This window comes from Phyllostomus hastatus, unplaced genomic scaffold, assembly GCF_019186645.2.
Source record: "Phyllostomus hastatus isolate PE091 unplaced genomic scaffold, TTU_PhHast_1.1 phas_scaffold_182, whole genome shotgun sequence".
In the NCBI taxonomy this organism is placed as follows: domain Eukaryota; kingdom Metazoa; phylum Chordata; class Mammalia; order Chiroptera; family Phyllostomidae; genus Phyllostomus; species Phyllostomus hastatus.
The window spans coordinates 2,017,965-2,156,130 of NW_025334013.1; the positions used below are offsets into that span (position 1 = coordinate 2,017,965).

Consider the following 138,166-nt stretch of genomic DNA (forward strand, 5'->3'; position numbering starts at 1 on the left):
GATACAGCCAAGTTGCACATCTTGTGGTTTTGTTCCATTCCAGTCTAGGGAAAAAATCCTGTAGTTACAAATGAGGCCTCAGGAAAAGATGTTTTCTGGTCTCGGAGGTCTTGACTCACGTCACAGAGCGCAGTGACGTGATTTCTGAGTTAAACCGTGTGCCCCTTGCACGCCCTGGGACCGGTTTCTTGTCGTCCTGTTTGCCGGCTGTGCTGTCCATAATTACCATTTTATAAGCCCCCCACGCCGAAGTTTCCTGTTACCGTTGCTCCAGCTGCTGAAAAGTGTTTTTTTTTTTTAAGATTTTATTTATTTATTTTCAGAGAGGGAAGGGAGGGAGAAGGAGAGAGAGAAACATCAATGTGCAGTTGCTGGGGGCTGTGGCCTGCAACCCAGGCATGTACCCTGACTGAGAATCGAACCTGCGACACTTTGGTTCGCAGCCCGCGCTCAATCTACTGAGCCACGCCAGCCAGGGCTCACTGGAAGGTCTGATGCCGTGAGAAGCCCGAGGACCGGTTCACGGAAGCGTCAGGGCCATCACCGCGGGACACGCGGGTCGGCTGACGAGGGAGCTTCCCGAAGGCTCAGACGTTCCCAGCGCCGTATGCGCGGCGAGCGGCAGAGGGAAAGCCCGGGCGGCCACATCCGGAGGGCTCTCTAGTTCGGCATCTGCTCATGACAGCGCGTCACGGGTCAGTTGCTGTAGCTGTGTCCACGCACGAATACTTGGGACGCCCAGGTGCTGCCTGTATGGTTTGCTTGTCGGGCTGTCTCTGCTGCTGAGCACAGGTCAGCCTGAGAGTGTGCTCCACGGTGCGTGTCCAACCCACGAAGCATCGCTTTTCCCCCAGAGCGTTCGTCAGATGCGGACACGCGTCATCACCCGAGGTGACGCGTCACTTCCTCCTCCCCCAGGGGGGACTCGTTCACGGGATCGGCACCGGTGCTCGCCGCCGTCTCCCACGCGTCCCCCCCCACCCCCCGCACGGAACGAAGACCCTGAAGCTGCGTTTCAGCTCACGGACTGGGCGTAAACACCTCGACCCGTTCCTGGGACTCCCCGGTCTCCCGTCTGACGTACCCGGTGTGGCCACGTGACGCCGGCTCCCTCTCCCAGCTCACAGAGTCCGTCTCCTGCTAGGGCCCCGACACGCGGACAGCCCACTGCTCGCCACGTCACACGTGCCCAGGGGGCTCAGGGTCCGAGTCCCGTGAACTGCATTCGGTAGAACAACGCTGAACCTGAATGAGAAACGGCGCCTTCCGGAGTGACGGGCGGGAACGCCCCGTCTTTGGGCAAAGTCTTCTTCAAATGAGGGCGCGCGGTGGGTGTGGACGGGCCGTCCGGGTCCTCGCTGGGGCCCATGGGTGGGGGGAGGAATGTGAAGGAGCTCGCAGAGGAAGCTGCAGCCCCGGCAGGACCGCAGTGACCGATGGAAGCTCAGTAATTGCCTTTTTTATTAAATGTGTACTTTCATTATTTTAGCTCATTGCTTCCGGAAGAGCTTATTAGAAAGTTTAAGGAAGCATTAACAAGCAGTGAAATAAACCCGTGGCTGTGCGCAGAGGCCTGCAGCGAGGGAAGGGTCCCCACCTGCGCGTCCCGGGACCGGCTGCGCGCCTGTGTCCTCCTCCGGGTTCACACGTCCGGTGTTGGGCGTGCTGCCTCCCACCGATCCCACTGACCGCCGCTGGTGGCGTGGGGGTCTCCCGGTGGTGGCCCGGGCCCCTGCACGGCTGGCCGCACCTGCCGCTCGGGTCTGAGCCGGCCCGGGGGCTGTCCCTGGCGGGACGAAGGAGGGCCTGGGGCCGGGTCTGACGAGCGTTGGAAGCCAGGCCGCGTGGTCTTCGCCGGCGGTCTCTGCCCCAGCCGCACGCAGACTGGAGATGACTCGCGGCACGGGCCTCGTGACCTGGCGGGCACAGTCGGCCCTGAAGCCAGGAGGCCTCTCTTAACGGGAACGCCGCCGTCACGCTGGGCTGGAACATGGGAATCTGGCCCCAAAGTTCGACGAGGTGCCCCGGTGACTGGGGCAGACCGGGACCGAGGTCATTGTTACGGACAGAATGTCAGCGTCCCTAAATCTTATGCTGAAACCCTAGCCTGCAGTGGAATGGTGTTGGGGGGCGGGGGTGGGGGGCCCTGGGCGGTGGAGAGGCCATGAGGTGGAGCCATGGGAATGGGGAGCGTGTCCTTCCAGGGGAGACCCCAGGGCGCTCCCGCACCCCTTCCGCCACACGAGGACCCGGCGAGAAGTCGGCCACCTCCGAACCAGGACGAGGGTCCCCGCCAGACACCGTCACTCTCCCTGACTTGGATACTCGGTGGCTGCCCAGGCTGGGGCAGCCCTACCCTCTGCAGGCGGCCCTCCACCAGGCGACACCCCAGGGACCGGCGTCGCTGCTCGCTCCCCTCATGCTGCCCCCCCCAACTGCGAGACCCAACTCTGGTCACCACTCGCTGGGGCAGAGCGGGGGACACGGGAGGGAGCTGGGAGGTGCGGGCTGGCCTTCCTCCTGCCCTTGCCGCCCAGTGACCGTACAGAAGGCCGTCGGACGCAGGCCGGAGCCCCGGCTGGGGCTGGACTGTGTTCGAAACCCTCTGCTGCCCCGGGGACAGCTGCGTCCCCGCCCCGTCCCCAGAGTGCCGCCCCCAGGGCGTCGCCATCACTCACCGGGACCGCGATCAGTGCCCCCCGAGCCGTGGGCGCAGACGCGGGCTGGAACCGCTCAGGGCGGTTTGTCCGAGTCACCAGCGGGGAGTCCTTCCGGACAGATCTATGGCAGCTAGTGGCGGCGCTTTAGTTCTGGGCACCCGAGTGACAGGGGGGCACACGCCCCTGGAGCCGTTGGGTGTGTAAGGAGCTAGCACCTGGGCGCCTTCCTGGAGCTGCCCCCACCCCTTCCCCGATTCTGCTTTTACGGAGCGCCTTTGCGCGCCCGGCCAGGCTGGGTGGGCCTGGGAGGGTCCACAGGGCTCGGCCCCTGGGGAGGCCATCAAGCTGCTTTGGGCCTTTCCTCCGGGGGCTCCCACCTCCCCGAAGTCGTGCCATGGCCTCACCGGCACCGTCCTTCCACCGGGCGAAGGCGGACTGCACACGTCTGTTCCCGGACGCCGTGCGTGCAGGCGTGTGTTTAGTGACCTGAGCGGGACCTGAGCCGCAACCCCCGTGGGGAGGAAACAGGGTGGATAACATAAGGAGAGGGCAGAACGCGGAGAGCGTGCCGGGTCTGCGCGGGGCCGGGGTCCTTCCTGTGGTCCCCCCCCGCCCGGCCAGGGCAGCCCCCGCCCCGAGTGAGAGACACACCTGTGCTGTGCTAGGTGGGGGCGGAGCGGAGGGGAGCCCGCCCGGCCGGGCGGAGGAACGGACAGCTGATGCCGACAGGGTGGGGGTGACAGACAGCAGGCTCTGTGAGCCAAGGCCACGGCGAGGAGTGGCAGAGGCGAGGGACAGTGCTGGGGGGGGGGGGAGTGAGTGGACAGCCTGGCGCCATGGGCATGGAGGGTGTGGAGGAGCCCCGGGACCGGCCCCTGCCCCCGGGAGGCAGAGACAGGCAGGCGCAAACCCAGCAATTCCGCTCCCCCGGGAACTGCCGGAGCCGTGGAGGAGCCGGCTCCCTCGGCTGGGACGGACAGGCGGCGAGGGGGGGCCGACGGGACGCAGCATCTGCAGCCTCGCCTCTCCCGCCGGGCCGGCAGGCCCCAGGCAGCCCTGCTCTGGCGTCCTGCAGGTGAGCTGGACGTGCCTGGGAGCAGACGCACCTGGGGCTTCCTCTGTGGGGACAGGAGGCAGGTCCTCAGAGGAGTCAGGCTGTCTACGCTGGGGGACAGGCTGGGCCTTCCCATCCCCTGTGTGGGCATAGGAAGCTCCCCCAGAGCAGCTCTGCACCCCAGCAGTGATTGTGGAGTTTGCAACATTGCAACGTGAGAAGTAGCTGGGGTGCGGGGTGCGGGGTGCGGGGTGTGGAGAGCCTAGCCAAGGTCGCAGGTTGGGGGTTGTCGCCTGCTCTGCAGAAACGGGCCCGGGTGGACCCGGACCCTGAGCAGGGAGCCCCCCTGTCTGTGGGGCACCCGGCCCCCGAGGCTGCTTCCGAGCCCCCTCTCGGAGTGTCGAGGCAGCGGGGAAGGGTTTATCGTGCCACTTTAAATTAAAGTCTCATTTGGTGGAATTGTCAGCTGCCGGAGGAAGTCAAACAGTTCATCGCTTCACCATTTAAATGTGACATTTGAAGATGGGCCGTGACACGCGGAGGAGGAGAGGGGCCCCCCCCGGCAGCGGTGACAGATCCTGGGAGCGACCCTCCGCACTCCCGCCTCCCGCCCGTAACTTTCCGTGTGCAGGTGTGATGGGCGGGCTGCCCGCTCCGATGCCCTGGACAGAGGCCGGGCCAGAGGCAGAGAGGTGGGGCCGGGGACAGAGGCCAGGCCGGGGGCAGAAGCAGGCCATCGGGAGGGGACTGGTGGTCCCCTCTGCAGGGACCCCGAGGGGGCGCCGGTCTCAGTAGCCTTGGCACCTTCACCACTGCTGCAGACGGAGCCTCAGGCAGCAGGCATGCGGGTCAGTGTGCTGGGCGGTCGGGGTCAAAGGGCCGGGGTGGGAGGGGGGGTGTCCAGGGAGGACCCTTCCTCCTGCGGACGGCGGGGTCCTCACCGTCCTCGTGTGTCAGAGGGAGACGATCTCTCCTGTGTCTTCTTCTAGGGGCACTACTCACGTTCGCGAGGGCCCACCCGCAGCACCTCCCAGAGGCCCCCCTCCCAACGCCTTCCCCTAGGGGTGCAGCCACCCAGAGCGTCACCTGGGAGAAGGCAGGGGAGGCCCTGCGAGCACCTGTCCTGCCTTGGGCTCGGAGGAGAAGCGGGAGGAAGGACAGGAGATCTGAGGATGAGGAGGACAGGGAAGAAGGCAGGGCGGGGCCTCTGGGGGCAGGCAGGCACTTGCGCCTCTGACCTGGAAGCAGGGGCGACACGCCCGGGCCGCCTCTCGCCGCCCCGGACTGAGCCGGTGTGGCACGGAGGCACTGTCGCCACCCTCCGCGGCCCCGCTTCCCCCTCGGGCCCCACCCAGACCCGAGTCAGCTGTGCGCTCCAGGAAGGTCCTCCCGCCCACGGGTTCTCTCTCTCAGCCAGGCGTGCTCTCGCTTGCTCTCTGCACGGCGGGGAGTGGCGTTCCTCACGCGCAGAGCTGCGGGCGTCGACGGGAATCACACCGATCTGCGTTCCCGAGGGGTCAGCCGCTGGAGCCGTTTTCCAAGTTCGTGTTTCTTGGGGAGAAAGGCAGAGCCGTGGCCGTGACAACGAGCTGGAATGTGGACCCAGGTGTCGGGGCCCACCCGGGGATGCGCAGCGCTGGGGAGGCCGGTGCCGGGGTTCAGATAAACGCCGGCTGCCCCTCCTGGAGGGGTGCAGCCTCCCGAATTTGGGAGCGGTAACCCGAGTGAGCCGGACCGCCCGGGTCAGAGGGTCCCAGTCTCCATGAAGGGTCACTGTCACTTCTGACACAGATACCAGTGGGGAGGGGGGCCGGAACCACACCCAGGCCTCACAACTCTCTAGGAAGACTCAGAGGGCCTGTGGAAGCAGTTCGCTCACAGGCACAGGGAGTCACAGGTGGGGACCCAGGTCGGGACCAGCCGAGGACAGAGGCGCTGGGGCGTGGGTGGGGTCGGCTCCACGGGGAAGTTTCTGGTGACCTCTCCCCGTGGGGTCAGGACACACCCCCTCTGGCACTGAGGTATGAAGACACAGGTCTCGTGTCACTGGCCAGGCAAGCTCACCTGAGCCCAGGGTTTGGCGCACCGCCAGGGCCCCGTTAGGGAGGCAGTTTGGGTTGACTGATGCTCGATTGATTATTGATTGGCTGGTTGCCCATGAAGTTGGGCTCAGCCACTGGGCGGCTGAGATTGATGACCCCAAGCCTCACCCTAAGTCACAGGATTGGTCTCCCTGGGGTGACCAGCCACACCCTACTCACAGGCCCTCTTTTCAGGGTGACAGAGGCGACCTCCCAGAAGCTGCGGGCAAAGGTCAAACTCTTTCTTTCACCGGAGACGCCCCCGGACAGCCCCCCGAAGCCATCCCACATCCCACAGTCTCCCTGAAGGGCCGGAAGGCCAGGAGGGGACCGAGAGAGCTCGCACCCTGTGGCCTGGCTGTCGGCGGCGGCCATGGGGCTGCGTGGTCTGGATAGAAAGGTGGGAACATCGGGACCTGGACCGGGACCCCGGGGCGGAGACGGCCACCCACGCTATGGCCCCCGGCTGTGCCCCCAGCGGCCCGCCGCCCGCCCTGGCGGTGCGCTCCGCCCTCCGGCCTCAGCAGCTCCCGCTGGCCCTTCCGCAGCCGCCTGGCCTCCCGCCCCGGCCGCCTTCTCCGTGAGACACCCCCCCCCCTCCTGCAGTCATTCCTGAGCTCACTGCTCATCACTCTGGCTTGTTTGTAGTTAGTTTTTTGGCGGGGGGGGGGGCGGGGGCGGGGGGGTTAGTTTCCTACTGCTGCTCTAGCAACATTCCACAGACTTGGGGACTTAAACAACACGCATTCGATTGTCTCAGAGTTTCGGGGTCCGGGTCCTGAATCAGGTGTGGGCGGGGCAGGTGCCCCCACCCCGGGGGATACAGGAAGGAGTCCTTAGTTCCGGGAGGCGCCCTCACCCCTCGGCTTGTGGCCCCTCCTCCTCCTCCTCAGAGCCTTCGGGGCAGCCTCTTGTGGCCTCTGTCCCTGGCTGGGCCGCCTGCCTCCCTCTGAGGACCTCGGGATGACATTGGGTCCTCCCAGATCGTCCAGGACAATCTCCCATCGCAAGACCCTTAATGTAACCCCATCCGCAAAGTCCCTTTGCCACGGGAGGTGACATAAGGGGATTGGGACATGGGCATCTTTGGGGGCTATTTTTCAGCCTTCCCGGGGGCGCCTGCCCCCACCCCCACCCCCACCCCGGACTAGACTAGACGTCCAGCGCAGGCAGACGCTGTACGGGCCTGGCGCATCGTCAGGGTCAGTCCAGATGCTCGCAGGGAAGGAGCCGGCGAGCCCCGTGTGCCTGCCGCTGAGCTTCTTGAGAAGGCTCGGGGGGGGGGGGGCACTCTGCGTGCGGGGCGTGCCCGAGCCCTTGCTGGACGCAGTGGGGGCTGCAGAGAGTCCGCTGGGACACCTGCCACGGGGACAGGCAGGTCACACGCTGGAGGCTGCTCCCGGGAACCGTGGGCAAGTGCTCCCAGGAGGGAGGAGACCTCGGGTCACCTGTTCACCGTGGAGACCGGCTGTCCCTCGTCCGTCCCCACCACCTGGAGCCCAGAGCCACGGCCTCTGTCCAGGATGATGCCGTAGCCGGGACTCTGAGAGCCTCACATGACACAAAGATGGGGTGCCTGGAACCCTAAGAGGGCTCAGGCTTTGGGGTGCCTGTCCCCTCCCACCGCCTCCTAGCAGGAAGAGTGCAGAGCAGGAGGGGGCTCCCCAGCATCCAGTCGGTAGCAGAGGGTTCGGGGTGCCATCCCCTCCCATCCGGGGAGCACTGACCGCCTTCCTGTGCATCCGTCACCATGAGGTGGCCCTGAGCTGGGGAGGGGGAGGCGGGGCGGCAGCGGGAGGCGGGGTGGGAGGGAGTTCCCGGTGAGCAACTGTCTCCACCCACTTCCCCGAGGCTGAGCCCGCAGGGCCTGCCCTCCCACGGGGTCCCCGTCTCTCTGCGCCCGGGCGGCCCTTCTCCTGGACGGCGGCTCTGCTTTGCTTCCGTGAGTCAGACGTTTGGAGTGATTGTGCTTTGCTTTTCACTTGCGTTTAAAAGTCCCCAAGGCCCAAAATAGGACCTCCTTCCCCGGGCACGTAACGGCCACTTATGAGAACCTGCCCGTCTCCTGTCCCGCAGGCTGGGCGGCGTGGAGACCCTGCCGCCCGCGACCCCTGTCCAAGGTCTCCGCTGGCTTAAACCGGCTGCCTGTTCCCTGCTGGCTAAGCCTGGCGGGCCGCCGAAGGCCTGGCCCGCGGCAACACCCTGGGGTGTGCCCGGCTTCCGCACGGACGTGTCTGGCCCTTCCCAGCTGTCAGAGGAACAGCCTGCTCACTGGGGCCTCCCTGGACATGATGTCCTTTAACTGGTCCGAGGCTGTGAGGATGACACAGGGGGCAGCCAGGTGACTGGGGCTGGGGGGCTTTGCCTCTGGCCAGAGAGAGTATGGGGTACGGGAAGCCTGCTCAGCCTTCCCTGCGGCCACCTGCCCACCCACTCGGCCCACAGGTCCTCAGCGCTCCAGGCGAGCCGGGCAGGACGTGGCCCCCCTGTGTCGTCACTGCGTGGCCTCTGACACCAGCGAATGGGGAGAAGCTTCCCTCGGGCGCCTCCTTTGCCCGCACACGGCGCGTGGAGGCTGCGTGCTCCGGCGGGGCCAGGCAGGGCCTCCCGAGGTGGCGTCTGGGCGCCTGAGGGACCAGGTGCTGGGAGGACCCGTTCACGGTCGTCCCGGGAGGAAGCGACGGTCCAGCGGGAGGAACAGAAGGTGCTGATGATGACGAGGGTGAGGATGAAGGGAGGAGGCAGAAGAGGGTGATGGGGAAGGGGACGCCTGGCTGTGGGTTGTGGCGAGGAGGCGACTCGTGGGCGCCGTGGGACATCCAACCCGACAAGGACGTGATGGAGGAGGTGACGCTGAACTGTGTCCTGAAGGACCAGGGCGGACTGGCCGAGGAGCAGGACAGCTGGGGTGGGGGTGGGGACCTTTCCGGGAGGGACCCCTCGGCAGTGCAGATGCCTGCGGGGGGTGGGGGGCGAGGGAGGCGGGGCAGACAGGGTCCAGGTTCCCAGGGCAGGGGAGGAGCCAGGTGGCAAGTGCTGGGGGGTGTGCCCCGAGGGGAGAGAAGGCCAGGCCCCGACTGGCCTGGCGAGCAGTGCCCAGGGTGTGTGTCATACTGGGGGCCCCTGCGGCCTCGGAAGCCAGGAGGGGCATCCCCACCGCCTTCTTTCACTCCGCCATAATTTACTGAGCACTTACTATGCACCAAGCACTGTTCCAAGCGCTGGACATAGGATGATGCATAGAATATTTGGAGGCCTCCAAGAGGTAGGAACTGTTACTGGCATCATTTGACAGAAGCTCAGAGGGGGTGAGTAACTTGCCCAAGGACACACAGCCGAGGGTTTGCCCAATGCAAAGCCAGGGTTCGAACCCTGGCCACAGACTGCGCCTTGGCCGTGCTTCTCTGGCGCACGCAGGCCTGGTTTGCCAAGGTTTGCCAAGGTCTCCTCGGGAGACCAAGGCTCCGTGCGGGGGGCACAGGCGTGAGGGAGACAGAGGTGGCTGCAGAGAATTCCAGGAGCTCAGATAGATGCCCGAGGCCCTGCCTCCCACAGGGTGGGAGACCTCTTCCTCGGACACCAGGGTCTGGACCCCACTGGGCAGACAGACACGCCCGCTCCCGGGACCTCCTGGTTCGATTGCGCGTGCCGGGGAGCAGTCAGTGCTTTTCCATCCAGACCCTGGAAGCTCCGTTTCCAAAGGCCGCCTCTCCCTGCGCAAACGAGTCACCGTCTCCTGGTAAAACGGCCCGCTGTGAAATCCCGGATGAAAGGCTGCAGCCCCGAGGACCGGAGGGTGCTAATAACAGTGACGATGCCACCGGTCTCTTTCTGCACCCTGAGCTTTGCGGTTCGGGGGGGGGGGGGGTAATGAGTTCCCTCCGACTCTGGCTCCAACCCGGTCCACACCCCTCCCACAAGCAGGAGCAGCACCAGGTCAGGGGAGCAGCTCACGCGGACCCCGGTTCCCGAGAGGGTTTTCTCCTGCTGCCCCGGGGCCCCTGGCAGGCCCAGAAAAGGGGCTTTAGCACCGCACAGCAGGAGCCCCCGGGACTGCCGGGGACGTCAGCGAGCCGGAATCCGGGACACGTTCCTCAGCAGCTCGGGGCCACCAGTCCCTCCTGCTCCGCCCCCGGGAGGCCGCGGCGTGTGTTCCGCCCCACATACGGGGAAGTCCCTCGCCGAGGCCGAGACCGGGTGGGCCAGAGCCTCAGACAATGGTGTCAGCAATCCCCCGGCAGAGGGAGGGAGGGGGGCGGATCCCCAGCCCCGTCAAGTAGGACGCCCTCGCCCGGTCACTGGGGACGGCAGCCAGTGAGTGAAATCACAAGGTGTGTGTCTGCGACTTGCCCTGTCGGCCGCGGGGAAACACGCGTGGCCTGGGCGAAGAGAGAAGGCTCAGCCTCTGGAGCAGTGCGGCGACCTCCGGCCGGGAGACGCCCTTGGGCCCGCGCGCCGTGGGAAAGGGGGACCGGAGCAGGCCCTTCCATGTCAAGCCCCCTGAGGGTCGCCCCTGCACGGTCTGGGCCTGGGGGGGGGAGGGCGCTGGGACTGTCCCGTGGGCCCCAGACAAATGGTCCCGGGGTTCCCCACATGCTCATGGGTCAGAGCCGCTGAAACGAGGAAGGAAGAGACAGGGCCCTTCAAGGCAGCGGGTGGATTCTGCAATGGGGCGCGGTCCCTGGTGGAGCGGCGGCAGCGGGGTGTGCCTGCCGCCTGAAGACGCCGGGAAGCACCGAGGTGGTCACTCGGGCCGAGGGGGTGGCCGGAGGCTGGGGGGAGGGGTGGGGAGGGGCTTCAGGAATCTTCTGGTGGACAGAGGATGAGGCAAGGATCCCATCTGGGTTCCCGTCTGGAACGCCTTGTCGACGGGGCCCCACGGGACAGCTCAGCGCGAACAAGGGATCCGGAACCTTCTCTGCAGGCCGGGCTCCGGTGGCGGTGCCGAGTCCCCCCGCCGAGACCCGACACGCACCCACGGCCTTCCTTCGTTATTACCGCGGTCACGGTTACCGGTTACCTTCATTATTTCTCTCTTCGCACTAACGTAAGGCACTCCACGAGCCCGCCCCCAACCCAGGAACCGGAGCAAGAAAGGACAGCTACTCAGCGCGCCGCGGCCTCTTTAAAAACAGTCGCGTCGTGCGCGTGTGCCGGAGACCAGGGCGTCTGCACCGCCGGGTGCGCTGCTCTCGGGCTCGCGGAGAGTGTTACTCTGTGTGTCCCCCCCCCCCCCCCCGTGGGCGTCGGCCTCAGTCCGCGCACCCTGACTCCTAACGGGTGGGTGTCTCTTCAGGCATTCACTAGCCACAGGGGGTCCTGCTCTGCTGAAGGCCTTTCCCTGTGTTGTTGTTCACCTGCCACGCGCCCTCCATCCCTGCACCGTCGGTGAGCAGTCTCGCCCGCACACCCGCTGCTGACGCCGGAGTTCGGTCAGGGGCCGGTGTCGGAGGCCCCTTCCCTGGCGCCCGGAAGGAGCTCTGGATGAACCGAGGTCCGTGACTGTGACCGAGGCTCACGTCTCAGCCTCCCCTGTGTGCGCGAGACGCCTCCTCGCCCTGCCCCCCCACGGCACTGCGGGCTCTTTGCAGGGCTGCGCAGTCTGCTCTTGGGGGGCGCCCGGTTGCCACTTGGGACGAGCCGCCGGGCGGTGTGAGCCGGGGGTCCGACCCCCCGTGCCGTCCGTCCGTCGGGGTCGTCGCCGCCCCGGCTTCCCTCGGGGAGCACCCCTCCCTCCCTTCCTCGGGCCGGCACGCTGGCCCCGGGCAGCTCCGTCTGTCCTCCGCCCGAGCGGAGGTCAGTGCGGGCGCAGGCGCCAACCGCAGGTTCCTCGGCGGGGCCCAGGTGACCGGGGTCAGAGCAGCCATGATCCCGTCCAGCCCTCCGGCCGCTGTCCCCGTGGCCACACACACTTTCCACACGACCAGCCGGAGCCAGCACCTCACGCTGGTTTTCCCCGGGACTGTGTCTCTTTTTCGGAGTGTGTTTCTGTCCGCTGTCTTTCCGGGAGACGGGCAGGCGCCAGGGCCCGAGCCGGAGGGGAGGCCGGAGTCCTGGACACCCAGCCGGCCGTGTGGGTGTGGGTTAAGCCCCGATGCCCCCCGAGTGGCCCAGCCCACAACACCCCTCCTCTTGGAGGAGGGCAAAGAAACATGTGGGGACAAGTGGCACCTGGGTGGAGCTTCTGGCTAAACGGACACACCCGAGAGTCGCCCAGGTGGGACCCGGTCAGCCCAGGGGGACACGCGAGGAGGAAGCCGTCCTGCAGAGTCAGGGCAGAGCAGGCCGTGGCCCCGGGAGCCCACCCTGACAGGACCCCACCCTGACAGAACCCTACCCTGACCCTCCGCCTCCTTCCCTTGCAGCCCGTTCTGACGCCCAAGGCTCGACCTTGTGGCTGGGGGCTGCCTGGGTGCCTCCCGGGCCGAACCTGGGCTTGGGCTGCTGGGGAGGAGCTGGGGCCCCGGTGGCTGCGCCCTGTGTCCAGGCAGCCCATCGGGGGTCCGGGCTTCCTGGTCAGCGCAGCGGGCGCCGCTGCAGCCGCAGAGTGAATGAGCTCGCGGGACCACAGCGGTTCCAACTCAGACGGCGACCCAGTCCGGCCGCTTTCCCCCCGGGCCTGGGCTCGGCCCTGCTCGGCCCCCCTCGGCCGCACTGGCTCCGGCCTCACGGTCTTCGCCCAGGACCCCGCCCTCCGGCTGTGTGCCCCCCCCCACATCCCCGGGGACGTTGCCCCCTCCCTCTCGTCACACTGTCTAGCCGGTGCCGTCTGGGGCTCACCGGAAGGAGGCAGGACCGCCCTCCCCGTCCGAGGCGGCAGCCGCCGGGCGAAGGAGGGTCGGAGGGGCGGGCCCCAGACCGCTTTGCCCGGTGGACGCGAGCCCACCTGACCCCTCACGACCCTCCCACCGAGTGGCTCAGAGGTGCAGGCGGCCTTGAGTCCCCCAGGGCTACTCGGGTCCTGGCCCACCGCGGCGGGCCCCCATCCCCGCGGCGGAATCAGCTGTTGCCTCCGTGGACGCGGGGGGACTGGCGTCGGCGTCCCTGCGGCATCACCCCGTGGAGCGCCTCCTGGGCCCCACGCACGGCCACCTCCCGGCAGGTCACAGGGCGCGGGGCTCTGTGGGCGGGCAGGCTGGGCCGCCGTCTCCCAGTGGCCGTCAGACGGGCCTCGATGGGCCGGTCCACGTTCGTGTCCTGTGCGTCCGTCCACTGTGTCTGTGGGCCTCTGACCTGTGAGTCCGTGGGGGGCAGTGGTCAGGTGTGTGGGACTTGTGTGAGCACCTAGGATGGTGCTCGGTGCTGGCGTGTTGCGTGAGGTGTGCGCCAGGGGCGGGTGTCTCTGCTCAGACGCAGGTCAGGGCCACGGTCAGCGGGTCCCCGCGCAACGACCATGGCGACTCCGATGCGCACCTCACGGGCCGGCTGGCCCCACGCTCCCCGAGGCGAGTCCGCCCTCCCCCGAGTCCTCTTGTCCCTTTAAAAATGTTCGAAATTAACTTCTTTTATGCTGAGTGTGGTGGGGTCACACTGGTCCATGCTGTCCCATTTTCAAGCTGCGAGACCACGGTCCGGGAGGTGCGACAGCTCCGAGACCGTGCCACCACCACCGGTCAGTGGCGGGGCAGGACTCAAACTGTGTGATTCCGAAAAGGGGCCGATGGAAACCGGGTCCCTCTGACCGCCACCAGCCTCCCTGCGTGGGCTGCCAGTCAGCCCTCGCTGACTCTCTCCCTGGGGGAGTGGCATGGGGGGGGGAGGGAGGCGGGAGTTCTCCTGCCCCTGAGAAAACATCCCGCACGGGGACCGGTGAGTTTCGGGACTTGGGAGGCTATATATAGCTCGTCCGGGGCGCCGGGGCTGGCTGCGGCTTCCGAACACCTGCTGCGGACACCACGTGCCCGGCCACCCTCCCTGGAGCCTTCCGCTGGCTCCGACTACAAAGGGAGCGGGGAGCATCAGACATCAAACCCAGAGCGGCAGCCGTGTTGCCTCCTCGCTCGGCACCACTTCCGGAAACACTGGAACCCCACGGGGACCGGGAGTTCCTTAGCTCCCCCGCCTGCCCCAGCCCCGCCTGCCCCCGAGGAGGAGCACAGCCAGAGACGCGACACTGTGCTTGGGTGGAACAGCCGTAGAGCCGGGTGTACGGAGGATAACGGGAAGATGCCCCATAAAACCACGTGTTCCATTTCCGTTCGGGGTTTTGATTTAGGATTTTCTCAGTCTTCCCTCTGACTGGAACGTCTCCCGGGGGTGGAACGTTCCTCCCCAGGAGGCTGGGGCCCTGGTAGGGATGAACGAAGGCCCGGCCGGAGCTGCGCCAGCCTTGCAGGGGAGCAGTTGACGTCTCGGTCCAGCCAGGCTCACCTTGGCTGGGAGGTGGGGAACACGGGAATAAAGTGTAGCTTGAGCTAGTGAGAGATGTATCTTTCTCGCCTAATGGGGAGTCTGCAGGTAGGTAGGTAATTTGTGGTCCATGGAGACGCCCACGATGCCTCCTGACCACGTCTACACTTTGCTCTGGCATTCTTGGCACGCGACTTCCCCACTCATACCCAGTGCCTCATGGTCACAACGTGGCTGCTCCATCTCCTGCATCCCACCTGCATTCCAGGCAAGGAATAAGGGCACAAAAGAAGGCAAAAGGTGTGTGCTGAAGGGTCCACCCTGCCTGAAGAACTCGCTAGAAGTCCCATCAAGCCATTTCTGCTTACAAGTTGTTGGCCAGAACTGCGTCACAGGCCATGCTAGGGACAATGGGGCTGGACTGTGTGAACTTTGGGCCAGGAACAGGTACCACAGCTAAAGCTCTGCTGGGAAGGAGACTGGCCAGCAGGCGGCCAGTGGGCAGTACGTCACAACAGCCACGCTCCCCAGAGGACTAAACGGAGGGTGAGTGCTTCACAGAAGTGCAAGTTCAAAGGTAAAATGAAGGGCCAGCGTCCATTAGACAGGGACGAGCTGTACTGCCCGTGGACAAAAACAGCCCAGGTGGCCGTCGGCAGAGGTCAGGTATCGCTGCCGTGAACACAGGCGGCCGTCCAGGGGTCCTGTTCATAACACACTCAGAAAGTGGGCGTGGCTTTCTCCAGCATCCTCCCTGCGTCGTCCTGAAGGAAGCCCCGGGTCAATGAGGCACCCTTTCCCTGCTGGGTGACCTTGGGCAGGCACCTTGACCTCTGCACGCATGTGTGTGATGGGGCCTGCCGGCCGGCAGGCAGCCTGCCCTGCAGCAGCCACACTGGGCGTCACCGGATTGAAACACCCTCGATCCAGCTGCAGACTGCCGCACCCCTCCCGGGCTGGCTGCAGGCCCTCTCGCCCAGACGGCCGGCCACCTGGCTCCGGGCTGCCTCCAGGCCCCACTGCCCTGCCCGAGCTGCAGGGCAGTGTCTGAAGCACTAGGTCCGGGCTGGGCAGTGCTGCCCACCGCTCTGCGTTGCTGCAGAGCCCCAGTGGGGCCGAAAACGTGAAAGTCATCCGGTGGCTGAGGCTCGAAGTCTGGGGGCGGGGTTTCAGGCCACACTGTGAGCCAGCTGGGCGTGTGCCCCGCAGCAGGGCGCTCGGGAAGTGACACGTCCACCCCCCCACATGGCCCATTCCGGAAGCCTCTTTGAGCCCAAGGATAACAGCTCGAGGAAGACACAGTTGGAGGAAGTGGCTTTTCTGCCCAATTACTTTCTAGATCGGCTGTGAGCTGTCAAGATGCCACCCAAGCTGCTGCTGGGGAGACGGGTGTCTGGCGGGGCTGGGCTGGGGGCGGGGCCTGGCTGGGGGCGGGGCGACAGGCCGCTGCCCTCTGGTGTGGTGGGAATGCATTTCTCCTTCGGTCCTGAGCTCCAGCCAAACTCTCCAAAATGATGATGATGATGAAGATGATGATGATGATGATGAAGATGATAGTGATGATGACGATGAAGGTAGTGATGATGATGCTGCTGATGATAATGAAGGTGATGGTGGTAGTGATGGTGAAGATAGGGATGATGATGGTGATGATGATGAAGGTGATGATGGTGGCAATGGTGATAGTGGTGGTGGTGGTGGTGGTGACGGTGACGATGCTGGTGATACTTTTTTTGACCAATCACAGCTCTCCCCCCTAGACAGAAGGGCAGCCCCCAAAGAACCATCATCGACCGTCTTTTTAATCAGGGGCGAGCCAGTGAGCCTCGCCACCCAGTCAGGTGGACCAGTGATGAGGCCTAGTTCAGAGTCATCCCGACCTTGGGATGTGGGGGCCTGCCCAGCGTCCCGGGACAGAGACAGTCGCACGAACTCCTCGTGCGTGGCAGAAAGCACCCCTCCCTCCTGTGAGCCAGTTCCGGTATTGCCAAGGTCGGGGGCCCGGGGGGCACAGACGTGAACGACCTTCTCGAACCGCTGATACTGCTGGCCGGCGTGGATGACGATGTGAGTGTCCGAGGTGTCCCGGGCCCCTCCCCGTGTGAGGTCTGTGCTTCCCGCCCCCGGGGGTCCGCCCGGCTCTGTCGCTCCCTTCGGCCGGGGAAATGTGTGTGGACGCCCAGGGGCTCCTTCCCGGAAGGACTCTAGGGGCCGCGGCGAGGCTCTGCCAGGACCCCGGTCCCTGGGCCCCGGGACGGGGGTGTCCAGGTGGAGCCGCTCTTTGGGGTCGGGTCCCGGAACCCGGGTGACGTGCAGGGGGGCTCCGGGGCTGGTGAGCACGAGCGAGCACTCGGGCGCGGCCGGGCCGGCGGCCGAGCTCTGCTCCTGGTCTGCGGAGAGGACACACTCCGGCCTGAGGGGACGCACGTGGATTCCACGTGGACTCCACGTGGACGTGGAAGAGACGCCGACTGTCGAGACTCGCTGTGGCCATATCTGTCTTTTCGGCCCGGAGCCAAGGGTCTCGGGGCCAGCCTGCAGCAGCGACCCTCCCGGCGGGGTCCCCCTTTCCTGAGCTTCTTCTGCGGGTGGACGCGGGCGCCCACGGCCTCACCCACCAGGACGTTCTGCACACCCTCCGGGCGTGGCAGCCAGTTGGGGCACCCTCCCCCCTCTCCGGCTGGCCGGGGTCAGGCCCTCGGCTGCCAGTCACCCTCCCGTCTTAGCCCCTGCGTACCCCCATGTGCAGCTCAGGGGGGCCAGTCTGCCCTGCTCTCCCTCCTCGTGCTTGGCACCCCAGAAATCGGCCCCGGTACCCCTTCCTGTGCCCCCTCCCCCCGCAGGCAGAGTCTTCCGGAAGCTGAGGGAGGAAGGGAATGTTCTCACATCCTTTCCCAGTTACTCACCTTGTCCCTGCTCCTTGCCCTGGGTACCCCCCTCCACAGCTGCCCCCGCCCCCCCGCCCGCAGCAGGCTACCCCACCCATCCCCCCCCAGCTCGGCTTAATGATAATACCGCCGCCCTGGAGGGGAGCCGCAGCGCAGGACACAGCCTCAGGCTGGCCCAGCCACAGCTAGGACAGAAGGTAGGGGCTCTCCTGGGCCCGAGGCGCCCCCCCCCCAGCCCCCCAGGCCGGCCCAGCCCCTGACCCGCTCCCCTGCAGGTCTGTCCGCCCACCCACCGACCTCTCTCCAGCTTCACACCCAAACCCCGGACCCGCCATGCCAAGGGGCGGGTTCAAACGGTGCCACTCTAATTTGCAATGCAAATGAGCCCTCACTTCTCCCATCTACACAGAAGAGGAAGACCCATTAGCACAGAGACTCCCGAAGCACCTTGGAGTGAGGGTTTTCCCCCATGCCAGGCCAGGCTGAGTGCTTGGGCAGCTCCTTGCCACCACCCACCCTGAGCGAGCCAGGACCACCTTTCTCTCTCTGAACACGCGTGTGCATGAGCGGCAGGAGAGACCCAGCCCTGTCTCCGGCTGGCCCTGGGCTGGGGGCATGAGTGTCCTGTGAGTCATTTGCCTCTGTGTGTTTGAGGGGCTTCCCGGCTTCTCTCTCTGATCTCTGACCCAGCAGCCTGACCCTGGCACTCGGCCTGGGGCAGGGGCGGGGTGCGGTGTGCAGACCTGGGCAGCCTCGCCTGGGAGTGGCTCAGATGCAGGGCAGAAACACCAGCCTCTGGGCGCTTGACCTCCTGGGAGAAGGAAGGAAAAGTGACCCCAGTCCCTGCCCCGCCCCCTCCCCCCTCACCACCCGCAAGTTTTCCTGGGGGTGAGGGAGGGTTCAGGTAGGTGAGGCAGGGACGGGCAGGGAAGACCCCACTGCGGCTGCTTGAAAGGGGCATGTGATGGTTTTACTCAGCCCTTGCCCGTTCACTCAGAACTACAAACTCAGTTACTTAGTCTAATGTCACGCTTACGACACACCGGCCTCCCCAGGAGGAGAATGAACAATGGCAGGTCCGTCTGGCTTGGGACGTCCTCATTGGGCCAGGGAGGCCACTGGGGCACTGGCTTCAAAGAGGGAGCCTGCAGGGTCAGACAGCCGCGAGGTTGGGAAGCGGGGGTGGGGCGAGGGGAGGAGCTCGGAGAGGCCCCGGGTACCCCTGTCCCAGCACAGCGCAGGTCTCTCCCCCGGGGGTTGGGGGCAACAGGCGGGCAGGGCAGGAGGTGGCTGGGGACCTGGCGATCTGCCCACAGCAGGCACATCTGAAAGCTTCCCTCCGGCACCTGCTGCAGCTGCGTGTGTGTGTGTGGGCGTGTGTGCGTGTGTGTGTGTGTGAGCCGCGTGCATGCTGGCTTCTAAGTGATGCGCTCACCCTCTCAGTTCCCAGGAGAGAAGGAAAGCGAACCGGCCCCACCCCCGAGACGCTGTCTGTCCGAGTCCAGGAAAGCAGTCACAGCGCCGGGGAAACGTAGGCCGTGGTTTCATCTTGTTTCGGCACGCAGCAAATGACAACATTCTCGTTGAGGCCGAAAATAACGACGCAGTAACAGGAGGCGCTCTCCGTGCGGGGCCTGGCCTGGAGTTCCTGGCGCGCGGGGCCGAGAGAAACGCACGGCCTGCCTGATCTGAGACCGCGTGCGCCAGCCGGGGCGCAGGGAGGGCACGGGCCCCTCCCCGCACAGGACAGAGGCCTGCACGCACTTGGGGAGCATGGGGGCGCCCGAGACCCTCCGGGCTCTGTCACTGCTCAGCCCTGGGTCTGCTCTCAGAACACGCTCCTCTTGACTCTCTGGGTAGCCCTGGCTTCACCCCTGGGGGGCAGGCCCCCCAGGTACGTCGTGGACAGACTTTAAAGGGTCTTCACACTTGGGTGGGGGCATCTCTGTGTCCGCGAACTCGAACTGCAGACTCACTCAGGTTCCCTTCCGTTAACCATGCCCGTGGCAGACGGCCGCGGTGGCCCCGCCTGCCGCTGTCCCACGTCCCCTTTCCCCGGCGCCGAGAGGGCGGACGTCTCCGCGCGTCGCCGCTGCGCATCTGCACGCCCGCATTCCGGCACTTTTCTGTGCGGCGGAGTGATTACTTGATGTGCTGGTAAGAGGAACACACACATCGCCACATCAGAACGTTGTTCTGTTAAAATGTTCACAATGCACTCCAACGTATTGGCCTCCTCCTCCTCCTGTGCATTTTAGGGCGTGCAGTGAAAACGCTCTGAGTGGGGGGGGGGGGGTCTGCCGCCCGGCACGGGGCTGCCCCAGGGGTCCGTGGAGCAGAGTGGCTGGGGGCTGGGGCGCCCTGCTACGTGCACCTCCTCCAGAGTTCTTGGGGCTGTGGGAGGGTCTCCCGGGCGCAGCACTCCCACTTGGTCCCGCTAGGGGGCAGCCGTGCGGCCGCCCCGCTCTCCGGGCTATCCTGGGCCCAGCCAGCCTTTCCAGGACCCCCCACCACCCTTCCTGCGGATCTGCCCCCCGGGGAGGGGCAGAGGGGCCTCTGGGAAGATCGGGCAAAGGGCTGACTCAGCTTGGTGCTGCGCTGCCTCTCTTAATCCCTACAAGAATCCCTGTGTGGCAGGGAATGTAAAAATGTTTCACAAGGCGAAGCTAAGGGTCAGAGAGGTCAATCACAGCCCAGGACCCCACGGTCTAGCCGACAGGGGCTGCCAGGGTGAAGGCTGGGGCCTCGGCCCCCACACTTGCCTGCCTCCTGCCCCTTCCTCTGCCGGCTTCCTGGGGACGCAGGTTGCCAGCTGGGCCTCCTGGCTGCGCAGCGGACACTGCTCTGCAAGGGTCTGGGGGCCCGGGGAGGAAGGGCCTGCTGGCCTTGCTGGGCTGGCTCCCCCAGGCACCAGGGGCACCTCCCCGCTGGGGGCTGCCGTGGTGGTTCCGGAGACCAGCTGGGGAGCCCCTGCAGGGGTCAGGCCGCCTGTGAGTTAGCAGCACCCGCCCTCCCCGGGCCCCATGCCACACCTGCTGGGTCAGAGCTGTGCCGCGCCATTTCTGAGGCCCAGAGGTGCACCTCTCTCGAGGGCGGGGTGCCGAGGGCGGAAAGCAGGGCTCTGTCTGACGTTTCTCCGGACGTCAGCCGGCGGGCTCTCCACGGTGCGTCCTGTCACTTCTCCCAGGGAACCGGGCCCCCCTCGGGCGTCTTCTCCTCCGCTGGTCGCTGTCTTGCAAAAGTGCGGCCTGACCAGGTGGCCCCGGGAAGTCTCTGGACCAGGAGGAAGTGGGCCAACCAGAGCGGGGGGCGTGAACTCTGGAAGGCCGGGTCCTGGAACTCTGCAGCCGCCCCCTTCCAAGTCAGGGCCTGGCCCGGAAGCAGGTGGGCGAGCAGGCGCTGCCTGGCACCCAGCGGGGGCCTGCTGACGCTTGGGGAGTCGGGCTGGGCTGGGCTGGGCTGGGCTGGGGCAGAAGGTGCTTCACTCTGGCCAGGAACTTCTCCGTCAGAGCCAGAGACCGAGACGGAGGCCCGGGCAGCGGCCCAGGCGCCGGGAAGAGAAGGAATCCTAGGAGCGGATCCTCCCGCCTCCCACGCACTGCCGCGTGGACCCCTCGCGCAGCTCCATCTGGAGGAACTTTCCGATCAGCCCCTCTCCATGCGTCCCCGAGGTGCTCCCGCGGAAACGCCTCTTCCCCAAAGCAGCTCTCCCGGTCCACCGGACGCACCCGCAACCGAGTAGGAACTTCGAACTGCCTCGCAAGCCATCTGGTTGCCGTGGCAACACCAGTCGGAGGCGCCCGGCGGTCCAATCGGATCCCACGGCCTCTCTCGGGCCTTTCCCGAGGTGGAGACCCGGACCAGCTGCGGATGAGCAAGGGGCTGCCGGGGCCCGCCTGGTGTTGCCCGGGCCGGGCAGAGCCTTGCGCGGCGAGTCGGGCCCCCGCGAGGTGGGGCGGAGAACGGCGGCCGGGGCCGGACAGGGGGCTCGAGCTCCAGTTCGAGGGGCGGGGAAGCGGGTGACGTGAGCCGGGCCAGGCGGGCGGAGTTGGGACCCGCTCCGGGAGGCGGGGGCAAGTGCGCGGAGAGACAGACGCGCGGAGGGAGGCGGCTCTGCGGCGGGCGCGGTGGGCGCGGGCAGCGGGGCCCCGGGATCCCCGCGCGCCTCCTAGGCGCCGCGCCGCCGCCGCCGCGCGTCCCCACGCCCCGCGCTCCACGGCGCCCTCGCCCCGCGCGCCTCCCGTGCCCGCCTCCTGCCCGCCTCCGGCGCCACGGCCGTCTGCAGAGCAAGAGCTCAGACGGAGCCCCCGGCCAACTTGGGTTGTGCCGACCGGCGACGGAGCGCAGGCAGAGCCCCCCTGGCCCGGCGGCGCGCGGAGAGGACCCGCGTCCTCTCGAGTCACCGCCTCCCCCCGCACTCCCGGACTGCGCCGCCCCCTCGGCGCGGGGCTCCGACTGGAGGCTAGAGACACGCACCGTTCACGGCGGCGCTGCCCTGCCCTGCCTCCCTCCTCGCCGCCCCGGAGGGCGAAGCGGCTGGTCCTGCGACCCTCGCTGCACGGCCGCAGCGCAGGAGTGCGCCCCTCTCCCGGGCCAGCCTCCCCCTTCCCCACGGGCCTCGCCGCCGCCTTCGCCGGGTCCCCCCCAGAGGGGGCTGCGAGCCCCACGCCTCGGCCGGAGGATGTGCGTCCCCGCGGGCCGCCCGGCCTGAGCCACGCGCCCCAACGGCGGCGGCGCGCCGGCCGGCATGGAGCCCCGCGCGGCCGCGCTCTGACTCGCTCTGCGCCCCGCGGCCGGCGGGCGGCGGGCGGCGGACCGAGAGCCAGAGACCGGCGCGGCGGGACGAAAGCGAGCGGGATCGGGCGCCGCGCAGATGGCCGGGGCGAGCAAGGTCTGAGGCTCCGCTCCCCGAAACGTGACCATGTGGATTCAACAGCTTTTAGGACTCAGGTGAGCGACCCGGCCAGCGCCCTGGTGCTGGTGGGTGCGTGGGTGCCGGGCTGGGCGGAAGGGCGCTTTCCTCAGTGTTGCAAATAAAGGGACTCCTTCCCCGCTCCGCGCGAGCGGCCAGCGGGGTGCACCGGGAGCCGGGTCGGGGCGCCAGTCTGGAGCTCCGAGCCCAGCGGCTCCTCAGGGAGCGGCCCGCTCTCCTGGGCTCCGCGCGCCTGGGGTCCGGGCAGGGGCGCCGGCACCTCGCGGCGTCAGCAGCGCAGTGTCCTGGCGGGCCGCCCCGGCGCGCCTCATCCCCGGGGCCCGGAGCGAGACGCCGGCGGCTGGGAGCGGCGGGCCGTGGACCCAGGGCGGGGGCTGGGGCTGCCGGGGAGAGCCCGAGCTCCCCGCTCCGGGCGCGAGCTCGGCAGGCGGAGTTGGAGGAAAGCGGAAGCAAACAGCCTCCGAGCTCCGGTTTCGTCGTTCTCTGGGCTCCAGCGCCGAGCAGGGGCCTCCTGGGTTTCCAGCTGCCCATCCAGCTGTTTGTCGGTGACCTCTGGGCTCCACGGGAGCGCACAGCTGGCCGGCAGCTGGGGCGCGAGATGCTGGGGTTCTAGGGGAGCTCGAGCGGGCACCCCCACCCACCCGGCTACACACTGAAACCCCCGTGGGAGCGCCCTGGGGCTTGTCTGTGTCTGGGACTCCAGGGCGAGCTGGAATGGGGCTTGGAGCCGGCGGTGGGGGGTGCCCAAGAAGCCCCCTTTTCGAAAACTTTGCCCGCCCGCGTGGGCGCTCGGCTTCAACCCCTGCCTCGGGCGGCTGAGAGCTGAGCGCGGCACAGCTGTCCCCCGGCGGGGCAGGCCGCCTCCGAGCCGGAGCCCTCCCGCTGGGGGCTCCGCGGAGCTGGTGCGTTTGGGTCCCAGGTTGCCAGCGAGAGCCGAGGGGACGTAGGCGGAGGCGGCGAGAGGCAGCGTGCGGTTCCCGAGTTCGTCCACTGGGATGCACTGCGCTCCCGCGTTGGGGAGGCAGCCGGGGCGGCCGCCCGAGCCGCCCCCGCCGCCAGCCGGTCAGAGCCGGGGGGAGCGAGCCCCCGGGAGGATCGAGTGCGCGTCCTGATTTTGAGAAATCGAAAGAGGACGGCGCTCGCCCGCGTGTCCTAGCTGTCCTCGACACAGGGGATGGTCCCCCACTCGGGGCGAAGACTGTTTACGACAGCCAGTGAGCACTGTCCAGTGTTATCACGGGCCTTTTTCTGGAAAGCGACTTCCCTTCTCCGGGAGGCGGGGTCTTGTTGGCCGGCCTGGGCTGGGAAAGGGCGGCTGGTGCTGGGCACTGGCTCGGCCTGGATCCGCGCGTGTGCGTGGACTAGATAAGGCGCCGGGCGCACACAAAATGGAGCAGGAGGCTGTGCCGGCGACCCCTCTCGCACCCTGCCCTCGCCCTCGGGTCTCAGCCAGAGCCCCCGGCCTTGGGGAGGCCTGGCGGGCCCCCGCCCGACCTCTGAGCACCTCCCCAGCCGCTGTCTGCACTTGGCTGTTTTGACTGCCTGCAAGTTATTTGAACCGACATATTTTTTTTTATGACTAAGTTGCCAGATTGAGAGATTAGTGCATTGTGATAAGAGAGCAGAGTAAATAGCAGGGAAGAAAGCCGGTCCAGAATTCGTGAGCCTGGTTCCCCTCAAGCATCCCCCGAGCGAGCCCTTCTTGGGGTTTTGCTTTAGGAAATAGTTCTGTTGCTGATTTTGAAGTTTGACCTTTTGTGTGGTTTTTTTTTCCCCTTCACTGTTAGCACAAGCGATTTTCTGTGAGTGGGTCTCGGAGGACCGGCTGTCACCCGTATGGGAGGCTGACAGCAGGGAGCTCTGGCGTGTGCGAGAGCCGTCCCCAGGCCGGCAGACCGGCCGGGGTGCCCTGCCTCGCGCCGGGCGCCGGTCTGGCCGCCCGAGAGCCAGGGGTGGCTCGGTCCAGACCGGAACGGCGCTTTGGCCTCGAAGCCAGCCAACCACCTCCGCTTGGTCCCCGGCTCCCAGGTGAGCACCCGGCCTCCTGTCGCCTGGCCTGCAGCCTGGCTGTGGCAGGCAGACCTAGGACCCGGAGTCCAGGTAGCAGAGCGGGGGATGCTTCTGGTGTCAGCCGAGCCAGGGGCTCTCAGCTGTGGTTTCGGGGACACGGCCTGGGCTTGGTGTTTTGGTTCTGCTTTGGAGGGGAGCTCCGCAGGGAGTCTCTCCTTCCTCGGAGGGGAAACGGGCCAGAGGCTTTCTGAGCTGTTTGCAGGCCTTTTTTGGGGAGAGGGGGGTGGGGGTTGTAGCAAAGCTCCGAAGACGCTGCCGCAACACGGGTCCAGGTGGCCCCTGAAGGCGGCCAGCAGCGCGCCCAGCCGCGCGCCCAGCCGCCTGGACGGAGGCCGAGCTCCGTGAGCCCCAGGAGCAGCCGGGGGAGGGCCGCTTACTCAGCAGCAGCCCAGTTCCCAGGGAGGCTCCGAGGTGAGCACCTTCGCTGCTTGTCCGGGGCCCGGCGAGTGCCAGGCTTTCGTCCTCAGGAGTTCACTGCCCGGCCAAGGTGGCTGCTGCTTCCCGTCCCCTGGCATTGCTCTGTCTGTGCTCCCCCAGGCTCTGTGACCCGCTCCCGTCCCGGAGGCCCCGGGATGCAGCTGCGGTGGGGGTGGGGGCATGACAACATGATGTCACACACTTTTCCTCCGCCGGGCACTTCGCAGTCCCCGAGCACGCGGTGCCAGCTCGGAGCCTCGCCGCGGGGAGCCCCAGTGGGTGGGCTGTCGGCAGCCCTGTCCCCCCTCCCCCGAGTCCTCCTTCGGCCTTGGAGGATGGTCAGACGCTCCGTCCACCACACGGCCCTCCAGCGAGTCCTGCCCACGCCTGTGTGTGCAGCTGGGATCCACAGGGCGTCGTGGCTGGGATTCTCATCAGGGCAATGACGCTGGAACACATCGCCATTTTAGGAGGCAGCTCAGATCTTTCCGCCACAGGGGTGCGCCCCTTGCCCTCAGGCACCCCACCCCCCAGGGGACCCACTGTCCGAGTGCAGCAGGAGGGGGCGGCAGGCTCCTCCCAGGCTGTCCCTTCCGTTGATTTATTGCAATCACCTGCTCCCTTTCTGTCTGCGCCCCGAGGAAGGTGGTAAGGCAGGAGCAGGGCCGGCAGCTCGGACAGCCCCAGGCCTCCCTGAGACGTCTGTCCGTCCTCTGGTCCCTGGAGGGGGGTCAGCTTGCCATCCCTCTGCCGGCGCCTCTGCCTGGCCGAGGTCACTTGGATGGTGAGAAGTGGCAGCACCCCTTGCCGGCCTTGTCGTCCCCACCCACTGACCCGGGCAGCACCCAGGCGTTTGGCAGAAGTGGGCTGGGGTGAGTCCTTGGACTCTCGGTGGGCAGGCCCCGGGGTGCCTGGGCACGTGGGGAGGCGGTGCCCCGGGTCATGGTGAAGTGGGCGGGTAGATGCCAGGCCCCAGCCCGACCCGGCAGCACGGCGCCGCGGAGCCTTCCAGAACCCCGGGGCTCCTGTCTGGGGTTACGTAAGCGTCACCTGCCTTCCACGCGTAGTTGCCCAGTTTTCTTCAAAGGGTTACAAGTCAGTGGAGACCAAGCCGATGCAGATTAGCTCGGAAAGCCAAATATATCCTTGATCTAGATTTTCGTGTTTGAAGTCTGGCTCGAGAGGGTTTCTCCTGCCCGATGCCAATCAGACCCGGGGGTGGGGCCCGAGGGGGGGCGGGGCCTCCCTGGAGCGCAGGGAGGGTGCAGCCGGTGGGCCCGGTGGACGCGCTCTCTCTGAGCCCCCCGCCAGGCGCCGCAGAGCCGGTGAGTCAGGAGGCCGAGCGGGGAGCGGTGGTTACGTAACTCGGACCAGCTCTCTGTTCATAGAAAGCCAGAGGCTGCAGGGTGCCTGCCGGAGCCCCGGGGGCCCTCGGGGGTGGGGGGAGGGGGTGGCTGGCTACCTGGGTGTCCGTCTGCATCTGGACTGGATCAGATCTGCCTCCTGAGGCCGGGCTGCTCCAGCCCCTGGTTGGGGGCAACGCTCTGCACCCCAGCAACCAGCCAGGAACAGTACGCCGCTTCCCCGCGTCGTCCCCAAGCCCCCTTTAGGGGAGTGCAGTGAGGACTCTGCCCCCTGCTGTCGCTGGGGGCTAGGACTGGGGCTGCCGTGCAGTCGCCTCCCAGCAGCCTCTGGGCCGGCCGAGTTCAAGGGGCTGTGCTGAGCTCCAGGGTCCCTCGCTTTCCAAAGCCCCCCGGGGAACGTGAGCGGCCAGAAGCCCGCCCCTCACCCATGGGGCCTTCACAGTTGCTACACGTCTGCTCTGCGGCCCACAGACAACTGGGAGTGGAGGGCCGCCTGTTGGCCAAGCACAGGGTCCCACCAGGGGGCCCACAGGGGTGGGGAGGGGAGGGCCAGGGCTGGTGTCTGGGTCCCCACTCAACGCCCGCACTGTGTCCCTTCGTGTTTTGTCCTCTGCCACGCAGAGAAAGATTGGTGGCAGCCAGGCCGGGTCCATCTGTGCTGCGCCCTCCCCAGCCCGCCATCCCCTCTGCCTGTTCGGTCCACTCACTGGGACGCCTGCCAGTTGTGGCACTTTCTCTCGGTGGCCAGCCAAGAGGGCTGTCCTGGCAAGGCGGCCGCCTCTCTGCCTTCCCGTCGTCTCCAGCCCCGAGTGGGCCGTTGCCTGGGCGGTGCAGCTGCTGAGGAGAGCCACGCTTGGCTGTGTGTGACCTCAAGGGCTTCTGGAGGGGACAGCGTGGCGGCGGGGCCGGGACCTCATAGCTGGCAGCGTGTGGCCTTTGCAGTGGCCTGGAGCGCCGGCCTGTGGGCGGGGCCTGTGCCCCGTTCTTCACCGACTCCCAGGAAGAGCGCCTGGTGCGTTGGGGACACTCGGGAGATGACAGTGGACGAGCGCAGGTGTCCACGTGGCACAGTGCCCTTGAGGTGCCGAGGCTTGTCCTTGTGGTCACTCATCCCTGACGTCACACTGAGCGCTGGGGAAAGCACGCCCGGCCAAGGCCAGTGCTCGGGGCAGGCCCTGTTCTGACTCAAGCAGAGGCATCTCTTCTCCACCCTGGCACACGGGCACGCACAATTCCACCGTTAGAGATTCATTGCTTTGGCTTGGGCTGAGTTATCATTGGAAGGCAGGCATGTTCAGGAAGCATTATGCCGTGGAGGTCTTTCGGTCATTATCAGCCCAGTGGGAGCTAGAAAGAATATCCCATTTTTACGTGCCTTGGAGGAAGGGTGGGTGCAGATGGGGAGAGAAGGTGAAGGCAGGTGGTGCAGGCCTGGCAGTGCGGTGGTGGGGGGGAGGTGTGGTCCAGGGGGAACAGGGAGACTTGGCGGGGGGCCCTGGGGGCAGAAGCACCCTTACTAGCCTTCCAGTGAGGCCGGGGCCGTCCCCTCCCCAGCCGTCTCGGGGACTGAGACCGTGCGGACACCCACGGGGACCAGGGAGTGCTTGAGCAGAGCCGGGGCCGGAGCGCCGGAGGGGGGAGGCTCTGGTTGGCGCCTGAGGCCGCGGGCGGGCGGGCGGGCGGGCGGGCGGATGCCGAGGGAGGCCGGTGACAGGCAGGAGAGAAAACGCCCCAGCCTCTGCTGTCACTCACTTTGCACGCACTTCTAATGCATTTCCGTTCTCGGGAGCTTCCGACCGCCAGCGGACGCCACGCCGACTCGAATCGGGCAGGTTTTGACGGGTGTGGCGGGGAGCTCGTGGAGGATCAGCTCCTTCCACCAGGGTGGAGACCGGCGCGGTCGGATGCAAAGAGCACGCACTTATATTTTGAGAATTTCCATGAGCCCCGTTAACAGACAGGAAGAGGTGAATCAACTTCAGTGAGACATTGAACTTAACCCAGTGCAGACGGAATGTTCCCGGTTTCCACGTGGGATCAACGCGAGGCAGCGGTGATGATGAGCATGAGTGTGTTCTCACCCTGTGCTGGCTCCTTGACACCAGGGGTGTGCTCTGTTCTCTCAGTGCCGCCTCAGGGGGCCCCGGAGCCCGTGGGGCTCGCGGCTGCTGTGCTGGGCACCCTCCTGTGGACGCTGGCGGGGGAGTGGTCAGCATGGTCAGGCCTGAAGCCCCCGCCAGAGCCTGCCTCGGGCAGCACACTCCGCTGGCCCGGGCTCTCGGGAGGGCAGCCCGGCCCCGGCCCCGGCCCCCCTAATTCAACAGCAGGCGTCCCCCCAGGGCCCAGCCCCCGCCAGAGGCAGCACCGGGGGCCAGGCGGGGGCTGCCACTGCCCTTTCAAAGTCCCAGAGTCTCGAGGGAGGTATGACAGGTGGACCTGTAGGGGCGCATCCCCCACTGGGTCGTCAGGCAGTGATTTGGGGCCTGGAGCAGAGGGACAGAGCCCTCCCCCCTCTAACACAGGTGTCAGAGGCAGGGCGTCCGTCGAGGGGAGGTAAGACCAGCAAGTGGAAGGGCAGAATGGGCCGGGCCGCCTGCCGGCAGGGAGGGCTGACCTGGGCGGAGGTGTCCAGCACGGTCCTCGACGTCCATGTGAGCACACCTGGGCGGCAGACGCCCCGGCGGCCCCTCTGGGGCACACACACTCACGGGACCTGCCCCCCGGGGGCAGAGCCTTCCCTCACTCCCCTGCACCCCAGCACCCATCCCCCACGCTGACCGCCCGCCACCTCGGGCCCCACGGGGCACGAGAGACCGGGAATCGCCGGGGCCTGGTTCGCACGGACACTTCCGGGAACACTGTCCAGAAACAGGTGTGTGAGTGTCGGAACCTGTGGAGGGGGTGTGTGCAGAGGTGGGGGAGGGGTGTGTCCGCTGGGTGTGTGCGGGTGTGTATGTGATGTGTGTGCTGGGAGTGTGGTGAGTGCGTGTGCGGCTGGTGTGTGTGCACGTGACTGTGTGTGTTGGGGCGTTTGGGGGTCCTCGGGGATGAGGAGCTCCGACTGCAGGAGAAGGGACCGGTGTTGAGAACAAGCGTCCCCTCCAGAGTCAAGTTGCTGTGCCCACAGGATCGAGTGGGAACCCGGCCTGGGGGGGGGTGCTGGCTGCTTTCCGGCACTGCGCAGGTGCGGGGCTGGGGGTGGGCCCTGCAGGGCGTTCTCCGGCTGTGTCACGAGGCCCTGGTTTAGGTCGGAGGATGGGACGGTCCCCGGGGGGTGGGGGGGGTCCTGGCGTCAGGAAGGTGCTGTCCACACCTGACACTCTCCAGCCACGTCACGGCGCCGATACTGTCCTGCTGTGAGAGGCACACACAGGCAGTCCCCCCAGAGAAAACTAGAAATCCATGTCGCCTGGGAAAATGGACCCCCCAAAATCCTTAACAAAATACCAGCAAATGCACGTCAGCTGTATGTGAAACGTGTGTGTCTCGGCCGAATGGGGTTTATCGCGTGGAAGCAAGGATGGTTCAATACTGGAAAACCGGTCAGTGCAGCTCTCACACGGAGAGGCTCGAGGAGGAGAATCGTACAGTTGTCTGCATTCGACAGGTTCGACACCCGTCCATAGATAGGACTCCCGGGAATATCGGGGTAGAGGGGCCCTCACTCGGCGTGGGGAGACACCCACCAAAGCCTTGGACTGGCTTCACGCTCAGTGTCGGGACCCTGGAGGCTTTGCCCTGAGGTCAGGAGCGGGTCGAGGGGGTTCGCTCTCCCCGCTCTGGGGGTGCTGGGAGTTCTGGCCGGCGTGGCACAGGAAGGAGAGGAAATAAAGGCACATGGGAAGGAAGAGACGGAACTGTGTTTGCTCATACAGAGAGATGACGCTATCGTCTGCGAAGAAAATCTCCCGTCGTCTATAAAAACCCCCCGAAGCGGCGAGTTCAGCAGCGTTGTGGGTACGAGATAAATGTACCAGGATGACTCGTGTTTTATTTTCCGTCTCTCCTCGCAGTGAGCACACGGGCGCCGGGATTAAAAATACAGCGCCATCGACAGTGACTCAGAAAGGAAATGTTTTGGTGTGAGTTTAACACCACGTTACGCTAACCACTTGCGTGCGGGGAACGCAGGCGCCGCGGGGGGTGGGGGGCCTGGGGCTGCGCGCACGGGCGGGCGTCCTGGTCCTGGACCGCAGGGTCCGCCCCCTCAAACTGACGTGGCGGTTTAACGCGGCTCCTAAAACCGCAGCAGAATATCCGTACCCGCAGGTACGATTATTCTAAAGTCCGCACGAGAAGAAACTGGCCTGGCTACAACTGCATGGAAACAGAATAATGAAACTCGAGGAGTCAGTCCGAGCTGCTCCCGCCGGTCGGCGCCGGAGACGGCGGGGCGCTGGCAGGGCGCAGAGGCCCCGGCGGAGGAAATAGGGGCGGAGCGTCCGGAGACGGCCTCCCGCGCACTCGCCCGGGCAGCCTCTGACACAGGTTCCAGTGCAGCGGAGGGGAGGCAGCCTTCGGGCGAACGGCCGGGAGCCCCCGCACACTCCCCGTCCAGAAGTACACGGGCCGCTCGGCGCCCGTCCCGCCCTCACGCAGAAGGGACCCCCAGGGCGTGACGGAGCCCCATGCACAACGTGGAACTGCAGAACCTCTAGGGGACACGAAGGAGAATGTGTATGGGATACGGGGCTGGGGGTGGGGGGGGGGTTCTTCCACTTGGCAGAGGAACCCCAGTTCCTTAAAAGGAAAACAAACTGGTAAGCTGGACCCCGTCAAAAGAGTCCAGTTGGCTCTTGGAGGGACCCCGGCCCTTAGGCGGAGGAGCAGACAAGCTCCAGGCGGCACGGAGTGCTCGCAGACCCCCGGCGCGACATGGGACTAGCGTTCCCATTACGTGCGCTCTCTCCAGCCTCAGGAGTCAAAACTGGGAAATAAACCCTCCGCGTTCGCTTGAGAAGCTCAGACAGTCTGGGGAGAAGCAGGTAAGGCCTGGAAGGAACATCTCACGGAGGAGGAGGCTGAGCCGGAAAAGCAGCCTGGGTGCGGGCGCGGGGGGGGGGGGGGGCGCTTACCGCCACGGACTGTTCGAGAAATGCAACTGCAACCCGCAGCGAGCCAGCGCCCCCACCCGTCCGGGGCTGGGATACTAAAAGGTGGCAGGGACACCGCGCTGGCGAGGACGCAGAAGGGGTGGTCCCGCAGGGCTGGTGGCGGGGACCTGTCCCAGCCCCTCTGGAAAGCGTGTTGGCGTTGTCTTCCCACACGAGAAGGGCTGCTGCCCTGCGGGGGGCATCTCCCTCGTGGGCGCTGAGGCCGGAGACACAAAGCGTGTGTCCTCACACGGACCAGCACACACGTGTTCACAGCAGCCTTGTCCCTGGTGGGGACATGAGTGGGGCCCGCCGGCAGCCCGCCGGGGTCGACGGTGGGGTCGTGGAAGGACACGATGGTGGTGTATTTACACTCCGCAGTAGCCCTCTCTGGCTATGTCGCCGCTGGGGGAGGGGAAGTGTCCACGGGACCCGGCTGTGTCACACCTCGCAGCACGCGCGAATCCACAGGGACCCGCCGGTAAACAGTTTAGTTAAAAAGACGGAGACTCGCCAGCCCTCTGCCAGAGATCAGCGCCCCGTTGTGTACTCGGGGCGCGTGTGTGGCCTCTTCGGGACCCTGCCCTTGAGTGACGTGGACATGGGGGCGGGGTGACACAGCTGCGCGGCGCCGAAGTTCGCGGCGGAGGGATTCTACTCCGGTTTTCGGAACGCGGCGAGCGGCGGCAGAGGCCCGTGCGGTGGCCGGCGGCCGAGGCCGGTCGCCGCTGACAGTAATAAACGACAGGCGCGTGCTTGCTGGGCGAGAAGGGCGGCCCGGGGCCGCGCGGAAACCAGGTCAGCTCGGGAAGTGGGGCAGCCTGCGCGGGGCCAGCTCCAGTTTCCTGCCCCGCCCCGCGCGGAGGGGCCCGGAGTTCGCGCCCCGGGGAGGTTCAGTCGAGCGCAGAAACGGTGGGCTTCTCGCCTCCAGATCAGGAGGGCAGGGGACTCTGCGGGAGGGAGGCGGGCGGGCTAGTTTGTGGCTTCGCTCTTGTTACTGCGGTGGTTGTGACGGCGGAGTGCGCGCGTGGGCGTGTCCGCAGGCAGGCACGCCCAGGGGACGCTGGAGGAAGGACGCGGGGGCAGGCCGGGGAGGAGCGCTGCGTAAGCCGGCTCTGAGCCGGGGCGGGAGACCGATTCCTCCTCCTTCCTTCCCCGCCCAGCCCAGCCGAGGGGCGCGGGAGGCCGCCAGACCTTCCCGGGACCCAGGCTTTGCGCCCAGTGACCCAGCCGGTGCACGCTGTCTCAGTCCGTCCTCGGGGTCTCCGTGGCAACCTGTGAGGCGGGTGTTGTGTCCTCGGATGTGTCAGAGGAGGCTGTGAGGCTCAGAGAGGCTAGGTGATTCGTGCAAGGTCACACAGCTAGCCAGTGGGAGAGCTGGGCCTTGAACCCTGCTCTCACGGACCAGGAGGTCCATTCATACTGTTGTCACCGTCCTGCGCGGCTCCCTTCTCCTCTGTACAATTTGCTTTTCACTCCCTCGGTTGCGCACTGCCCTCCGGGGAAATCAGAACAAAACAAAAGCAAACCCAGCCCCGCGCGCAGGGCCCGGCGGCCGTGACGCCAGCGCCGTGTGGGCCGGGCACCTGCCGTTCCAGGGCAGAGGCGGGCGGGCGGCAGGAGAGATTCTTCTGCAGCCAAGAATGAGCGGAGTGTCACCAAGGGATGACAACGTCTCCGTGACACAGATACTGTTATTCAACCTAGCTAGTAATTAAAAATAAATATGTCACTGCTTCCAAGGAGGCCCTCCCGGGAGCTTCTCGGAGCCAAGCCGTGCGGATGACCGAGGGCCCGGTGTGGAGCCCGGCGGGGGGGTCCGGCCTCTGGGGGGCAGGCCACTCACTCGCCGTGAGCGTGTGCATTCACTGGGGCGTGATCTGCCGCCCACAGCGCCCACCCGTTTCCAGGGTGCCCTTCCGGGGTCTTCAGTGAGTGCGCCCTGTGCGCGGCCGTCCCGTAGCCCGGCTGTGGGCCGCTCGCACCACCCCGGCGAGACCCCTCCTGCTGCCAACCAACCGGCAGTCAGGCCTTGTCCCCGCCCCCGGCCTCCTGCGGCCCCTAGGCTGGCCCCTGTCTGGTAGACCGGCGTCCTTGGGCGTCTGCTGGGAACCGTGCACGATGCTGGCGCTTCTGTTCCACCCGCCTCGCCGGGCGCCCCGGCCTGGAGGACCGTCGGCGTCGCCCCGGCTCCTTCCTCCCCGAGCGGCACCCCTTTCTGGACGTGCCGCGGCTGGGCAGCTGTGCTGAGCTCAGGTCCAGTGTTCCTTTGCGTGGGGCGGTGGTCAGGGGTGGCCACCCTCCTGGAGCAAATCACAGCCAAGGGGGTTAGGGCGTCGATTTAGAGGAGGCCGAGCCGGGTCCGGAAGCTTCCCTGGGGAGGAGGCTGCGCCGTGTCGTGGGCGCCGCAGCTCACGAGCCACGGACCCTCCGCCTGCCGAGGCGCTCCCTGCCGAGGTGGGGACCATCCCACGGGGAGCCGGGAGCCTTCGGGAAGCAGGGGCACCCTTCCCGGGTGGGCCCTGGTGGGCACGTGGGCCTTGAGTCCTGGCCCGCCCGGCCCTGCAGGGCCTTGGCCTCCAATGCCGGCCCATCAGCCGGCGTCAGGAGCAGGCGCTCCCTGGACTGGGGCGGGGGAGAGTCTTGGGGCCCATGCCTGCTCCTCCGGGGGCTGAGCTCTGTGTTGAGGACGCCGAGCTCTCCTTGAGGCTCAGAGAGGGACAAGTGCCCGAAGGCGGCTGGTCCTCTCTGTCTGGGCACGGGCTGGGAGGGGGCTGCCCACGGGCCCCAGGTGCCCCTTCCCCCCACGAGGACAGAGGGCCGGGCTTGTCGGTAGGCGTGGGCGGCCCACCACCACCTCATTGGAGGCCCGCCGGTGACGTGAGTGCCTGCCGTGGGCCGGGCTCCGTTCTGCACACTCACCCCCACACGGTTGCTACGATGTAGGCAGTTGACGGCGGCCCTTCTCCAGGGAGGCGGGGAGAGGAGGGGCGGGTCCCACGGCCAGGCGGTGGCAGGGCCGGGGCACGCAGCCCGGCCGCCCAGCCCCAGGGGCTGCCCTCCGGCCCGTTTACCCCCCTGCTCTCCCCAGTCCAGAGACAAGTGGGGGTGAGGTGTGTTTGGGGGGCACCACGCCCACGGGCCCCGGAAGGCGGTGCAACAAGGGACTGCGCCTGGCACTCGGGGCCGACCTCCGTCCCGCCTGGCCCTGTGCGGAGCGCACACAGGAGCCCAGGGCACGGAGGTGACAGGGGCATTCCCGACCTCCAGGTGTCCCCAGCCCCGTAGGACAGGCCCAGGGCAGCCACAGAGGAAGGAGAGCACCCAAGGGGGGCTGCCACGCCCTCCTGTTGCAGTGGCCCTCAGGCAGGTTGGGGACGGCGCTGAGCGGTGCCGGTGGTTTGGAGACGGGGAGGTCAAGTCCGCGCCTGAGTCCGTCCCTTTAGGCGACGCCCCACTTGGCTCTGATGAGCTTCTGCTCAGTCTGTCATCTCTCGGCCTTGCCTCGAGTCCCGTGCCCGCCCTCCAGGACCGGCGGTCGCTGGGACCCAGTGTGAACGTTCCCCCACGGAGTCAAGCCCCCGAACTGTCGCGAGAAGACCACAGAGGCCACGGGGAGGGACCACCTGGGCACCATGGCCTTTGTCCACATGCAGCCGCTAGTGCTGGGGGAGACTTTTCTGTGAAACAGAGAGCTGCCGGGCAGCGGCCTTCTACTCCGTGTGCTGTGACGAGCCCCCGCACCGCGGGGCCAGCCCGTGACAAAGGCCTCGGCCGCACTCGGGCACTTGGGACGGAGTCCCTCACCTTCGAGAGGGGAGGACCCACCTCGGGGCCGGCTTCCCGTACAGCGCCCACCCTCCTGTGTTGCGAGGAGAACCTTCTGGACTGTGCCCACACGCGGAGGAACGCGGTGCCCCCCTACCTGGGCACGCGGTGGTTCCCGTCCGGAGACGTGGACGCTTTAGAGAGCCAGCCGGGCTGGACGGGAGGAAGCCTGTTCATTCCTGTGCCACCGTGTTCCACAGTTTCGGGGAGTGTCGACGGAGAGGCCCCATCGGGGCCGGGGCCGGAAGCCGTGGCCTCACTGTCCCCCGCGGGGCTGCAGGCCCTGGGGCTCTGGGCCGGATCCCGGTGCCGGCTCCGCACTGCCCATTTCTGCCCATTTCTGCCCGTTTCTGCCCATTTCTGCCCATTTCTGCCCGTTTCTGCCCAGGGCCGTCAGCACTCGCGCCCAGGGGCCTCCCGCTCTCGGCGTTCTCAGGCTGCTTTGACTGTCGTCCCAGAGGCCCGATGTTCCGGAACACCTGAGCCCTGGCTCACCTCGCCGCCGGCTGCCGTCCGGCTTCTCGCGCCCCGGGTCCCTGGCCAGGTCGGGGCTGCGGGGGCTTAGCACCAGCCACCTGGGAGGTCACCCAGCGGTCAGCTGGCCTGGGACCGCAGCCCAGGCTGGCTCCGGGCCTCGGGCCGAGGAAGGGCTCCTGCCGACGGCTTCCTTCGGCAGGCACGGGCGGAGCGCCCGCCGGGCACGGGTGCTGTGCTGGGCGCGGAGACGGAGGGGCCCTCGACAGCGCTGTGGGAACCTGTAAGGGGCGCGGGGGAGAGGAGGTACAGGGGAATTGCAGGGGCTGAGAGGCAGAAGCAGGTAGCTTTACCTGGTGCAGCTGGGAAGGCTTCCTGGAGGAAAGGGGCATGGAGGCACCTTGCGTTAAATGACAGGCTGAGGGTTCTTCCCCAGGTCCCCTGCTGCAGGGGGAGCCGGATGCCAGGAGTGGGCCGAGCAGGTATATTGGGGTCCATTTCTCCACAGCTGGGAGGAAGGTATGTGGGGGGCAGTGGGAGGGGGGGCCTGGAAAGGTGGGCGGGGCCAGAGTGGGGGGAGCCTGGACTGTCCAGCCAGACTCTGGCTTCTCTATGTGGCCTGGGAAGCACTGGATCCTGGGAAGCCCCCGCACGCGTGTGCAGCTGGAACTAGGAAGACAGGCCCTGGGTGGGGTGCGGGGCGGGGGGGAGGGGGGAACAAAGAGTCCGCAGAGTCAGGCAGCCGGCGGACCTGGGGGTCGCCCTGGGCAGAGCCTGTGACCTGCTGGGTCAGACAGTCTCGCTCCGGGCCCTGGGCCTGGAGGAGGGTGATCGGGAAACCGGGGCCAGAGCTCTGGGTGGAGCCCCCCGCTCCGCCCCGCCAGGAAACCCCAGGTGGGGAGGAGCCCGGGGGTGGGGCGCGGTCAGCTGCCCGGGGGGCCTGCTCTGCCTCCCCTCACAAGTGCCCCCGGGAGATGCTGGCCCAGGACCACGGGGGGCAGCAAGCAACGTGTTCTGTCACCCGCCTCGCCTCTCTGCATGTGCCCCCTCGGAGCCCCCCCGCCCCCAGGCCCCTGACTCCCCACCCTCCCCCTCAGCGGAACCCACCCCCACTCAGGCCATGCTCCTTACCTGCCCACGTGACCTGTTTACCTTTGGGGAAGAGCCCCCAGGTGCGAGGGGTTAGGGTTAGGGGATGTGGAATGTGGGGGGGCGGAAGCCTTCGGGGCGGCGTCCCCGGGGTCACCGCCGCCTGTGTCCCCGTGGCCGTGAAGCCGGAAGCCCGTTTCTTACAGTCGCCGAGAAAGAGGCCTGCTCCTTGTGTGTGTGCACGTGTCCGTGTGTGTGTGCGTGTGCGTGCGTGCGTGTCCGTGTGTGTGCGTGTCCATGGGTGTGTGTGCACCGTGCGGGTATAGGTGTGAATTGGAGGTGTGTGTCTCTGCGCATGTGTGTCTCTGTGTGCGGAGTGAGTGTGAGCGTGTGAGCGTGTGTGTGTGTGTGTGTCGTGGGGGGCGGGTGTAAGGCATCGGCGGGCCTGGAAATCACCAATTAGTAAGTTCGGCCCTTTCATCCATCATCTGTCAAGCCGTTCAGAAACTTTAATTAACACACTCTCTCGACAGCCCTTGGAGGTCAGGAAATAGCATTAGCCTTATTTCACAGATGGGTAAACTGAGGCAGGGCACCTTAAGCAATCTGTCTAAGGTGACGCCAAGTCAGCAGAACTGCACTGCCCGTCGACTCCCCGCGGGACCTGCCCAGACTCGGGCAGCTCCCCCGCCCAGCCCTCACCCAGGTGGGGGGGCGCACCCAGAGAGTGTGGCAGCCGCCCTTTCCTTCCCTCATGTCATCTGAGTCCCGGACCAGCAGCTCCACCGGGATGGTGGCCGGGCCTCTCTGGGCTCCCCCTGCCTTTTGTGACCCCTCACTTGTCCCCAGCAAGAGACCGCCGTTCTCGGCAGCTCGAGACTGCTGGCTACGGGGGCTCCCGCCCTCCCCTGCCCCAGACCCTCGGGGCCCCCCCTGCCGCCATCCTGAGCCCCCTCTCCTGCGTAAGAACTCCGGGGTCCCACCGAGTCCCAGGCTGGTAGCGTTCGTGTCACTGGCCACAGGGCACGTTTGGGTTTCATAAGAGGGGCCCCCGTCCCCGCAGACACTTTAAACAGGATTTTATTGAGGTGGGATTTCCATAACGTGAAGTCAGCCTTGCTCCACGGCACGCCTCGGTGGCCTTCGGCACCTGTGCGTCGTGCAGCTGTCACCCGAGCGGTCCCGCTGTCGGCTCAGCGGGCCCTCCGGTTCCGTTCCGCCGAGTCCTCCCCACAAGTGCACCTCAGGGGTGTGGGGTCTCTGCGGGGGGCGGCCCTCCCACGGCCTCCCGGGTCCAGCAGCGCCCCACCGCTGCCTGACGGGCGGGCGTGGAGGCTGTTTTAGGTTCCGGCCGCTGTGAGTGGGCCCACGGTGTCTCGGTGCCCCCTTTCGGGTCTTTTCGGGGCGGGCCTCGGCACCCACACTTCTGGAACCTCGCTTCCTCTGCAGCTCCCGGGTCAGACACAGGGGCACCAGCTGTGTGACCCCCCGCAGTGCCCGTGGTCCCTCTGAGCCTCCGTGTCATCATCTGAGGGCTGGCGATGTCACCCGGCGTTCAGCGGGGCGGGGGGCGGCTGCATTCAGAAGCATCACTGAGGCGGCCGGTGTGTGCCAGGCTGTGCGGTGACTGCCACCCCGCCCCTCCTGTCCCAGCGCACGGGCCTGTGCTGCCTGTGGGCGAGGCCGGGAGCGCTGGGCTGGGGCCAGCTGTCTCGTCTCTGCACCCAGCAGTCCCCCAGGAGGAGGCCGGCGGGCGGACGGGCAGCAGTCTCCACACGCTCCGCACTGGAGAGGGATCAGGAGCCGTTTGCACAGTGGATTAAAGCGCCGGCCCCGGGAGGGGGGGCCCTGCTCTGGACTCCCGCGTCCCTGCCCCGGCCCTCGGGGCGGAGCACCCGGTCTGTGGGAAGATGCTCTCACTGACGAGTGTCGTGTGAGCGAGATTCCAGCCCCGGCCCCACGGCAACCCGGGACCCAGCCACACGCTGTGACCCGGGAGCTCCCCCGGCGACGACCTGCTTGTTGATCCGATCACTGCTCACTGAGTGCGGTGTCTTGTGGCAGGGAAGCATGGCGCCTGCCAGCTCCCCGGGCACTGCTGCCCCCGCACGTGTCCCCGAGCTGCCACCGGGCAGAAGCCCCCCGGCCCAGCCTCACCCGGCTGCGCTCTCCTGCCCCGGAGCCCACCAGGGCTCCCACGTGGCGGGAAAGTGTGGGAGAGCCGGTGCACGCTGAGTAAGCGGGTACGGTTTTCCGGAATGTTCTTTGGTCCTCTCTTTTTGGAGAAGAGGCCAAGCCCAAGACAAACCGAGTGGGTGCTGGGGATTTAAGTTTCGGGAAAACGTCTTTAAGGGGCGCCCTGGCGTGCAGGGCACTTGGGAAAACACCCTGGACCTCACCCCCCTCACTTCTCTGTGGGGCTGCCCGTCGCTGGCGACTCAGACTTTGGCCACGCCCTGTCCGATTCCCCCCTTTCTGTCCCTTCTCTCTCTGCCTGCCTCTGCCTCTCTCTCCCCCTCCCTTTCTCTTTCCTCCGCTTTCCTTCCCCCCATCCTTCCCTCCCATCCTTCCCCCCCATCCTTCCCCCCATCCTTCTCCCCCTCCATCCTTCCCCCCTCATCCTTCCCCCCTCACATCCTCCCCCCTCATCCTCCCCCCCTCATCCTTCCCCTCCTCATCCTTCCCCCCCCCCATCCTTCCCCCCTATCCTTCCCCCCCCCCATCCTTCTCCCCCTCCATCCTTCCCCCCCCCCTCATCCTCCCCCCCCCCTCATCCTCCCCCCCCCCTCATCCTCCCCCCCCCCTCATCCTCCCCCCCTCATCCTCCCCCCCTCATCCTTCCCCTCCTCATCCTTCCCCCCATCCTTCCCCCCCCCCTCCTTCTCCCCCCTCATCCTTCCCCCCTCCTTCTCCCCCTCATCCTTCCCCCCCTCATCCTTCTCCCCTCTCTGAGGCTTGAGCACCATCCCTGGCTCGGGGGCGGGGCCGGGGCAGAGGACTCGGGGTCTCCGTGGAAGGCGCTGGCCCTCGCTGCCCCCAGGTAGCGCCGCAGAGAGAGTGCCAGGTGCCCAGCTGCGTTTTTGTTTCAGGCGGACAACAGACACTCCGGGGTGTACGCGCACCCCACGTTTGGCGCAGAATGTACTTATACTTAAAAGACTCCATCGTGTCCCTGCTGTGAAGGGGTAACCGGGTATCCAGTGCTTTAATTGCTCGGCCTGGCTGCCCGGGTCCGAGATTGCAAGCGGACCGAGAGGTCATGAGGTCAGAGGGCAGCAGGAGGTGGTCAGGGGGCTCTGGAGAGCGCACTGAGCATGCTTCCGGCTGCAGAGCTGTTCTCTAGGGCAGGGGTCTGCAAACGAGCGTTTGAGGGCCAAGTCCCGCAGCCCCCTGATTCTGTAAATAAAGTTTTACTGCCGCACGGCCACATCCACTCATTTGCATATCACGTGTGACTGTTTCTGTGCTACAGGGACCGACAGCACTGAGTGGCTGTGCAGGGACTGGCGCCCAGCCTGCAGAGCCCGAAACGCTGCCCTCGGGGCCTTCCCGGGACGTTTGCCGGCCCCGCTGTGGTTCACAGGCCGAGGGGACGGGAGCGCGGGCAGCGGGGGGAGGGGCTGCCGTCGGCCGTGCCTGGGGCTTCCTGCCCGGGAGCTGCGGGCCAGGCCTTCGGGTGCGGAGGTTCCTGGCCGCTGGGCTCGGGCCCTCCCTGCCGGGACTCTGGCTCAGTGAGCGCTGGCTCCGATGCCCGGGGGCGGGGCGGAGGAAGGAGGCTGCGCCCCGCTCTGCCTCCCCACCTCCATCGTTTGGGGGGTGGGGTCTCCGGCAGCAAGTTCTGTGCCTCCAAAGGCCTCGTGTCATCAGCACGCGCCTATTTCTGTCGCCTCGCCTACTTCTGTGCCGCCTCCTCCTCACACAGCAGTTTCAAACACGGACTCTTCTCAGGGCGTGGGTCACCCTGCCGTGTGGCCGTGGGGACGTCTCGGGCACTGTCCCCAGCATCTTCCTGCGGGTGACAGACAACCATCCCTTCACCCTGCGGCCCAGGTGTCGGAGCACCAGGACTAGAGGGAGTGGGCAGGACCCAGAGCCCAACCTGTCCCCTCCTCTGCTGGGCCACCAGCCCCCTCCTGAGCCCCCTCCAGGGCCAGTGACGAGAGCACGCTTTTGTGAGCTGGGCGGGAGCCGTCCCCAGGGCCACCCTCACTCCCGATACCAAGTGCAGCGTTTGTGGGCCCAAGGGCCTCCCACCTCTGACACCAGCTCTACCCTTCGGGGCTCCCCAGGACTCCCCTTCCTTCTGACACCAGTTGTAGCATTTGGGGTCCCCAGGACCACCCCCACTGCTGAGACCAGCTGCGGCGTGTGAAGGTCCAGGACCACCTTGAGGCCCAGTAGCCTGCTGAGGGGCTCCCAGCGCCCAGGAAGGCCCTTAGCCTGGCAGCTGGGGTTCGTCACATGGACACGATATGGACTGAAGTCCGCCAGGGCGGGGCTGCTGGGGCGGGACGCAGGCCCTGCCGTCCTCCCCCCTTGGGGACAGCACGCCCTTCTCTCTTGGGGACGGTGTTCCACCGCACACGAGGGGTGCGGCCCAGCGGGGGAGCCCCCCCGAGGCTCGGCGCCCTAAGTTTTCACTGGGGCGCGGTCACAGAGACCGGGCTGGCCGCCCCCGGGGCTGACCTCAGCCGCCAGCTCCACGGGGGGTCAAGCACATGACCCAAAGCCCCCGCCCTCCGTTCCGCTGTTAGACTGTTTGGTGGCCAGGCCCCTAGGGACACACAAACGACTGTCATCAGGCAGGACGTTCCCCAGTCCTGGAGACAGTTCCCAGGAGCCAAGGGCAAAGGCCAAACCCCACTCCCAGACCCCCCAGACCCCTCTCTCAGGTTAAATCCTTCACGACCCAGCGACCCTGCGGGCTTCACACCAGGGCCTGGGGCTCTCGAGTGATGTCGCTGCCGTTTGTGGGGCAGCCGGAGCCATGTAATGCGCCCGGAGGCTCCTGGGCACGCGGGCGGGGAAGGTGGGCAGTGGCCTCTCCGTTCACCGGCGGGGCTCCCCGGGGCAGGCGGGACGTGGCCGCCAGCAGCCAGGTCAGAGCCACTGCGTTTCCTGGGGGGACTCGGACCCCTGGCCGGCGAGGACGCCCGCCCGAGGCTCCGCCCCGTGTCCTGGTGCAGGGACAGCCGGCTCTGCCGGTCACTCGCTGCCGCTGCTCCTCGTGGCACCGCACGCGTCTCGGAAGGTCCGTTTCCAGGCCGTGGTCACGGCCGCCGAGCCCAGCGGGCCGTGTGCCGCCTCCTCGTGTCAGTTTCGGAGCCTGCGCGTCAGTCACGCTCCCCCGATTTCCTCATCTTCCTGCACTTGCTTGTTTTCCTTCTCCTCCTTCTTTTTTTTTTTTTAAACCAGTTCCAAAAAAAGACAATTTGTGTGAAGGGAGTGAAAATTGAGTTTCTTTACGACGGATCCAAACTTTGGCAAAGAATTCTAAATGAGGCCGCTGGCCCCTGAGAGGCGTCTGGTCGCATCATCTTGTGAGGAGCACCGGCCCAGCGGGCCAGCGTGGCGCCCGGCCCTCGCCCCGTCCCCGGGGCCCCCGGTGTCCGCACCACCCCTCCTCAGAGGCCGGGGCGCCAGCGCTGCCCCAGGGACGCGGTCAAGTCGGCTGTCGCATCACACGCACATGGGAGAGAAGAAAGGTGGGCCCTGGGGAACCCCAGCCCACGGCGCCCCTGGACGGGCATCTGGGGCCGGAGCAGACGGGGCCGAGGACCCCTGGGTCCCCTCCCCACCCGCCCTCAGCCTTCGGGGTTGACGTGCACCAGAGGGGCTGACGGGGCAGGCCACAGAAACGGGTGACCCGAGGATGTCAGCCCCTGGATGCCGAGAGGCGCTGCGTCGCCGGATCTGCGAAGAGCAGGAGCAGCAGATGCGGTGGCCCTGGCTCCGGACGTTAAAAAAAAGCAGTGTGGTCACCCTGACGAGACGCTGGCCGGCGGGGGTGGGCAGACGCCTGGGCTGCCCCCAAACCCGGGGCGGAAGGGGTCGGGCGAGGAAGGCTTGTCCAGCTGGCAGCCACACCAGCCAGCTCGCATCTGTGTCCTCCGGGCTCCCCAGACTGGCCCGTGTGACCCTGGTCCATGCCCGGCTCCTCGCGGACGGGAAGGTGGCCCCACCGGGCGGCCTGTCCACACCCAGCAGGCGCTGAGCTTGCAGAAGACCTCAGGGCCCGGTCGAAATGGCTGTGGGACCCTGGCTCACGCCCGTGATGTTCCTCCTGTTGCCTGGCCAGGCTGAGCTAGTCCCCCCAGGAGCCACGGAGAGAACATTCCAGAAGCTGGACCACCGTCCGGAGCGCCCCAGTGCCCCGTGTTTCTCGTCCCCGCACTCGCTGTTCCCAGGAGCGTCCCCAGCCGTCCTGCCCCCCAAGGCCCCATCACACCCCCTTCCATGCGAGTCCTGTGGGACCATCGCAACCAGGCGGCCTTGTCGACCCTCTGGTTGCTCTCACTGGGCAGATGCTCGCGGAGAGAGGGGCCCCTCCTGGGTCCTGGCCCCCGGCACATGCCCCGCTGCTCCCCAGTGGGTGTCTAGACAGCGTCTGCAGACCTCACGCGTGGGCGGGGCCCACGTGCAGACACGCCAGAGCTCTTCGCTCCTCCGGGAGGGGAGGAGGCTCCGGACAGGCGGGAGGGCTGCGGACGGGAGGCACTGGCTGGCTGGGGCTGGTTCGAGGTAGGCGGGTGACAGGAGCCACCTGTGGTGAGTGCGTTTCCCGCCAGAGGCGACGTGTCCGCCCGAGTTGAGTGGCAGGTGGCAGAATGCTGCGGAGGGGCACCCTAGCCATCAGAGTGGACCCTGATGGTCCCGCATGTGTCCTGGGGTGCCGGGCTCCCGGGGGTTGTGGACTCCGACCCCCACGCCCCTTTGCCCCTGCGCCCACCACCGGAGACGCCGCATGTGCCGCTGAGATGAATCGCTTTCATTGGTAGTGAACGGACGGTTGAAACCCAGGGTCCTCTTTGGGGACCGGCCAGCGGTTCTTCCCTCATCCTTTCAGAGGGGTCCCCACCTGCTCTCGGCCCCTCCGCTGGGCGGAGCAGAGGACAGGGAGGGGACTGAGGAGGGAGCGAAGGGTCAGAGACGCAGCAACAGCAGCAGCAGCGGCAGCAGCTGACACCTGCTCTCTGGGGCCCGGCGCTCGCAGCGCCGTGGGCGTGAAGCCGGGGCGTGCAGGCGGGACTCCGTGGAAGTCAGTGCGCGGCCGCTCACGGGAGGGGTTGCCTCGTGAGAAGGAGCCGGCCAGATGCTCTGAATGCCGATGACTGGGAGCTGCAGGAAATAGACAGGTGCGTGTGCGTGCGTGTGCGTGCGTGTCCAGGGCGTCGGGAGCCGCTCAGGACTTCCCACAGACGGTGAATACGAGATGCGGCTTTTCCGTGTCCACAGTGGGCCGGAGCTCACGGCGGGCTCCGGTTGGAATGCAGATTTAACCGTTTTTATGAGAAATGTAAATGCACACGGCGTGGAGAACGTGTTACTCTCTGGGGTGGGACGTCCCCCCCCCCCCCACAGGGGCTGCTGGGTGGGCGTGGATCAGCCTGCTGGTGGGCGTGTGGTGGGTCCCGCGGCCCCCGGCGGGGCAGACTGAGACACCTGCTTGTCGTAGGGACAGCCCTCCCAGCACATGTGATGGGCTGTCCCTTCGGTGGCGCTGGGGGCCTTGTTGGGTGACGAGTCCCTGCTCAGTCTTGCCCGTGGCCTGGAATCCGTAGGACTCCTGTGGGCCCAGGTGAGGGAGAACACGCACCTGGGAGGGACTCACGTCAGGGCCTTGCGCAGAAAGCCTGTCGCAGACGTGGGCCGGTCTGGCCTGTGTACAAGGATGGACAGTGTTTGTATTAGGGAGCTATTGCTTTGTAACAAAATGCCACAGATCCGGTGGCTTCAAACAACACGCATGTGCGACCTCACACTTTCTGTGGGTGGGGAGCCCAGGCCCGGCTCAGCGGGGGCTCGGCACGCGGGGACACTCGGGATGTGGCCGGGCTGGGTCCCACCTCGGGCCAGCCTGGCGGGCGGAGGGTGTACCCCCGGGCTGGAGGCCGTCCCAGCACACGGCCCCTTGGAGGCTGCCTGACCGAGGGCTCCGTTCCTGCCGGCTGTCGGCTCTCCGCCCTGCGTCCCTCTCCAAACGGCAGCCCACGACACGGCGTCCAGAGAGAGCGCCCCCTGACAAGACGGGTGTTGGGGTCTTGTGTAGGTTTCCCCGGGGAGTGGTGCCGCCCCTGTGCCGCCCCTGCCGGTTGGAAGTGCATTGTAGTTGCTGCTGCTCTGGGGCGGCGGAGTATACGGGGCGTGACCTCGGGGAGGCAGGGGCCGTGGCGGCTCCCCACCCCCGTGGAAAATCGCTCCATCTGGGGGTTTTGAATAATTGCTCACTTTTGCGGACACGGCAGGACTGTGGGCCAGGTGCATCTCCCTTGAACCCTCTCCTTTGGTCCTCACAACTGTCCAGTGAACCTGACCCCGTCATCATCCCAATGTGACAGCTAAGAATACCTATTCTCAGAGAGGTTCAGTAACTCACCCAAGGCCACACAGCAGGCATCGGGACCACACAGCCAGGCCTGGAGGTCCAGGGCAAGCTGCTGGCTGGGGGTTGGGCCCTGGGGGGCTCTGTGCCTGCTGCACACCCTCCGGCGCGGCTCTCAGGGCTGTATAGGCCCTGCCCTGTCTCACAGGCCCCGCCCCATTGCACGGGCCCCGCCCCGTCTCACAGGCCCGCCCCGTCTCACAGGCCCCGCCCTATCGCACGGGCCCCGCCCCGTCTCACAGGCCCCGCCCCGTCTCACAGGCCCCGCCCCATTGCACGGGCCCCGCCCCGTCTCGCAGGCCCCGCCCTGTCTCGCAGGCCCCGCGTCCACTCCCCGGGGCAGCCATTTCTCCGGAGAGCGCTGCTGGCGGGCGGACACGCTCTGCCTTGTCCCCGAGTCGTGCTTGCCTGTCCCCTCCCCCTAAAATATAGGCCGCATGAGGGCAGCCAGTGGCAGACCCTCAAATAGGAGGCGCTCAGTGAACATTCGACGGTCGGTGAAGGACGAACCGAATGGGTGAGCGAACGATCCTCGCGTCTCGAACCCTGTGGGCGGGGCCTCGGGTCGCAAACAACCTGGCGGGTCAGGGTCCTGGGCCCGCCACAGACCGGGGCAATGGGAGCAACGGGAGTCCACTCCCTGGCCGCCCTGGAGGCCGGATGTCAAAGATCAAGGTGTCCGCCAGGCTGGCGGGCCCGGAAGGCTCCGGGGAGTGTCCGCCCTCGCTCCTCCCAGCTCCCGGGGGCTGCTGGCGGTCTCCGGCGTCCTCGGCTTGCGGCCGCACCACTCCCGCCTGTGTCTTAGGGCAGTCACGCCCCGTCTTTGTGTCCGCGTGTCCTCTCCTCTTCGTATGGAGATGCCAGCTGGATGAGGGTTGTCCAGGGAAGCAGCACCAGTGAGATGTGCACACACGCATGTGTGTGCACGTGTGTGCCTGCACGCGAACTCGTGTGAACACGCAGTCAGGAGGTGCGGGGCCGGACCGCCCTGAGCGGCCTGGCTGAGCGGTCTGTGGTTGACCCCATTGTCCGCCGGTGCCGATGTGCCGGGGATTGGCAGCACATGCCAAACTTTGGGGATGCCGCATCTCAGCATGCATGCACTCACATGTGTGTGCCTGCATGCGTGTACATATTTGGGCATATAGGATGCATTGACATGTAAACAGCTAAAAAGAGATTTGCGGTGAGGAATCGGATCATGCAGTTATGGAGGTGACGTGCCCCGGGGTCGGCAGTCAGCGGGCCGGAGACCCAGGAGGGTGGCGGTGTGGGAGCGTGGCGGTGTGGGAGAGCGCTGGCCTAGAAGCTGGCGGGCCTGTGCCACCAAGCAGAGCCGATGTCTCCCTGGGGCCCCGAGGGCCGAGGAAGACCTGTGTCCCTGCTCAAAGTCCGGTGGGAAAGTCCCCTGCTCTACCTTTTGTTCTGTTCAGACCTGCAGCGGACGGGGCGAGGGCCGCCCACCGTGGGGGGCTCCCACTCTGCTCCGTCTTCCGAGTCACGCACCCCTCCCCCACACCCTCATTGGACCGGATGCCCAGGTGCCCCGAGGCCCGGTCAGGTGGACACACGGATCGCCGGTCACACCACCACCACAGCCCACATGACCTCAGTCCTCTTAATTTCGTCCTCAGAGACCCTATTTCCTAACACGGCCACACTCTGGGCGTGAATTCGGGGTCACTACTCACCCCACTGGACACTCCTGCGGGAATCGGAGGCAGGGGAGGGCCGAGTCTTGGGTGAGCGGGTGTTGCCTTCCTCAGTGGCCCCCCTAACTGTCCCAGGAGTCACTTGCGAGCGAATGACTATCCCGGGACCTCAGGGTAAGGTCCTGCTGGCCCCGCCTGTGGCCGCCGTCCAGGCCACGGCTGTCCATTTTGCCGCCTTGCAAAGCCACCGGGAGCTGGTGCAGACGCCGAGCAGAGACAGCTGCGGGCTGGGAGGAGGGCAGCTGCAGTTTCGGGTGCTCGGGAGTGCCTGTGTGTGGTGGACCAGGACGCAGGTCCCGGCCCCGCTGGGATGTGACGGTCAAGAGCAGCGTGGCCGCTCGGGAGCTCGGCTGCAGCACCGGCGTCCCTATCGGGGGCGGGGGGGCTTTACACGGACTGCGGGCTGAAGGGGAGCAGAAACGGGCCATCTCTCTGCAGGGTTGCAGTTTAGTGTCTTGTAACCTGTGCGATATACGAGCTGAATAATGGGTCTTTGACTTCAGAATTGGGGTGGATTTGGAAATACTGCGAAGATAAACTTCCGAGCAAGCCCTGCTCGAAATGGTGTGTTTTTAGCACCCGTCACTGGCTTCCAATCCTGGAGGGATGAGTGTAAGTAAATCAGAGAGACAGGTGCAGTTTCTCGGCGAGACGGCCAAACGCACACAAAACCCCTTTGTCTGGACTGGACAAACGCCCGAGTGTGGCCGCAGACAGCACGATGAAACGCCCCACTGTCAGCCCACCGCCCACTGAATGCGCACACTGTTCGGGGCAGCCCCCTGGAAGCCCATGTTTTCTCCCGCGCGGGCAGGGCGCAGAATTGCCACAGGCTGCCGCGGAGAGGGGCGTCCGCCGGGCCACGCCGTCGGCGGCCCCGCCTGCCAGCCGCAGGCTGAGCGTCTGCCCCAGCAGCGCCCCGCCCCGGGGCAGGGCCTGGGGGACCTCGGAGGGGCCCCGGCGTGGGGGGACGGCCTCTGTTCGGGGGCTGGGGGGCTGGCCAGCCTCGTCTGTCCGGCAGGGGCAGAGGGATGTGCTTAGACAGAGGCTGGGGCAGAAGAGTTCCCCCTCGTTCCGACTCAGCCCCGAGCTCCGTGAGGGGGCAGAGAGGGCCCCACCTCTCTGAATGGCGGGTCCTGAATTTGCAGAGGAGCCGCGGGCCACCCAGGAAGGCCACGCACCCTGGCAGCCCCAAGTGGGCGCCGCCGGTCAGCCCCGTGACCTTGCGCCGGTGAGTCAGGTTCTCTGCCTCAGTTTCCCACCCGCACACGAAGGGGATGTCTGCAGCCCGGCGACAGCACCTCTTGGCCACCGGTTCCAGGTGCTGCTGCACTGAGCACCGGACACAGTGCTGTGGTTCCCATTTCACGGATGAGGAAACTGAGGCACGGAGAGGGTACGCGAGTTCCCCACGCCACGCAGCCGGGAGGCACCAGCGGGAGACGGGGGCTGGGGCGGGCAGGGGGCCAGCGGGGGCCTGAGGAGGAGGACGGAGGTGCAGGCAGGGGCCGGCGGGACCAGGGGGACAGCCCGCGGCAGGCCCGGAAGGGCAGGCTGTGCCAGGGCCCCCCAGCGGGTGTCACTTCTCGCCGGACACCAGCCCCGGGGTTCGGGAGCCCGGCCGGCTGCTCCCTGCCTGTGTGTGGGCGGAACAAGTCCCAGCTGTTTGGGGGGGCAGACAGCTGCTCACCAGCTGATCATTTTCCTCCGCGGAAAGCGGTCTCCGTTCATTTGCCCGGGGCTCCGTCCGTCCTGCAGGTTTGAGTTCCTGGGGCAGGCGGGAAGGAGGAGCCTGGGGCGAGGGAGCCCCTGCTTTCTTAGCCAGCAGCTTAGTGGCGGGGGGTTCAGGGAGCCGGAGCCAGGGCTGCTCGGGGGGCTGCCAGGCTGCAGGGCGGGAGGACCCGGGTGGGAATGGAGGGGAGAGGACAGGAGGGGAGCAACACAAGTTGGTTCCGGGGACCCCTGCCTCTCGTGCCCCATGGACGCTGAGACCCTCCCGGTCCGGAGCCCCCCCCCCGGGCAGAATCCGAGGGCCTCTGGCTCCTCGCTTGCCTCCCAGGACCGCTGTGTGTGACCCGTCAGAGACAGTGGGCGAGTCTCCGTTTCGCGGACGGGAGTCCTGAGGCGTGGGCCCACTGACTCGCTCACGGGCAGCTGCAAACGGCAGAGCAGGTTCAGCGCCTGGACGGAGGCGGGATCAGAGGGTCTGGCGAGCCCACCGCCCCGGCCTCCTGCTCCTCCGTGAAGACTGCAGGGCCCTCGCTGCCCTAGCGGCCCTTGCCGCGCGGAGTCAGACTGGGTCCCACACGGTTCTCTTCTGCCTTTTGTCCCCGTGAGTCGCCCCGGCGGGAGGGAGAAAGGCCGATGCAAAGCCAGCCTCCTGCTGCGGGGCCTCTCCGGACCAGGTGGTGACGACCTAGGACCGTCGGGGGCTGTCCAGTCGGGGCTGTGGGTGAGTGACAGCCCGCGCCCCCCACCCCCAGCCCTGGAGGCTCACGGTGGCACAGTGACATCCAGGACCAGGAGCCCCTGTCTCCCAACGCGGCCGCGAGCTCCAGGCTCACCCGTTCGCCTGGTCGGTGACGGCGGAGCCCACGTCCGAGCCCGGGGGCTGGGTGGGAGAGGGCGGGGGTGTCATCTGCTCACCCCGAGATCTGCGGCCCCCGTCACCGTGGCTGCTGATGGGTGTGGAATACTTGGATGAAAATAAAAGTTAAGATGCATAGTTAACGTTAGCATTGAAGCGTGATTGATATTAAATAAGGATGGAGCTGACTTCGGTTCTGTGTTCCGTGCACCCGGCCTCCCCCGCCCCAGCCCTGGAGGGGGGTGGGCCGCGTCCCTCCCCCGTTTTCGGTGGAGAAGGCTTCCGGGGAAGCGTGGTGCTGGCGGGGTGTCAGACTCGGCTCACGGCAGGGCAGGGAGCCCGCCAGCAGCTACAGGATGTCACAGGCGGCGGGGCTGCTGGAGGTGGGTTCTGAGCTGCAGAGGAAATCCTAAACGGGAGAGAGGAAGGTGGGGATGGGTAGTCATGGAGGGCTTCTGGGACATGGTGTGGGGAGGGGGGAGGGGCTTGCGGACACCCACGGAGGGACAGGAAGGACTTCCTGGAGGTGGCGGAGGTGGCGGAGGTGGGAACAGGAGCCCCCGCTCCCGATAGCTGCAGAGGCTTTTCCTGCATCCAGGGGTTCAGAGAGCTCGAGCGAGCGAGAGTTGCCGAGTCTGGTCAGCAGTGACCCCTGCCGGAGGGGCATGCGCCTCGTCCCGACGTGGGGGGTGGGGGGAGGAGGAAGAGGGAAGTGGGGTGGCTGTGAGAGAGGGCCCCCCATGCGGGCCTCAGGACGCTCCCCCCCGGAGCTGCTCCTCCGTCTCCAGGTGACCGGCGGCCCCAAGCCTGGGGCCAGGCGATCCATCCCCCCGGCAGTGCTCCCAGGGAGGCCGGCGGAGCGGGCTCCGCCCGCCTGGGGCTGCCGTGCCCTCCACCGGGAGTGGGGGGGGCGGCAAGGTCCTCACCCGTCAGAGCCCTCCACAGTCCGGCCCCCCAGGGCTGGCGGTGAGACTGTCCCGGAGCGGGGACCCCCCCCCCCGCCCACAGACCTGCCGCTTCCTGCCCCTGCCAGAGGAAGAGAACCGAGGCTGGGAGAGTCCAGTGACTTAAACTTTATTTCTCCGTTGTTTGTTCCCCCGGCAAAAACGTGCGGGGTCCCGGTGACGGCCAGGCCTGACCCCGGGTTTGGGTGGGAAGGTGGTGGGTGGGGGCAGGAGACGGGAAGTTTCCGGAGAATCATCCACACCCCTCTTGAGCGACGGAGGCAGCGAGTGCGTCCACAGCGCAGCTCATCCCGGTGGCAGCAGCCGGCCGCCGGCCAGGGACTCGTCACGGAACCAGCCCCAGCGGGAGGCCAGGGGTGTGGGGGCGGCAGGGTTTGGGGCCTCCTCGCCTCCTGGTCATCACAGCCCAGCGTCTGGGGGCTTGGGTTTCCCAGAAAACGAAGGGTTTCTCCCTCTCCAAGTCACAGCCTCCCTGGGGCTCCCTGCAAGTGCCACCACCCGCCCAGACACTCCGGCCAGGGCCCTGTGGCCCGTGCCTCCCGGATGCGGTCAGGACCCCCGGATCTCGCCAGGGCGAGGTCAGGTTCTGGGGTCTGGGTGGGCCCCCACCTGGGCTGCCTGGCCGGCCCAGCTCCCCTGGGTCCTCTGGGGGGGAAGTTCCCCAACTGCAGCATTTTTGTCCCCACGCCAGCCGCCTTCACGGCAGCTTTGTGCGAAATGCTGCGTGGGCGGCCCAGCTCTGGACACTCCACTCAGAGAGGCAGGTGGGCGGGCCCGTGCCTGACGGACGGAGGGGTCCGGAGGGTGGGGCTTCGCAGCTGTGCCGCCAGAAGGGAGCCTGTGTGTGTGTGCAAATGTGCACCCGTACATGTGTGCTAGTGTGTGCGAACATGCACGTGTGTGTGAATGTGTGAGTGTCCTTGTGTGTGTGTGTGTCCGTGTGGGCCTGTGTGAACCTGTGTGTGTCCGTGTGAGCCTGTGTGTGTCCGTGTGGGCCTGTGTATGTCCCTGTGAGCCTGTGTGTGTCCGTGTGGGCCTGTGTGTGTCCCTGTGAGCCTGTGTGTGTCCGTGTGGGCCTGTGTGTGTCCCTGTAAGCCTGTGTGTGTCCGTGTGGGCCTGTGTGCGGGGTGGCGGTGCAGCCCAGGAGGCAGATCCGCCCTGAGCCCCCACAACTAGGAACTGTGGGAAGCCGTGTGTATAGTCCGCACCGGAAGCCTTTTCTAACTGAGCCTCGGCCTCACGTTTGCTTAACATTGGTCTGAGGTGGTGAGTTCCCCACCACCGCTGGGGTCCAAGCCGAGGCTGGGAAACCTTGGGTGGTCGGAGCGGAAGCGCCGCATCAGGCAGACGTTCCCGGCCCCCTCTCGCTGCAGGGCTGGCTGGCAGCTTGCCCCCCTCACTGCGCCCGTGTCCCCTGGGGAGGTGCCCGGTCCTCCCAGCGCCGCCCACCAGCTGGCGACCTCGGGCAGGGGCGCCAGCGTGAGTGAACCGTCCAAGCCCCTGTGGCGACGGAGTGGGGGCGCCCCTCTGAGGCTGTGCGCAGGGTCAGTGGGCGGCCAAGCGAGGACCTGGAAGGGCGCTGGCCAGTGAGTGCCAGACACAGGACTGTCCCCTCAGCTACTGTCACCCCTGGCCCTCCCCACGCAGTGTCTCTGTGCCTCCCCCCGACACACACACCACTGGGACCTGCGTCTGCTTCTCCTCCACTCCAGTGGGGGTTGGGCACGGGGGTGGCCAGGTCAGGGAGGCCGCAGAGCCTGTCCCCCTGCCAGTCCTCTCCTGCCAGGAGCTCGGGAACGCTCTGTCCCTGGAGGTGACACAGAACTTGACCTACATTGTGGGGTTGTGCGGATGATCTCATGGGCTCTGGCAGTGGCTGCTTGCCTCCGAGTCCCACTTTCTTCTCCCCGTCTGTGAATGGGGGACCTCAGGGGCCCCGCCCTCCCCGCCCCCCCCCCATGCTCATTCCCGGCACCCTGCACCTCGCGCAGGCCCCGAGTGAGTCCCTGGGCCCCTGCAAAGGCCCCCTTCCATCCCAGCCTCGTGTATCCTCAGGGACCAGGGACTGAAGACGGTGACGTGTTCTGGGCAGGGAGTGGAGACGCTGCCTGAGGACCTCCGCCCCCCAGGTGCCCTGAGGTGGGCCGGGCCCGCCCCTCCCTCCTCCTGGCACCCCAGGTCTGCCCGTCACAGGCTTGGAGGGCCTTCGGGGTCACCATCCCTCCGCTCACGCCCAGCGGTGGCCCGGTGTTCCTCGTCTGCATGGTGCTCCCGGGTCCACACCGGTGCGCCCGCCACCCCCCCCACCCCCCGTGATTCCTCCTCCTCCATGACGCCCGCTCTGAGCGCTCACGCTGCTGGTTTGCTCTGCCTCGGTTTACCTCCTGGTGTGTGAGGGCCCACAGTGCTTCAGCCACACGGAGACCCTCAGGGCAGTCGCCCCAGGAAGGAACACATCCCCCCCCCCCGGCTTCTCCTGAGGGACAGCCCTGGGGTTCTCGGCCAGCTCGCCGCCCCCCGTCACCCCCGTCACCCCCCGCCGTCTCTGCAGACCGGGCAGCCGGCGGAGCCCACCGTGGCGGCGGCCGTGTTTGCCACTCCCAGGGGGGCCCCTGCCACGTGGCTCTCTCCGCCCTTCCCAGCTGGCTTCCACACGCCTGGCGCGTGGACCGAGTTTCACAAATACCCACGTGACACGAGCAACAAAGCGAACATAGACGTTCCCCGTGAAGATCCAGGGACGCCCGTGGGCGCTTTGGAAGCCGGCGACACTCATTGCCCGAGTCCACTTCTCAGGGACGAGATGGTCCGTAAGGGGCGATGTCTGACCAGGGAGGCCCAGAGCCCGAGGCGCTCCGGACCTTCTCCGGGAGGAACGCGCATTTCCCAGCGGCAGAGGGGCGGCGGGACAGCGCACGGCACCCGACGACACCCAGGAGGGGCGCTGCCTCCCGGGGCCCGCTTCTCCAGCCCCCCCCGTGTGGCTGCAGCCTCACCTCCGCCAGCCCCGCCCACTTCCGTTGTATTTCCGAGACCTCTCTCCCGAGCAGAGCTACTATTTTTGTGCTTTTCTTTCTTCGGCTCGGCGCGAGTAACAGCCGCCGCTCTCGGAGGGGGGCCGCGCGAACAGCATGGGATGGCGCGTGGGAAACTCGGGGCCGCGCGCCCCATGCGCCACCTGCGTGGGGGCCGTGTGCGCTGCTCCCCCCGCCCGGGCGGCACGCGTGCGCCCGCTCCCCGCTTTCCCATGAACGCGCACGTCTGCGGCGGCCGTGGCCGTCTCGGGTGACTGCGGGAGGGCTTCCTCGTGAGCGTCCTCTCGGCCGGCCAGCGCTGGCTGAGCGCAGCCCAGCTCTGCCGGGAGCCGCCACCGTGGTGGCCGGGCTCATGGGAGCCCTGTCCTCAGGAGTCCACCGGCACCGTGTCTGCCTGCGGGACCCCTTCTCTCCCCACCACCCCCATCCTTTGTCTCTGGTTCAAAGCAGACGTAGAACCCTGGCTGGCGTGGCTCAGGGGATTGAGTGCCAGCCTGTGAACCAAAGGGTCGCCAGTTCAATTCCCAGTCAGGGCACCTCCCTGGGTTGTGAGCCAGGTCCCCAGTAGGGGCGCATGAGAGGCAACCACTCATCGATACTTCTGTTCCTCTTTCTGTCTCCCTTCCCCTCTCTCTAAAAATAAATAAAGTTAAAAGAATGGACGCAGCCTCAGGTTAAACCGCGTCTCGGTGAGCAGCAGGCAGTGTCCCTCCGCTCTCAACCCTGCGGGAGCTTCTGAGCTAATTCCTGCCGGGCCGGGTGCCGGCGGGGCCGGGCGGTGGCTCCGAGGTGGGGCCCGCGTCTCCCCGCCCGCGCCCGCGCCCGGCGATTCTCACGGGAGGCCCGGGCCGAGTCCCCACGGGGCCGCCGAACCAGCGCCATCTCTCCAGGCCCCTCTGAGCGTCTTTGCCGGGCGACTCCGGTCGGGGTGGGGGGGGCCGGTGCCGGACGGCAGGAGTCTCGTCCAGGCCCTGTTCCTGCCGGCCTCCACCAAGTCCGCGCCTTGGCCCGGGGGGGTGTGGGGAAGGGACAGGGCGTGGCCCCGGGACGGGCCAGCTCCTGCTGGGGGCCCCTCTCAGACGTCTGTCCCCACGGGCAGAAGAGGCGATGGAGGTGTGGCCCAGGGCACCCGGCGGGGCAGCTGGCCAGCCCAAGGAGGCTCGCGGGCCAAGGGGCAGCCGCTGGTCACACCTTGGGCACTGCCCAGAGAGGGCACGGGTGTGACACGGGAGGGACAGTGGCCGGGCCGAGGGCGCTCCGTGGCTCCTGGACGGGGACCCGGGCGCAGCAGCGGGCGCGGCAGCGTCAGAGGCAGGAGCTGGGCGCATGCCCCGCTCCCGCCCACGGGCTGCCCACCCTCCACTTGCCCGCACCTCACTCCTCCGGAGTACTTGCAGGGGCCCGTTGCCCGGGCAACCAGACGCCAGCGCCAGCGCGCTGCCAGCCTTCGGTTCCTCCCAGCACCTGAGACGCCCGTGGAGCAGCACCCTGGTGCCTCGCAGGCTCCGGGCTCCCAGGGGAAGGGGACGGGCCCGGGGGGCAGAGCGGAGGGGCCACGGGGCCACCTGTGAGCGCTACAAGGGGCTGCGTCTGCAGTGTCACCACAGAGACCCCACGACACCCCCATGTTCACCCTGCTGTGCAGGTGGGAAAGCTGAGGCTCAGGGAGGTTGCGCAGCACCAGACTGGAAGGCAGGCAGCTGTCCCCAAGCCCCGGGGCCACCACCCCACCGGGCGCTTCTCTGAGCCTTTTCTTCTCAGGGACGAAGGGGGCGGCTCCCACCTGCCCAGGCCCCGGGAGACACGGATCTAGTGTGCCAAGGACCTCTGGAGCGCAGCCCTGGGGCCGCCCGGGGCTGGGGAGTCATTGCAGGGCCGTCCTGTGCCCTGGGGGATGTCCCACAGGGTCCCTGGCCAGCAGCCTCGCTCCCTCCCTGGCTCTCCATAGTTAAAAGTGTCTCCGGACATTGCTCCGTGGCCCCCCGGACATGACCTAGGCCCAGGTGAGGAGCGCAGGGGTCTGACTGCCCCGTGTGTGTGGTGAGGCCTCACTGAGACGCGGGGTCATCGTCCTCTGCCGGCCCTGGACCGCGGGGCCCTGACCACCGTGCACGGTGGGGAGGGGGCGTGGGCGAGCGCCCCCCAGGCCCACTGTGGGGGTCCACTGTGCGGATTGTCCGGGGGGTGGAGTCACCCCTGTGCTGGGTTAGCAAGGTCTTGTTTCTGCTCTTCTTTTCCTCATGTGTCCCTGGTCCCACGGGTCCAGTATCATCGGTCCCCTCGCCCTCAGCCCGGGGACCACAAGTCCCCAGACCCTAGATTTTGGACCAGGTCCCGCACTGGCTCACTGGGTGCCCGGCCAGGCCCCTGCCCGTGTGGGTCTCATGCTGGCGCCACCCGGGCCGTGAGGACAGGGTGAGACCACCGTCCCCAGACGACGATGCAGGGGAGAGGGTCCACCCACACGGGAGAGGGGGCCCCGCCTTGCTGCGCCCACTGCTTCCCCTGTGAGCTTGGCCGCAGCTCCGGTCCAGGCTGAGCTGCTAACCCCGCTCCGGTCCCAGCGGGGTGTGGAGCCCGCTTTGGGGTGGGCTGGGCCGGACAGCTGTTCCTTCCAGCCCCGGGACCCCGAGATTCCCGGCGAGGCTGGCGAAACCCCGAGGGGCAGCGAGGTGGATACGCATTCGGGATGAGCTCAGGCTCTGCCCGCACACCCCTCTGGGGACCCGGCCGTGGGGGCGGCCACGTCACAGCCAGAGCACCCTCCCTCCTCCCTGCAGGGGGCCCGGAGCGGCCCGGAGCCCCGGTGCCTGGCCCGCTTGGGCTTTGCCCCCACTGCGCCCCAGGCTCAGGCCCAGGAGTGAGACCTGCTCTCGTGGGTGTGGGAGGGCCCCCGTTCCAGGAAAGAGCAGCAGCCAGAGACGTCCCGCCGTTCTGGAGGGTTCTATCTGTGGGACACCATCAAGAGGGGGCGAGGGAGACGAGACGAAGAGACGTCCCGGGCCGCCCGGGGCGGGGTCCCAGAGGGCAGGGCAGGGCAGGGCAGGGCAGGGCCGGTGAGATCAGGTGCAGCGCGGAGCTTCGTTAGGGACAGGGCGGCGGCGTTCCCGCGTGGTGGGGACGGGCGCAGCGTGGTGATGGGGGGACGGGGGGGCAGGGTCACCACCGGGGCACCGGGAGGACAGCGCGGCCACTCTGCCCTTGTCTGGTCTCTGCGGATCGGAGGTTCATACACGGCACGTTTATTCAGGCAAACGAACCGACGGAAGGTGGGACAGGAAACCTCGGGACCCGACCCGGGTCATGCCCAGGGGGTGCCTGCGGACACTGTGGGTCCCTGAGCCACAGGCGAAGGGGCACCCCTGTCAGCAGGGATAAGGGCGCCCTCCAAGGGACACGGGTCACAAGAGCCAGCCGTGTGCCGGGACAGCGTCTCTGTCTCTGTCACCTGCGCCCCCGAAGTCACGTCCCGCCAGGCATGACGGAGAGACCCCTCTGTGACATTCGCGTCACAGAGGCAGGCGCCGTCTGAAAAGGCAGGAAGGCCTTACCCCAGGGCCCGCCTGCCGGCGCCGTCTCGAGGAAAGGACGGAAACCCGGGCCAGCAGAGGGAGGGCAGCCGGCCGGTGCCAGTGCAGCTTCTCGGTCGCACGAGTCCTGCCCGTGGTGGCTTGTCTGCCCAAGAGCAGACGCTTGGGGGACAGGCGGTCCACAGTCGTCCGGTGCTGGGGCTGCATGTGGGGTGCTTGTTGCTGCCCCAGCTGGGCCGGGGTGACCTGGCCGGCTCGGGACACCTCCGAGGTCCCGGGTCGTCCCGGAGACTCCGGGAGGCAGACCCCAGACTCCTGCGTGGGCTCCGGCCCAGCCGGGCTTCTCGCCGCCCTGGGGCTCCGGTGCCGGGACGCAGCTGCCCCCTGGGGGGGGGGGGAGGGCCACCGAGGGTGGAAGAGGGGTCTTTGTCTCCCATCCTTGACAGTGATGATTTTGGTGAAGAAAATACACAGAAGGTATTAAATTGAATCTCAGTTCACTGAATCTTACTAAAGTGTTCTTGGGGAAAAATAAGATTTCAGGAAAAATTCAAAGGGAGAGGTGCGTGCAGGAAAGCGACAAACTAGAAAATAAGGGGAGACGGAGCGAGAGTTCTCCATCTGGAGACGGTCGGCGGGGGCGGGGCGCTGGGGCACCTGCTCTTCCTCCCGGCGTGCGGCTGGGAGGGACCCTCCTGAGCGGGGGCCACGTGGGGTCTCGGTGGGGCCCCGGGCAGCCGGGAACGGGTCGTGTGGGGACGAGTGTGCCGTCTCCGCTGCATGGCCCACCCAGAGCGCCACAGCTACCAGGGGCTGGCGTGGGCCTGGGTGTCCATTGCAACGCCCCCCAGGCTGGCCTCCCCACGGTCTTCGCACACACCCACTTCTTGAGACACGACGTACCCGACACGACGTACCCCGAAACTCGCCTCTGTAACGTGCCCCTGCCGTGGTTTTGTGTGTTCGGAAGGTGGGGGAGCCATCCCCACTTCTGATTCCAGAGCCATCTGTCCCCCCAAAGACACCCCCGTTCCCTCCCGCTCCCCGCCCCTGGCCCCCTCTGGTCCACTTCCTGTCTCTCTGTACTGGCCAGTTCTGGGCATTCCGTGACCGTGGGGTCATAGGGCATGGGGCTCCGGTCCCTCCCGTGCTCTTTCCCAGGCGTCAGCCCCCTCCCACGGCCGGGCAGGCCCCTCTCTCTCTGCCCCGCGGCTGACGGGCGCTGGGGTCCCTCCCACTTCTCCTGTCGGCGGCATGCCGCTGTGGACCTCAGAGTCGCGTGTCTGCGTGGGTGTGTGCCGGCACCCCAGAGCGGACTCGCTGGGCCAGCTGGTCCCCGAGTCTCTGAGGCGCCCCCGGCTGACTGTCTGTCGGTAGCGGCTGGGACATCCTGTGTCCCCCCGCCACGTGTGGGAGTTCCCGGGTCCCCGGGTCCCCACCCCCGCCACGTGGAAGTGCTCCTGTAGCCATCCCGTGGGCACGGAGTTGGGGTGTGCTCGTACGGGCTCCGTGCGTGCCCCGAGTTTGGGGGGCTGGCCCCGTCCCTGTGCTGCGGCCCGGCCTATTCTGAACATCCGTCGCTCGCCGGCCCTGGCGGTCAGCGGCGTCTCTGCCGCAGCCGCAGCTGTGGGGCCCCCGAGAGGCCGCGAGCTCCTCTGCCCTCCTGCAGGGCGGGTGCCCGCCCCAGAGGCGCTTCCTGCGGCCGGGGCTGCAAGCCACCTTCGAAGAACCTCTTCCTCGTGAACCGGGCGTGGACTGGCCCCCCCCCAGCACTGCGCTGAGTGGGGTCAGAGAGAAGGGCGTGGCTGGGGGCCTGGCGGGACGCCGGAGGACAGAGGTCACTGGCCCCCCCACCCAAGCAGGTGGTCACGGGGCAGCCTCAGCCCGGGAAGCCCTCCCCGCTGAGTCTCAGGACCGGGGAGGTCCAGCTCGCAGACACAGGCTGCCGCCGGGCCTGGCCACAGAGTGGAGGGTGTGGGGCCTCGGACCCCGGAAAGAGGCAGGTGGTGGCCCCTGCAGGTCACATCAGTGCTCCTGACCGCGCTGTGGGCGGGGCTCTGCCCGTGCGGCCCTGTGGGCAGGCTGCTGGGGGAGGGGCGCCGCCTCCGACCCTCCGGACCTGCTCACCTGCCCTCCGGACGTGTGCGTCTGAGCAAGGCCACCAACCTGTGAACGGGCGACACTGGACTCGAAGAGGAACACAAACCACGCTCCCCCGCCCTTGCAGCTGGTTTTTCTGCGCGAGGGCTGGGTGGCGTGGAAACGAGGGGGTTTCCATGGCAACCAGTGACCATCGCTCACGGTGGGCGAAAACCGAGGGAACTATCCTGCGTGTGAAGTTATGCGGGCCGGCAGGCCAGGCCCAGGCCCAGGCGCTGCTGCTGCTGCTCTTCCCGCGGGGACAGTGCCCCAGTCATGGCGGGGGCCGGCGGGCCGGCTGGCGGGCTGGCGGGCTGGCGGGCGGCTGCTCTCACTCGGCCGCCCCCTGGGGCCTCGCAGCCCCTGGCGAGGCCTGGTGGGAGGGTGCGGCGGGGGGGGGGGGATGAGGTGGCCTAGGCCCGCCACCAGGGGGGTGCGCTCCAGGCTGAGGCCGAGCACCAGCTCGAAGCAGCTGCCTCTCCTCCCCCTGAGGGCCGGGTCCGCCCAGGTACTCGGACGCTCGGAGAGCCAGAGGCCCACAGGGAGCTGCCCCGAGTGTGTGCCCGGGGGAGTCTCTCGGGGACCTGACTTCCTGCGCGCGGTGGCTGTGGCCTTGGCCTGCTGCGCCGGGAAGCCGCGTCCCAGCAGAGCTGCGCGCAGGGCTGTTAGCCCCTCACGAGCAGTGCCCGGTTGCTGCGGCAAAGTGCTTCCACCCCGACGGGAAGACGGGGCTTTGTTGTGGTTTTGGGGGTCGGCCCTTTTCAGGCATCAGCGCCCCCGAATGCGGTTCGTTCCTCGAACGTCCCGTCACGTGGGGGACCAGGTCCGCCCCGAGGGGGTCGGCGTGGGATCGGGAGGGGACACGCTCACACACACACTCCCCAGCACTCACACATGTGCCGACACACGGTCACTTTCGCGCACAGAGGCACACTCACGCACTGACACAGAGAAACACTCCCCAACACACTCCCCGACACTCGCGCCTCGCTCACAGGCATGCAGGTGCGTTCGCACACGGGCGCGGCACACGCCCAGCTGCGCCCGGACTCACCCTGACCACGCGCTCTCTGCATTCGCACACTCGTGCATGCGGACGCGCCGGCTCGTACTCGGACACACACACCCGCACAGTCTCGCGCGCGCACAGACACGCAGCCCCGACACACTCCCGTGCGCAGGCTCTCACTCAGGGACTCCGCTCAGCCCTGGGGGTTTCCCTGTGAAGCCGCAAGCCCTCGCGTGGGCGGCTCTGAGCGGCTCTGCGGGCCGGCCCGGCTCATGCGGAGCCCTCGCCCACGCCTACCCTCCACGGCCGCCCACGTGCCGGGTTCCGGTCAGCCCCTGGGGTGCCCTTGGTGACGAGCGCGGGCTGAATGGCGCCTGGAGCTGGTTCTCCGGCACCTGAGCTGGCGGGAGAGGCTGTGCGGGCCGGGTCCCCACCCCCTTCCGCGTGGCCGTCCCGAGCTCTGGGTGGCACGTGGCGGTCCGCGAGCACACCTGGAAGCTCATGACCCCGAGAGAGGCGGCCTGCCCCCCGCCTTTCCCCAGCCCCCGGGGAGCTGGGGGGCGGATGGGAGGGTTTCCAGCCACCGGCGGGCAGGTGGGCAGGGAAGCGCAGGTGCCCACTGGCGGCGCACCTGGGCAGAGCCGGCGCGCCCGTGAACTTTCCGCGGATCCACAGCAGGGCGAGACCCCGAGGAGGCCCAGACTGGGAAGGTTCCCCGGGAAGACATTGGCAGTCACAGCTGCTTTGAAACGTGCATGTTCGGCTGATACTACGAGGCGGAGGAGGGGGTTTGCAAGGCACACAGCACGGGGTGGGGGCGGGGTCAGGACGTGCCGGCTTTTGGGCCCCACGCAAAGTCCAGCGGGTCCGTCCGCACTGAGCGTGGACGCCTGTCCCTCCAGAACTCAGCAGAGGCGGCTGCGGGCGGAGGGTCGCCCGCCCTGGGTGGGTGACCGTTGTGACGCCGGGGAACTTGTCGGTCCCAGTGGCCCTGCCCTGCCCTCCCGTGTCCTAGCTCCCTGTTTTATTCTGGGCGTGTTCAGCAAGGCGGGGTCTGGGAGGTCGGCTGGTGGGCTCCACAGCGGGGGGCCTGGGACTCAGCCTCCACCCGCGCGGTGGGCGGGGTTAGCGGCACGCCCCCTGTCTTGGGGCTCCCTGGAGAGACGAGACACGTGACTGCACGCGGGAGCCAGCTCTCAGGAGCACGTGTGGTCGGACGGTTCTCTCAGAATCGGACGAATAGATCCCTGGATGGGCCTTGGAAGTCTGCTAACGAGGGTTTTGGGTTCCCTTTTGAAGCGGGGATGAGCGGGGGGTCGTCCGGAAGAGCAGGCCCTCTGTGTGGGGCCGGCGGGGGGGGGGGACGGGGAGGGGGAGGGGGCGGCGCCCCCGCAGGCCCCGCACTGACCTGTGTCTGTCTCTCCGCGCAGCTCCCTGTCCGTGCGCTGGCCGGGCCGCTCCCTGGGAAGTCAGGCTTGGATTCTCATAGCCATGTGTCAGCTCGCCGTTGACCTGCCCGCCTGTGAGGCCCTGGGCCCCGGCCCCGAGCTCCGGCTGCTGCCCCGGCCCTCGCCCCGGCCGCCCCGCTTGTGGAGTGCCAGGAGCGGACAGCCCGCCCGGATCCCCGCGCCTGTGTGGAGCCCGCGCCCGGCCCGCGTGGAGCGCAGCCACGGACAGATGCAGAGTCCCCGGGCCAAACGGGCGCACAGACCCCGGGACCAGGTGGCCGCCCTGGTGCCCAGGGGCGGGCTCGCCAAGCCCCCCGCGGCCGCCAAACCCAGCCCTTCCCTGGGCGCCTCCCCCTCCCCCTCGTCCCCTGCGGTGGGCGGCGGGGCCCCCACGGACCGGCAGGCCCTGCTCAGGCGGGGGAAGAGGCAGCTGCAGGCAGCCGGCTTCAGCGGCTTCGACTTCCGGGGCGGCCGACCCACCACGGAGACCGAGTTCATCGCCTGGGGGCCCACGGGCGAGGAGGAGGCCCTGGAGTCCAACGCCTTCCCCCACGGCCCCACCACCGTCTCCAGCTTCCACACGCGGAAGACGACGGTGGCCGCCACCACTACGGCCACCACGGCCGCCTCCGTGACGCTGCAGACTAAGGGGGTCACCGCGCCCCCGGCCCCCGGGAACAGGGTCCCGGGCGGGGTCAGCACAACGCAGCCTTCCACCAGCCCCAGCCGAGACCGCGGCACAGACCCGAAGCCCCCACGGATCCCGGGGGAGACCGCAGGTGCGTGCCCTCCTTTCTGCTCGGGGTTCGCTCGGGGGCGGGGGGGGGGTTCGCTGGGGGCCTGGCTGGGGGCGGGGGCTGAGCCCGGCCCGGGCGGTGCTTCTCGGTGGCAGGACCCTAAACCAGGGGAAGGGCCGGGAGTCGGGTGTGGGGCCTCCGGGAGGGACGGGCGCTGCGTGTCCGTGAGCTGGCCCATGTGCTCGCCCCGGCAGGCGTGGGCGGCGCCCCAGGAGGTGGGGCCAGGCCACTGCGGCTGGCAGACAGGCAAGGCCTCGAGGGGGGCTCCGTGCCCGCCGTGCGGAGTGGGGGCTGCCGAGCCGGGCCGGACGTGGGGCAGATGTGGGCGCAGCCCGTGTGGCCAGGAGCGTGTGGGGCCTTCGGGTGCCCTCACCGTGTGGCTCTGCGGGTGGCCGCTGCGCAGGGGGCCTGAGACGGGAATCGCTTCAGAGGGACGGGGCGGCCGAGGCCGCGGGGAGGGAGGAGATGCCTGTGCCCCTCGCCGGGGCCCCGCGGAGAGACGCAGGCCCGGGGGTGGCGTTTCCGAGCGGGTCTGCAGGGGGGAGGTCGGGGCGGACGGCTCCGGCCCTTCGGCCTCGGTCCCTTGGGTGCGCGTGGACATTCCCCTCCGTGGCTCTGGACCTCGTCGGCCCACAGCGTCGTTCTGTGGTTTTCCGTCTCTCCCGGCTGCTTCGTGGGGGGAGGGGCTGTTAGCCCTGCCCCGGGCCAGGGCCCGCCTCCGCCCCCAGAGCCCCCAGCCTGCACCCACGCCACGAGGGGCTGAGGGGGGCCCAGAGCAGGGGGCGTCTGGGTGCCCACTGGTTGGCCCCCAGCTTCCTCAGCCTCTGAGGGGCTGCAGCTCCAGCTCACAGGTGGGATCCGGGCGAGCACACCCCGGAGAAGCACCCCACTTGCTGACTGGGGACGGGCACAGGGGTGTGGGGAGTGATGCCATTCTCAGGGCATCAGCCCCCAGGGCTGGGGGCGCCAGGCGGCCTCTGCCACCCACCACCCAGGCTTGCTTCTGCCCGTCCAGAGGTTTGGGCTCTGCGGGCCCCGAGCGGGCCGGGTCACACCCCAGGGGAAGGAGGGGATGGCTCCTCAGGGTCCGCCCGCAGCGCTGTTCCCTCTGCCCGGACCTCGGGCTGGGTCTCGACACCCTCCGGGCCGGCAGGAGGTGCTCGGGCTCCCGGGAGGGGGCGGCTTGGTCCCGTGGCCGACTTTCTCCTTTCGCCAGGGCGGGAGGGGTGTGGCCCTCCTCCTGGGCGCCTCCTCCCCAGAGAGCAGCGCATCCGTGGGGGCGAGCCCGGCTCTGCGACTGGGAGCTCCGCACACCACGGGGGCAGGGCAAGTCTGCGGGCGGACCGCAGCCCAGATCCGGCCTGGAAGTCAGGGCCGCTGGGCCAGAGGGCAGGTCGCAAGGCATTGGGCTGCCTCAGTCCACTCCTGAGCCGTGGCGGCGATCGAGGAACGGAGGGCTGCCTCCCGTCGCCGCCACCGCCTCTGCACACGCCACTTACCGTGGGGCCTCGGAGGAGACGCTGAGCGCCCGTTGACTCAGAGTTACGCGCGTGACCTCAGAGTGGAACGCCGGGGACCGCGGGACAAGCGTCTCGAATTCATCCTCAGTATGCCGGTGTCTCTAATCCAACGCGACAGATGCTTGTCTTGGAAAAGAGCGGCGGTTCTTCACCATATAATGTGGCGCAAGACTGATTTGTTTAGCACAACAGACTTAAAGGGGTAACTGTGTGTGTTCTGACGCAGAGAGGTGCTCATCTCTTGGGGAAGGGGTGCTGGGGGGCCCAGCACGGGCAGCCAGCCTCCGGCCCGAGGGGAGGGAGGGCAGGGAATGCTGGGACGACTGCGCCCACTGGTGGCCGCTGAAGGCCAGGCCAGCTGGCCTCACGTGTAAGGGACACAAGCGCCCAAGGCACCGAGCGCCTGCGCGGGCACCCCGGGGATCGCCGTGGCCTTTGGGCCCCGTAGCTCCGGGCCCCTCACTCTCCGTGGGGCCTGACCGCTACGGGCACATCTCAGGCAGAGCTCCAGGTGGTGGGGATGGGAGTGTCTCAGGGATGGCAGGGCTGTGCGTGTGGGGTCAGTCATACGTGTCACCCTGGGCCCCACCGCGTGGGGCTGCGCGACCCCAGGAAGGTTCGTCTCCGTCTGCTCCATGCTCCTCCTCAGTGACGGGGAAGACACGCCTCTCCTAAGTGCCGGCCGGGAGGGCCCGGCCAGCGAACCGGGTGTAGGGTGCCGCACCTGGCACCTGAGAACCACCTGCACGCCTGGCGTTTCTGTTTTTTTTTAAAGATTTTATTTATTAATTTCTAGAGAGGGAAGGGAGGGAGAAACAGAGAGAGAGAAACATCCATGTGCGGTTGCTGGGGGCTGTGGCCTGCAACCCAGGCATGTGCCCTGACTGGGAATCGAACCTGCGACGCTTTGGTTTGCAGCCCGCGCTCAATCCACTGAGCTACGCCAGCCAGGACACCTGCCGTTTCTATACCCAGCGAGGGTGACTCAGAGAGCAGCGTTGCCGTCGTCAAGGGCAGCCGGGCCGGGCTGCCAGGGACGCGGGAGTCTGGTCCTCTTGGCTCGCCCATCTGTGAGGCCGCGCTCACTGCCAGGCCTCCCCAAAGCCTGGGTTCGGGGTTCTGGCAGCGCTGGGAGGGAGCGAGGGTGCCCCCCGCCGCCCCCCCCCCGCCGCTGTGTTCCAAGCCAAGACGGGGATTTAAGGGCTGATGCTGCGAAGTCAGGTCTGCTGTGCAAACACCGACGCCTGGGGTCGAGCGTCATGAGTGTTGGTTTTGCCTCTGTGGAGGAGTGCCTCGGGGGGGCCCGCTGTGGTTTATTGTCTGTCCGTGGCACGGGCGCGGGTGGGCGTAGAGAGGGCAGTGGCTGGTGGTTTGGGGCGCTCTGCGACCCCTCCAGAGCCAGCATTACATGCAACACTGACTGGGGTTGTCAGAGCCCCCCTCGCCCACGGCCCCGCAAGGGAGGCGGGCGGAATCTCCCCTGGTGCAGCGGGTCAAAGGGCCGCCACTGCCTTCACACTCCTGGCGTCGTCTGTCAGGGGTGGCGTGCGCGGGGGCAGCCTGCCTGTGCTCTCTGTGCCTCGGTGGAAACGGCAGAGTCAACCGTCTGTGTCACAATGTTGCAAAGATTGAACGAGACGTTCGTGCCTGGTGCTCAGTGTTTGACCCGCGTAGCTGCTCAGGGCACGTTTGCTGCTGTTCACGTGACAGCGGTGATGGCAGTGACGAAGATAACAGTGGTGACGAAGGTGATGGGTGTGATGGGGGTGATGCTGGTCATTGTGATCACGGGGATGGTGATGAGGATGGTGACGATGGGGAAGGCGGTGATGGAGATGCTGGTGGTGATGAAGGTGGCGATGATGATGACGACAGATATGATGAGGGCGGTGTTGGTCATCGTGACCGTGGGGATGGTGATGACAGCAGTGATGACGGTGGTGGTGATGACGACCGTCGTTATCTTTGGGACGGTGTGTGGCCGCCAGCTTGCTGCCCCGTCGGCGGCTCCGTGGCGGCGTTCTCCGATGAGGTCCTCTGACGAGGTTCCACGTCCTCACCCGGGACCCGGGGGCTCCCTGTAGAGGCGGAGACGGCACCGGCGAGGACCCACAAGCTTGGGGTGGAAACTCCCGCAGCTCAGGCTCTCGGAGGTGCTGAGCTCCGGCCTCACCCGGTGCTGGCAGAGGGCGGGCGTCAGAGGGGCTGGGAGTTCACCCGAGGTCGAGGGCGGAGGGCTCCCCAGGGTGACGTGCCCTCCTGCTGTGACAGCGCCCCTGCCGGGCGTGTTCTGAGTCTGGGATCACGCAGTCTCCCGGGGGGGAACAGAGAGCCATTTCCTGGGCTTTAACCCCGAAAGAAACTCGTCAAGGGAGCCGTGGGGAGCTGGAGCCAGCTGACTTCCGTCCCCGCCTCTGCCGCCGCGGGAGCTCCCGGCCGTGGGTGTTGCCCCGCGGCGGGTGTTGGGGAGCGCTCTGCCGGCCCTGACCTTGGGACCTGCCTGCCGGCACCTGGGCCCCGGGGCTGTCCTGCCTGCGCGGCCACTTCTGGCACTTGACTCTGCTGTCCCTGGCCACACCCGGCAGGGCCACGACGCCCCACGGATCTCCACTGTCACTCGGGGTCTGCTCCGTTGAGGACGGTCACGTATTTGCCAAGGATGCTTTCCAAGTTGCTTTGTCCTTGTCACCGGGAGGCCTTCCGCGTCCTTCAGCCGCGTCCCTCTGCGGCGAGCATGAGTGATGGACTGGCGTCACCTCCTCTCGCCCTGACGGCTACCTGCCCTGGACGGTGGCACGGCCTCGGGAGCAGGCCTCACGGCGACGACGGAACGGTTTTCCAAGCGCCGGGGCTGGGCCGGGAGGGAGAGCAGGCAGCCTCCCGCCGGGTCCCGAGCCCAGGCGGCGCTTGGAAAGCCGAGCCCCTTTTAATTAGCTTGCTGGGTGTTTGCTACCAGGGAAGTGAGTCCGTCCTTGATTTAAAGATATTGGAAGCAAATGACTCATGAACTTCAGAAGTTTCAAGTGGCTTAATTAGGATAAAAGTATCCACGCGCAAATCAGCCGGCAGAGCTCTCCGCGGAACGTCCCGGACTCTGTCGGTGGCCCGGCTGCCCCGGAGGGTCTAACCCGGGACTTTCTGAACAGACTCCATGGGGCACCTCCTGCGGGCGGCGGCGGCTGCAGTGGGCACCTGTGGTCTCGCAGGCAGGTGGGGCGGCGGGGTCCGCCCACAGCCCGAGGGCCCCCCCACGGCCTCCCGGGGCGCCCCTCTGCTTCTGCTGAGCACAGCCGCCTCCCCGGCGAACGAACGGGGAAATGAGCTCAGACTCATCACAGCAGCCTGGCTTCTGCGGCGGACGGCTCTGTGCTGGCCTCCTTTCATTTCCCCGCCACAGGCTCCCTGCTCCAGCTTATTGCATTTAGTGCTTCCTGAGCACCGCGGTCTCCCCCAGGGCCTCGTTCTCCTCCTAAGAGCAGGGAGGGGCCCGAAGGTTCTTTAATTCCGACAGATCCTGGGTGTTCGTCCTAAGGCACTTTCTACCCGGGGGCTGCCTCGCCCCACAGTCCCTTCCCGGCCGGTCCCTGCCCGCGCCCGGCCCTCCAGAGCTGCAGGGAGAGGCCTGGGTCCTCCACACTCCCGCCACCTGGAGGTGGGTCCCCCCCAGGGCGGCGGGAGGGGCAGCGGGAGACGCCCCTGGCAGAGCGTGTCTGCCCCACCCCCCCAACTTCGCACTGGACATACGACACACTGACTTTATGGTTTTCCCCCACTGCCAGGGGAGGACTCCAAGCACGGGGCTAGATGTTAGACCCTCCGCTTTAGAGTTTGTACTCGACTCTGTCGGGAGGCCGGGTGGGGGGTCCCTGGCCGCCGGACCCGCTGCGCAGCGAACCGCCACCTCCGCTTAGTTGGCATCCGACGCCGCCCGCTGCGCGAGGGATCTGTTTGGGGAGGGGAGACGGGTAAGGATGCGGGCTCACCCAAGGGACAACTGGCAGTTCAGGCCTGGAGGGAAACGTCACGGAGGCCCAGCCTAGGCAAGGGCATTGTCGTTGTTGTTCTGGAAACTCGGATCCGAGGAGGGGGGCCGGGCCAGGCAGGAGGGGCGGCCAGGTTCCCGTGAGGAGTGGACGCGCTCCAGTCCTGAGGACGGGGAGGTGGGCAGCGGCCCGAGGGACAGAGCCGGGGACGGGAGGGCACGCGGAGGCCAGAGCGCTGGCAAGCCCGGACCCTCGGAGGCCGGAGGGAGCTGGCGGACCACCTGCCTGGACTCGGTCTGCGCCCCGCTGGGACAGGGGCTGGGGGAGGGAAGCCGTGAGGCCCGGGGGGGTCTGGGGGGGGCAGGCGGCTGCAGACTGGACTCCAGGGCTGTGATTCGGGGTGAGAAGTGTCCCTTTCCACTGAGCGGGGCGAACCCCTCCCCCACCCCGCCCGAGAGTCTAACTGGAAAGGTGCCAGGCGAATACACCTGGCAGAAGCAGCAGCAGCCTCACCTTTGCAGCAGGTGGGCTCCGCGTGAAGCTCCAGCGCCACCCAGCGGCGCTCCGCGGTCCCGGAGGCCCAGCCTGGACCGCGGCGGGCAGACGCGTGACTCAGCCGCCGTATGGTCAGACAGGCCTCCGGGCTTTGCTTTCAGTGCGGTTCAGTGAGTCTCCGCCTTCCAGTCTGGTACTAGGAGCTGCCGGTCAGCAGTAATAGAGGAGTGAGTCCCCCTTTCCAGAAGCTTCTCTCAGCAGGAGGGCTCAGAACCTCCCCACTCGGGCGACACAGACACACGTGATCCCGGAGCCGACGTCTTTGAGCAGAATCCCGGCCTGGGCCCAGACCTGGTGCAGGCCCTGAGCTCCCGCTGCGCCGACCCCTTCCGGGGCCGCGGCTCCGCCCCGTGGCCTCGGGGGCTCCGGCTCCCGTGCCTGCAGGCCTGGGTAACGCCTTCCGCCTTGGAAGGTCCTCCTGAGGCTTGCCCGTGAGCCCGGCTGGGGAGCCGAGCCCGGGGCACGCTGGGCAGTGCTGGCGAGCTCCGACGGCAGAGCAGCCCACCCCGCCTGGTGGCTGTGTCGGGGTGACGGGATGGCTCCGGCCTGGGACGTGTTCTGTCTGTTTAGTGTCCTCCCCCAGGGAACTAGGACGGGCCCTGGGAGCGCAGACCCTGCGGCCGAGCCAGGCTCAGCGGTCAGGCTCTGGTCCGTGGCGGCTGACACACCGCCGAGACCAGCCCGGCACCCGTTTCCGACGGCCGAGGAGCCGCCTGCCCACCCGCCTGTGGGCAAGGCCGGCGGGCCGCAGCCCCGCTGCCCTTGGTGTCTCCGCTGGCTGTCGAGACTGGCCAGGGCGTGGGGCACGGTCAGGAGAGCTGGAGCTCCCAGCTGGGCCACTCGGGCTGCTTCCCAGTGGAGAACAGGCGCTGGGACCCGGGCCGCCCCACCGTGGGTGCAGGGCCAGGACCGGGCCGGGCGCAGGCCGGGCGGGGAGGTTTACCTCTGCAGGTTCCCTGCTCGCCCCCTTCCTCCGCCCCCCCAAAGCTCGTCCCGAGACAGCCGTGGGGATCACTCGGGAGCATCGTGAAGAACCCACCGACCTTCAGGAAGCTTCCGTGCTAGAGCGGAGGCAGGTCACCCGCGGCGTGCACAAACCGGCGTGACGCACAAGCTGGACGGGCGTGTGATGGACACTCTCCTGGTTGGAGAGTGTGGGGTGCTGTGGGCGAGGCTGAGCGGGGGGCGGGGCTTGGCTGAGCGGGGGGCGGGGCTTGGCTGAGTGGGCGGGGGGGGGCGCGGGTTTTGGCTGGGGAGAACCAGTGGCTGCAGTGTGGGGAGGCGCCCTGGGGGCTGACTGACAGACCGAGCGAGCACAGGGGTGTGGGGAGGGGGCCCTTGCGCTGCCCGGCGCCATGGCCCCGGCCACATGTCCAGGTCTGGGCTGCAGCGTCAAGCCCTGGAAACGTCCGTGTCGGGCCGTAGATGTTGGGCCCCGTCTCCCGGTTGAGTTTTCGTCTTCACCTCAGGCCCAACACCCACGCCTCCTTGCTGTCACCAGCCCCCTAGGGGAGCCAGCCGCACGGGGCCCGGGGCCCAAGACACATGAGACCTCGGGGCTGTCCAGCAGCCCCAGCCCTGCTGTGGACCCCTCCCCGGTTGGCCTCCCCACTGGCTCTTGTCACTCGTGGGGCCTGCGGACCCGGAGGACACTGTCCCTGCCCCCTCCCTTCCGGCCCTGGCCCATGCCAACCAGGCTGCACTGTTCTTCCGCGTCCAGGAGAAAAAAATCAGTGAAATGAATTCAGCACCAACGCCAGGAGATGGGTCATTAATTAATAAACTCGGCCAGCTCCACTTCCTGCCCGTAAATGGCAGCTACAGTGAGTGTTATAAGCAGCCCGGCTGCCGGCCAAGGCCCCGGCAAGTTCTGCCTCACCCCGTGGGGGGCAGGGGCAGGTCAGCTCAGGGGTGCCATGCGTCACTGCATCAGCCCCGCCGCCTGGGGGTCCAGCGGTGGGGCAGGAAAGCTCTTGCCCACTCACTCTGGGCTCAGGTGCCTCCCGGGGGCCGTGGTTCTGGCTCCTGCCTTCTGAGGCCCACGGTCTCGGTGCCCCCGCTGCCCTGTCCACTCGCCTGATGGCTGGAGTCCACTCGGTGTTGCAGAGGGCCTGTGTGGCCCCCCCACCGGCAAGGCCCCCGGAAGGGAAGGAGCTCTTTACCCACAAGAACAGATGTTTCTGGGACTTTCCCTCGACCGCATGAGGAGTTTCCACGTCCTGTTGGAGGAGGAGGCAGGCGGGAAGAGGAGCAACCAGCTGCTGGGAGTGAGGAGGGGCCTGTGGATCATTTGATGTTATTGTCACCCCCGGCTTCCGGGATGGGCGTGACTCTCCCTTCCGGATGAGTGCGCCCCCCCCCCCCCCCCACACCACCCACAGCCTGGAGCCTGGAAAGAAGTGGGTGGTGGGAGAACCTGTACCTTCCTCTTGACCTCACCCCATGTTTCAAAGGTGGAAGGAAGGCACGACCACCAGCCGCTGCGTCTCCTGCTGGACTTGTCTGGTGCGTGGATCAGTTTTGGAAGGGTGCGGCCTCTCCCACTAACCCAGACAGCGGGAACCTTGCGGGACCTGCCGATGGCCCCCCGGGACCTGGGGTGGCTTTCAAGCCAGAGCCTGAGGGGAGGACACGTCTCCCCAAGGAGGACCACCCAGCCGCTTCTGTCCCCTGGCGCTGAGCCCACACCTCTTGGATGACGACAGCTCCTTCCGCTGTAGGGACGAACATTACTGGAGCACCTGGCAGGTGCGGCGTGGACTGGGCCCCTCAAAGGCTCACAAGGAAGAGCAGACACTCTGAGCGACACTGGACACCCCCGCCGCTCCCTCCCATGCTCGGTGCTCGAGAGTTCTCATCACGACCTGCTGGATTGAACCTCGCCTGCACTCCCCCCTTTTGCCTCAAAGCAGGGAGCCATCTCTTTTCCCTTGAGTGTCTCCTCCTTGATTCAACTCCCCAAATGAACCGGAGAACAAAAATGCTTTTGTCAGAGAACACGTCCTTGTGGTTCTTTCAAAGCGACGCTCACTCATGCCCTCAGAACGTTGCCATCTCTGCGGACAGCGGCCCTCCTCTCTCATCTCCAAATGCCCCCGAGAGCTAAGGAAAATCCAGGATATCAGAGCATGCTGCTGTGCACTTTAAATATGTACATTTTTGTTTGTCGGTGATCCTATAAAGCTGAGGGGGGAGAGAGATGTCGGGACGGGACAGGCAGGCCTCGGGGCCGTGGGGCACGGTCGGCCGCCGGGCAGGGCGCCACCCCCCGCCACCGTCTCCCGTTGGGGGAGCCTGGGAGGAAGGAGGACGCAGGTGCTCGAAGGGCCTGAGGCCCGAAGGCCTAGCGGGTGACGTCGAAGGCTGCACAGAGCAGCTCGCTGTGACGCAGGTGTGTGACGCCCGGAGGGGCCTGCCCGCGGCAGAGGCCGGGGTGCTCACAGGGTCCCCTCTCTGCCTGGCGGTTTCTAGAGACGAGCTGGAGCTGCACCAGGCCCCTGGGAGCCCACCCTCCCCACCCCCATTCTGTCCCAGGGGGCCGAGGTTCTCCCCCAACATCCATCTGGAGGGGCCGCAAGACGGGCACCAGCCCGTTCTTGGCCGTGCTGCCCATCCCCGAAGACCCCTCCTTGCAGCCCAGGGTGCCCCCTCCTCATTTGCACTGTGACAGTGACGGGGGAGGGGGTGGAAGGGACACCTGTCACTGTCCCGGGTGTCCGTGAGCCCTCAGAGTGTTCTGCATGGCCGCGGGGGGTGCCCTCTGGGCAGAGTGGCTCCCGCGGGGACAGAGGGAAGCGTGCCTTTCCCCTGGGGGCCAAGGTCGTGCACTTCCGCAGGCCTCCGAGGGTGCACGGCCGAGCCTGCAGCCAGACCCTGCAGTACTGAGCCCCAACCGTGTCCCCTCCACTCCCCAGGCAGCCTGGGAAGGAAGCTGGTAGCAGGAGGACCCTCGGGCTCTGGGCGCCCTGAGGGGGCCCTGCAGGCCCTCGGGACCCCAGTGCCTTCTCTCCCTGGGACCTTTCATTGCTGGGGTGTCACAGGGGCCAACCCGGGCAAGTGGCAAGGGTGGGCTCCTAAGGGGGCCCTCAGAATCACGCTCCTGCAGACACGGCCTCATGGGTGAGGGAGAGCGTCGCCCCGGCCTGGGGTCCCAGGCCGCCCGGTGCTGCCGGAGCAGAGCAGCTGAGCGAGGGAGCCCAGGGTGGGCCAGTGCACCCCCCCTCACCGGGAACCCAGCGTGCACACCGTGCTGTGGGGCGACCCTCCGTCCGGGTGTGCCTTCACACACGACAGTGTGCGACCACTCCCGGTGAGTGAGCACGCGGCTCCTCCTCCCTCCGCCGCCCCCGGGAGGCCCTCTTTCCCCAAATCTGTGTCTCCACCTGGACGCCTACCTGCGGCCCCTCGGCCGGCCCAGATCCCCGCAGATGCGCCGAAATAGGGTTCAGGCCCAGCGGGGTCTCTTGGAGCATGCTAGCGCAGAGAACAATTTAAAACTGCCCAAATACTTATTTTCACCTTGGAAGCTTCCCGAGATCCCCTGGCCCTGAGGCTGCGGGCTGCCGCCTCCCGCCCATCCCCTCCGTCCTGCCACTGCAGCGCGGACCCCGGCTGGCTGGCCGCGGCCCCCGGCTCGGCTCCGGTTTCCCTGGACTTAGTTTTGCGGAAATGCAGCACTCCTTCCACAGCGCCTGTCTGTCCTGAGACTCGGGGGGACGTGCACGCCTGTCTGTCCTGAGACTCGGGGGGACGGACGTGCAGGCCTGTCCCTGCCCAGGGCCCAGCGGCCCCGAGGGTCGCCGTCTCCAGACCCTGGTTTGTGAAGCAGGTCGGGTTGTGCAGTAGGGGGAGCTACACCCAGGTGGATGTCGTCTGCTCATTCATTCGCTTGTTCATTCATTCGTTCATTCATTCCTTTGTTCATTCATTCAGGGCCCGTGTGTGTGTGTGTGTGTGTGTGTGTGTGTGTGTGTGTACGCGAGGGGCTGGGGCCCGAATGGTCGCTCAGCAGGGTGGTCTGGACCTGCCCTCTGGGGGCGGTGGCCCCTCGGGAACCGGAGGCAGGGGCAGCGGCCTGTCTGGTCCCGGCACGCCCAGGTGGTTGTTCTGGAAGAACGGGGCATGGAGGACGCATCCTACCCCCCGGCACGGGAAACCCCAATGCGCACGGCTGCGGGGGGGGGGGGGGGTCCGGTGTGTCCCGACCCACTGAGGGGGGCCGGGTGGAGTCCCCATCCGGCTCAGGGGCAGGCGAAGGCCACTGTGACTCCTGCTGTCTCCCGGAGACCAGAGAAGCTTCTGGAGTCGGATCTGCCCACCCGCGTCGTCTGTGTCAGAGCCAGAAATAGAACAGGCAAGATTCCTGCTCTGATTTCTGTGCCCGTCGTTCTAGGGCGAGATGCCCTCACGGAATGTGGATCAAAGGAGCCGTGGGGGGAGGGGGGAGCCCATGGCTCACGCGCGGGCTGCACGCCCTCCACGGGGCCTCGCCGGGGCCCCAGTCGGCTGCCTTCAGAAGCCACCGCGTCCCAAGTGCTAGCCCGGCCCCTCCAGGGAAGAAACGTGGGCGAGTGGCCAAAGGCCCCTTCGGTCACGGCAGTCCAGGCCCAGACACCGACCTGCGAATCCCCGAACCCCGAGCACCGGGAGCGGGGGGAGGACGAGGGGCCCCAACTCGGGTGCTGCCTCGTGGGGGAACGCAACACATCCGCTGAGCCCCGGACGGGAAGGGGGGCGTCCAACCCCCCGCCAGCCTCTGTAGTGACCACTGCACGTGTCTCACGCGCGCCGTGAGCCCGGCTCGGACGGCCTGGCTTGACTAAACCCTGGGAGACCCCCGGCAGGTCCGGGGGCGACACTTCTCCGACCCTTAGGCAGCGGAGGCAGGAGCAGAAGATGGTGCTGGGACACATCATCCGAGACAGGCCCCCGCCCCCCCGCAGCCCGGCCTTTCCTGGTGAGAGAGACCCCCCGGGCTCTCTCGGTGCTGCCTTCCGAGCGCTCGGGGCAAGCAGTCAAAAAGTCGGTTTGAGTTTGAACATATTCCTAACCCGCTCCCGCGGCTTCTGGCTGCCCCTTTTCCCCGCTGTCCGTAGGGGCCCATTGCTCGGGGCACGGCAGGGCCGGGGTGCGCTGACCTCTGACCCTGAGCCGTGTGCTAGGTCAAGGGTGTGTCGGTCTCTTCTCGTGTCCCTGGCACCTGAGCGTCTGCCGGCGGGGAGGGGCCCCAGGGCGCACGGCCTCCCGGGCCCTCCCCCGCCCCCGTCTCCTAAGAGAGTGTCCAGGACCGCTCCCTCCCCCGCCGGGCGTCCACACATGACTCAAGAATCCTCTCGTGTTGGAAGGTGACAGGATGTGACAGGGACTGTCCCCAAAAGCGCGGACGCAGGGACTCAGAGAGAGAGTGCATCCCCACGCTCACACCGGCACTGTCCCGCCAGAGGTGGAAGCCACCGGGTGCCCGCCGGTGGGTGCACGCATGAACAGAACTCGGTCCATCTGTCTGTCCGTCCGTCCGTGCACTGGAGCATTGCTCAGCCTTGAGAGGAAGGTGGCCCGAGTCACCTGCCACAGCAAGGTGAGCCTTGAGGATTCTCTGCTCCGTGAAATCAGCCGGTCCCCCAAGGACACACACTGCCGGTCCCACCGATTGGGGACCAGGGTCGTCAGACTCACAGAGGCCGAGGGGACTCGGGGGAGGGGTGGCAGGTCCGGGGAGTGGGGTCACTGTGCAGTGGGGACCACCCCGGTTCTGTGGGATGAACTTCCGGAGAGGGAGGCACAGCAAGGTGCACAACTTGGCGCTGCTGACCTGCCTGCGGCCGACGGTCGCCTTCTGTGTCCTGTGTGTGCGTTTCACCCAGGTCTCTTACAGCGTAAAAAAGCCCGGATCTCACCGAGCTTCGGCCAAGACGAGACCCGGGTGTCTAGCTGGGGGCTCCGGCCTCCGCCCGCCCTCAGGAGGCGTCAGAGGTGAGGGGACACTTCTTGGAGGTTCGGAACGCAGAGGAGCTGGCGGACTTCCCACCTGCAGAGCCGGGGTCGTCCCGGCTGGGAGCGGGGTGCACGGTGGCCATTCCAGGAGGGCACTGCGGCAGGGCGGTGGCCAGCGGGGTCGAGAGGTCAGCCTTGTACGGGGGTGGGGGGAGGACTGTGCGGGCAGATGAGCAGACACATGGGAGAGCCGGCTTCTCGGGGGGGAAAGGAGGCGGCGCAGCCGGGGGCGGGGAGGCCAGAAAGATCCGGGGGCGTGGGTTGGCTTTGGTCCCCAGGGGGGTGGTCTGTAAGAATGTATCACAAACTGGGGGTGGGGGGCGGGGCTTAAAACAATAGGAGCGGCCCTGGCTGGGTAGTTCCGTTGGTTACAGCGTCATCCCCAGATGCCGAGGTGGCAGGTTCGGGCTCCAGTCGGGGCGCACACAGGAAGCAACCTGCGATGCATAAAAAAGTGAAATAACAGATCGCTAGCTTCTCCCTCTCTCAAAAACAAAACACAAAACACACCCCCTCCCCCTGCGTAAAACACAAACGTGTCCTCTCTCAGCCCTGGGGGCCAGAAGTCCCACAGGAAGGCGTGGGCAGAGGCGAGCTCCCCTGGAGGCTGCCGGAGGGGGGAGAGTCTTTCCCGCCCCCCTCCCCCAGCCCCTGGCGGCTGCCGGCAGCGCTCAGCTGGTGGCCGCATCGCTCCAGCTTCTGCCTTCGTCTCCGCTTCTCCCCGTGGGTGTCTGCGCGGCCTCCCCTCTTCGTGTGAGGACACAGCCGTTCATTGGGTTTGGGGCCCACCCGGTACGACCCCCACCTCAGAGACCCTGTTCCCAGTAAGGCCGCCCTCTGAGGCTTCGGTGGATGTGAGCTTCGGGGATACGCGGGGCGGCCCGGGCAGGGGAGCGCACCGTGAGGGGGCATGAAGCCGCTCCCTGGCCCTCTGGCCGAGAGGCCCGGGTGCACCAGCGCCCAGGAGCAGGGGTGGGTATGCCTGGCGCTGGGGCCACGGTTTCCAACATCCTCCACGAAAGGGACGGGCTCCCTGATGCCGGGGCTGAGCCCGGGAAGGGGGAGCCGGCCTGGAGCCCCTTGCCGTCCTGGACGGAGAGGAAGTGGTCGGAGAACCCCGGGGACCCGCCAGGAAACGGGGAAGCCAGCGGGAAGGGGCTCCCCCTGGCCAGCCCCGAGACGACCTCCGATGCGACGTGAGAAGCGGTGGCGTAACCCCGCGATTTCCACCTCTGCCATCTCGCGGCACAGAAACGGATCACTCAAACTCTGCGGCACGCCGAAATGGATATGTTTTGCCAAGCTGAACGAAAATAGGGGTCGTTTTGATTCCTTCACGCTGGATGGCTACTGCCGTGTTGGCTGTTGTCGTTTTCTTAGGTGACACTGGAAAGGGAAAGAGGCCGGTGCCCCCGGCCGAGTGGTCGGGTGTCGCCTGGTCTGAGAACCCCGGCGGCACGCCGGTGGGACGTTGCCGGCACGGCCCACTGACGGGAGGAGGGTCCTGAGTGGAGAAGGAGAAAGGAAGAGGGGACACGGTCACTGCCGGCAGCGTGGCAGCTAGCACCCGCGGGAAAGTGGGGGAGGTCGCGCCGTCGCCACCGTCACGGTTGGAGGCCAGGCCAGAAACTGCAGCGGGCGGTGAAAAGGGGCTGAAAGTGGGGCGAGGACTGGGGACCCCACACCCCCGATTGTCTCCCGGGTGGACCCCGAAGCTTGGCCCGAGTCCAGGCATTTGCCCCGAGACGGCTGCGGTGCCCTCCCCGCCATGCCCGTCTCTGGGGAGGGGCGAGAGGCTGCTGCCCAAGTGGACGTGTGTCCTCATCGGGGGCCAGGGGGCCCCAGGAGGTCCTTTTGGCTCCTCCTCACCCACCAGTGAGCAGAACTGCACCAGAGCCCCCGAGGGAACAGGACACGGCAGAAGCTGTGAAGGCAAAGGTCCAAACGCCTGCGTGGCGGGCTGCGGAAGGCGGGCGGTTGAGGGGCCACCGGACAGGGTGTCGGCCATCAAAGGGGAAAGGGCTCAGCCAGGGCGGAGAAGCACCCGGCGGAAGTGCACTCGGTGGCAGCTGTAGGCACACCTGTGCCTGCTCCTCCCACTCCCATTGGTCCAGGTGTCTGTGGACTCATCCATCCATCCACCCATCCATCCATTCATTAACTCACTTGCTCGCTCATTCACTCACTCTTTCATTCATTCACTCATTCATTCGCTCACTTGCTGACGCGTTCCCTCATTCTTCCATTCATTCCCTCCATTCATTCATTCACTATTCACTCACTCTCTCATTCGCTCACTCACATACTCATTCATTCATCCACAGTCAGCCATCAGACAGACACTGCGGCTCTGCTACCAGGAGCTCACAGCCAGATTGGCCTGAATGGTTTTCTCCTTTGTCTCTCTCCCCCACACCCCCCCCCAACCTCCACGGGTTTGTCTTTTACGTGGTGACCTGAACCCTCTAAGAGCTCTGCGCCGCTGGGGCGGATTTGCAAAGTGAAGGTCAGGTCGGCTCAACCCCGGCTGCGGGAGGTCTTGCCAAGAACAGTCCCTGACTGAGCGACTCGGGCTTGGCTTGGGGATCGTCGGCCTCCCGACTTCACCGGGGCCCTGCTGCTGACTCAGCCGCCGTGACGTCATCGTGGGGGGGCGGTCCCCGAGGGATCACACACAGCCAGAGCCCCCGGGACTGCATCTGGCGTGCAGTCCAGCAGAGGTGGGTTGTTTGGGGGTCTCAGGGGGGTCCCGGGAAACAGGTTCTCGGGGGAGAACGTCCACACCCCAGGCCGCTCCGTGGCTGGGCGAGCAGGCTGCTCCAGTGTCTGTCCGGGCCTTGTGGCCTGGAGGGGAGCGTGCCGGTTTCTGAGTCTGCTGCACGGTGTGACTGTGGGCTCCGCCACCTGTGGGACCCCGGACCTCCTTTACAGCCGCTGTCCCTGTCACGTTGGGTTGGAGGCCGCCCCAGTGCAGGGTGACCTCGTAACCAATGACGCCTGCCTTGACCCTGTTTCCAAGTAAGGCCACGCTCCGAGGTCCTGGGGGTTGGGGCTTCATCCCGCCTTTCAGGAGGACGCGACCAACCAGCAAGGGTGCTTCCGGACTCCTGTCTCCTGCTGGGTGCCCCCGCCCCGCCCCCACATCGGCCTTCCGGCCTCTCGTCGTTTCAGCCCCAGGAATTAGCGCCTCTTGCTGGATCGGCAGGTGCCCTTGGGGGGCTCCCAAGGCTGCTGGGAGCCCCCCGGGTCCCATGGGACGGAGGAAGCCTCTCAGGACACACCCCCTGCAGGGCCTCGCCTGGGCGTGCGGTTGGCTCCGCCCACGGTGGCTCTCTGCCTCTCGCTGCCCTGTTGCCTTGTGCCTGGATCCTTGGTCTTCTCGTGTGTACCCCGAGGTGACACCCCCACCGGTGGGCCTCTGCCGAGCGGAAGGCAGGAAACACGACCCCCAGACGTGGAGCTCCGTGCGGGGACTGCAGGCACGTGCGTGGGCCTGCACCGGCCCCTCTCCCGGGCAGACTCCCCGGGGACAGGGCCAGCCTTCCCAGAATCCCGTGCGTCGCGGCTGCAAGGGCCTCGTGCACTCACAGGTGCGGAGGGCTCCAAAGTGGCCTGCTGTGTCTCTCGTGTGGGCGACAGGTGGAAGGGGGACCACATGTTGGGGGCGGGACCCCGGGGCCTCCTCCTGAACCCTTCTCTAGCCCCTGGGCGCTACGACGGTGGCCCCCCGGGGAACGGCCCGAGGGCCACCGGCGTGGGCCCCGCTCCCCGACGCGCAGATGGGGAGACCAGGACCCAGAAGGGAGGAGGGGCTGCCTGAGGCCGGTCACGCAGGAATCAGCAGAAATAGTCCGGCTCCTTCCAAAAATACGCATGCGTGTTCCCTATATATAAACACGCTTCACGTGCGGGCTGTGTGTATGGGACGGCAGTGCCTCTGTCGACTCCCAGCCCCTGCTCAGATTCCTCCCCTCGCAACCTGCTTCCCCCACGGCATCGACATCACCGTCCGGTGAAGGTCGGCACCTGATAACCCCCCGCCCCGCCCCGAACACCCCCTGCCGTGCGGGGCAGCCTGCCGCCCGGGGCTGGGCCCTGCGGGGAAAGCTGGGTGTCGGGGGGGGGGGGAGGCGGGGGTTCAGGCTCCAGGTCACAGCGTGGAGAACTGCGGCCCCCCCCCCGGGGGCCACACCCTGTCTGCTGCTACATTCCGGGAGCTAACAGTGGCTTCTTGGCACTTTGAAGGGGTGGAAAGCAATCAAAAGGATACAGTTTCCTAACACGTGGATCTTACTTGAAATGTGGGCATCGGCGTCTGCAGGCGGAAGAGCCGGCCCTCAGGGGTTGCCACGGAGACCGTGGGGCACCCGGCCTGAACTTGAACTGTCTGGCCCTTTACTGGGGAGGCCTGCGGACTGCACTGCGGGCTGTTCTGCGGGCAGCTGGCGACAGGAAGCGGGGTGTCCGTGTTTTGGGGGGTGCATGCTTCTGCGAGGGTGGCGGCCCGGGCTGCTGCCGCGGCAGCCCACAGATGCCGCCCCGCCTCCGGAGAGCTGCGGTGCCGGGGGTGGGAGAACAATGCCTCTCTGTTCTCCCAGCTCTCAGAGGGTTCCTGGCTGCCGGTTTCCCAGATTGAACTCGAACATTCTTCTGTGTGTTCCTGCTTGTTCTCTCTCAAGAGGTCTCAGCCCCGTGCTTTGAGAGGCCGTCTTGCAGGCATGGGTGCACGTGTTTCAGGGGCCCCACGGCGACGCACACGGCTGCCGTCCTCCCTCCGGCCCCCCTCTCCCACTGTGGCCCCCCTGCCCGGCCCCCCACCCCTCAGGGCCTCCTTCCTGCTCTCGGGGTAACACAGGGACAGAGCCCAAGGCCACCGAGGCCCCAGGCCTTGCTTGTCCTGCCTTCACGGCAGGGGTGAGATGCAGGGAGAGACCCAGTCCTACCTGGGCAGGGCCTCGCCCTCCCGGGTGCCCGCCAGGCAGCTCTGCCGAGTAGTGGGGTGGGTGGGGGCCGCAGGAACTCTCATCAGGGGCTGAATCCTGGATGGCAGAGGGGGACCCCCGAGGGCAACAGGCGGGCCAAGCAGGGCCGCGGGCTGGGGGCTGGGGGTCTTTAAATGCATGTATTTGTCTGTTCCTTGTTTTGAGTGCAATGGCAGCTGGCAGCATGAGGACAGCAGCTGCTTTTAGGTGGAATGGTGTCCCCACCAGGAAGCCTTGAGAAAGGTGCTGAGGACCCCTGTGGGGGCGGGGGCCCAGGTGGGGGGTGGGCACCGCACCCCTCCCCCTCCCCCTTCAGGGCTGTATGGCTCTCCCCCTGCCCCGGGTTTCAGGGGAACGGGTTGGGGGGTGATAGCCAGGCCCTCCTGCCAGCCAGGCCCCGGGGCTCCGTGTGCCAGCTTCGCGCGGTGCTGCCAGGAGCTGGGGTCGGGCCCCGCCCCCACCCGCCCCCACCCGCCCCCACCTGCCTCTCGGACCCGGCGGATCCCTGAAGGTTGGACTCCCCGATCGGTGTGCTGCCGGAGGGCCCCGTAACCGTGTCCTCCCGGGAGCCTCCCTCCCTGTGGAGGCGGCGGCGGCCGGCACGGGCCCCCAGCCGGAGGAAGCCGGCCCCGGCGGAGACTCCGAGTGGCAGGAAGCCGCTCAGTGAGGCCCGGGACGCCCGTTCCTGCCTGGCGCGTCACCGGGCTGCCGCCCAGGACCAGCGTTCCAAATGCCCGGGGCGGCATTGGGGGCGGACGTGCCCCCCCGTGGGCAGCCCTGCTCTGACCCGCCGGCTCCAAGGCAGGGCTCATCCCAGCCACGATGAGGCACCAGGAGCGTGTCCCCCCCGCTTGGAGAGTCCCCAGTGGGGTCCTCCACTGACCTCACAGACGTGTCCCCAGGGCCTGGCTATGACTGGGTGGGGCTGGGTGGCGGGGAGCAGGGGCGGCGGGGCCTCAGGGCGCACATGCTCACCCCCCTCCTGACTTCCGCTGAGTTCCCCGGGGACTGGGTGCGGCCAGGGGCCCAGACAAGTGTTTCCTGTGGAAGGAGAGAGCGGCCGTCACGCGGTCAGGGAATGCTGGGTCAAAGCCACCAGTTTTCTGAACGAGCGTCTTTTCTGGAAGACTCTCAACCCCGCGCATCCTGAGTCCCCAGGAGGGGGCCACGCCCTGTTCTGATTTGCGCAGAAGGCTCTGAGTCTTCGACACTGAGGAGGGTCTCAGGGAACGGAGGTAGGGATGGGGTGGGGGCTCCAGGCGGTGCCTTAGGCTGCCCATAGCCCCTCCCCGAGCCCGAGCGAGTCTGCTCCAAGCCAACACGCCCACCAGCCCGGTCCCAGGAGGGGCCCGAGCCTCCGCCCAGACCCCCTGCGAGGACAGCCTGGGCGAGGGTGGCACCCTCCGCGCACACACTGCGCGCCGACCTGGATCGGAGGCGCTGAGACAGGGGAACCCGGCCCACGAGGAGCAGAGGGCCACCGGGCCCGGTGGGGCAGAGCCAGGGCCTCAGCTCAGAGAAACCCATTCACCGTGTTCTGGGCCGAGCACAGTCCTCTCTCTGGAGGGAGTGACGTGGCCACAGACGCCGAGCTGGCTCAGGGCCGCAGCCCCGGCTGCCAGGCCCCGGCCGGGGTCAGCTTTCACCGCGCAAGCCCCCCCGCTCCCTGGAGCACTGGCCGGAAGGCGCCAGGCAGGCATCCCTCCCCAGGGCCCATGGACCCTGGGAGCACCCAGCACACAAGCCGCCCTCGGCACCTACCTGCCAGCCTGTCACCCTTCGCTGAAACGTTCGAGCTGGGGAGTTATTGAGCCCGAGGGTGGTCTTGGGGACTCCCGATGGCTCCATGTGACCTTGAGGACCCCCCTTCACCTCCCTGCGGAAATGCAGAGCGTGTCTGCGCCCACCTCAGGGGGCGGCAGGAAGCTGGGCATGGCCGAAGGGTGACCTGGTTCCACTGGACCCACGCACGACACCCAGTACCGTGTAAAACACGGCCGCTTCCTTGTGTGGTTTCCCCGCACGGCCGCTGCCGGGGGTCAGACCTGCACCCCCTGCCAGCCCTGCCTTTGCGGTCTGTCAGGAGGGGCTGGTTGGAGATGAGGGGGGTGATGGGGAGAGGACCTCGGTCCGCCCTTTGCAGCCACTCGGCGGAGACCAGGGCCTGCCCCAGGGGCGGGATCTCCGTGGCCGGTTTCTGGGGCTCAGAGTGGGCGTGAGAGGCGGATGCCGTTCCTAACGTCGCCCCTGCGTGTCTCCTGCGAGCGAGCCCACAGCCCCGGCGCTGTGGGCGGCCTGGGCCGACCTCCCTGCCCGGCCGTCCCGGGCACCGTAGGGCGTCTGCCGGTGTCTCTGCCTCTGCCCACCGGCTGGCGGGGGACGCGCCCCCACCCACAGGATGGCCAAGCACGTCTCCAGACTCGGCCCGGTGTCCCCCTCGGAGGCCACTGCCGCCCCCTGGCCCTGAGGCCCCTCGGACTGGCTTTCAGCGCGTTGTCGGATGAAGCCGCGTCCGAGGTGAGGTCAGTGGGCCGTTTCCGTGGTGAGGGCCCTGCTGTCCCCGCCATGAGCCGCAGGGTCTCCTGGTGACGGGAGACTGTGTCCCGACCGCCTTGGCTGGAAGCTCCCCCGTCATCACTCACCCCGTGGACGGCCCTGCCGGTCACTCAGGAAATGGCGCACTCCTTTGGGTCCCCGCCACAGCAGCTGGTGGCTTTGTTTTTCTGCAGACGCTCTGGTTTTAGAAGGCACGCCCTCTACTCTGGGAAGGGGCCGAGCACCTCCGAAGGGACGAGAGCCTGGGGGAGCCCCGACTGTCCTGCGGGGGCCGCTACCAGCCTCGCCAGGTCCCCGGAGACCGTCGGTCAAGGGCGTGCCGTGGAGCCGAGGGGCTGCAGTCTTTGCAGAAGAGGAGTGGTTTCTTCAGGGTGGAAGTGGCACTTTGGACACCCAGTGTCACCTCCAAACTGTCAAACCCGTGAGGACACCCTTGACCCATCGGCCACTGGGCCTTTGCTCCCCTAACGCAGACACGTGACATTTGTGCTCTGGAACATGAGCCTCGAGACACGCAGGAATGTCACCCCTTTGCCTTGGCAAGTTCTGGGGCCACTGTCCCCGCCTTCCCCAGGCGTGCCGGTCGGAAGCGCCACCCCCCACCCCCCAGTGCCAAGACAGAAGGCGCCGGGTGGGCTTGCGTTCACCGGGGACAGCGGCCCCTGTGTGATCCCTCCTCGTCTGGACCCGGAGACGGATCACCGACTGCCCGCCCACCTTCGGGGCCCGGTCTGATTACAAACCTCCGCAAATACAGCCATAAAAGCCCTATTGATTGATGCAGGGCTGGGTGATCCATCTGTCCCCATCCATTATTCCGGGTCTAATTTTTTATTATCTGGGTGGCAGCTGATTCCAGCACATTAGTATACGGCGGCAATTACCGGGAGCAGAGAGAGCCCCTAAATTAGCGAGAACAATAACACCTGTCAGGAGGGAGAAGTGGGGAGCCCCGCACGGCACGCACCGAGCTCGGGACCGGGCCTGCATGGCAAACAGTTTGAAGACGGATTGACCTTGGCCGTGGGGAGGACAAAGTCGGCGTGTGTCTCCTTTCCTGGGGGTACAGCCTTGACGTGCTCTCGAGGCGCGGGGCTGTTGTCAACCCAGGCAGAGCCTTCCTGGGGGGTGACACTGGCCTGTTCGAGGGTTGCCCCGCCCAGGGTCAGAGGGTCTGGGGACAGGTGTCCCCGCCTGTGTCCTGTAATGACAGCAGAGACCTGCTCGGGGGGACATTCCCTGAGGTGTGAGTGTTGAGCGAAGCAGGTGAGGATGGAGAGAGTGGGCAGGGTGGCCCCCAAGAGTGGCTGGGTGGGGAGGCCCCATGTGGGTGGGCCAGAGCGTAAGGTCCCTGTGGACAGTGGCCTCGGGATCCGAACAGTCTTGTCTTTCCAAAGATGCGGGGTTTGTTTGTTTTTTCAACCTGCATGGAGGGAAACTGAGAAGCACGTGGCTGAAGTGTTTCTGAGGGTCACTGGGTGGGCCAGTGGGTAAAACGCCCCCTGAGGTTGGGTCTCCAACACCGAGAGTCCTGCCGAATCGAGTTGTCTTTTCACGGGAAGCCGTCACACCGAGCAGTGGGCCCGCTGCCCGCCGCCGGCGATGACGGCCCCATTTGACGAGGCAGAGGCTGCATCTGCGGCGGCAGATGTCTGTGACTGGCCGTGGCCGTGCGAACCTCAGAGGGAAGGCAGCCCTTGCCGACGGGGAGCGCAGGCTGTGACCTCCTGGACCGCAGGCTCGCGCTCCGGGACCCAGCTTTGACGACGCGTCCGACACACACAGACGGAAACCTCTCTTTATGTACGAGCCCTGCCCCCTGCCTGAAACCTGGGCTCAGCAAAACGAGAGCCCGGGAGCCCACCTGCCTGCCACCACTGCCTGTGTTTGCACACCAGGTCCCGCGGCCATGCACGCGCACCGTCCACACCGGCTCTCCCTGCCTGCGGCTGGGCTGGGCTGGGCAGCTGCGGTGGGGACCGCTCTGCCCTCCAAGCCTGACAGGTGTGCCCTCCAGCCTTTTCCGGCAAGGTTCGCCTGCGCGGGGCCCACGCAGAGGCTTGGGGGACGGAGGCAGGTGGCGTCCGGGAGGCCTGAGCCACCGGACAGCTGCCTCCGTCCGATGGGGCACACACAGCTGCCCACACGCGCTTCCGTCCCCTTCCCAGCTGACCTCCCGGAGACGGGAGGGGGGACCCACGCTTAGGGGGTTTCCATCTTCCAGCCCGCTTTGGGCAAACGTCATTTTTACTGCGCGTGCACGGTCAGGGCCTCGGTCAGCCACCGTGACCGCCGGGTCTGTGGGGTCCCCTGTAGCCCTGGAAGAGAGCCCCGTGGCCCAGCGGAGCCCCTGGCAGGCGTGGACGCAAGGAGCCGTCTGGCAGCAGAGGGATTCTCCCTTGCCCACGGTTTCGCTTTCTCAGTTTCCTATGAATGGTCAAGGGCAGCTCCGGAATATTCCATGAACATCCAATAAGCAACAGCTCCCAAGTTTTAAGTTGCGTGCAGTTCTGAGCCGTGTCACGAAACCTCCAGCCACCCTGCCGTGTCCCGCCTGGGAGTGACCTGCCCCTTTGTCCCGCATGTCCAGGCTGTCGTGGTGCCTGCCCACCTGTCACTGGGCACCTGTCTCGCTTATCAGACCAACAGGTGCCACAGTGCAAGTGTTTAAGGGACCCGCATTTCACTTAGCGAGGGCCCCAAAGCCATGCACATATCACCTTATATTTATATTGTCACCATTGCTCTGTTTTATTATCCGTCGTTTTTAGTTTCTTACTGTGCCCGACTTGCACACTCAGCTCTATCGAGTGTCTGTGTGTGCAGGACAAACCGCAGCACAAAGAGGCTCTGGCGCTGTCCCCAGCGCCGGGCGTCCCCGGGGGTCCGGGCGCAGGTCCCGGTGGATGAGGAGGGGCGCCCGTAGTAACACGGTGAGGGGCAGCGAGACGCTGGCCCCTAACCCATAGTTCCCCACAGTGTGGCCGCGTGCCGGTCAGGTTTGCAGTCAGCCGCCCGCTGGGTTTTCACCGGGACTCCGGGACGGAGGTGCGCCTGCCACCCCCGCTCTGTCGGCCGCCCCCCCCCCCTCCGGAAGGGCTTCCCCCCAACTGTGCAGGGCGCAAAAACGCAGGACGGGGGATGGACCCCGCAGATTGCGTGCGTGAAGGCGGGTGGAGGGACGTCTTTCTGGGCAGCACGGCCGTTTCAGCACGGCGGTCTTTCCGCCCAGACCGTCTCTGCCGGTCACGGACCCACACGCCGCCTCCTCTGAACTGTACCCTGGCGCGTCCCGTGGGGGACTTCACTTCACTCCCTGCTTCTCGGCTACAGAGTCACTTCTCAGAGTGGGGCCAGGGCAGGTGCAAAGATGGCAGTGACTTCGTCCTTTTCTTAAGAGGCCCGGAGACGCGTGAGGCCCTCAGGCAAAGGGGCGACTGTCGGTGTTGGAGAGAGTCACGCATCGGGCGGCGGGAGGGGGGGTCTCTGGAGCCAACAGTTTCCCTCTGGACCCCAGTCTCTTCCGTCCCCCCGGAGAGGAGAGTGGATGGCCTCCCGTCCTCGCCCCCAGGGGGACGGGAGGGGGCCCAGCAGCTGAGACTCGGCCGCTCACGGCGGTCTCCTCCCCCAGGGGCTTCGGCCGTTACAGTCCCTTCACCCGCGCAGGCATCGCCTTGGTGACAGGATGAGGGGTCGGGGTCTGGCGGCGGCCTGGGCCTGCCCTGGCCCCGCTCAGGCTGGGGGACCCTCAGCACCCCCAGCCGGGCTGGCCGTGCACAGGGACCGGCGCCCACAGCTCCTGCCGGTCCTCCCACTCGGGCGCCACCCACCTCCATCGGCACCGGGTTCTGCTCACCTGAAACTGGGCAGATGTAGCCACGGCAACAACGACTCGGTTCTTGTCTCGGGGACAGGGGCGTGACCCCCCGAGAAGTGGCTGAAAGGCTTTGGGCCTGAGCCTGCCACGCTCCCCAGGGGCCTGTCGGGGGAGGCGGTGGGGCCACAGCACCCGCCTTAGGATGTAGGAGCTTGTACCCCTCAGGGAGGTGGGGGCACCAGGCCCCCTGTGGGTGTGAGTGCGGCCGCCAGGCCAGAGCAGAGCCAGCACCGGGATGAACACGGCCTGGGCTCGGAGCCGTGGTGTCTTAGTCCTCAGGGGGGACCCTGGGGCCGGCGGGCCCTGCGTGCGGGCCAAGGAGTCTGCACAGCCTCGCCCACTCAGGTGTCCCCTCCACTCCCGGCGACGGTATCTGCCGTGGGCAGTTGCTGCCACGATTAACTGGGGTAATACACACTTGATGACTATTGTCACTTGTCGAGCTTGCCTGTGATCAGTGTCATCACCTCCAGTGAGCACTACTGTCATCATATCAATACCACCATCACCACCACCATCATCATCACCTTCATCACCATCATCATCACCTTCATCACCACCATCTTCGTCATCACCACCTTCATTATTCCTACCATTATCATCACCATCATCACCATCACCATCACCACCACCATCATCTTCATCACCACCACCATCATCATCACCTTCATCACCACCATCTTCGTCATCACCACCTTCATTATTCCTACCATTATCATCACCATCATCACCATCACCATCACCACCACCATCATCTTCATCACCACCATCACCACCATCACCTTCATCACCACCATCATCACCACCATCACCACCATCACCACCATCACCACCATCACCTTCATCACCACCATCATCACCACCATCACCACCATCACCTTCATCACCATCATATCATTCCCACCAACATTATTATCACCATCACCATCATCATAATCATCACCACCATCTTCATCACCACCATGATCATCATATCACCTTTATCACCGTCATCTTCATCACCATCTGCTTCATCACCTTCATCTTCACCACCATCACCATCACCACCACCACTACCATCACCACCATCATCACCACCATCACCATCATCATCGTCACCAGCTCACCCCGCACCCCAGGGAGCACGGACACGGCAGGAGCCCGCAGTTTTCCCGACAGCAGGCCGGTCCCTGGACTGGGCCGGAGGGCGCGTGTGGGCGGAGGGTGAGGGGAGACCGAGCGGCCCCCCTCCCTGGTCGTCCGTGGACGGGCCGCCTGTTGCAGCCCCTCTGTCGGCAGTGTCTCGGCGGGTCTCAAGGAAGCTGGTGAAATCGATAGGGATGGCCGAAGCTGGTGGGCACCCCATCGTTGCTGAGACCAGGGGTGGTCCGTATGGCATGGGGCTTCTCCCGACTGGCCGGCAGGTTGGGCAGTCCTCGCGGAGAAGCCAGGCCGTCTCAGAGGGGCACCGCAGCTGCCGCAGACCGGGCCCCGGTGTGCAGGAAGCCACTGGCCAGAAGCAGCTGTGAGTGCGGCCACTATAAACACGGGGCACCAGCGCAGCCCTTCCTGAGGGCGGTCACACCTGGTACTGCCTCGAACGTAGCAGGTGCTCAAACCTGGTTCTTTTTTTAAAGATTTTATTTATTTGTTTTTAGAGAGAGGGGAAAGGAAGGAGAAAGAGAGGGAGAGAAACATTTATGTGTGGTTGCCTGTTGCACACCCCCTACTGGGGACCTGGCCCACAACCCAGGCACGTGCCACGACTGGGAATCGAACCAGCAACCCTTTGCTTCGCAGGCCTGCACTCAATCCACGGGGCGGGTTAACAGATGAAAGAATGAGGGAGGCCCAGGACATCCACGTGTCTTCCCCGGGCTTCCTAGGGGTGCCGTGCCGTGCGTGCAGGACGGGAGCCGCTCCCGGCACCCGTGGAGGGGCCGACGGGAAGAGAAGGCTTGTTCTCTGGTCACGCCAACCTTGCGTCGCTCATTAGCTCTGTTTGGAGACTGCGTCTTTGAGAAGTGTCACACCCGGAAACCCGCCACACCGGGGCCCATACACGCGTCATTCTCACTGCAGGACCCGCCGGGGACCTCGGGTGGGATGGGTGGCTCTGTGCTAATGGACGCCAGGATCGGGCACCAGGCGTGGGGAGTGAGGGGCGCTCAGCCGTCTCAGGTGAGAGAGCGTGGGGCGTCCGCACGGCCGGGGTGGGGCGTGCCCACACTGCGGGGGCCTGCGGGGCCCGCCACGGCCTTTCCTACCTGGCTCCCAGGTACGGTTCTCGCTCACAGCAGCATATGCGGCCAGAGCCCTGGACCTTCCGGGTGGCCACACTGACCCGTGGACACCGCCGGGGGTGTCCCCAGAGGGATGTTCCAGGCGTGTCGTCAGGAGGAGTGAAGCCTGATGGGGGGGGCTGGAGCGGAAGCTGGAGATGGGGTGGGGGCGGGGTGGGGGCGAGGTGGGGGCAGGGGGAGAGCCAGAGAGGGTGCCCGTCCTCTGCACGTGGGCAACCGGACAGCTCTAGGCTGGGCTCCGGCTGCCCTGCCTCTGGAGTGGCCAGCCCTGTCCCTGCTCTGCTGACCCCCCGCCACTGTGCACCCTCGCACGGAGCAGGGCCAGACCACAGAGCAGGCAGTGGCCTCGTTGGAGAGCTGCGGAGAGCAGAAGGTGTCTCCCGAGGACCCAAGGGCCCCTGAGCCTGCAAGGCTGTCTCCCACCTTCCCAGTTCGCCCTGGGCCGTGCCGGCTCCTCCCGGGCCGGGCCAGGTCCCCCTGCCCCAGGCACCCCCCCCCACCCCGTGCAGGCCAGCCACCAGGGTGTGCAGAACCAAGGAGCAGAGCTTGCCCAGGGTGGCAGGAGAGAGAGCGGCCAGGGCTTACCTGCGCCAGGTGAGGGGCTCTGCAGGTGCAAGAAAGGATGCAGCGGACCATAGGCGAGGTCCCGGCTCGGGACCCGAGAAAGCTCTGGGAAGGAGCAGGGAGGCCGGGGCTGGGGCGGCCCTCCCTGGACTCCAGCACCTGCCAGCACAGGTGCTATGCGTGGGGAAGACGGGGCCTTGGGGCCTGGGGGGCTGGGGGCCTGGGGGTCTGGGCTGTCCCCACACAGCCGTCCGCGGCGGCCCCGGCCCAGGCGCACGCAGGCAGCTCAGACGGGCCCGGGCGCTCGCAGCCGGTCAGCGGGCCGGGCCGTGGACCCCCCCGCGAGGCCCTCATGTGGCGCCCCCTCTGTTCGCAGGTCTGGCCGTCCATCAGATTGTCACCATCACCGTGTCCCTCATCATGGTCATAGCTGCTCTGATCACAACTCTTGTCTTAAAAAACTGGTAAGGGTCCTCGGCCCCGGGGTCACGTGGGGGCGGTGGGGTCCCCGGCGAGGGGCACGCGGAAACATCCCACTCTCCCGACCTGGGCCCCGCCCCCGCCCCCCCCAGGGGGTCGTTCCTCTGCCCTCCGGCCGCGGGCACCCACCCCCGGGCACGGCCACTCGGCGAGCCCGGCGTCAGGACTTCCGCGGCCGGTGCCTCCTTCCGCTCAGATCCAGGTGCCTTTGGACCCCGGGCCCAGCCCGTAACGCCCTTGTCTTTATTTCCTAGCAGCGGCCTGGGCGGGGGCTGTGCCTGCCCCTTGCGGCCCCTCACAGCCCCTCACAGCCCCCCACAGCCCCCCACTACCCCTCACTGTCCCGGGCTGTCCTGAGCTGTCCCACCCCTCCTCTCGGCCCCCCCCCCCCACCCCCACGGCCTCCCTCAGTGAGCGGCCCCGTGTCTGCTGAATTAGGTTACTGCTTTGCTCCGGGCGGCCTGTCTCTGCCTATTTCCTCCTGGAAATTGGCCTATTTCAAGGTTGGCCTTGCTGGGTGCACACACCTGCTACCCCCCTGGGAAAGCGGGGAGCCGCTGAGTGACCCACCCCCCCCACCCCCGCCTGCCGGCCGCCCCTCCCCCAGCCAGCGTGGCTCCTTCCGGCATCAAAGCCTAACCTCCCCCGCGGAGGGGCCCGCCCCGCCTGGCAATGCCCTGCCGCCTGCAGATGCCGCCACCGGTAGGGAATCCTCCGGGGCTGCTGGGCGGGGGCGGCCCGAGTGCCCGCCCGCCAGCGGAACAGGTGGAAAGCCGGGGGCCGGCCCGTGCGTGCAGAGCACACAGGCCGGTGAGGCCTGCAGCCCCTCCGACGGCCGGCAAGCCGGGACCCTGGGCGTTCTCTAGACCGACGAGGGGGACGGTGGCCCTCGGCCCGCGGCAGGCTTCCTGGGTGGGGCCAGGCCCCACGCGTGGATGCGCGGCCCCCGCAGCAGCTGAGCATCCTGAGGAAGGGCAGACCCCTCCCCTGAAGAGACTGTGGACGCGTGACCCACTGGGTGACGGACGGGCTGCCAGCTTCCTCTCGGTTTCCCCATACGTTTGGGTCTGTGGCAAACCTTGCCACGGCCCTTCGGGGCGACGGCCCGGCCCTGGGCGAGCGGCTCCGTGACCTGGGGGGCTGGGCTCCGGGCCAGCAGTGGGGAGCTCTCTTTCAGTCAGCTCTGACCTTAGAGGGCAGGAGTGGAGAAGGGGAGCTAGTCCTCCAAAGTGGGGGCTCCCCAAATTTCCTCACAACCACCCTTCTCCAGGTGGTGGGGACTTCCCCCCCCCACCCAACCCCTGCGTGGGAACCTGCCAGAGTGAGTGACATCCAGGAACAGGATGTTCTGACCGTCACTGCGTCCGACCCCTTGGCTCACGAGGGTCAGGGTCCCATGTCCATCTGAGGGGCCACCTGGAAGCCTCTGTGGCCCAGGGGGACAGGGAAATGAGGCAGGTCCCCACAGGGCACCACACGGCAGTTCTCTGCACAGACCCCCTCGGGGTGAAGGAAGGGCGGGGGAGGGGTCCCAACATCGGATCGGTCCCTAAAGATAACGATACGGTCGCTCCCAACACGCGTGACCAGGCCACCCCGGACCGTGCACAAAGGTCCCCCTTGGGGACCCATCGATTTTCATCCTGTCAAGGCATCTGGGGGCAGTGGGGGAGGGGCCCGAGGGCCTGCCGGCTGGCTGGCGCTCTTAAGCCAAAGGAGGCCTCAGCTCCGGGTAAGAGAGCGCAGCCACGCCCCCGACGACCCTCCCTGCAAGACGGACGGACACCTTGGACCTCCAGGTTTTACTTAGGACAGGTGCTGGCCGGTGGTTGCGGTCGGTCTTCCCGAAGAGGCCAGACACTGCCCTCTGACACGGAACCGTGTGTGGCCAGTGCCTGGGGACGAAGGTCATGGGGCCTCGACCCGCCACCCCCCCACCCCCCCACCCCCCACACCCGACGATGCCGTCCCTCTCCTCCAGCTGCGCCCAAAGCGGGAACCCCCGGAGGAACAGCCACCAGCGGAAGGCCAACCAGCAGGAGGAGAGCTGCCAGAACCTGACGGACTTCACGCCCGCCCGGGTGCCCAGCAGCCTGGACATCTTCACGGCCTACAACGAGACCCTGCAGTGCTCGCACGAGTGCGTGCGCGCCCCCGTGCCCGCCTACGCCGACGAGACGCTGCGCTCCGCGGGGGAGTACAAGTCCACGTTCAACGGGAACCGGTGAGCGCGGGCGGGGCGGGGCGCCGGCCGGGGACGGGCTAGGGGGGCGCCCCTCCCGTGTCTCCGGGGGTCCGGCAGGTGCTGCAAGGGTGGACGGGCACAGACAGAGGACACAACGGGCAGCCGGGACCCCCGTCCACACCTGCACTGGGGGGGAGGGGGAGGGGGCGGACCAGGCGCCTCCCTGCCCCAATGCCCCGTGGTGGGCGCCCTCGCCCGGAGCTCGACGCCAGTCCCGTAGCCGACCTCCCAGTGGCCAGCGGCCCGGATCCGCCCTCCCCGAGTCAGCACCTCTGAGCCCCGCCGATAAAACGTCCACAGTGCATTCCACAGCGCATCGGGCAGAACTATCAAACATCCACCAGACTCCCGGTTATTCAGTGCTTTTCCCCCTCTTTATTAATCACGTGTCGTCCTGTGGGGAAGACACAGCGCTGACACCGTGCCCGGGAGCGCTCCAGAAACCCTGAGTCAGCTTCGGGAGGTTCATCCAGAATTGGATTAAAACATCAATAAGCTATTTTTTTTAAACAGGCATATATGCGTGCCTCATTTTAGAAATTAAAAAAAAAAAACTGCAACAACTTCATCTTCAGAGGGGAACCAGGGGCGGGTTGCGGGCCGCTGTCAGGGGAGGACGGGCGGTGAGGGGGGGGCGCTGGCCAAGGCATGGCCGGGGGGGGCGGCTCCGCCCGGAACCAGGATGGGGGGGGACTCGGGGTGACCTCCCGCGGCAGAGCCCAGGGTTGGCGCGACCTCATCCGTTCTGCGAGGACAGGGCCGTCCCCGGTGTCCCCACGCGGGACCACCTTCCCTGCTGTGTGCGAGGCGCCTCTTTCCTGGGGGAGGGGGGTGGAGAGGGGGGTGCTGGGGACCGTCCCCCCAAATGCCAGGTCACCCTCGAGAGGCCGAGCCCCCCCAGCCCCCAGAGGGACCGGCAGGGGGACTTCTCCTCCCTGACACCAAGCACGCGTGCGGTTTGGATGGGAACCCTGGCCACGCCGTGTGTCGGCCGGTGGCTGTGGCTCGGTCACCGTGTCCCCTTGTCCCGTGCCCTGCCCCTGTGTCCTGTGCCAGCCCTGTGCACGGGTGCGGGGTGGGGAGGGGTGTGGTGCGGCTGGTGTTCTTACGCCCCGGCGAGGGAGCATGGGATGGAAAAGGCTCTTGCTTTCAGCCTAAGGCGGCGCTCTGCTGGCCCTCACTGGCCTCGGGGATTCTGGCTTAGTCTCAAGGGTGACAAAATATGGGGACGGCATTGTAGGGCTCAGGCCCTGCCCTCTTGTACTGTGTGACAGTGCAGGCTGCGTCCCTGCCCTCTCAGGCGGAGACCCCGAGCTTTGGGCGGGTCCTGTGACTGAAATGCTAAAATCCGGAGGGGGCCCGGCAGCACCCGGATGCTGGCCTCCCGGCCCCCACCCCGAGCCCTCCGGTGACCGGTCCCTCGGGCTCTGTGTCCTCCAAGGCCACCCAGGTGGGCAGGGCACAAGCCAGCCCCCGGGAGGGCAAGGGCCCCTGCCTGCCCCAGGCCGGTGGGTCCCAGCTGAGCACCACCTTCCTGGGCGGGGCGGGCGGGGGGGGGCTTCTTTGCGCCTGGAGAGGCCGGTGCAGCAGCAGGCCGGTGCCGCCTGCCGGGGTCCGAGCAGCCGAGCCAGCCCGCCCCTCTGCTCCCTGCAGGCCCACCTCTTCGGACCGGCACCTCATCCCCGTGGCCTTCGTGTCCGAGAAGTGGTTTGAAATCTCCTGCTGACTGGCCGAAGTCTTTTTTACCTCCTGGGGGCAGGCCAGACGCCACGCGTCTGTTTCATGGTGCGTACCCCCCTTGCGAGCTGACTCCCTTCCCCTGTCGCCCCCGCTCCCCCACCCAGTTCTCCCTCTGGGGAAGCCACCTGCGTGGCGACACCTTGGGGGGCGTTCCAGCGTCATCGCCTTTCTGAGCAAAGCCGGGGTTGTGGCAGGGGTGGGGGGCTTGTGCACTCTCTGCCGCACCCTTTACAAACCCCCCCAGGTCCCAGTGCCGGAGTGACTGGCACTCAGGCGCCCTGACCTGGCGGCACTGGGGCCGGGTCTGCCAGCGTCTCTCCGCCCCCAGGGAGGGCCAGCGTCAGCAGGCCTGCAGGGCAGGGGAAACCCGTCCCGGGGGCCGGCTCCGGGCGCAGCTCTCACGCCCGGAGCAGCAGGCGGCCCAGGCGGCGGCGGCGGCGAAGAGGGCGGGCTTCCCGCCATCCCACGCCCTGACACGCGTGGGGCGGGGGCGCCGGGCGGAATCACAATACAACTTTGAAATATAAAAGTAGGAGATAAGAAGGAAAACGAGGAAGAGAGAAGACACCCGCTCATTCGAAGCGGGCCGGGTACCAGAGCAGGATGGACTTTTCATGCTCTGCTGGTCAGGAACATTTGCGCTCCTTCCAAGGGCATCAACGTCAGCGCCCACGTCGAACGCCTCCTTCTGTGCCGAGCGCCCGGCGGCCCGGCAGCCCGGCCCCCTGGCTGCACGTGCCGGGGCACAGCCGGTGGAGGCCACCCCGGGCTCGGGGTCTTTTAAGTTGGGTGCTTGGTGTTCTGAGGATCCCCTTTTTGCTCATCCAGAGAAAGCAGCTCCCCACCCTCCAGATACTCCTTCTGCACGTGAACTCAGATCCCTTCCTGGAGTAGGGACCCCGATTTCTAGGATGGTCTCCATGTGTGAGAATATTTTTTCTCTCCCTGCCCACCTCCTGCTGTGGGGACCAAATGGGCAAAGCCATGGTCACAGTGGGGGACAGGGCCCGAGGCCGGGAGGAGGGGTCTCCTCCAGCCCTCGCGGACACCGAGGACTCCGCTCACAGCCCCCAGCTGGGGCCGGAGCAGCCAGCTGCCTGCAGGAGCAGGAACGGGCCGGTCCGTTCCTGGGCCGGGTCCTAATGAATAGTGCGTTTGCTCCAAATTAAATCTCCAGCCCTCCCTTCCTGTCCCGGAGCCAAATTGACCTGCTTAGCGTGCTGTTCAGCCAACGGGCGAGGAAATGTAATTAGGTTAGAACGGAAAGTGAGCCTCCCCCTCCAACGCCTTTGCTGAGGCTGCGCGGGGAAAGCGGGCAGGATGAGTTCTGTCCCCCGATTCAAGGGCCCGAGGCGCCTGGCGTGGCCCAGCCGTCAGAAGCCCGTGCTGTCATCCGCCTCTAGGGGACACCTTGCTAAGGCCACAGGGCGCTCCCTCTGCTGCCACCAGACCGGCGAAGGGGACCTTACTCATTAGCAGAAGACCTCACTCATCCGCAGGCGGCCCCGCGACGGCCGGCACCTCTGTTAGGAGGATTCCTAAAGGGCGATGAGAGCGTTGGACCTGGGCGATGCCAGCCTGTGCGTGCAAGGCCCCCGCTCCCTTCCTCCTCCGAGACCTGCAGGCCCCCGGGCCTGGAGGCAGACGCACCTTTGGCTCCAGGTAGCCCCGCCATGAGGGACGCTTCCCTAATTCAGCAGACGTGCGAATGGCAGCACGTGGGAGCGCTCCGAAGCCTAGGAACCCAGTCAAGTTCAGTGCTCCCAGCAGCCCCACCTGCAGACGGGGAAGGGAGGCCCGGGGGCGAGGTGACTGGCCCAAGGCCCACCCGGCTGTAAGGGGCAGAGCTGACCGGCCCCAGGCCACTCGGCCCCCGGCCTGCAAGGTGTCTGGGCCCCGCCCTCCAGCTGTGCCCGAGGAGCCGTCTCAGGAGCGCGCTTACGGAAGGAGGGGCGCCTCCATGTCCACAGACCTTGACCCGCTCGGATCCAGGTGGACGGAGGGTGCAGGTGGATGGCTGGGGAGCCCAGAAGAGGCCGCAGGACTTGCAGGCGCCCAGCCTCGCCCAGCCACGGCGCCTGCGGACACCAGGCAGAGGGTGAGGACCAGGACGGCTCTGCCCGCCGCCTTGTTAGCCCCCGACAGACGCTTCGAGATTCCACGGCCGTGCGTCGGGCAGCCATTTGTCACTCGCCGGGAGGAGGACATGCGGAGGCCCCGCGTCCCCGAGCCCCGTAATTAATGCCTGGACACGAGCGCGGAGCAGAGGATAACCAGGAAGATCTCTCCCATTCACTGGGGTCCTTATTACCCCTTAAATAAATAGCAATTAATACTAAAACATTTAATTAAGGCCTAAGAGCCGGCGGTGACATTTATCTCTGGCGTAGCCGCTAAGCCTCTGCAAATGCATTCTTAATGATGCTGTAGCCGTTTGTCACCAGGCCGTCTGGTCCGCCCACGCGAACCCACGAGCGCGTCTGGGGCCCAGACCTGGCCAGCGTCGCTTCCCCCGCAGGCGGGCAGGCGGGCAGGCGGGCAGGCACGGGCGCCCTGGCCAGGCAGGGCAGCGCTCACTGGGCCCCTAGGCGGAGCCTCTGCGTTGGGTTCCAGCAGAGCCTGGCCGAGTAGCTGCCTCCACGCTGCAGCCCCACTGAACGCCCAGGACGAGGCACGGTGACCTCGGTGGCCTTCCCGCTGCGAGCAGGGTGACCTCAGACACCCTGCCGCTGGCTTGCGGGCTAATGGCCTGTCATTTTTTTGTACAGCAAGTAAACTTCACAAAAGCGCACCAGCGCCCAGATCTTTCCGCTGGCCGAGGCCGCTTCCTCCCAAACAGAGCCGGAGCCGTAATGAAGGCATCCATCACGCAGAATTACTATTTTCAACGACACGCCGAGGACATAATAATAAGAAAACAGGAAAAGCACCTGAGCCTCACCGCTTTGTTCTAAAAAAAAAACAAAACACGCTAACAGGATCACCAGCCTTTGCCATTTGAAGGGACGCTTTCTTCCAAAGCAACACGCAGATGCTTCTGGAAACCGTCTGTCTGAGCTGAGGGCCAGGGAAGACCCCCCGAGCCAGGCAAGCTCCGCGGGAGAGCGGCCGCTCCCGGCGGGGAGAAGCCAGCCGGCGGCCGCGGTGCTCCCGCACCGCTCTGGGCTCTTGGGTTTGCGAAAGCAGACGCTGGGCATGAAGCTCGTGCCCCACCCACCGTGGGGCTCGTAGCCAGTGGGGCCCGGCGAGCGGAGACCCCCTTCCAGGCAGTGGGGGGCACTAGTTTCCCCAGAGTCAGCATTGGCCTGGATCCCCATCTCGGACCACCAGGCAACACCCAGCTTCCTTTTCTGACCTTTAAATATATATATTATTGCTTTTGCTATTACAGTTGTCCCCATTTTTCCCCCTTTGCCCCCCTCTACCTGGTACCCCCATTCCTTGCAGCAATCCCTCCTTAGTTCATGTCCATGGGTCGTGCATGTGAGTTCTTTGGCTTCTCCATTTCCCATACTATTCTTAGCCTCCCCCTGTCTGTTTTGTACCTGCCATTTATGCTTCTTAAACCCTGTACCTTTCCCCCCATCCTTCCTCCTTCTCCTCCTCCTCCCCGCTGATCTCCATTTCTGTGATTCTGTTCCTGTCCTGGTTGTTTGCTTAGTTTGTTTTAGATTCAGTTGTTGATAGTTGTGTATTTGTTGCCATTTTAATGCTCATAGTTTTGATCTTCTTTTTCTTAGATAAGTCCCTTTAACATGTCATGTATTAATGGCTTGTCGATGATGATGAACTCCTTTAGCTTTACCTTGTCTGGGAAGCGCTTTATCTGCCCTTCCATTCTAAATGACAGCTTCGCTGGGTAGAGCGATCTTGGCCGTGGGTCCCTGCTTTTCATGACTTGGAATACTTCTTGCCAGCCTCTTCTTGCCTGCAAGCTTTCTTTTGAGAAATCAGCTGACAGTCTTATGGGAACTCCTTCGTAGGTGACTAACTGCTTTTCCCTTGCTGCTCTTAAGATTTTCCTCTTTATCTTGAAAACTTGTCATTTTAATTATGATGTGTCTTGGTGTGGTCCTCTTTGTGTCCAAATCATTTGGGACTCTCTGTGCTTCCTGGACGTGTATGTCTATTTCCTTCACCAAAGTAGGGGAGATTTCTTTCATTATTTTTTTCAAATAACTTTTCAACTTTTTGCTCTTCCTCTTCTGCTTCCAGTACCCTTGCAATTCGGATATTGGTACATTTGGAAATATCCCAGAGGCTCCTTATTCTGTTCTCGTGTTTCTGAATTCTTGTTTCTTCCTGCTGTTCTGGTTGAATGCTTATTTCTTCTTTATGTTCCAAATTGTTGATTTGAATCTTGGCTTCATCCCCTCTATTGCTGGCTCCCTGTGGGTTTTTCTTTATTTCACTGAATGCAACCTTCGTTTCTGCCTGGGTGTTTTTTATGCTGTCTCAGTGCCCAGTGAGTTCTCTGAGCATCCTGACCACCAGTGTTTTGAACTCCGCATCTGATAGGTTGCTTCTCTCCATTTCATTTAGTTCTTTTCCTGGAGTTTTTTCTTTCATTTGGGCCGTGTTTCTTTGTCTCTGCGTTGTGGCAGCCTCCCTGTGTCTGTTTCTGGGTATTAGGTAGAGCTGCTTTGACCCCTGTCTTAGTCACGTGACCTGTTGTAGAAAAGGCACCTGTGTGGATGACTGTGGCTTCTCCAAATCCTTGCTTGTCCGGCTGCCATATGGCTCGAGTTTCTGATGAATCGGGATGACGCTGGTTTTGCAGTCTAGCTGTAATCTTTGCCGTAGTCGTGTGCAGAGGCAAGCATGCTTGCCTATGCCTCCATCTTGGCCGGAAGTCTCTTAATCCGGTGTCAGTGGAGTCCAGGAGACACAGGTGGCTGTCCCAAAAGGCAGGAAGGGCACAGGAACAGACAATGTAAGCAGGTGTTTCTGTGTAGAGCCCAAATGAGGTGTTCTTTTCCCGAGGTCCGTGGGCTCTCAAGCTATCTTCTAGCTGAAGATGTTCACTAATTTCTGACTGAAATTTAGCATTTTCCTGGGTTGCGGGTTCGTTCCCCAGTCGGGGTTCATGCGGGAGGTGGCTGACCGATGTTTCTCTCCCTTCCTCGCCCTCTGTCCACGGCTGGCCGGGTGGGTGGTCCGGGCAGCGGCTGCTCACAGCACGGCTTCCAGCGCTGCTCTCACAACGGCAAGTTAAGGCTCAGGCCTGGGGCCCTGCCTCCCTCTCTGCCTCTGAGACCCGGGGCAGAGGCAGATGCCTGTGGGTCAGTTGGGAAGAGGCTCCCGTCCCCCACTGCCATCGGCCATTCCTCCGAGAGGCCCTCCGTCCGTCAGTCCTTGACACTGGCCCGCTCCAGCACCCACCTGCAGGCAAGGGCTGAGGCCAAGGCCTCTCTCCCCCGGCACGGGGCTCCCTCTCCGGGCCGGGCACAGAGCTGGAACCGGGTGATCTGAAGGCGGGCCCGGCAGGCGCCCCGTGGTGCCCGGGGTCGCGCGTGCGTGACACGCACCCAGATAAAAACCACTGCCGCTCGTCCTGCAGCCGAGGAGTCGTAGAACCAGACTCACTCACAGACCGAGATGCAACGGAGCCTGTGTCTAGGGAAGGGGCTGTGTCCACGAAGGACCGGCCACAGACTCGCGAGGTCTGAGGTCTGGATGCTGTCTGGGACTTGGGGGGGGTGGGAGACAGAGAGCCGAGGGGTGGGAGACAGAGAGCCGAGGGGCGGGGTCACTCGTGTCTGGAAGGACCCAGGGGCCGGCATCTGGAAAGCAACGAGGGGCGTGTGTACGGAGAGCCCCGAGGGACGGCTGGCCGAGGGGATGCGCAGGAGCAGCCCCCATCACCGGGTCAAGGTCAGAAGTCAGCCCAGGCAGCGGCGCTCGGGAAGCCCCCTCCCACCCCGGTCCGTCCGGGAGCAAGGACGGGGTGCCGCTGGTCGCCACGCCGGGACCGCAGACAGACAGCAGCTAAAACCAGAGGCGGCCCGGTCACTGGAACCGGCTGGAGGCTCATCAGGACCAGCTTGTAAATTTTTTAATGTGTTAAAAATTGTGGTGAAATGCATGAAACACAAAATGGACCCTCCCAACCATTTTTAAGTGCCCAGCCCAGGGGCGTCGGTGCACTGACACCACTGCGTGGCTCTCACCACCGTCCTCTCCAGAACCTTCCACCTTCCGGACCTGGGACTCCGCCCCGCTGAACACCGGCCCCCCCAGCCCCGCCCCCAGCCCCTGGCTCCCGCCCGCTCTCTGTCCCTGCGGGTGGGACTCCCCCAGGGGCCTCACCTCGCCGAAGGGGGACTCGGCGGGGGTGCTGGTCTCCACGCAGTTTAATGATCACAAGATCAGAAGGCGGGGAGACATGCCAGGTGGACCTTCCTCTTTGCTTTAATCACTTCACTTTCCAACCAGCGCTCCCCCAAATCCTAGACATTGGAGGAGGTGGGTGGGGGCGGGGTGGTCTGACGGGTGGCCCAGCGGAGAGGGTGGTCCCGCGGGGCCCCCACACAGGTGACGTCTGCGGGGGAAGGCCAGGTGAGGCGATGACGGGGACACTGCCTCCGTCCCCCAGGCCCCAGACCGGCAGGGGCCCCAGGGGGCCCGCCCCCCCCCGCCCCCCCGCTCAGGAAGCCCAGCCCCACTGCCCGTGCAGGGGCGAAACGGCCTCTCCATCCAGGGCCGTGACTGACACGAGGTCCCGGCCCGCTGCCTGCCCTGGGGTCCCTGGGGGGCTGGGGAGGTGTCCGGACACCGCGGGACACCCTTCCTGTGCCGAGGCCACGGTGTCGGTCGATCGGCCGGGAGCACGGCGGCCGCACGGCCTCACCCTGCCCTGGGCCCACTGCCGCCACGTAACCACTGCCACGTAACGTCTCCTTGTTTTCTCTCCACGCAGGATTCCGTTGGCGAACCTGTAAAAAACTTCAATTCAATTAAAAACAAACAAAACCCTAAAACTAAACTCTCTGAGGGGGAGGGCCCCCGCACCCACCACTTCTGTGTGCCGGTGGGGACTCGGAGCAGGACGCTATAGGCCAAATATATTTTTATAGAGATGCCTGCGCCTATGGGGGCCTGCCTCCTCCGGGCGCTCGGGGGAAGGGCGGCGAGCGAGGGACGCCGGCGAGGACCTGGGGACGGCGGCGAGGGACGCGGACGCCGCGACGGGGACGCCTGGGGTCCGTGCTGCCGCGATCCTGAACCTGTGCCAATAATACCACATGTGCCATGGACGGACCCGGAAGACGAGGCGCCGCCGCAGCCAGAGGGCCACGCACAGACGTCTCCCGGACAACGGGGGTGGGAGTCTCTTCCGGTTGATCTCGATGTAGATAAATCTATAAAGACACACACACATGCGCACACACACACACACACACACACACTTTTTTGTACCGTAGCAATTTTTGAATATCTTCAATGTTCCTTTTTAAAAATGAGTGTGATCGGTGACACACCTGGTTTATTTAACATGCTTAGTGCGCGCGCAACCCACTGGTGTTTTCTACTGTGCCCACTCACGCACACGCCACACGCGGCCTCCCACGCAGGCACACACCCGGACACGCAGACGTCTCCGCACGCGTGTATATATATGCGTCTACTGGAAATGCGGTCCCACGGGGGAGCGTCTCCCTCCTGGCGCCCCGGCGTCTCCTCGCCATCCCCCGGGGGACGGCCTCCACCCACCCACACAGACCCGCGGGCGACACGCCCGGCGTCTGCCGGACACGCGGGGACGGTACTGGAGTCGCAGTCTGGTGCCGCGGGCTGCGGCGGGGGCCGCCGTGGTTTTGTATACATACTTATATACATAGATATATATACACACACGTAAATACTATCTCCTCTGGATCGGTGGTTCCCGTGGCCGGCTGTCAACACACGGGCCCGCGCGCCGGGCCGGGCGGGTGGCGGAGTCTTGGCCATCTTTGTGTTATATAAGCGTAGATCGAATTAAAGAACCTTTCCAGTTCCCAAAATTAAAGGAGTGTGTCCTTGCCACGTGTGTGCGTGTGTGAGGGCGGAGTCGGGGGGCTGACGAGGCCCCGGTGTGCCGGCAAACGGGAGGGAAACGGGCGTGCGAGCGGAGCCCGGGCGGGGTCCGCTTTCCTTCCCCACCGCGTTCGCAGACAGAGGTCGCCTGCTGTTTCTGGGGCCCAAGGGTGACTCTGAGTCCCGGGGAGACCGTAGCAAACACGGTGTCTCCTGTGGGCTCCCGCTGGCCCACGTCTGAGGTTTGCCCCCCACAAGTCCCCTGGGGAGCCCCCCTGTGGAAACGGCACCGCAGGCTGGAGCCCCATTGCCGACAATCCCAACCACACACAGTGCATCAGGAACACTGCCCTCTCCCAGGTGGGCGACCCCCCTGCCTCCCGCCGTGAGCCCCACCTTACGAAGGTGCCCGTCCTGCTGCCCGAGGGGCCACCGTGTGAGACGGGGAGCCACCTGAGGGCCTCGGCCCCCGCTGGGGAACACGCCCCCCTCACGGGGCCCCCAGTCCCCTCCTGTGCCCGACTGGTGTCCTGCGAACGGCCCTCCTGCCGCGGTGATCTCACCGGTGGGGGCCCGGACCCATCCCGTGCCAAGGTTCGAGGTCTGGCAGACCGCCGTGCCCCGAGCCTGCTTCTCGGCTGGGCCGGCAACCCCCGGAGCCCTCCGCCGGCTCCGGCTCCCTCGGGAACACCTTGGGGTGCGCTAGAAAGGTCCGCGTGTGCGGCTCCGGAAACGGGGAGTGTGCGCGAGGCCGGCGGAGGGGGGTGTGCGTGGGGCCCGCGGCGTCCGGCTCTGCCCCCGCCGTGTCGCTCACGAGGTTGGAAAGTCGGTTTGCTTGGGTCGTGTCCCTCTGCTTTTGGTTTTGCCCTTTTCCCCGAGGCCTCGGCACGTGTGGAGAGAGCACAAACACCCGGCACCGCCCGGGGGTCTGCAGGCTCCTGGGACCCCCGGAGGGCACTCCCTCACATGGCTCGTTTTGGAAGTGGGCCCCGGGCCTCCCCGCCCCGGCGAGCACGGCTTGGCGAGGGCGCGAGCCCAGGGCCAGCAGTGTCCCCACCCCCCCCGTCCCCCCGCCCCCTGGGGCCTGCCACTCTGCTCTTCGGCCCTGAGCCACAGGGAGCCCAGAGCTGGGAAGGAGGTGGCGGCTCGGGGACCCTCGTCCCCGGACAGTGGGAACCCGGGATTCCGGGGGGCCTCCATTCAGTGTCCACCAGCTCACCTCTGACCCCAGGCCACAGGCCGCTCTCTGGGTGCCTGAGCTCTTTCTGGGGTGCCACCAGACACCGAGCCACGGAAGGATGCACTTCCACTGTCCCCCTGCTCACGCACCGTGGGGGGCAGCCTAAGACGACAGCCCCCTGCGTCCCCCACCCCACTGGACACACAGCCGGACACGCCACGCCGGAACACTGCCTGCTCGGAAGGCCCGTTCCGCGTGGACATCTGTCAGGACCGGTCAGTCGGGGGAAGGCCACCATTTTGTTGCGTGGGGAGGGAGGGTGTGCGTGTCGAGATGTTTCATTTTCTTAGTGGTTTCTTGGGAACACCTGGAAACGTCACCTCTGCACAAGGAGAGAGGGAGTGAGGGGAGCAGGCTGGCCCCCCCCGGCCCCCCCTCACGGTGGGGTCTCTGGAACGAAAGCCCGGGAAACCAGAACAGGCGCTGCGGCGCGAGCCCAGGTCTGTCCCCGAACCCGTGTCAGGGCCCAAGGCAGGTGGCCCCACCCAACGCTGCCCTGGGCCGCCCGGTCCTCTCTGCCGGAGTTGGAGTCCGACAGCGAGTCCCCCCGTGTGTTCACCCCCGCGTCCAGGGCCCCGCCTGTCCACTGGCTTCCGCCCCCTTCCCCCTCACGACCGGCACCTGAAGGAGGAAGGGCGGCGTACGGGGTCGGTGTGATCGCCCCGTTTTCGTCCAGCTCCAGCTCCTCCGGCAGCGGCTCCAAAGCTCCACCCCCTCGGGGCCCTGGGCAGCGGTCACTGTTCCGGCCCACCCGGGGGCCCCCAGAGCTGTCAGAACGCCTGGGCTTGGCCTTGGGGGACTCTGTGCCGGGAGGTCAAGTCCACATCCGGGCTCAGTCCCTTCTCGTCTTCCTGAACTTGAGGTCATTTTCATCTGCTGACACAGTGGGCCTAATTAATTCTGTTTCCAAATTCCGAGGGCCACGGGGAAGAGGTTCGGACAGGCAGGCCAGCCTCCCGACCCCTCCCCCCGGGCGTGGTGCCAGGGTGTCCATTCGGAACCAGCCGCGTGCCCCCCAGCCGCTCGTCCACCGCCCCCTGCTCACGCTCCGTGGGGGAGGGCAGGGCCCCCGCGGGGCGGCCAGGGTTAGTGTCTTGCGTGGAAAGGAGAGGCCACGTAGTGTTTCCCCCCAAGTGCCCCCAGCCCTTCCCAATCCCGAGTTTTGGGGTGGGGGGCCCCCAGATAGCCCTCCGGGTCCTTCACGGAGCACCTTCCGCATGGACGCCTGGACTCAGCACTCCGGCCCGCTGTCCCGACCCGGCCAGTGGGAACGCAGCCGCGACAATGCAGTGACCTCCAGCCTCCGGGCCCTCCTCCTCCTCCTCCTCACAGCCCACCCGCCTGTGGGTCCACCCCCCTCAAGCCTTCCTCCCAGCTCAGTGCCCGGGACTTCGGGCCTGGGCGCCACTCCCACGTGGTCACCATGTGAAGTGGGCACATCAGAGATCGGACCCCTTCATCTCGTCCCCCCTCCCCTGGACTCTACCGCCCACAGAGACATCCCACCGTTCCTGCGACCCGCCCACTCTCCTCTGTCGCTCGGGAACCGGGGCTGACCCCGTCTCCGGGAAGGCGAGGGGAGCAGCCGGGACTGGGCCTCAGGCCGGGACCTCCGCCCTTTCACGGCCGGCCGGGCCCTCCCCTCCCGCGGTCTCCAGGGCACAGCCCCGTCGCTGCAGACCTGCGCGTGGCGTCCGCATGTCAACACCGTCTCCCTCCTCCGCTCGTGAGTCTCAGCGTCCCCTGCCCCCAACCCCGGCTGTCTTTTCCCGATTTCCACTGTCGGCCCGCAAGCTGCGATGGGAAGGGAAGCTGAGACCCCCGCGTCCTGTGGGCGTCCTGGGGGCCGTCCTTGTCCCGCCGGGCAGCCCCATGAGAAGACGCCACTCGCGCACGTGCGGCTGGAAGAGGGACGACCTGGCGGGTCCCCTACTGTCGCTGGCCACCCACCCCTGTTCACTCCGCGGCCGTGATGAACGCCCGTGCGCTGGTGACACCCTGAGGAGCAGGGGGCACAGACCTGCCCCTGGCCTTTACCCCCCCGCTCTGGGGCGGGGGGCGGGTGTCGACCCAGAAGCAGACGAGGTCGCTCCCAGAGCTGAGAGGGGCTCCGTGAGGACAGGAAGGCAGCGGAGTGGGTGGTGGGAGGTCCGCGGGGGGGCAGCCACCCGCGGTTCTCGGTCTCCTGTCCTCTCCTGCGGGGACGTCTCTTGTCTGCCGAGGGCTGGCCTGGGGTGCAGGGAGCAGGACGGCCTTGCTCCTGCCTCCGGGGTCAAGTGCGGTCGGTGCCGGAGGGGAGGCGGCCGGGCACTGCCCAGTCCCGCCTGGTCTCCGCTGAAGTCCGTCTGTCGTCCTCACGAGGAGTCGCAGGGGTACTCCCGCAGGGGTGCTGTGTCTCCCCCGGGCCGCCCCAGGCACACACCACACGGCTGAGTCGCCCTGAGGTCAACCAGGACTCTAGCAGGACCAAGTGTTTCCAGGACAGAGATGCAGCCCCCGGGGGCCCCGGGAGAGCGCCCCCTCCTGGTAAGAAAGGCAGCCGCCTCTCAGACGTCACCTTCCACGCCGTGCCCATGCGTCTCGGCCGACACCGGCCTGTAAGTGAGCAGCCCCTCCGCCCAGCAGGCTGTGACCCACGAAATTGGGGGGGCGGCGGTGGTGGTCAGTCGGTTGGCTGTGCCCCACTGTTCTCGGACGGTCTGCTTGTTTTCCGACGTGACGAGCACGGCCCACGCACCTGAGCCACACTGGCCAGCTGGGGACCTCTGGGGACTCTTCTCGCCTCGCTGCCCCGCCGTGGGGCTCCCCAGTCTGCAGACCAGCTGCTGCCGCTTCCGCCCCCGCTCCGAGCCAAGACGTGTGTGGGAGCGACACCCCGAGTACTTCCGGGGGTTCCCGTGAGGTCTCCAATGAGCGACCCTGTGAGACACGCCACCGGCCCTTCCTCCCAAACGGGGTGCACCACCGTTGTGCGCTTTGCATTGGAGTGTGAGGACTGGGTAAACTGAGGCACATCCAGAGGATCATCATGTTTCCGATCTCCCCAACCATCAGCCAAAGAGAAACATGGACCTCAAGTGATTCTAGAAGGATCTCAGCCAGCCAGCACACCCTGTCCAATCTCGGGCGTTCAGATGGGTCACCGTGTGAACATCCGGCCCCCCGGGTGGGGGGTCTAACTCCGTGCACAAGCTCCCTTCGCGCCAGGGGGCCAGCCACAGCCTTTGCCCCACCGGGTGAGGGTCAAACAGCCAGCTCCGGCCTGCCCCCACGTGCCCCCGCATCCAGCCTCACTTTGGCCGGGGCTGGGGGTGGGCTCATCCCGAGGGCTGCAGCGGGTGGGCAGGCCGTGCGCACCAGGGCACCGGGAGGTCGATGACACAGGAGGGGGAGGCGAGGGCGCGTCCCCGGGGTTAGAGGTGCCGCTGCTCGTCCCCGAGGACTCCCAGACCCCGCGCCCGCAGCCTCAGGGCTGCACTCACCCTCGCAAACGCGCCGTCCCCGGCCGGCTGCGGGGGCGAGTGAAGAGAACGGCGACCTCCGTTGTCACACGTGTCTGCTGGGGCCGAAACACCAAAGCACACCCCCCGACCCCCCCACCCCCCCTGGAGCTCCACAGCATCCCCCGCTGGGTGGGATCCCTGCACAATACCAGAGAGAGAGAGAGAGCAGCTTTGAGTGGGCCCGTGACTCTGAGTCGCCCGCTAACCAGGCCTGGTGTCGCCCGGGCTGGCCCGGCCCATCTGGGGCTCCCAGGCTGGAAGGCGCTGACGGTGGGTGCAGTTTGCACTGCTAGTGAGTCCTGGGGGGAGGGTCAGGGAACGTATCGACGGCCCTGTGATCGCTTCCGTGTGCGCGGGAACCGGAACGCACAGGCACCAGGGACAGCATCAGCTCCATGGGGCCGGGCCGTGAGCGGGGAGAGCGGCTGAGACACCCCCCCTCCCTGGGGTGGACGCAGCTCTGGCCAGTGTCCTCAGTCCCACGGCAGACCCTCTGCTGAGTGACACCCAGCCGGAGCGAGTGCAGAGAGGCCCAGATCACGGGACACCCTCCCTGGTCGAAGTGAATTAGTTTTGTCCCAGGCGGTCTCCCCCTCGTAAAGCAGAATCCTCCTGCGACCTGGGTCTTGGGGCGTAGATCCGCACCCAAATATTTGCAACGCCAGACAGCTTCGTTCTTCTGTGGACGGGAGCCCGGCCGAGCGGCCGGGGTGGCTCCGGGCGGACCGCCGCACGTCCGCAGAGAAGCCGCGGGTGCTGGTGTTGGAGGACGGGCGGCGAGTGCTGGCCTGGCTGAGTCCGCCCAGGCGTGGCCGCCAGAGCGCCCGGGAGAACCCGGCCCCAGGAGGGGCAGCGAGAACAACGCGGTCCGGGGCTCTGCGCTTCGGCGCCCTCTCGCGCCATCGCGACCTGGAGCCCCTGAAAGCCTAGGGCGGGGACCCCCGAATCGTCTCAGTTCGTTGCTCAGAACGCCGCACAGGCCAACAGCACCGCACCCACCTCCCGGGCCCCTGTCCCGTTCCCCAAGGGACCCAGCCCACCCCTCTGTGCTGTCCAATCATCCCAAGCCAAAAGGGGCCATTCCGAACCCACGGAGACACCCACACCCGAGTTCCAACCTTCAGGGGACTGAGTGGAGGAGGTGGAAGGGGTCTGCTGAAGTCCGAGGCTGCCGGAACCCACGCAGGGGCGGCAGCCAGCGGGGGGGCCGCTGTTCTGGACGAGGCTTCCTGTAGCCGCTGCTGCCCCCCACCCCCAGGAAGGACCCCGCCCCTTCTGCCTCCACAGTCCGTCTGGGGCTGGGCATCCGCCGGGACCACCTCTCGCTGATGCATGTGGATCCCCAACACTGACTTCCGAGACCGCCTGCAACCCCGGGCCAGGGCAACACGAGCACTTGTTCCTGACGGTCTCAGGCGCGCACAGGCGCCCACGTGAAATTCTTAAGGGAGGGCCGAGAAGGTTCTCGCCGTCTCGTGCGGCTCCCGGGTATCAGCCGCCAGGGGTTCGCAGGCCACGGGCGCCCGGATCTGGCCCGCCGGGACCCACAGGCACGTTCTGTCTGTCTGTCTGTCCGCGGGTGGCCGCTCGCGTTCGGGTCGCCTCCGCTGAAGCTGGAGGGCGAGTGGCCCTGAGCCAAGCTGGCTGCCCGTCAGCTGACCACGCGTTTCGCCCTGAAGGATGGATTTCCGGCCCAGAGGATGCGAACGGCGAGAGCCTCAGCCAACTCCTCGGAGCCTCTGGACGGATCCGCGAGCTCGGTGGGAGCACAGCCCCCCTGGGCGCCCCCCTCCCCCTCGGCCTGGGGACAGGGAGGCCTGGGGACCTGCGGTGTTTGGGAGTGACACTGTGATTGGGAGGAAGCCTGTGACCAGTTTGGGGCTTCGGAAAATGGTTTTCTTAAAAAGCAGAGGTTTTCCCCTCTTTCCCTGGCAAGTGCATTGGGATCACTTCCTCCCCTCCCCCTCCCCTCCCCTCCCCTCCCCTCCCTCCCCTCCCCCTCCCTCCCCTTCCCCTCCCCTCCTCTCCCCCCCTCCCTCCCCCTTCCCTCCCCTCCCCTCCCCCTCCCCGAGGATCACGATGGTGGTGCCGGAGCCCAGAACTCGGTCCTCCTTCCATGGTTAAGACCCTTCAACGGGGCTCAGAACCGCAGCGACGCCTCACGTGGACTTGAATGACCTTGCTGCTTCGGTTTACTTAACGTTGGACGGATGCCGTGAGCGGGAGTCTCCTTGAACCCGAGTGAGACCCCCGCGGGGCCCCGCTGGACCTCGGAGGAAGGGCGAGGCCGTGCGTTTGGTCCTTTTTGTGATGTCCCACTTTTTCTAGGGAGTAAGTGTTCACTGAAAAGCATTTGGAAAATACCAATAACCACACAAAAGGGAAACATCAGCCACCCTCCAATGACTGTTTAATTCCGGGAAAGCTGCTCATTAAACGCCGACCTAGTGGGGACCAGCGGCGGAGGTGGCCCCGAGGTGCGCGCCGCCGATACACCTGGCTGCTACGATGGTGTGTTAGAAAAAATCCAGTTAGCGTCGGAAGGCATCTTTGCGTCACGGATCGTTAGCCCGCCGCCCTGATGCGGCGGGGAAGGCGGCCGGCTGCTGGCGTGTGCTGCTTGGCCGCCGTGGAGCAGAGCCTACCCCGGGCCCATCCGGGCACTGGGGCCGCATGAACCGGACGCTCAGACACGTGTCCAAATGACCGGCGGGATTTTTCTCGGGGGGCCCCTATCCGAGAGCCGCAGACCTCAGCGGTGGAAGGACGCCTCCAGCGCGACCCCATTTTGCTTATTGCGTCTGCAGCGAGCCTGTTTCCAAACACGGCCCTGTTCTGTGGGCCCGGAGGTGAGGCCCTCGGTGTGCAGAGGGGAAGGACAAATCCCGCCCAGGACACGGGGACTCAGAGGTGCCATCGCTAGTGTGAAACCCGCCCTCTTTTCCCTGTGTTGTGTCTACCCTAGGGAAAAGTGGGGGGCTGGGAGCAGGGGCCCCGAGAGCGGCTGTGGGTGCAGACACACACTCTTCTTTTCCTCTCCTGCTTCTGGGACCCCTTCATTCTGTCTCACCCCTTCCCCGAAGCCCCGAACCCCCGTCCAGCTCCAACACCCTTTCCACGCCCCCATCATCAGGTGGCCGATCGGACAAAGGGAAGAGTCTGCCCACACCCGGGGCTTCCACACCCGGGCTCTGCAGGCCCACACATCTCTGGGAGGGAGGCGGGAGGCCCTGATGCAGGAGGCGGTGGGCGGGGCATGGCGGGGCAGGGGGAGGTGCTGCGGGAAGCAGGGCCTGTGCAGCTGGAGGTGCCCCTGACTCAGCTGCATCTCGGGCTGCGGTGCTCTGCTCTTGGGCTCGCAGCTCCGCTCCGAGGGCCCCGAGGAGCTCCCCGCCGGGCTGGAGGTGCTGGGCCCAGTCCCGCGGCTCCATGGACTCCGCCACTCCCCTCAGAACCAGCGTCCCAGCACCCTGCCCACGGTGTTTGAGACCGTCACCCAGGCTGTGGCCCCTGTGCAGACAGGTCTGCACAAACAAGAGCTTCTGGAAAACGAGCAGGTGATGGGTTCTCGCTAATGACACCCAAGGGGCCGTGCACGCAGGCTAGCTGTCCCGAGGCCCACGGAGCGCTCCCGAGGGCCTGGGAACACCTTCCCCTCGTTCCAGTGCACTCTGGGACCTGGGTTCTCTCGCGCCCTCCCCACGTCCACAAGGGACCCGCACACTAGCCCAGGTCACTTGGGGTCGCGGGGGAAATGGTGACGAAGCCCCAGTGTGGGTGTCCGGCTGAGCTCCATCCTCCGTGGGGAAAGGAATCACACCGTGGCTGCTCCCGAGTGAGGCAGACCCCTGACCCCCAGACCAGGCCCTGCTGGGCACTGGGCGGCCGGCGCTGGGTGTGAGCGAGTGGGGGGGCGGGGCTGTGAGGGTCCCTCTCGGGGTCCTTATGTTTGATGACAACGTGCAGAGAAACAAGGAGAAGCTTTGAGACCGCCACTCACTCTGATGGAATTCCTCCTGAAACCCAAGCGGCGTGGGCAGGGGTGGCGGGAGACTAGGACAGGCTGGATTTCCATGGGGGGGGCCCTGGGGGCCCCGCTAAATGGCATCTGAGCTCCATCCAGCCTCCGGGGCTTCTCTGAGCCGAAGAGGGCCGTGTGCATCGCGCAGAATGTCCTTTCCAAAAGCAGACGCACGTCTCGTGCTGGCGCCGATGACACGGGGAACGGGCTTCCAGGAATGTGACCCTGGGGGGCTGGAGGGGGGGCCAGGGAAAGTGACGAGACCTCTGCTGGCTTCCACGCTGAAGCCCCAGCCTGTGGTGGGCTGGGGGGAGGGGGCACGCGGACACGCAGGGAAGACCCCAGCCCGCGGGGGGCTGCAGGGGTGTGCAGACGGGCGGGAAAGCTCACGTCTGGGGCTTTTGCTCCGAACATGGACAGGCGGTAGGCGTGTCTCCCGTGGTTGGTGTATGTGGGTGCACGTACCGGGGGCCAGGGGCCAGCCCGGGAAATGGGGGGAGACACCAGTCCGCCTCAGGCCCCAGCCTCCCCTGCCCGTTGGCCCCTGACCACCTCAGGGGTGGACACAGGCCACCCTCCTGTCCCTGCCAGTCCTCCCAGGGGGCGGATGCTGCACGCACAAACCCTCACCGTCCACTTTTTCTCCCCAGAAGGTGGTCAAAGGCCGAGGTGATTCAGGCCTCCTCTCGGAGCTCATGCGGACCTCACAGCCAGGTGTCTGTGCCCCCAACGAGGCTGCGGCACCCCCGGTGTGCACACCCTCCCGCGGCCGACACTCACCTGCTGCGGGTGCCACCCCACGTGGCCCCTCGCCGCAGCCCCGCCGTGGCCCGCCAGCCCTGGGCGCGTCCCTGCCTCCCCCGGGGGCTTCGTCCAGGACTCCAGAGAGGCGGCTGCAAGAGCTGCGCCCTAACCCAGTTCCTGGGACTATTTTTAACTTTCCTGGACATGAATATTGATTGGCAATGGAAGTGGGTGCACGGCACACGGGGGACACTCAGGTTGGGCTCCAGTTCTGCCGAAACGGGAGGGGAGGGCGGGGGCGCCGCCGCAGGGGCAGCCGGTGCCGGCCGGCAGTGGGGTGACTGGGACCGAGGGCGGCTCCCGCCTTGGCCACGCGGCCCACCCCCCGCCCGGAGCCCCTCTCGCCCACTTCCTGCTGTGCTCCCTGCTCTCCCTTCCCCCCACCACCTCCCCACCTGCCAGAACTGAGGCAGCAGGAGCCTCACACGCAACTTGGGCCCCACCGTCCTCCTCCCCTGCCCCCCGAGCTTCACCAAGAAAGTACAAGGAGCCCCGTGGGCCGGCTCGTTGGAGGCGAGGAGGGCAAGACGGAAGAGCCCTCCCCGGAGACCAGGGCTCCCTGCTCCGGCCCCCACACTCTCCCAACAGCGCGGGCGGGGTCCCTCCCAGCCACAGACCCAGCGCCGGGCTCGGCCATGCTGGGGAGGAGGCGGCAGTGCCACTCCCGCTCAGCAGACAAGGACACCGAGATGGACAGAGGTCGAGGGGCTCTCCCAAGATCACCGGGTGCAGGGGGTCCTCCTCCGGCACCAGCACACTCGCCCCTGTGCTCAGCCACCCACCGGGCGTGGCATCCGGAACGCCACCCGCTGGTGGCGGCTGAGCGGGTCTGGGGGGGAAGCCCTGGGGAGACAAGTCTTCAACCGGCCTTCCCGGGGTGTGGGGGGCGGCGCACAGGGATGGGGGGCTTGCAAGCTCAGGGAGGAAGACGCACGGTGAGGTGGGGGAGGGGAGCCGCATCAGGAAACGCGGAGTCCGAGACAGCCCGAGCTCCCTGCGCTGGGCGCCAGACTCAGCCCTGCCCGGAAGAGGCCCGGCTCCGGGGAGGAGAGATGCTCCGTGCGCCCCTTCGAGCCTCCACCGCGGAGGTCCCCCTGCCCGTAGCTGAGCCGAGCAGCCAGCCGGGGCCACAGCTGCGCTCCCCCCCCACGTCTGGGCAAGGCTGCCGTCCCCCCAACCCCCCTCCGACCTCCTGTCCCCATGAGACCCACTGAGCTCGGCCACCCACGCCGCCGGGCTCTCAGCGCAGGGACGTCTGGGGCCGCTCGGGCTGCGCGCAGGGAGCTGGCGGCCTGGGTGTCTCCCAGCCCGCCGTGGCCAGGTGCCCCTCTGACGACCCAGGGCCCCCCTTCCGGGCTTCCCCTCCCTGCCCACCCAGCGGGGCGCTCCCAGAACTTCACCCCCTCTGCTGGGGCGTCGGCGCAGAACCCCCCCCCCCCCGGCCCCAGGCTGCGGTTTCCGGGGGGCCCAGGTGAAGGCGGAGCTGGGTCTCGGAGCAAAGCGTAGCTTCCGCGTGCACAGCCGGGTGGGAAGGTGGGCAGGCGAGTGGCCGTGTGTGGGGACCTGCTGGAGCGCGGGCTGCGCCGGGGTCTGTCCGGGGCCTGTCCGGGGCACGGCTTCAGCGCGGCGGCAGGTCGGGGCCTCGGCGGCAGGTTCTGACCCTCGGCCCTCCTTCCGTGCAGCAGCTGCGGGGAACACTCCCCGTTGTCACACACCGGGTCACCCGGACGACGGGCTCACACTCAGGCTAAACGGCTCCGGTTCTGAAAGGCGTCCGGGTGGAGCAGGTGTCGCCTGCTGGGGCCGTGAGTGGAGCCGAGTGTGCAAAGAGGGGGTACGCAGCGGATTGGGGGACACGAGACCCGAGACCCAGGGGTCGGAGAACAGACGCGAGACCTGTCAGCCCGGAAGAGGCCACCGTCCGCCCCGGCAGCCCCGGGGGGGGGTGCGGAGTTGGGGGACAACCGGCGGGAGGAACAGAATGGCCACCTGGGGGGCTCGCCAGGCAGCCGGCCGTCTGAGAGGGGCCTGTCCTCACCATGGCTGCCCGGGCACACGCCCTGCCTGGCGGGGCTGGCTGGCGGGAAGGCCTCCCAGTGTGATTTCAGAGGAAACTGACCGCAGGGCCCTGCCAGGACCCCACAGCGCCATTCCCCACCCAGGCCCACCCCTGCCCCTCCTGCCTGTCCACCCCTCCCAGCCGGGCACCTGTCGCCTGGCCCGTTTGCCTCGCTGTCCTGCTGGTCCGCCCACCTGCTGCCCACCTCTTCTCACGCCCACCCCGAGTCCGACCGTGGGCATTTCAGCCCCGAAACCTCCAGCGTCTGGAGCGCCCCCGGGGCCTGTGAAGGCGTCCACTGTCTGAGACAGTCCTGGGCGAGGGCCAGTGTCCGGTCCACCCACTCCAGGGAGCGGGCGCCCTTGGGCTCACCTTCCGCCCAGAAAAAAGCAGTCCTTGGAGAAACGGCAACCGGGGAAGGGGTGTTCCTTCCGTGAAAGACAATCCTCATGCTTCCGAGTGTGTCCTTCCCCTTGGCGGTGGGTCTCACTGCTCAGTTGCCTCCAGATCACCCGGGCGGACCTGACTTAGAAACAGACCAGCGGTTCGCCCCCAAAGCTGTGCTCTGGGTGCCATCTGCCATCCGTGCCCAGGGTGGAGGCGACTGAGGTGAGCCCACGACCCCGGGGGGGGGCTTCTTCCCTCTCCTCACGGTCCGGGCTCTGGCCGGTGATGGGCGTAAGGACATCGAACATGCCCTAAGGCATGCCAGTCCAACCTCAGGGCATCGGGTGCCTTGGCTGGGGTCCGGGGAGAGGCGGCTGCCCCTGCTGTGTCCCTGAGGCCAGGCGTGCCCTCTGCCACGCCCGCCTGCCGTTGGGTGCCAGGCGGGGCACGGAGGGAGTGGAAGGAGCGCCCGCCGGAGCGAGACCTCCCAGTGTCAGCTTCTGGAAATATGGGGGTGGCGATGGCCAACTCGGGGCCCTGCACCCCCTGCGGTAGCCCTTCTCCAGCCTCTCATAAACAAACCCCTGTGCGCGCAAGGGACACGGTGGTGAAGCCGTGGTGGCTCTGGTTCCGACAGCCACGGAAGACCACGCTCACGGGGCAGCCCGACGGGGAGTCCCCTGAGCCGGATGTGTCCTGCCCAGGGGAGGCCCCTCGCCCCTCACTGGGCATCTCGGCGCTGAGCTCTTCCGTGTGGTCCAGACTTCTCGGTCCCCGTCCCCCACCTTTTCTCCCGGGCCAAAGCAGCGGTCCCCCCACCGTGACTTCCTCTTGGGGTTCCATGTTACGCTGCTTACTCAGCTCAAACGGCCCTTCTCCCGGGAAAGAGGGGACAGACTCTCTAAGGGACATCTCAGCTCTCGCTTCTCCTCCTTCAGGGTGCTCTTGGTGACAGCCCTGGCCACTCGGGCTCGCACCCTGAGGCGGGTCCTCCCGCCCCGCCCTGCCCCGCGGTCCCGCAGCGCTGGGTCAGGTCTGCAGCTGTCTGGCACAGCGGGACTGGAGGTGGAGGCAGTGGCCACAGGCGGCATCCACTGAGCATGCACCTGCTACACACCTGGACACAGTCGGCCTTGATTCTGGCCTTAATGGCCAGGGCAAGAAGAGGCCCCATCGCCTTTTCCTCTTTTTGGATAGGTTCCTGAAGTCGTACACTAAACAGTGGCTGCCACTTACGGTGCCAGTAGCTGGATCTCTCCACGTGCGGGGTGTCTGGAGCGCAGCACCCCGCCCCACGTCTTTGAGGACGTCCCCTCAGGGAGAGGACAGTGCGTCGTCATCGACGGATTGTCTGTTGCTGCGCAAGAAAGCACCCAGAACTTGGTGGCTGAGAACAACGCAGCATCTCACTTTTTATTCCCAACTCTTCTCTGCGTCGACTGGGCTCAGGTGGGCGGTTCTCCCTGCAGGTCGCTCACCTGGTGGCAGTCAGACGGTGGCTGGGGCCACTCCGAGGGTCCTCAGAGGTTCCATCACTTGTGTGCCTGCAGCCTGAGCTGGACAGAGTCACCCTGGATGGTTCTCTCCCCCCCACCCCACTCCCCGTGTGTGGCCCTCCTACCAGCTGCAGTCTCCTCACTCGGAATGGCACTGATACAATGAACCACCCGTGGGACGGCTGTTCCACTCCGACGAGCAGGTGCGCGCGCGACAGGCATCGGCTGCCGCGGTGACAGCTGTGAGCACCCTCCGGGAGGCCTGGCAGCTGCAGGAGGTCGGGCGCTCAGCAGCTCCCACCGGAGCAGGCGGGCGACGCTGCCCACGCAGGCTGCCGGGGACGACGCAGGCCGGTGGGCGGAAGCGATGTGGCAGAAGAAGGTTCTGGTGCCATTCCAGAAGCCGCACAGGCTGCCGGGACGAAGAGGGAGCGCCCCCTACCGAGCGGGTTCGGCACAGGGCACTCGTGTATCTCCGTACCAGGTGTTCGGCGAGCAGCGCGCAGCTCGCAGGCCCTGAGCTCAGAGCTCACGTCCGGCCGATGCGGCCGCACCACCGACGCGCCGCGTCCGCTGGGGACCTGGCGCGGGTGCAGCCGGCGCAGAACCGGGCCGCGGGGGCGGGGCCTTGGGGACAGAAGCCCGGGGAGAGGCCACCGAACCTTCTCTGCGGGAGGGGAGGGGCGACGCTTCTCGGAAGGAGGGACTATTTAACGTGCGAGCTGGCGGATGAGTAGAAGTTCGGGACAAGACGTGGCGGTGGCGGAGGCGGAGGCGGAGGCGGCGGCAGGGGCGGGGGTGGGGTGGGGGGGAGAAGAGGGGGCCGGCCAGGAGGAGGGAGCGACCTACGGGAACACTGAGACAGTGGAGGGAGAAGCACACAGGGTTGGGGGAGGGAGTGTGGCTCTTTACACGCCAGTGCACGGGGCGAGGAGCGGGCGGGGCGCGTGTGAACACCCGTGTTGCTCATCGGAGGTTCTTGCGTGCACGCCCTCACCAGCCGCCCCCCCCACCCCCAGGCTCCCATCAGAAAGGCGGCCCTGAGCCTAGGGGAGGGGGGCTTTTCTGAGCGGGGGTGCGGGAGACACGGAGAGAAGGAAGTAGATGTAAAAGATCTTTGAGTAATAACTGGCATGGCTTGAAATTGGAATCGATTTTTTTAAAAGGAGATGGATGATTACGTTAATGTTCAAAGATTACCCAGATGTTGAGCGTGGCGGCCACCCGGGAGGTGGAAGGAACAGCCGCCGACGGGAAGGGAGAGATGAGGAGTTTGCTCTGGAGCGGGATGGCGGGGAGATGAGAGGGCAGGGCGGGCAATGTCCTGGGGGTAATTGGAGAGGGGAGGCCGGACACCCCGGCACAGGGTGAGCCGGGTTTACTGGCTCAAAGGTCAGCGGAATAGTAAGTATCTTATGCCACCAACGTAAAGTAAATGGTGCCAGGCCTGCACGCCGTCACCAGCAACTGGAGACCCACTCGGAACAGGAAACGCGGGAGGACCGGCCCCTGGAGCTGCGGGTGGCGAGAGAAGGGACAAACGGAGCGACGGCTCTCTCCCCGTGGCACGTTCCGTATGTGGCATGAGGTGGGGGAGCCCCAGGAGACAGCAGCAGGCTCCTTGGCGTGAAGAGAGAGAGCGGAGTTTGGGGCTACGGGGGTCACGACGGGCGCGGGGGGCGGGGCGGCACTGGAGAGGGAGAGTCGCGCAGGAGAGGGAAAAGGGCCCCAGGAGTCTGCAGGGCGGCCCCAGAGGTCTGCCGCTAACCGCTGAGCAGCACGAGGAGAAGCTCCACACGCTGGTAAGGAGCCAGCCAGGAGCTGAGAGGCGCACAGCTCCCCAGACCCGCACGGCATTCCGGAGCTCCGAGCTCTTCTCCGCCAGAGTGCAGAGACGCTGCGCCGCTCCCGCGGCACGCCCGCCCCCCCCCACCCCCCACCCCCCCGCACGGCCCCCCGGAGTCAGGCCTTCCGAGCGCGGCTCACCTGCCGTGGAATCACGCCTCCTTCAGCCTGGTCCTGTAAAACTGTCTAAAACGTGTCAGATGGGTCGTGTCAACGGATTGACAACAACGGCAGCCAGAACAAAGCTCAGTGCGTTTGACAGGGTAACAGAACCCTGGCTGGCATAGCTCAGTGGATTGAGCGCGGGCTGTGAACCAAAGTGTCGCAGGTTCGATTCCCAGCCAGGGTACATTCCTGGGTTGCAGGCCACGGCCCCCAGCAACCGCACATTGATGTTTCTCTCTCTCTCTCTCTCCCTCCCTTCCCTCTCTAAAAATAAATAAAATCTTTAAAGAAAAGGGTAACAGAAAGGTGGTGCTCGACAACGTAACACCCACGGTGTCCAGCACCCAAGAAGCGGTTACTGGACAGGCGGAGACGAGGGATAATGCGACGAATTCCCAGGAGAAAACTCGTTTTAATAGGAGCAGGCTCAGAAATCACGGAGGGGATGGCGTTCACAGCCAAGATCTCAAGAAGAGTCATTGTAAGCATGCTCACGGATATGGAAGGGAAATCCCAAATTAGTGAGGAAATTAAAAAATAAAAATACCAAATGGAACTTCTAAAGTTGAAAAACAAATTGTCTGAAATAAAATATCCCCCTGGATCCGCTTAGTACCAGAGTAGATGCTCAAGAAGAAAGAAGAAGTGAAGTTGAAGAGATAGACGTAGAAATCATCCAATCCAAACATTAACAAATGCCGGACAGAAAGAAACAACGTTTCAGTGACCTGCAGGACACAGATCAGGGAGGGTGACTTATCTGTAATTCGAGTCCCAGAAGAAGACGATGATCGGGGTCAGAAAAACAGTTGAAAAAATAATGACTGAAAAATTTTCCAATTTAATAAAACTATAACCCACAGACACTACAAGCCAAACAGACTCTTAAAAGATAAAGTTACAGGGAAGAAGAAGCATAATTGGGAGGCATAAAATAGACAGGGAGAGATCAAACATGGTTGTAGGACAAAGAAAACTCAAAAAAACTTATATGTACAACCTACGGACATGAACTAAGGGGGGTGTAACGCCGGACGGTTGGGGGGTGTGGGGCGGAGGGGGATTAAAGGGAGAAAAACTGGGAAAACTGTAATAGCATAATCAATAAAATATACTTAAAAAACTTAAATTAGAAAAAAGATAAAGAAAATCACACGAAGGCACATTGTTGCCACATTCCTAAAAACCAGTGATAAAGAAAAAAATTTAAAAGATTCACAACAAAAAGAAGACTCCTTCAGGGTAACCAAGGTAAGGCTTACTATAAATGTCTCATCAATGCCACACAGGAGCCAATCAGATGGCGTCGCTCACAGGAGGAGCGAAAGGCTCTGAAGGTAACTGTGGCGGCAGAGGGCACTTGTGGCTACGGACTTGTGCTGAGAAATGGTTACGTTTTTCCGGCTGAAAGAAAATGACAGTGAAGGTAGTTACAATCTGCACAAAGCAATGGACACCAGACATGGTAATCATGCGGCTGAATTTAAAGTAAGCCCTTTCCCCCGTGACTCTGAGTGAGACAATGTAGTGTTTGAAGGAAAAACACGGCAGTGTGGCGTGGAGTTGTATCAAACACGGGGGTGAGGCACAGTAAACACAGACTCACCGTGGTCTGTAAGTGCGCGAGAACGCCAACACGAGGGAGGGTGGGGCACGGGAGTCTGCGATGGTGCAGTCACCGTGTTCTACACGAAACGGTGCAACGTCAGGTCACCTCAGACTTCGACCGGCCAAAAGGCAGGTGGCAAGCCCTGTATCAGTCACCAGAAATTAAGACAAAGGGGTATGGCCAGAGCTGGAAATAAAGGGAGAGGGTAAAGGAGTCCCAATCTAAAGTAAGGCAGGAGAAACAGAGAAAGAAGCAAACAAGCAAACAAACAAACCAAACACAAATGGAAAGATGTCAGACTTCATCTTCATCATATCGATAATCACATGAAGTGTAGATAGTCTATAGTCTGAACGTCAAAGGCAAGCAGATGCCACCGGACTGGGAGGACGGAACCCGGGGCCTCCCGGCGGATGTCTCCCAAGGGCGTCTGCGGGGGGAAGCCCCAGTTTGCGGCGGCTGCTGGTCTGTGCCGTGTCACCACTCCCAGTCTGACCGGCTTCGAGCTCCAACACGACATCCATCTGCCTGCCCAATTTCTGAGAACTTGCGCTGACTTTCAGGGGCCAGGAGGACCCGGCTGCAGCGTGTCCCTGATAAAAATGAAAACGAAAACAAAACAACAACCCCACGCACTCACTGACACCAGAAGCACGGTGGGTGTGAGGACCGACAGCTTAAAGGGGAAAAGAAAAGACACAGGGTGCTAGAAATCATTGTCGGGGAGTTTGAATGTCTACATGCATTCCTGGCACAGTAGATGTCAGGACAAGAACTGTTACCGGGAACAAACGGGAGCATTACTGAAGGCAAAGAAGCATATTTATCCAGGACACAGAACGATTCTGAGTCTGTAAGTGCCGAATAACGGAGCCTCATGCGCACTACACAGATACCAGCGGGCAGAAGGGACGAAGGCATCTCCCCGGTCACAGCGCCGGTGTCCTCTCTGAGTGCCGATCGGTCCCTCAGGTCAAACAGCGGGCCTGCAGGGCAGACTCGAATGACGCTGCTGGTCACTTCGCTCGCTGGACATTTACAAAAGCTGATGTCACACAGCATGCTGCATACTGAGCATGCTTAATAAGTGCATGCTTAATATTAATCAATTTAAGCTGCATCACAGAACAAGTTTCAATGAATTTAAAATATTGATATCATAGGCGGCATATGCTCTCATCTCAAAAAATTTATTAAAAATACAAAACACCCATCTGAATTATATTCAAACCATTAGAACTTAAGTAACATTCTTCTTTAAAAAGGAAGTTAAAAGTGATATCAGGAAATATTTTAAGCGGAATATAATAAAGATAAAAAGAAGAAATCACAAAAAAATAGAAGATTTGGAACAGAATGATAATGAAAATGTTACATAAAACTCTGTGTGGTGCAGCTAAGACAGTGCTTACAGGGGATTTATGTCTTTGAATGTTAACATGAGAAACAAAGTAGGTGGTAAGACCAGTGATCTAATTATCCCACATTAAGAATTGAGGAAAAAAGAGAAAATTAAACCAATTAAACCATAAGAATGAGGACATAACAATGAGAGTGGAGCTAAAATAGTAACAAACACCAGAGAAAGTCAATGAAATGAAAACCTGCTGTTTTGAAAGCACCCTTAAAAATGACCAACTCCAGCTAGACCAAAACGAAAACAAAAACAAAAAACAAAAAAGGAAACAAGAGCAAACAAGCCGTCCAATCAGAATGAAGAGGAAGGCAGGACACGGGCCCTTCGGACAATGAAGGGAGATAAGGGGACAGTAGGAACGACTCTCTGTGAATAAGCTCAACAATTTAGACCAAGTGCACAAACTGCGAGAAAGATACAAATTACTAGAACCGATAGAAGAGGAAGAAATTTCCACAGCTCTCTGCCTGTTCGAGCGACTGAACGCACACTGAGCACATTCTGCACGGAGACCCTGGCACGAGACCGGCTCGCACCCAGAGGGCGGCGCCAGACGTGCGGGAACCCGGTGGGAAGGCGCAGCCCCCCGCACGCACGCCGGACGGTCAGCACTGCCAGCAGCGGTGCCCGCTGCCTGCAGCGGGGAACCGAGGAAAGAAAATATGACCAAAAAGCAAGCAAACGAACAAACAAAAAGCCCACACCCAAACAAAAATGCAACAGACCAATATTCCTCATTAACGCAGATGTAACGATCCTTAATACAATTTCACCACATAAAATCCAGGTGCACATAAAAACGGCCAACACCGAGAGTTCCGGCCAGGATGGAGGCGTAGGTGCAAACCCTTGGCTTCCTCGCACGACCAAAAGGAAGATGACAACCAATCTAAAATCAGTAAACAACCGGAAGCACCAGAAAACCAAACTGCGTGGAACTCCGACAACCAAGGACTTAAAGGAAAAGTCAGCCGGAACAGCCAGACCCGTAGGGCTGACTGCCAGGGGGCCCACTCAGAAAAACCGTGGCCGGGCGGCCGGGGGGCGGGGCTGACTGCGGGGCTCTGGGGCGCTGGGCGGGAGGGACTGACCGAAGGGGAAAACCGAGACTCAGAGCGGACTGTGGGCTATGGCTGGGGTCACTGCGGTGGGAGAGAGAGGTCCAGTCTGACTTGAGGGTCAGTTGGAAAGAGCACTAGAGACAGCAGGTGAGCTGCGCTGCTCTCTCTCTGGCCCCTCCCCCACGGGCAGCACAGCCAAGAGGGTTGGGGGGGGATACCTAAGACCCGCCCCCTGACAACCTATCCACTGTGCCAAGACAAAGAAACATGGCCCAAGTGAAAGAACACGGCAAAACCTCTGAACTAAGCGATGAGGAGATTGCCAGCCTAACTGATGGAGAATTTACAGCCCTGGTAATCAACATGCTCACGGAGCTGATGGGGCTCGGTCGGAAAATGAAAGAGCAAATGAAGGGTATCCAAAGTGAAATAAAGCAAAAATATTCAGGGAACCAACAGTGACAAGAAGGAAACCAGGTTTCAAAGCAACAACTTGGAGCAGAAGGAAGAAAGAAACATCCAACTGGATCAGAACGAAGACACAAGAATCCAAAAAAATGAAGAGAGGCTGCGGATTCTCTGGGACAACCTGGAACGCTCCGATACCCGAATCACAGGGGCGCCAGCAGGAGAAGAGCAACAGCAAGAAATTGAAAACTTATTTGAACAAATGGTGAAGGAAAACTTCCCCAATCTGGTGAAGGAAATAGACTTCCAGGAAGTCCAGGAAGCCCAGAGAGTCCCAAAGAAGTTGGACCCAAGCAGGAACTCACCAAGGCACATCATCATTAAGTTACCCAGGATTAAAGATAAAGAGAGAACCCTAGAAGCAGCAAGAGGAAAGGAGACAGTGACCTACAAAGGAGTTCCCATCAGACTGTCAGCTGATTTCTCAAAAGAAATCTTGCAGGCAAGAAGGGGCTGGAAAGAAGTATTTGAAGTCATGAAAGGCAAGGACCTACATCCAAGATTGCTCTATCCAGCAAAGCTCTCATTCAGAATGGAAGGGTAGATACAGTGCTTCCCAGATAAGGTCAAGTTAAAGGAGTTCATCATCACCAAGCCCTGACTATATGAAACGTTAAAGGGACTTACCTAAGAAAAAGAAGATAAAAAATATGAACAGCAAAATGACAACAAACTCACAACGATCAACAAATGAACCCAAAAGAAAAGAAAAACAGTGGAAACAAAAACTAAGCAAACAGATCAGGAACAGAATCAGAGAAATGGAGATCACATGGAGGGAGTTCAGTGGGGAGGGGGAAGGGAGGAAAGGGGGGGAAGGTACAGGGAAGAAGAAACAAAATTAGCAGGCATAAAATAGGGACAGATAAAAATGGTGTAGGAAACAGAGGGCTCAGAGAACTTATATGTACAACCCATGGACATGAACTAAGCAGCGGGGAATGGTGGAGGGTTGGGGTGCAGGGTGGAGGGGGGACAAAGGGGGAAAAATGGGGAAAACTGTAACAGCATAATCAATTAAAAACACTTAAAATAAGGCCAGTACCAGCTGGAACGTCACGTAGCTCAGGGTTAAAGGGAGAAGCGTGATCACTTCAGCGGGTGCAGGGACACGACGGGAGCGGCTGTGAGCGGAGCGGAGCCAGTCCTGGCCGCTGAAGGGCACCCGAAAGCAGAAACCCGCACGGCCAAAACCACGGCCGAGCGCTCTGCCAAAACCCCGCAGAGGTGGCGGCGGTGGAGGCCCGCACGGTCGTCCCAGGACTGCGGGACGACCGTCTGTTCCCGCCGCTCCCACGCACGGTTTCACTGCGGCCCCAGCCAGGACCCGGGGACGCAGGGAGCGAGGGAAAAGGCACTGAAATTGGACGGAAAGCAGCAACTCTGCGCTGTTCACAGAGGACGTGACGATGTATATAAAAAACCGTAAAAAATCTCCCAAAGCATTATTAAATGAATCAAGCTCTCTGAACACAAAATCAATGTGCAAAAATCAATTTTATCACTGTGTTACAGCAACAGACAAACGGAAATTTAAAATGTAAAAATAACATCCCTTAGAGCATCCAGAGAGGAAACCGGTTAAGGACGTTCACCCAGCGTCGTCCTCTAGCACGCTGTGTAAAATCTGTGACCATTTGGGGGGGGGGGTGTGCGCACGCATCCGTGGAAGGGGGGTGCGCCAGAACGCCGCCCGGCGCTGGCGAGAGAAACTGAACACCCACAGAAATGGAGGGAACCGTCTTGTTCGAAGGTGGAGGGACTCCCCGTTAAAACACGGATTGTCCCCAAACTGGTGTCCGCATTCGCTGCATCCCCGGTCACAACGCAGGCAGACTTTTTGTTTTTAATGGACAGCTGATCCGCACCTGTACCTGGACAGGGAAAAAACCACACCTGGAAGGAATATCTTCGTCCATTTGGGCTGTGTATGCAACAGAAACGTATTTATTAGTTTTGGGGCCTGGGAAGTTTAGGAGCACAGGAGGCAGGGGTGTGGGGAGGGGTGGGGGGGAGAGAGAGAGAGCGGGAGGGAGGGAGGGAACAAAGCTTGTGCACCTGCGCAACCACCTCGTCTCAGTGTGGTCCCCTCCCCCCCACCCCCTCCCCCACCCCCACCCCAGGCCACACTCTCGGGCCCTGCGGACCGCCATTGCGCTGGGGTTAGGGTTCCAGCACGTGAATGGGGGTGGGGAGCTGTTCACAAACGTGAATCCCTAACACACGGCCACGTGGGCGGCTGGCCACGTCCTGGCCGAAGTGCTCGCTGTAAAACCGCAGTCACCAGGGCAGCGCAGCAGAGCCGCACGACAGACACACGCGTCGACGGAACAGGCAGAGGGCCCTGACCGCCCTTCGTGGGGCTGGAGCCACTGGGCACCGGACGCGAAGCAGTCCGCTCTGACTCTCCCCCCGCGTCGTGCCGAAAACCCAACTCGGGGAACTTCAGACGCGCCACCACCGTCCCTGTGGAAGCTGAACGTCTGAATGTCCGGAATATGATGGGAGGAAGATCTTCGCGATTCCTGGGCGAGCGAGGATTCCACAGCGAGGATGCGGGGACCGGCCGAAACGCCCTCGCACGGCCGTCCGTAACCAGGCCCGGGGGACACGGCCTTCCCGTTCCCAAGGAAGGCGAGCCCGCGCCTCCCACAGCACAAACCCCCGCGATCAGCCCGCGGCAGGCGCCCGGGGCAAAGGGAAGCATCGCACGGGGACTCACTCACCGACGTTTGCGGCGGCTTTGCCACCACGCCCAAACGGGAGGAGACCCCGGTGGCCATGGGCAGGGGACCGGGAGAAAAACGCTGGTACTGCCACACGGCAGCATACCCGCCGGCACGCCGCAGGACCCGGGCGCCGGCGGTCACTGGGGGGCTCCGAGCGGGCCTCCCCAGGTGCACCGCCCACCTCGGCACGTGCAGTGTCCGCGGCTCAGTCAGGACCCCGTGGGTCAGGGACGCCTCGTCCCTCTCCCTTCAAGAATGGAAATCGGGCCCTGCCCACGACAAGCATTATCACCCGAAATAATGTCCTTGGACCTGTCTCCAGGGCAGGGCACGCTTCTAGCTGCTGGACACCTGCTCTTCGGGCGGTCCTGCCGTGTCAGCGTCCCCTGCTGCTCCGCTCAGGGTGTCCTGGCTCTCGCCTCTCACCCCTCTGTCTCTGAACCTCCCGTGGATGTGGGGTTCCCGTGTGCATGTGTACAGTTAAGTGTGGTTGTTTTCTCCCGTGAATCTCTGTGATGCGAGTGTGACGGTCGGACCAGCTGGAAGAGCCTGGAAGGGCAGAGGGAAGGCCCCCCCGCCGCCCCCCCCCCCAGCCGCACGGAAATGCGGAGGAGCAGAGCGAGGCCAACGAGAGGAAAAGCACCAGCTCCAGGACCCAGCGCCGAACTGGGAAGCCCAGACCAGTCCAGCGGGCCTGTGGCTGGGGGCGGGGCCAGGGGCGGGGTTCCCGGCCCAGGGCTACAGGGAACTCTGCAGCACGAAACTACGCCACCGTGTGTGGCGGTGGTGACGCACGTCCACACGTCTGTCCTGGCTCATCAGAGCCTGCGCTTGCAGTGGGCACTTCCTACAGTTTGTCAGCTACACCCCCACCCAGTCGTGTCCGTGTGGAGCACGAGGGACACTCCAGGGACGAGCAGCTGGGCACCAAGGGAGGGAGAAGCGACAGGGCAGCCAGCGGGGCACCCGGGGAGGGGGGTGAGGAGGCGGGTGAGGAGGCGGGCGAGGAGGCGGGGCCAGAGTCGGACTGCACCTCGGCTGGTGGGTGTTCCCGCCAGGGGCCAGCCCACGGAGACTGGACCTGCACGCTCCCGCCTGGAGCTTGGGTGGACCACCAGTCACCGTTCCGGTGACCTGGGGGCGACCTTAGATGTGTGGACAGTGTGGGCGTGAGGACAGGGAGAAAAACCCTTCTGCAGCAAAACCGGGAGGCTTTGGGAACTGACTCGCCGAGGGGGTGCGGGAGAAGCGGGGCTCGAACAGAAGTCTGGGGGTAAGAATCTTGGCAAAGATAGACCCCCCGTCAGACAGGGCAACTGAACCGACAGGCAGCTCGTGAGGGAAGGTCTGCAATCGGGCGACGAGCTCCTGAGAAGCTCCGCGTCACCGACCGTCGGAGGAATGCAGGAGGGACACACAAGAGCGTCGCCCTCGGCCCGAGGTGCCTGGCAGGTTCTGGGGGTCTGACGTGAGCTGTGGCGGCCCGAGGAGGCACCGGAATGAAACACACGCCCGTTCGTTGTCACAGCCGCACCGGACACGGCTGAGCCTCGTCTCCCGGAGCTGAGCACTCGGTGCCAGGACCTGCTGACGCCCCCCAGGGACACGCCCGGACACACACACGCACGCCCCTGGGCGAGTGCACGGGACTGTCCACGTGGCTGTGACCACGACGGCCCCAAACCGGAGACAAGCCCACCGTCCGTCCGTCCACGCTGGACAGACGCAAGGGTTGTGGGGGACTCTTACACGGAAAAACCGTCAGCAGCGACGAAGAAGAGGAAAGGGCACCTGTCCCCGCGGGTGCATCTCGCGACGTGATGTTGGGTGAAAGAGCCATCATGCACAGAGCCCGACTCCGAGTGCGCCACGCCCCGTAGCAGGCGCATCTCTCCCTGCGCACGCCGCAGTCCGGGACTTAGTTCAGAAAGCCCAGCGGGCCCCGGGGTGGCCCTGAGAGCTGGGGACGCACGTTTGCCCGGGCTGTGCGCCGCACAGTGCCAGCCGGAGCCTCCCACTCACACCGCCGCCGAGAGAGCCCAACGTGAGCCCAGAAAGGAGACTGCTGCGCACCTGGTCTGGAGCCTCGGGAGACAGGTGCTACAGCAGAGACACGGATGGAAGGTCCAGGAGGCAGGTGGCCGGCCAGGACAGCGCGGAGATGGCAGGAGGGACCCCACAGATCAGCTCCCCGGGAGAGCGCCCCTCCTTCCCGGGGCCCCCTTGCCGGGCCCCACAGCTCTCCAGAGGTCGGCCCTCCCTTTCATCCACCAGAGTCCAGACTGGGGGGCGGGGGGCAGGGCGCCCCCGGGAGCAGCTGGAGTCACAGCTGCTGGTGGTGGTCAGAGCCCCAGGCCCCGTCCGGGGAGGAAGCAGGGCATGGACTTGGAGAGGTTTGGAGAGAGAGCAGGGCTGTGGAATGAGAGGTAACCGCGGCCTTTCTTGCAAATGGGGACTTAGGGTCACCAGGCTGGTCAGGGTCCTCCGGTGCCGACCCTCCGGTTTCATGGAGGAGAGAGCCGGTCCAGAGGTGGGGAGTGACCTCCTCGGAGTCCCAGGAGGGAGCTGGAGTGAGGGCTCCAGCCTCTGGCCTTCCAAGTTCTTTTCTAATCAGGGGGATTAACTTGCACTGAGCCCCCCTGCCCCCCGGTAATGGGGACGCTGCCACTGGGGGCTGTGGACTTCCCGTGGGTGTGAGAGGAGCAGGCACTGCCTCCCCCTGGGCAGGAACAGAGCCCCGAATTGCCACAACCTTGAGGGGCTTCCCAGACACCCCGCCCCACCACCCCACTGGGGCTCAGGCCGATAGACCCCCGAGGGAAAGTGCGTTCTCCCCTGGCTCCCGCCTGTCAAAACCAAGACGACAGGCCCAGCATGGAGTCTCTTACGCTAAGGCCCACGTCACCCAACCCAGACTTAACGAATCACAGCGTTGCCTCTCCCAGCAACGGATCCTTACACCAGCCCGTGGGGACGGCCTGAGCAGCGCCCGGGAGCTGGCCCACTAGAGAAAGTCCCCGTGCCGTGACCGTGACCGACGCGGTGCGTGCCGGGAGCGTCCTGGCTGCCGGCCCCTGGCACCCACAAAAGGCTTCTGTTTTGCACGGCTTCTCGGAACATGCCTCTGTCGGCTGGAGCGGGTGCTGCCCGGCCGGAACGGATCTCTGCCGGAGTAAACAGTCCACTGGCTCGGTGACTGGGGGCCGGAGTGGGAGAGTGTGCCCGTCACTGGTGGGGGAGAGTCCTCCGTCCTTTGTGCAGAAAAACACCAGGGGCTGCAGCCACCAGGGCAGCCCCGGGCCAAGCACGTCCCAGGGGGTGGCTCACTCGCAGTTAGGGGTTCGGGCCAGAGCCCCCCGAGGGCTCTCTGTGGCCGCCCAGGGTCATCGGCCCCGTACACGGCACGGGCTGTGGCACGAAAAGCAGAGCCCCGGGTCAGGAAGGGGCCTTGGCCGCAGGGTGCCTCGCCCACGTGGGTCGAGCCACCGCTTATTACAGAGTCTGAGCCGAAAACAACCCCTCGGGACAAGGCCGCACCGGCCGGCCCCAGCCACCCTCCGAGCCCCACTCCCCGTTATTAAGGCCCAGGGGGACGTCTGGGGTATTTTAAGCGCTACAACGTATCATTTTGAAAGAGGGAAGCGGGCTCTGCAGCGCTGGCAGGGCCCCAGCAGGCAGAGCGACGCCTTTGGAAAAGGCAGGTGGCCCCTGCTGCTCGTCCCCGAGTCCCTCCCGCGTGCTCCGACCCAAGGCCCGCGGCCAGCCCTCTCTGTGTGGGACACGCAGTGTGGACCGGGTGCTGCCCCAGGGGACCCCGAGGCACGCCCGGGAGGACCAGAGGCCCGAGCCCACATGCAGGCTGGCTGTCACCTCGAGCTGGCCCCCGGACAGTCCGCGTGCTCCCGCAGTGGCCTGGGTTGCACCCTGACACCGCCCCCTTACACACACGGATGTCCCCAACAGGGTTCGAGCCCACGCCCAAGGACGCCCCGTCCCCGACGCCACGCATCACACACATTGCGCACAGACGGTCCCTCGAAAGGTGGTTAGACTCTCCCAACCCCATGGGCCCGGCCCCGCAACCTGCCCACAGGCGTGTCCCCCAGTCATTCAAGAGCCCAGGATACCCCAGGTAACACAGGCTCCGCCCACCGCCACCTCGGAGCCAGCCCAGCGCCCTGACAGGGCTGCCTTCCTCCCGCGCCCTTTTCGCCGGGACAGCAGCTGTCTCTCCCCTCTGAGGACGGGAGGGAAGGGGCCCCCGTAGGAGCAGATAACATCCGTGTGTCCCCCGCTGGGCAGAGGCGACCCTGCAGCCACTCCGCTGGGCAGGTCGCTTCCCGCTCCTTCCCGAGAACACAGTTGCTGTTTGAGGTGCCCCTGAGCGATGGAGGCAAAGGGGGTCTGCAAAGGCAGGTGCCCCTCGAGCCCCAGGGGGCGCGCCGAGAGGCCCGTTGGCTGTGCGGGGGTGCGGGTGCGCGCACGTGCACGTGCACCTGCCGCGGCGGGGATGTGGGTGTGGCGGAGCGTGCGCATGCGTGGCTCCGAGGAGGCGCACTCGAGCTGGGCACGCGTACCAAGCGGACCTGTGGGCCCCAGAAAGTCAGCTGCTCTGGACCCCAGACCGTGGGATGGAAGCGTGGGGCCTCCGCCCGTCTGTCCCAAGAGTCCCTGCTGGGGCCTGGGAAAGATGGGGCCCACAGGACTTGGAGAGAACCGCTTTGCCAAGCAGAACACAAGCTCTGCTTACAAACCCTGCTGCCCTTCAATCCTAAAAGGAAGCCGGATCCCCCTGGAACCAGTCCTCGAAACCAGCGTGCAGCAGCGCCCCCCGCAGGTGCGCTCGGGGAGCCCAGGTGGCAGCCGGGACCCAGGACTCCGCCCGCCCTGCCCGAGCGCAGAGTCCGGGCTGAGCACGGCTGAGTCCGCTTCCGCTGCAGGGGCCTGCGGGATCCTTCCCCACGGAGGCCGATCCACGCTACGAGGAAAGAAACGTGCGATTTTAGGGCCCTCCTGTATTTAAAATACAAATATATGTACATGCAAACATACGGTCTGGAGCGATTCCTTATTTAAAATGAGAAAAAAATCATATGCGCTTGGAATCTTAAAAGGCTAACAGTGTGTTTTCTCTTGGTTCACGTTGTTGGCTCCCGTGAGGGTCTGCCTCCTCTCAGACTCTGCAATTTGGGCGAGATCCATAATTCTGAAGGAATTTTAAAAATTAATCAGAAATCAATGCGCTTTACGACCGCTGCCGTGTTATATCGAGCTGCATCACTGCGATCGATTATCCCGCACGATAGGGGCGGCGACGCTCGGATGAACGTGTGTGTTTTGTCGTTGACACGTTTACTTCCTCATCTGTCTCCCCGGGGACCGCATGGGGTTTCCTCGGGGGACTCCAGGCTGGGTGGAGGCGGGAGACGCGGGCTCCACCAAGACTCGCTCCGGCACCTGGAATGGGGAGCACTTGGGGTGTCGCCCACGGGTGCCGCCAATGGCGGCCGGGTGGCTGGTTTGGGTCTTACAAACGCAATTCCAGGGAAGTCCGTTTTACGATTTTCACAGAGAAAACCACAGGGCGTTTGTCACCCACCGCACACACGGCCCTAGGGGGCGTTTCTGAGCACCTCTGTGTCCCAGGCGGGTGTGCGGAACCAGCCCTCCTGTGAGTGACTCGGCGCCCCGTGTTTGGAGGAACTTCTGCCCACTGGGTTGGGCTCTGCACACGGCAAACCTCGGGTCTCCTCTGCCGACCTGGCTCCAGGGTGGGCCCGGCAAGGCCTTCCCACACCGAGAGCCATTCCCTCCCTACTCCTGCACCGTTAGCTCCCAGCTCTGGGCCAGCGGGCGCGCTGGGGCCCGGGAGGGTTTCTGGAAGCTGTTCCTGCACCAGACTGCTGTTCGCAGAAATATACCACACTGTGCCCCGTGTGCCCCCAACTGAGCCCCCCAGGGCCACATCCCAACGGCTCCCCCAGGACGGGAAGTGCTAGGGGGGGCTGACGGAGTGGACAGTGCGCAGGGGCTGAACCATTGTCGTCAGCAATGCGTCGTGGGAAAACATCCCGTGGTTTGACCCTCGTGACACCGTGAGTTATTTCCACGCAGACAAGTCAGAGGAGCCAGAACGTGCGGTAGGAGTGGTCTCGAAGAGCTGGGCTGGGCCTCCTGGCGAGCTGTCGGAGGGGACGTGACCGGTGGGAGGGAAGGGGACTCCGCATCCGGGTGTGGGCTGGGCCCCTCGCCCTCCCGCGAGGCCCGGGCAAGCCTGCAGGGTTCTGACCCTGTAGACCAATGTATTTACCGTAATTATCGGCAGAGAAGTTCCTCGGACCCGGAGCTCTGCCGCCCCGGAGCAGTGGTCCTCAAACGCCCCGTCCTTGCCACTTACAAGGACCCTCGGTGCACAGGTGGCAAGCGGCCTTTGACCTTGGTGACAACATTCCAGTCCCAGCCCATCTCAGCAATCCTGCCGGCAGGAATTGCACAACAGGCCATCGGACATTTACAAGTTCAAATGTGGAGCACCAGCTAGGTCTAATCAGCTTTTTTAAAAAAAATCCTATTGGGAGAAAATAAACAAGAAAGAATGTCTGGCATAATTTGCTCCTGCAAGTCCCTTTTATTATTGTTCAGGATTCTGGAACCTTCCACTTCTCCTAACTTTTCCATTATTGTGTTTACGCAGAAACACCCTGTCTGCCGCCACCTGACCCCGTTTGTGCGACACTGAGTGGACGCGGGCCGCTGCTGTGACCAGCCTGCTGCGGTGTGGGGGCCCGTGGCACCTGGGCCTTGGGCACAGAGGAGGGGCCCTGCAGCCCAGGGGACAGTGCCCGGATCCGGCGGCCCACTGCTGGACCCCGGGCTGCGGGAGCTCTGCGAGCCTCAGTTTCCCCATCTGTAGCCCGGGGGTCATCCTGGGAACCTGCAGGGCTGTCCTGGGGGTGCGGTGGGACCGGGCCGTCACTCCCGAAACTCAGCCCTGCAGAGGTGAGCGGTCCCTTCGACGAGGAGGCACAGTAACAACAGCACGGAGCGGTCCCTTCCCTTGGGTGCCTGCCGGTGGCCTCCCGCCTCCAGGCATCAGAAGGAAAGCTACCTTGGGGACAGCCGGCGGGGGGGGGGCTGGTGGCACAGGCACAACTTTCCCGGGCCCTTCCTCACACGGGACCGGCTTGCAAACTGGAGAACTCCACAGGAGCCGGGGGTCCGTCCTGCCCTGAAGAAGCCCCCCATTCTGCGGTGCAGGGGTGGGGGAGGCGGGGCGCAGGGCGAGAGGAAATGCGGGGCCTCTGCTCGTGAGTCGTTAAGGGTCGCAGAGCAACCACCACCCTCCTAAGCCCAGGGCCTTGGGAGGCCGTGTGGGGACATGCCCGTGACGCCATTCCTGGGCAGAAGGGACGCTGCTCCCGTCTTGCTCATGACAGACCATGCGGGACCCTCGATGTGCTTCACCTCGTTTCACTCAAGATCCCCAAAGGTAGGTATTTTTGTCACCACCACCCCCAAAAGCTGAGCAATTTCCTGGGGACACAGGTCTGCGCTGGAGGGGCCTTCTGGCCTCCGGGGCCTCGGGAGCCAGTTCCTGTGAAAAAGTTCCTCTTATTTCTGTCCACCCACCCATCAGCCATCTGTCATCTCTCTATCATCCACCTACCTGCCAATCATCTAGCTGTCCTCTGCCTGTCACCCACCTGCTGCCTGTCTCTCCGTCGCCCATCTACCTGCATGGGGCAGGACAGGTCAGGGCACACACACATCCCGCTGGTTCTGCTTCCCCGAGAGCCCTGACCAACCGGCCCCCACCCTCACGGTCCGGCTCCCCGGGGCAGGAGTTCCGTGCACCGTGCACACTGCTCAGACTCGGCAGCTAGCGTGGGGCCCGGTGGACACTCGAACAGCACCTGTGGAATGAGGAGGTGACCGGGCGACACAGACAGACGGCGCCCGACCCGACGCCTGGAGTCCTGCGGAGGCGCGCGGCTGTCCTGCGGCAGACCCGCTCTGAGTCTCAGCCCAGAGTGCGCCCCCCCCCCAGGGGACGGACGGGGCCTTTGTCCCCACACATGCGTACGTCCCGTGACACGCCCCACACACTGTCCACACGCTGCGTGCCTCGTGGCTCTATTCCTGCCCCGGAATCTCAGAGAACGGAGGACATCTCAGTGACCTGTCCCTTGTCTCTGGGCCACACCCGCCCACGACGGGGGCCACATCTCAGACCCAACGGCGGCACCCTCGGCTCCCACTCTGCCGTGCAACCTGGTGGGTCGCAGCCAAGGTTCAGGGTGGGGCCCGAGTGAAGGTCTGGGCGCATTCTCACCATGCGTGTGTCCTATGCACACAGGTCCCCGCAGACTCGGATCTGTGTTGCGGGCAGAGCTGACTGTGTCTTCTCATCTCTCTGGTCCCGGGATCGGGGCAGGTGTGGCTCTGCAGGTGCGTGTACGCCGGCCGATGGTTGGCGGAGCCGGGAGGTGTGACGGGTGAACTGTGTCCGCCCCGAAGATGTGGCAGTCCTGACTCCCGGCGCCTGTGCCTGTGGGGTCTGTGCAGACGATCGAGTTAAGATGAGGTCCTCAGGGGGCCCTGAGACCCAGGGTGACCAGGGTCCTCACAAAGGGGGAAACTCGGACACAGACGTGAGCAGGGGGAAGAGACCACATGAGGAGGAAGTGGAGGCTGTGCATCTGGCTGGGGACAGCCAGCCTCCAGAACCGGGGACTGATGAACCCCACTGTCCCAGCCGCCCGCTGCGGGGCGTCGGGACAGCGGCTGGAGCAGGCTGGCGTGGACGTGCCACTCTGCACCGGACACTGCCGGTTCTTCCCCCCACGCAGGGCAGGACTGTGGCTCCCAGTCCCTTCGAGTCAGGGGGCCTTGGGGCTGGCTTTGGCCAGAGCCCTGCGGACACAGAAGTGCAGGGGACTCTGGGGAGACCCTCCCGCATCACGGGCACTTCACCACACCCCCTAATTTGCCTTTGGGCTGTGGGAGCTGGGCTGAGGCAGAGCCCCGTCAATGGCACCCCTGAGGATGACAGTGACCAGACACCTTCCACCAGCCTGTGACGGGCCCACAGTGCGTAAGGAACAACTTCTGTTATGTTGAGTCACTGAGATGTGGGAGCTACTTGTTACAGCAGCACAGCCGAGTCTCTTCTGGCTGATGCAGGCAGAGCGGAAAGGAAGCAGGTGGGCGGGATGCTTGCTGGGTGGCGATTGGCTTCCCTCCTGGAAAAGCTGCAGCCTGGGCTTCCCTGTGGCCACCAGATGTGTCTATCAATGTCAGCCCGATTCTGGCGGCTTAGACTGAGCGTGCGTAAACCTGCAGTGCATGCACACATGCAGGTGTGTAGCACGGGTGTGCATGTGGTGGTCGAAGAGGTCCCTCTGAAAGCCGTCTTTGACAGCTGACAACTGTCGTGTGCTCCTGGGACAGAGCTACGTCTGTTCGACTGAGTGCAAATCGGCTGAATCGGAGACACTGAATCTGAGACCTCCCCCACTCCCACACGGGCCCTGGGGTGCCCGCCTGGCGTGGAGGTGGGCTCCCGTGAGGGGCTAAGGTCATGAAGGCGCTGGCGTCGAGGCCGGTCACTGTCGTGAGCCTTTCCCCCCGCCGGCTCCCTCAGCTGGGGTTTGAGCAGGACAGCGAGTCATCGCCGGCAGAGGAATGATAACCACCCGGAGCTCGGGAAAGCCAGCGCCTGTCGCAGGAGATCCGATTTCATCAGATCTGACCCTTAAAAACCAGCGTGCCTGGTTCTCTGTGGGGCATTTGCATACTTTCCACATTCTCAGCAGAGAGCAGAATCCCCAGTGTCAGGACGGAACCCCCCATCAGCCCCCGTTCCCTCCGTAGTGACCGAGAGGTGTCCTTTCAGTGCAGGGAGGAGGGGGCACCTTCCGTGCGCTGGCCCGTCCCTCCCGTTCCCGCGGACGAGAGCCTCTCTTCGCAAGCCGCCGCCGCAGAGTAAGGTGCACGGAAATTATCTAGGTCGGCAGCTGAGTGGGGCTCATTAGTGCTTTCAGTCTCAACAGCCGGCCGTCTCCTGATCTCGGCCTCCGGGGCGCTGGGTGTGCATGCCCGGCGGTGGCACCTCCTGACCTCCCAGGGCCTCTGCAGGGTCCCCGAGGCCGCCCCAAGCCAGCTCAGCGCCCGGCACTGCCCTTTAAAATCAGCAGCCAGAGCACTGGGCCAGCCAGGCATCCCCTCGGGGGACGGGAGGTGCCCGCTGGGCCCTAGGGGTGCCTGAGCAGGGGCTTCTGGGAAACTTGCAGAAGGTGCCAAGCTTGGGGGCGGGGAGTATGGACACTCCGTCTCAGCAGGGCAGTGCTGAGCCGTCCTCAGCTGGAGTGTGGGGGTCCCTGGCTGCCCCCTCTCCCTCCCTGCAATCATTGTGCTGAGCAGACTATTGTGGCTTCGAGTACCTGCTGCTTTATTGCTGCCCGCTGAAGTGGCCGCCAGAAAGCTGCTCCTTTAACAAGCGGTAGTCAGTACTTTCCAGTGTTCCTTCACCGGAGGGTGGGCTTGGTGGGGGTGGTGGTGGGGGGTTTGGAGACGGCCTTCAGGATTTCTGGGCCCTGGTTCTCACACCTTGTAGAAATCCCTGCTGCTGAACAAGGGCGGGCCTGCCCTAATCAGCTGAGACTTGGACGGTAGGGTCAGCGGCTTGGAGAAAGGAGTCAGGGGGAGTCAGAGCCCCAGAGACGCTGTCCTGTTGCCCTTGACAGAGGCGGCTGCCATGTATGAGTGGACAGCAAGGGACTGCGGGTGCCTCCGGCACAGGAGAGCGGTCCCTGGCCAGGCACCAGCAAGACAGCAAGGGCCTCGGTCCCCACACTGCAAGGAGCCGAATCCTGTCAACAGCCCGTGAGCTTAAAAGAGGACCCCAAGCCCCAGAGGGGCGCAGTCCTGCGACCCCGTGACTGCCACCCTGTGACACCCTGAGGGTGAGCCCAGGGGTCTTCGTAGGCTCCTGCATCCAGGCTCCGGAAGGACTGTGGAAACCCTGACGTCATCAGTGGACGTGGTTCGAGCCAGAGGGCGCTTACGTGTCCCACGGCTGAGAGCACAAACACAGACTTTAGACCGGACGTGGGGGCAGAACGCAGTGGGCCAGGCGCACACGCACGGCTGGCGGCGTGCGGCGCGTCTGGACGGCCTCTCCTCACTCCCCCTGGGGCTAACGGACCCGCCCCCCCCCCCCCCCCGTGCGCCCCGGCTGGAGGAGCGGCTTCACGTGACGCACCCCCCTGCATGCTCGTGCCTTCGTGTTAGCGTGACCCGACCCCCCTCCCCTGGGCATGTTGACTTGAAACCAGCTGGTCGGGGGCCGTGACTGCGCCTGCAGCTCCCTGACCTTCGCAGCCCGAGGCAGCCTCCTCCCCGGGGCGGGCTTCCGTCCCCTTCTCGTGGACACACGAGTGCACCTGTGGACACCAGCCCCTCGCACACGCACAAGCGCCCAGAGTTCCCAAGAGCCTCGCGCACTGGACTCCACTGTCCTTGTGTCACAGACAAAGTAGCTGACACCCAGGGTCACGTGACTCGCGTGTGGCGCCAGAGCCGGGTTCTACATCTGCGGTTGGCCTCGAACCCCCACCTGGGTCTGCTGGGAGAGACGCCAACGGCACGGACATAAGGAAGCAAACAAAGGCAGGCTCGAACCCTGGCTGGTTGCGGGCTGGTCATGAGATTCAGAGTGAGTGACGGCGTCCCCCACGCTCCCGCGTCCTTGGCGGGGAAGAGCACACGCATGCCGTGAGGGTCAAACGCAATCCGATGCGCGGAACGCCCCGGAGCTTCCCGGCGTGCACTTAGCAGGTAGGACAGGTTCTGGCGGCGATTACTCTACTTCGTACTGTTTGTTGTCTCTGCTGCTAACACTGCCCCGTGGTACGACAGTGTCCCTTCCCGGGCAGGGAGCCGAGGAGGACACAAAATGACCCCGTCACAAAGTGACACACCCGGACGGGAGGGAGGGTCTCGGGACCCCCTGTTCCCAACCTCTTTCCTCTTCTTCTTCCTCAGAACCGGCCCCAAATCGTAAACACCACCGCCGGACTCAGGTGACTGGCGCTCAGGAAGTCCAAACCACTGAAGTCATGTCTAATTAGCTAGTCTTAATTGACATTAAGATAAATAACTCCTCAAATTATTTCTTCCCTGTAAAATTGGGACTTGTTGGAGGGCAAGCATCTCTAATTTAAATCAATGAATTAAAACAAATGTGATTTCAAATGCGGCTGAAAGGAGATGAAAAATGTTAACATGCTGATCAACTCATCCATGCTGCTAGCCGGGGGCGAAATTCCAAAGCACATTCATCTGCTGCGGATGAAACGGCCGGGAGACGGGAGCGTAAAGTCGCCATGACGACTCAGTGACAAACAGTGCTGACACTCGGTCCCTGCTTGTGGGGCTCCCCCGCCCCCCGCCAGCCCCTCACTTTCTCGTACAGTTGGAAGTGCTGGCCTGCCAGCCCTGTGCCCGCAGTCTTAAAGAGCACAGCCTGACATTCATTTTCCTTGTCTGCTTCTCACCCATCCCACATTTTTTCTCGTCTAGGCTCTTGCTGGCATCCAAGTCTAACTTCTTAAGACGTAGAAAGTAAGCTTTCTCCGAGGTCTGGAGGGAGATTGTAGGTTCTCACAAGGTGGAGAACATGAGCAGGCGAGGACCCTTCCCGCCTTAGTGGGGAGCTGGGGGTAAGCCAAAGCCGACCTCAGAGGCAGAGGTGTAGCCCAGGCCCCGGGCAGCCGGCGGGGCAGCCCCATCTGGCGGAGAGCACAGAGGGAGCCGCGAGACGCTCAGCATCTTGTTCTGCTTTCCTTTGTTTTCGGCTTCTCTCTCTGATGAAAAGACAGCTTTATCTTTAGATTTCACATTTCATTAAAGTTGTGAAAAATGAGAGAACACTGGATCGGTTAAGGTCCTTCCTATCGCAAGTGACAAAACTGGATAAAAACTGTTTTAAGCAAAAATGGAATTCGTTGGCTGGTGCAACTGAGAACCTTGGAACTTACTTAGCTGAAGGCGGAATTAGAACCGAGACACAAACAAAGCTCCTGGGACTTCTCTCTCTCTCTCTCAGCCCGGCTTCCCCTCCGCCAGCTCCAGCCGGGGAGCTTCAGGGCTCCTGGTGGTGGCGGGCTGGGCGGGCCCGCCCCAGCACTGCAGCAGCCTGTCGCAGGGAGATGAACCGCGAGACCCAGTGCTGTGTCTGCAGCTCCCGCAGCCTCGCCAGTCATGCATTCAGTGAGCCTTGGGGACACACACGAGAGTGCGAGGTCAAGAAGTCAAGCTCTGGGTGACTTCTGGGGGTCACGTCCCTGCTCTCTGGCCTTGGGCAGATGGCTAAGCCTCTCTGAACGGCATCTATAAAATGGGGTGGCACCTACTGCAAAGGGCAGACAGGGGGCTTAGCT

The 138,166-nt window shown here is 65.4% G+C and overlaps 1 protein-coding gene across 1 annotated transcript; it reads left to right on the forward strand.

Annotated features, from left to right (window-relative positions):
• Nucleotides 1-21,912: 21,912 nt before the first annotated feature.
• On the forward strand, nt 21,913-101,634 carry AJAP1 (adherens junctions associated protein 1). Its single transcript, XM_045858785.1, has 6 exons — nt 21,913-21,982; nt 61,310-62,106; nt 89,813-89,900; nt 91,898-92,140; nt 93,815-93,946; nt 100,821-101,634. The coding sequence occupies exons 1-5, from the start codon at nt 21,954-21,956 to the stop codon at nt 93,885-93,887; spliced, it is 1,230 nt and encodes a 409-aa protein (XP_045714741.1). The 5' UTR covers nt 21,913-21,953; the 3' UTR covers nt 93,888-93,946; nt 100,821-101,634.
• The last annotated feature ends 36,532 nt before the right edge of the window (nt 101,635-138,166 follow it).

Coding starts and splice junctions, on each gene's coding strand:
- AJAP1 (XM_045858785.1), top strand. CDS start 21,954: ATGTGGATTCAACAGCTTTTAGGACTCAG. Junction 21,983..61,309: donor CAACAGCTTTTAGGACTCAG/GTGAGCGACCCG, acceptor CTCTCCGCGCAG/CTCCCTGTCCGTGCGCTGGC. Junction 62,107..89,812: donor GATCCCGGGGGAGACCGCAG/GTGCGTGCCCTC, acceptor CTCTGTTCGCAG/GTCTGGCCGTCCATCAGATT.